We start from the raw sequence: 144179 nt of genomic DNA on the forward strand, positions 1-144179 counted from the left end.
GGGGAGACCGCTGCAACAGAACCCGGCACTTTGCACTTTTACCAACGCCCCTGCCCACTAATCTAGGAACTAAGCACTTTTGAACGGTCCCTGGAGGGACGATAAAGCCACGGAGGCGGTCCCGTATCTGCGGGAGACCGCTGCAACAGAACCCGGCACTTTGCACTTTTACCAACGCCCCTGCCCACTAATCCAGGCACTAAGCACTTTTGGACGGTCGCTGGAGGGACGATAAAGCCACGGAGGCGGTCCCGCATCGCGGGCGTGCCCGGGCCAAGACGGGCCCGTCTTAGCCCGTCATAGACTGAAGTAGACTGGACTGGGCCACGGCTCTTGGCAAGGTACTGTGTAAGCGTGGTCTTTATTTGTTATAGCTGTGTGAGTCCGCTCTTGGTCAACATACGCTTTTGATCGTGACTGGTTCCCTATTTGCACTTACCAACTACGGAGGGTGGCTTCCGTGCATCGTTTGAGGCTACAGCGTCCTAGATATGGGAAAGCGAAAGGCACAAACTACTCCCCAGAATGTTAACAGACAGTCTAATACACAGACGCGCTCACGTCAGACACTACTTACCTACTTAACAGGGGCAGAGGGAGTAATTGAGCAGCAGATCCTAACTGTTGAGGAGTCGTTGAGCACGGCTAACTTGGAACCTGCTACAAACCCTATAGTGGATAATATTACACAGGGGTGTCCTGATATTCTAACTCTAACTGCACCAACCAACAGCAACGGGTGCAGTGTGGACATACCAGACCACATTACAGATAGTGATCATGAGCAGGACGGACAACCACCCCTGAAGCGAGCCAGAAATCCTCCCCTTATCCCTAAACTTACGGGGAACCTAGGTGTATCGCCGGCGATACCCCAATTGAAAATACGAAAAAAGACTTATAAAAAAGGCTTATCATTAGTTGCGCAAAAACAAGGGGATAGGAGTAAACAACTAGGCACCCCGAATGTCCATATTGAAAACCAGGTAACCAAGACGAATGATAAATTGGACTCCCTGGATACCTTTATCAGAGCAACACTAGATAATTTAACTAGTAGAATTGGGAAGTTAGAAGACCTAGTACATATTAGCCTTAGCAAAACACAGCAACTCTCTGAGGTTTTATCAGACATGCAAAAGTGTAAGAAAGCTTCAAGTGATAATAGAGAACTGTCAACCTGCTGGTATATCTGCCAGTAACATTGAGCAGATTAGAGGTTTACCATGTAGATCAGGGAACAACTTCATCTCTAATCAAGAGGCCTACCTAAATACTCAACCTTTAGCTATGCCCATATCTACAAAGCTTTCTGACCCTCCTAATACTGGGTTGGGTCATGCAGGTGACCAACGCAATAACAATCCGGACTTACCACCTGCAACCACCCCCTATGTAGTTGTGCTAACAAACGTACCGACTCTACCAAATGGGGTCATTGAATCATGGGAGAGCTTAAGAAACAAATCATTACACTGGTTAGGCTCTAGGACTGGTCTCACAGAAAGGCTGTATGATGACTTTAAGCTGGCCAGAAGGGCACCGTGGATAGGTAAAGGCCAGAAGCTTATGAGCGGGGATTGTGTGATCCTATCATTTAAATCACCAAATTTGGTCCGTGAAATATTGTACAGAGTTGGGCCTTGCACCACCATTACCCAGGGTATTAATTTGGTACCATTAGGCTTCTTTTACCATCCAGCTAGCCTTAACAATTCTGACCACTCTAGGGAAATTCCTATTCCGGGTCCTATAAATCAGTTCAATGTCCCTGTCCATAACCGATTCAAAACACTTTCAAATCTCAACTTAGTTGATTGACAACAATTGGGGGAATCTCCTGGTATAGTTACACCTAACAGCATGGACCGGGTGCATAGTATGAGTCAACCTGACTCGCTACCCGATAACATATCAGACGAGCCACTCGCACACAATGGTCAAACAAGCACTGGCCCAGAGCAAGATATGGCGGGTACCAGCATACGGGAGGGAATTTCTAGCCTAATACAAAACACCTGTTACCCTCAGCCCCAGATTGAAAAATCAGGAACAAAAGACACTGGTAGAGGTCAAGATGCCCGGAGCCAAATACTATTCTGGAATATCGCAGGGCTAAAATCAAAGGAAGATAACACCCTGTGTATTGAGTTCATTCATAATTTCAATATAATCAATGTACAAGAAACATGGGCGAAAGATCCCCTACATATTAGTGGCTACAAAACTTTCCACACGCCAGCTACTGCCACGTCATCTGGCAGAGCCAAGGGGGGGCTGTGTACATATGTTTCTAATTACCTCACTGTTGGGAAAATTGAATTCATATCCACTGACCCCCATTACCATATAGTGATTTTCCACTTGGATAGAACTCTCTGCCTGGTAATTGTAAATTTTTACAATAATATGTTATCTGCACTGGTTATAGATACCCTGAGATCACCGAATTGTTCTATACATACACTAATTACTCGACTAAAGAAGGAGGTGTTTGTGATTTGGGGGAGGGGATTTTAATTCCTCTATTTGTAAATATACTGCTGAAGATGTATGTGGGCTAACTTATGGAAATGGGGAGAGTTTCGATCATTTCCCACACACATCATATGGGGATGCTCTAAATGATATAATGTTTACTCTTGATTTAGGGTTTGTTAATAGATTATGTTCCCCTATGATTCCTTTTACACCTACTTTTCATGCGCAAAGTCTAACTTCTACAATAGATTTTATTCTGTCCTCATGCAGATACTCTTCCTGCATCAATAATTTTATGACGCACGAGATAGTCCTAAGTGACCACTTCCCCCTCAGTGTTGATGTTACTATACTCAAGCAGAGCACTAACGCTAGATTAATAGCCGCTGACAATGTTGAACACATTGCTGGCATCAGGCAAAATGGCTTTGCATTGAAATGGGCCAACGTAAATACTAACAAACTTATTTTACAAATTGCTCACAACTGTAAAAGCATGCTCTTGACATGTTTAGATGAAACTACACCCAGCAACGTGATTAGGGCAAACTTCCTGGATATTTGGAAATATATTAAAGAGGCACTTTTTGTTAAAAATACCAGGATCTCGACAAGAAAACAAGGCTGGTTTAATGCTGAATGCTCAAAAGCATACACTAATCTTAAAAACTGTATTCATGCACCAGTCAAAAACATTGAACATATAAGGGATGCAAGACACAACTATAAAACTGTCCTCAAAGATACCAAGTCTACCCTAAAACAAAATACTTGGCGGGCGTTACGGAATGCTGCAGATAGTTGTGATTTCTCTGTTTTCTGGAAAGTGGTGAATTCACCATTTCTGGCAAACAAGGATTTGGCAGTAATGGAGATTGCTATCTCGGAACCCGAATGGGTAAAACACTATTCTAACTTGTACAAAAACCCAAACTTAGAGGAACAAGACAACATTCCCAATACCCTGGATACAGCACATGATTTTAAAATGAATTTTACCTTAAATGAGATCATTGCAGCAATTAATTGTAGTCCTGCAGGTAAAGCCCCAGGTCCAGATGGTATTCCCGTGGATCTTTTTAAATCAAATATAGCACTATGGGGCCCACTTTTAACTCAGGTCTCTAATGCATGCAACAATAGTGGCTTTTTACCAACTTGGTACGAATCTGTGATTGTACCAATTTTCAAAAAGGGAGACAGATCGAATCCAGCTTGCTATCGCCCGATATCGCTGCTGGATTCTACTGCTAAGATCATCGGCCGGGTTCTATTGAATAGACTACAGACCTGGGCTGATGAACAAGATATCATTAGCGACCTTCAATATGGGTTCCGTGAGGGTCTGGGTACAGTCGAACAGGGATTAAATGTGCACATCTTAATGGATAAGTATACTAAGGCAAAAAAGGGCAGACTTTATATGACATTTGTTGATTTGACGGCAGCATTTGACTGTGTTATACATGATAAGCTGTGGGTGATTTTAGAAGGGCTTGGTGTAGACTTATTAATTATTGCTTTTTTAAGGGAACTCTACTCTGGAGCTAGGGCTAAGGTGAGATATGGAAGGGATGGAGAATGCACGAGTCACTTTGGAATTGGGAAAGGGGTGCGGCAGGGCTGTGTCCTTGCCCCATTTCTTTTCACCTTGTATATAAATGGTTTGGAATTAATTTTAATTAAGGAATGTAGGGACCTACCCAAGGTGGCCAAGCGATCCATTCCAGCACTCCTGTATGCAGATGATGCTGTTTTAATGGCACGCACCCCAATTGCATTGCAAAGGGTAGTTAACTCATTTACCAGTTTTATGTCTAACCTGGGACTGTCTATAAACTGTTCTAAAACGTACACTATGAATTGTGGGGTAGGAGCAAATAAGAGGGTTAAGATCGTATTTATCAACGCCAGCCCAATAGAGCACACAAAAACATTTTCTTACTTAGGGATCTTATTTGATAGGACAGGAAGCTGGAGTGAGGCGATTAAGAGCAGACGTCTGTTGTTTGCTAGGGCATTAGCGGCCCTGTCAAACTTCAGTCGTAAACTAGGTAGGCGCCCACCGGCTGAACTCCTATACATCTGTAAGGCCAAATGTGTGTCCATTGCCACATATGGAGCGGGTGTATGGGGTTACGTAGATACTAAGACCTTGCAGGTCGCGGAAAACATGTTTTTGAAGTTCCTTCTAGGTGTACCCCAAAGCATCTCAACGCATATAGTACACATGGGAATCCCATATTTGGAAGATACCATTAAGATCCAACCTGTTTTTTTGTGGCACAGAATCTGGCTGTCAGATGAAACTGGCTTTAACCGCTACCTACTGACTGACGCATTGAAGTCTGATGGTGCAAAATCTATTAGGTGGCTGGAATACGTGAAAAGATTCATGTCAGATATAGGTCATCCTGAATACTACACATATCCTAGTACTATGCGTACTATTTCTAGAAAAGATCTTAAGGCCTGTTGCATGGATTACCTGGCTGAAAATAGAACAGCTATTGAGATGAGAAAATCCACCGTCCAAGCTCATTACTTAACTTTGTTGTCACCCACTATCCAGCTATATATATCCTTAACCGACTATGACTTTGATCGTTTCTTGTTCACCCGTTTTAGACTTAATATCTTATTCAGACTCCTAAGTTTCCCAGTGATGAATGATTGGTCCAAAGATTTGTCTAAATGTCCTTGCGACGATACCTCTATGCAATCCACCATCCACATTATGTTATTTTGTAAATTTTATGATATACAAAGAAAGAGATGGATTGCCCCAGTCCTAAAGAGTTTTGGTTTGAGACGTTGTCGCCCGGCTTTTTTAGCACTGCAATTTTTAGAGAACGAATTCGTCATTGCATCTGTTACTGTATTTCGTAAAAATGTTTTTAGATGCCGGAAATCAATGATTATGTGATTTGTACAACATTTATGTCCTAACTAGGATTTTATTGTTTTAAAAAAAATTCCTTTTAACACTGTACTTTGATGGTTATCGTATTTTATAACCAAATAAAGTTATGATGAACTGAACTGAGTGCATGTGACTAGCTGGCGACATGTCCTTGTACTGTTACTTGCCTTTGCACTTGTTTTTTTTGTATATATATATATATATAGCACGAACTCGATCCAAAGTTTATTGGAGCGCTTTACACGAGCACCGTATTTACATTACACATTCAGGCACGGGGAGATTAAGTGATTTGCCCAGAATCACAGGATGTTGATGCGACCTCGGGGCTCAAACTCTGGTTTCCAGCACCAAAGTCGGTAGTTTAGCCGACGGACCACATCCTCGCCCTTGCCCTGCTGATTTTCAGGGACGGCTGCTCTGTCTTCACAAGGGTCGGGCGAACTATGACTCCGCTGCCTGACCTGGAACAGATCTGTTAGGTGTTTGTATTTATTTGTTTTTTTTATTTAGCGCACACTCAATCCGTAGGTATTGGAGCACTTTACATGTATACCACTTCCATTATAGAAGGACACATTCATGTTTGGTAGGTACGTGGATGTTAAGTTATTCATAACCAGCGGAGCCAAAGCTGGTCTCTCTACCTCTGTGACTCCGGTTGCTGCTCGCGCCTTGTGTATAGCTGGTTTTCCTAGTTATCTGGCGAATACAAAAGCGGGCTTTGCTGTGTTTCGGTTTAAAGGCTACACATAAGGGGCTCAACTGATCGAATTGTAACCAGCTGTCCAACACAATACCGGCAGAAGGGCTCAGTGAGACGTACACTTGTAAGGGGCAGAGGTTACACTCCCGGCAAGTCTGCCTCAGCCTTCATTCTTCCGAGGTGGATCACTTGAATACCATTGATTGGGTAGTAGTTATATCTGTTAACCGAGCGTAGAAATGGAGCAAATTTAATACGGAGGGCTATTTGAAATGTATAATTTTTTTCCAATGTGCCAGATGAATTTGTCTTTATGTTCTTGGGACTTATAAGAATCTTGTAGTGTGTACATCAGGCGGGTCATGTGTCTTTGGAAAACGAGCACCTTTTTGTGATATTGTAGTTGCATGATAGTTTCACATTATAATAGTGGGGGGCTCGGATGTCAAACCTCCTTTCCGGGTGTTGGTCCTTGCCAGCAGTCATCACCTACTGCCAAAGACCTGCTTTTTAAAATGTATATCACCTGTCCCCCTCCTTCCCCTTCCGGTACCCCCCTCACTAGTGCCCTCTCTCCCTTTCGTTTTCACCCTTCCAGCCTCTCTTCCCCCGTTCTCTCTCGGTCCGCCATTGCTCTCCATGCCCCCATTTCTCTCTCCCTGTGCCCCCTTTCTCTCTCTCCCTGTACCCCCTTTACTCTCCATCCCATTTTCCAGTGACCCATAGCTTTGGCTGCAGGTGAGTTGGCACAACTCCTGTGAGAGAAGTGTCTCTAGATCAGGTGGCACGTGCCCCTGCTGGGACCATGGTCAGGCGTTTGTCTGTTACACAGAAAACCATGTCTCCGTTAAACTGCAGTTTGAGAGTATTTTTGGTTATTGTGTTTATTTACTGTACCAAATGAATCCTGGTGGAACCGGGAATCTTATGCCAGAGCATCCCAGGAATCCAAAAAGTAAAAAACTGAAAAAACACATTTTGGAGAAAAATCATGTGATGTTGCAGAAATCGCTTCATCTCTTAGGGGTGTTTAATGTAGGTTCATTTACAAACTCCAGCCATCATATAAGGTCTCTGGAATGCCTTAGACCTGGCAGAGTCTCTTGATGCCCATGAGCAACAGTAAAGAGCATGTTCACCGCTGAAGAGAGTGACCACTTCACCATTCATCCCTTTGTGCCTGCAAACAGAGCTGACCACTTCACCAGCTGAACATCATTTGCACAAGCGTCACCGACAACCCGTACTACCGATTTTTTTATTGCATATGATGCCCCAATTACTTCAAGTACATTTGTTGTGATCGGTAGTCCCTGTCCCCTGCTATACATTCCATCGTAAATTTTTAGATCCTGTTTTTTGTATTTTTATTCATCCATTCACACTCCTTTACGTTAAAATAGCCATAGCTTTACTGTACAGTTGCTAGAATAGCTTATAATATGGTATAGTGTGTAATTTTTAAATAATCACTCCACTGCAAACAAAAACATTGATAAAAAACACTGCCATTTACAATGCCAGTAGCTCCAACTGCAACAAATGTGAGACCTATTGCATTGCAAATGCTTGTTCTTTGTCTACTGTTTGGGGTATGGTAGGGTGCATGTGCTGATAAACCAGGAGTACCGGTGGAGTGTAATAGAGTGTGTGATTGGTGCTATGAAGTAATAAGGTCACCTTTGGAGGATGTAGGGGAGCATTGTTTCATAAGGGTAACGGTTGAAGGTCAGTGAAAGATTCTTTCATGGACCTTACAGTGGCATCTCCCAGGAGACAAAAAGCGGGTAGTGATAGAAGTGGAAAACGTGAATTGCACATTGAAGGTTAGTTGAATTGGGGGTTGGTAAAGCAGGGTTTAAGTGTTTTGTAAAGGACAGGGGAAACTGCAACAGAGGCTCCATAGGTGGGTGCAATCAATGGATGATCTGCATACAGCGATTACTCTGCTACCGGGAAAGTGTGGTTGTGATGCCGGTCACTCAGCAGCCTTGCACTTTGTCAACCATGAAGTATTAACACGAACTCTGATCACCCGTTTAGGGGTGGCGACTACTCTCCCCCTCTTTTCAACATTTACTTGGCACTGCTGAAAGATCTGATGGGATTATAAGTTTCTCTTCTCACCAGTATGTTTACATCTCCCTACTCTACCAGAGTATAATTCACGGGTAAGTCCACCATAACTCTATGCGATTCAGAATTTGAAGTTCCCACTTTGTGAAAGTCAGTCCTACGAAGAAGGATTTTTTTCCTGAACCCATTACTCTATTTTCTATGACAAACATGCTCCATTGTGGTATCTTCTATTATATTGTTAATTTCTAGTTGAATTTTGAACCTCACATTTCATCTTTATCTCTATAGTGTTTCTTTCAAAATAGAAATAGTCTTGCTTTGACTTATTGACTCCCACAGTAATTCTTTTGCAGACTACAGAGGAAAGCCATACTAGCTAACTTGATTGTTTCTTTACTGCTGCTTTCAAATGGTGGTTATTAAATAGCAAGGAAGAACTTTAATTATTGACTAGTAATTGCATATCTGAAATCCCAGATACCAACATAGAATCACAGACTCCGTTACATAGTAACCGTAACCAAAATACCTTTTATTGAGTAAATACTTTTTTTCCTTGAAAATGTGTTAAAAAAAACCAAAGTCTAGAATTTCCTGGAAATGAAGTAAAGCTATTTTTGCCTTAAAAATCCATACCTACATAAAAGATAATTTTTAGCAATAACTTAAATCCATTTTTTAAAGTTTACATACATTCATGCATTAACTTGCCAACATGGACCCAAGGTTCAAACTTGTTCATATCCCAAGAGGATCGTATTGACAGCTAGTCAATACAAGTTGCTTTTTTCAGAAAAAAGAAAATGGGAACATACTTTTTTTTTTTCTTCATGTTTTAAGCCAGAGCTTAGGTGAGCAGTTCCTAATGCCAGTGACTAGTTCACAATGTGGACTGACAGATCAGTAAATCCTTGGAAGAGACATTTACATTTCTTGCATTTCTACAAACATCCGGTATAAGTAAAAACTATCCTTGTTTTGTCCAGCTGGTGAGAGACAAGCATTCCTGACAGGTACAATACATGCATGCATGAAGCCTCCCTGGAAATTTAAGATGGTCTACTATTCTGAGTCCGGGATCCACCGGAGGTAAATTATATATGGTCTGTTGCAGTAGGATGGCAAAAGCATATCTCAGGCAGTTCTTGTATAGATACAGTTTGATGTCTTATAAAAAGTCCTTTTATGTTATAAATACATTACTAAACTATTCACATACTACATTTTTTTCTTAAAAGAAAGACTAGAAAAATATGGAACGTCACAGCTCTTTTTTGTGGCCTGAAATATTAAATGCTTTTGTTTAGCTAAAACAGAAGCCACTTGCCACTGTAAAAACAAACTTTCTGTATTATAAAATATATTTACACCATATTTATAAATTATTGTTCAAGCGATTTTACAATGCTTTTGGAATATAACACAAACAACAACAAACGAAAAGTATTTCTATTTCTCGCTATGAAATATCTGAAGACAGATTAGATAGGACAAACTGACATCTAAAAGACAGTACTGGTGTAAGAAAATACATGGAACATGTGGCCAACGGGCATTGTGGATATTTAACCTTAATGGCACAGTAGATGATGTAGAATGGAAGAAAGAGGTTGTAAAGCACAGCACGGTGGGATTGAAGAGGTTTCCATATCCTGCTGCCAGTGGAGTTTTTTGTGGAGGTCTAAAGCAATCTTTGCAAAAACCAGGAGAAAGAGAGACAGTTTAATTTGTCTCCACAATGTTAAAAAGTATAAATGGAAGTGTTTTTGTTTATATAAGCCACCACTCTAGCAACTAACTTTGTTCCCTCGGCATTCTGATACAGTTTTGTTATCTATAGGACAGCTTCTGTTTACAACAGTCTGGAAACTATAAGTTTCTAGAATTAATAGGCTATCTACATATACACATTTAAAGAATGGGCGTACGCTTTTTTTTGTTGAGCGGGGCAATTAGATCAGGATGCACATCTTATAACGTAGATTTTGATTTGTCATGAGATTGACAGTGGCATTTTTTGAAAATATTTTCCAGCTTAAAGAGGAAGTATATTTTTTTCCTTAGTAATGCATTACCACCAGTGTGATCCACCTCTTTACATGATAGAATGCATACCCTAAGTGAGGGAAGAGGCAGGGTAACGCAATTCCATGGAGGATTAAAGCCATTGATTTCAAATAGCAAAACTGCAACAGAATGATAGAATCCAAAGACACGCAACACATTCCATCACAATTCATGGCAAAACCTAGGATCTATGCATATTCTGATTAATATGTATATAATATGGAAAATGGGCTAGATAGCCCTTTTTACATTATCAATTAACATCTCATCAACAAGGTCATATTTTTCTGTTTAACCAGGACTGACACAATTCACTTTCTGTGGCGTAAGTGCAGCAGGGTGCTCATTCAAGTCACCTTAAAGCCAGATGATTTTGGACTTCAGAAAGAGCTTTGGTGTTCAAGTAATACAATTTTTGTGCCTTAATCTCAGAGCACCAAATCGCCCCACTATCACTGTGGGGCAACCCCCACCAAAAAACACGAAGGAATCCGCTCCTTTTCCTTTAATCTACAATTTCTCGAAGGGGAATAAATGTGTGGCTTCTGCCTTCTTCGCACGCGTTGTTTTTTGCTTCTGCTTCCCTTTGCTCTGCTTCTCCGCTTGTCGGTTTTGAGGCCAAGAAACTGTTGCATCCTCAGCAGGTGTTTCAGAAGTGGGTTTCTGGGAGCTAGGCTTCTCCTCTTCATCTGAGGAAAATCCAGCTCCTCCATGGACGTTGGAACCTGCTTCCTCTTCCTATGAAAGAAATCACAGCACACTGATCAAGTCCGTACCAAATTATATAGAATAGACAGAACCAGCCGCGCCCATGCAAGTAAGAGCGGTGGGTCAGTAGGGTCGGTGGGGATGGGTGATTTCGCCGGACAATGACGAGGGAAAATTAAATAAATAATTTCCCATCGTCGTCTGTCAAAATCCCTCCACCCGGCCCCACCGCCCTTACCTGCAGTGGCCGTGGCTGGACAGAATGCTGGTGCATTTCAATACACCTGGACACTGAAATCTTTTCAGAACTTGTGCATTTGTAGCTCTGTTTGGCCAGTCTTTCATTTCCTTCCTGATCTCAATCGCACAAATTCAGAATTTTGAAAATCTAAATGATTACATTATTTCAACATTTTCACACCTCTAACAAGAGTAGACTGTGGCATGAGGGCACCAACAAAACCTTCACTATGCTGCAGCTATTCCTTTCCATCAGTCGCCAATGAGGAATAATATGATGGCATGGGCACCACTTAAAGAAAATTCAAGCAATCGCTTCCAGTGCTGGAATTCTAATCCCTAGGCTAATACCCTAAATATGGTTTTCCAAAGTCGTGGAGACGAGAAACTGCCATATAAAACCTCTGGACAAGTGCCTGTGCACCGCCATGCTGTAAGAAGAGGATTCCTGTACCATGCAGCAGATGCACAAATTCATAACTTCAGTTTGCTCTCTCATAACATGTAATGGGAAAGGTCGGTAATGCGAGTAGTTCCTCAATTGAACATCCTGGGGCCCTGGAATCAAAATGCTTTTTTTTACCATGTAGGGAGGATAGGGAATACATGGAGAGTAGTGAAGAGCAAGGACAGTGCATTGCAATATTAGTGACAGTGGCGTTTTCCTTTGCTTCACTGCCGTGTTCAGAAGCTGGTCCATCACAGCGTCTGTGAATCTCATTTGGCAGTAACTTCAGAGACTCCTTTAGAGATTCCAGCACTTTAAATTAAGACCAGCTCAAGAACTTGTTTGTGCAACCACTTACTGCCTTATTTTGTAGGTGAACCTAGTTCCAAGATGGTAGGATCCTTCCTTCAGATGCAAAGGAGGGACAAGCATGCAGTTCGTCCATAAATGGCATGAAAGGCGCCATTTCAAATTTTATGGGCAAATGACATGCCGAATGCAGTCCTTAGATAAACAAAATTACAATGAAAATATTAAGGCCTCAATAATGCCAAAGTTGTTGAAACAAGGATATTTGGAAGATGCAAGCCCCGACACTCCAACTTCTCTTTGCTGAAGAGGTGGTGGCTAATCACATCTGATCAAATGGATGCCCTTTTTCAACATCCTTTAGGAGAAGCATGTTTAAATAAGGATTAACCAAATCGACTTTGAATTGTCATTTTAATAGAGGGAGAGAAAGGGAAAAGGAAAAGGAAAATGCAAGGCCTCGCATCAATATTTCAGGAGTGGTGCAGTCTTAAATGAAGGCAGATGAGTGGCTCCTACAGAGACTTAATCAGTTAATCTGAATGTCTCTCACACATCAGCTAATGGGCAGTAATGGTGCACCACTCCAGTATAAAACTGCATGTACAGCTTCATTAATCGGTGTACATTTCTCCCATTACCTACCCATTGCTACCCTTCAACTGCTTCTCCTGAAGAGTTGGGTTAAGCTAAGACAACGAGCGCAACTGATAGTATGGAATGTAAAATGAAAACATCTTTGCAAAGTTCTGTGTATTGGAGTGTTTTTAAAAACAGACTAAAAACAAAGACCATGTGCTAATGTTCATTAACAATATGCATCAATGCAAGTTTTAATTTAAAAAGATGTAGAACAAAAATGGAAGTTTGTCATCTATAGTACATTACAGGAACCTTTAAAATAAAATGTTTTGGCATGGCTGCACAAATGAGGATCCCACCAGTATTGGGTACTGCGCCTAGTGTTCAAAATATCAGAGTGCACTCTCTCTATGCACAGATTACACAAAAAATTGTTGATATGAAAGGCCTACTAAAACTCCTAGTTCTACACTAAGGGGCTCGTTTACGGAGTAGTCACAAAGTGCAGTGCAGCAAGCCACCTTGCTTCACTGCACTGCATGACAGGGAAAGGGCATGAATGCGCTGTATTTAAGGCAATATGGTGCATTCCTGTCCTCTCCCTTGCACAGGCACCCTTTTAGCAGCCTAGCGCCAATCCAGGCACCATTGCACCTTGGTGGAAGGGAGCCTGCAGGATTATTTTTGTGCAGGAAGGGACACCTTCCTGCACAAAAACAATCCTGGGAGGCATATTCCTCTTTCTATGTCAGCACACATAGAAAGAGGAAGAAACACGGAGAAAGAGAGATATTTTCCTTGTTACGCCTCCCTCAGGTTTAAATCTGGGGATGCGTCAAAATCCATAGGAGTTGCGTGGGAACAAACACCCAATGCCCATGCAACGCCTTCCCAGGACAGAGTAACGCAACGCAGTGATTTGTTCTGCATTGCGTTGCTGCAGATTTTTTAAACCACTCAGAGCCACGCAAAGTTGCTTGGCTTTAAAAATGTGACCTGGAGGTTTGCATATACCACGCTACGCGGAGCAAACGTGACACAACCCTTGCATAAATAAGCCTTTAAGTTCTTTTAGACCTGAAGTGGGGTTTTCACTGTGGCAAAAGCATCGACATCACAAACTGATTTTTAAAAGCACCTTTTTTTAAGTTGAATTTGCTCACTTAAAAAGCGGTCTCACCAGCCAAATTCGGAACAAACGGACTAGGCCATTTTGTACAACTTGCATCCAGTTTGCTGAAGTATTTTCTTAAACAATGCAGAAAAGTTATTATACAAATGCACTGAACTCATTACACATATTGCTTCCTGGTCTCTCCGGACAATCACAGGAGCATACCAAACCCACCGCTTCTTAAGGCTTCAAAAGTGGTTATTAAATTACCTTTGCTCCGTATCGTCGCTTCAACCTCTCTCGGATCAGAAGTCCTTTTATTAGTAGTTTCCAGTTTCCATAAACCCTTTTCTCACGTTTCTATATCAAAAGATTTAAAACTCATTAAAAAATAAATATAGAAAAAGCATGTACTGGCTTAGACAACAAAACTGTCTTCTTTCTCATGGTTATAGTATGAATCATGCTCCATACAGAGGCACATTTTTTATATATTTTAGGTGCATGCAGTAAAGGGTTAACTAGCTTTTGGAAAAATTAATTACTAAGGGTTCAATTAATGAATGTTTCCTTTCACATTTAGGTCAGGAAATGTGGAGTTTTTTTTCATTAAAAAAAATAAAAAAATAATAAGGTATTTCCCCCACAGATGTTTTTCATATTATCTGGGTTACCATAAATGAGGTGAGTAGATTCTGGCAATTAGAAGAAAATTCAAGTTGAGGCATCTTTTGCCTTATATCAAGCACATACTAAATGATCAGAGTAAAGTTCCTATGCTAAGAGAATAAAACCACAGCAGACGGGCCCTAAACACAATAATGTGCATTTGAACAGTCACCTTTAAACAAAAAAAAACACAATTGTTTCTTTTGGGAGCAAAATAAAAAAAATATCAAATTATCACTGCCACCCATGATTCTCAAACAGTCAATAGGTGAGGCTTCTGATCGTCTTGTGGTCTAATTTGCATAGTCTTTTTGTCTACCAAGTAAGAATGTGCTGCTGGTATTGTGACTGTGAACACTTTATTTTGAGCGTATCTCAGGTAGACCTCTACTGACTCCCTGGCCCCCGCGAATGCCACGACGACCGTCTCCGCAACGACTCCAGCTCCCTCCACGCACTCAACGTTGGACGATCACGCACCTGCTGCCTGGCCGCCCGAAGCGCACCCAAGGACCCTTCTCCTGCCGGAACTGCAGCTTCACCAGCATCCGGCCCACCAACCCACCCACCAAAGAACCCAACTACCTCAGATGCATCCTTCTCAACACCCGCTCCGCCTGCCAACACGCCGTTGAACTCTGGGACCTACTCGACTCCAACACCCCAGACGTCGCCTTCCTGACAGAGACCTGGCTGAACCCCTCCTCGGCACCCGACATCGCCATAGCCATCCCGGAAGGCTACAAGATCACCCGCAGGGACTGCACCAACGGAGTAGGAGGAGGAATCGCCATTGTCTACAGGAACGCTCTCAAAGTCTCAACAAACACCGACGACACCCTCGGCACTGCCGAACACCTGCACTTCTAGATACACACCGACCTCAACACCACCCTCCGAGGAACCCTCGTCTACAGACCCCCCTGACCCCGACCACAGTTCAGCGACTCCATCGCCGACTTCGTCAGCACACACGCCCTCGCCTCCACGGACTACATCCTCCTAGGGGACCTGAACTTCAACTTCGAGAACAACAACAACTCCAACTCTTCCACCCTGATCGCCAACCTCGGACTCAGACAACTCGTCACAACTCCCACCCACTCTGCCGGCCACACGCTTGACCCCATCTTTACCGCAAGCTCCCACGTCTCCTTCAACCACACCACCGAACTCCACTGGACCGACCACCGTTGCATCCACTTCACCTTCCGGAAACCCACCACGCACCACCCCACCCAACAGATGCCTCACCGCTGCTGGAGCAAAGTCACCGAAGACCAGCTAACCACCGCCCTCGTCCGGAGCCCACCCGCAGACCCGACCGACCCCGCCACCCGCAACGTCAGACAGTGGATTGACGACTGCACCAACACCCTCACCCCACTCAAGAAACCCTCCAACAGCCACACCAGAAAGAAAGCCAGCTGGTTCACTGAAGACCTCCAGGCCTCCAAGAAGCAAACCTGCCGAAAGCTAGAGAAGAACTGGATCCGTGAACGAACACCGGAAAGCTCCGTAGCCCACAAGAACGCCACCCGCAGACCACAACCTCATCAGATTCGCCAAAAGGGCCTCCTTCAAAGACCGCCTAGACAACAACGCACACAACAGCAAAGAGCTCTTCAACATCGTCAAGGAACTCTCCAACCCCAGCTCCAACACCAACGACATCCCACCTTCGCAAGACCTGTGCGACTCGCTGGCCACCTTCTTCCACCGTAAGATTGCAGAAATCCACGACAGCTTCAACGCCGCGACCGCCCTGGCAACCACGAGACCTCCGCCCCCACGACCACCGCCCACACCAACTGCCTGCTCTCCTGGACCAACATCAACGACGACGACACCATCAAGATCATTAACACCGTCCACTCCAGATCTCTGTCAGACCCATGCCCACACCACATCTTCAACAAAGCCAGCACCACCATCGCCCCCATCTCCGGAAAGCCATCAACATCTCCTTCGAGACAGCAACCTTCCTGGAGAGCTGGAAGCACGCCGAGATCAACGCCTTACCAAAGAAACCCAAGGCGGACCCCAAGGACCTCAAGAACTTCCGACCCATCTCCCTGCTCCCGGTGAAGGTCATAGAGAAGGCCGTCAACAAACAACTGACCAGCTTCCTCGAGGAGAACAGCATCCTGGACTTGTCCCAGTCCGGGTTCCGCAGCAACCACAGCATCGAAACGGCCCTCATCGCCGCCACAATGACATCAGGACCCTGCTAGACAACGGAGAAACCGCGGCCCTAATCCTCCTGGACCTGTCAGCCGCCTTCGACACGGTCTGCCACCGCACACTACGAACACGCCTCCTCGACGCTGGGATCCAAGAGAAGGCCCTGGACTGGACCACCTCCTTCCTCTCCGGCAGAACACAGAGCGTCCACCCCCTCCCTTCTGCTCCGAAGCCACCGAGATCATCTGCGGCGTACCCCAGGGCTCATCCCTCAGCCCAACGCTGTTCAACATCTACATGGCACCGCTCGCCGACGTCGCCCGACTGCATGACCTCAACATCATCTCTTACGCTGATGACACCCAGCTGATCCTCTCCCTCACCAAGGACCCCCACACCGCCAAAACCAACCTCCACGAAGCAGGTAAACACCGTTTCCTCCTCCTGCTTCAACACCCTCTGCATGCTCCGCAGGATCTACAAGTGGATCCCCACCGAAACGAGAAGGACGGTCACCCAGGCCCTCGTCAGCAGCAGACTGGACTACGGAGACGCCCTCTACGCAGGAGCCTCGGCCAAACTCCTGAAACGGCTCCAACGCATCCAGAATGCCTCCGCACGCCTTATCCTCGACATCCCTCGCCGCAGCCACATCACACCCCACCCCACTTGAGACCTGCACTGGCTCCCCGTCAACAAGAGGATAACTTTCAAGCTCCTCACCCACGCACACAAAGCACTCCACAACACCGGACCAGCGTACCTTAACAGCCGACTCCGCTTCTACACCCCACCCGCCAGCTCCGCTGACCACGCCCTCGCCACTGTCCCCCGCATCCGAAGAGCGACCTCTGGCGGCAGATCCTTCTCCCACCTTGCTGCCAAGAGCTGGAACACCCTCCCCATCCACCTACGGCAGACCCAAGACCAGTTGACCTTCAGAAGACTCCTCAAGACCTGGCTCTTCGAGCAGTAGCGGCACTCCCTCCAACCCCCTGCTACCCCCCCAGCGCCTTGAGACCCTCACGGGTATGTAGTGGATGGACCTGGATGTTCAACCAACAGGAAGTGGCAGTGTGATCCCACAGCAGGACCCTTACAGCACCTCGAGAGCCTCATGGGTGAAGCTGCCGCGCTATATTAATCCTGATTGATTGACCGTTAATATGGGGCACGAATTAAACTGACAAGCATGACACTACTAAACTAGAGGCTTTATCAAACTCAAAATAACATCTACATAGATCATGAATGAAATAAACATGCAGTCAGCTTGCTGGGGGAGGGAGAAGGGGGATTTTAGGGTTAATGTACAGTTAATCGATTTAGAAAAAAAACTGAAGTGCCATTCAGTTACAGGACGTGGGAAGGGGGATTAAGGGAAAAATTATCTTTGCAAATTTTGCAGATAGTAGAACAGAAAAAAATATTTTTTCACGAAATAAATATGTTTGGATCTTTTAAAGCAGCTTGCTTGTAAAGACAATGTAAAAATAAAAAAAGGCTATGAACTAGTTTCTACCGAATGGTAAAGGACCTTCATGTCGTTGACTTAATACAGACACTAACCCCTTCGGTGCTCATGACGGAACGGTTCCGTCATGAGCCACGGTTGAGCTGTGCTCATGACGGAACCGTTCCGTCATGACCACGCCCGCGCAAGATTCCGTCAGCACAGCGGCGGAATCTGCGCAGCATGGAAGGGGTTAAGGAACAAAATTATTTTATCCCAAATTTTGGGGACACTGTGCTGCCAGATCTCTAGTATGCGTATGACACTGCTCCTACCAAACTGGATGGTGGGTGGGCTTCAAAGATCAATTTCCGCTTTAAACAAATATTGTTTGATAAATCAACTGCAAATTAATTGTGAAAAAAAAGTTAAGGGTACTAATCTGTGGTTGCAGAGCGATAAAACAGAGTGATGTTTGGAAAGAGTTTCTTCTTATAGATACCTGGACTGATTAAAGAGGAAGCCATAGTAATCATTCAGCATACCTTGGGTTAAAGGCTGCATTTTGAAATACAGCTTTCTTTTTGCTTACCTAGAAACTTATCAGGGCCTACATTGCTTCTGATTTAGTAGGTTATTTCAGCCAAGTCTGAGCCCACTGACTTTTAGCTTACAAACGTTTGTAGCGATATTGTGTTTCTTCTGGGCCTGGTTGAAAGTTAATGTATTCAAAGGTATTGATCTTTGCTTCTTGGCACGGTCCTTCCAAGGATACAGTCAATCAGCCAGGAATTACCACCATGAGCACTGGATGCCAAAAATATAACAAAATTACCACCAAACTGCCAGGGTGAAAATTATGAAATGATTTGACATGGTGGATCCAAGGATGCATACAAAATACCGAGAATTAGCACCATGCCTCCAGGTCCACTATTATGCTGAGAATTGGCACAATGTCCCAAGAATAACCACCTTTCAATCAGAGCGAGCAGGATGCTAGAGACGGGCACTATCATTACACGGGCTGCCCACATTATGCCAGGAACTGGAATCATTATGAATGACTGGAATTTATAAAGCGCTCAGCTACTGCAAAAGGAGTGTCCTGGCGCTACCGAATCACACAATACTGTCATAGAGATGGTTTGGCTCCCAAAAAGCCAAGTTTTCAACCGTTTTTTAAAATTCGTCAGGTCCATAGAGAGTCTAAGGGGCAGTGGGAGTTTGTTCCAAGCCTGTGCCCCCAGGAGGCTGAAGGATTTACCGGCCCTACGTGCCAGGCGCACCTTAGGGACACATGCATACGCCGCAGAGGTTGATCTAAGAGTAAACAACGTTTAGTTCGCATGCTAAACAACGCATGCCATAACAACACGGTCGTTACAATGACCGCATTGTTATTTCGCATACCGTTTCAACGCAAGTCTGAACAACGACTTGCATTAGGGGGCAGAAGGTGTTGGATTTAAAATCCAACACCTTCCCTGGTGTCCGCAAAGACTGGAGTTGGAATAGTAAATTATACTATTCCAACATCCAGCCCCCCCTAAAAGCAAGTTGTTGTTCCGACTTGCGTTGTAATGGTATGCAAAATAACAACGCGGTTGTTGTAAGGACCGCGTTGTTATGGCATGCGTTGTAAACGCATGCGAAAAAACATCCTATATTATGATACAAGTGCTCTTGTTGGAGTGCACCAACAGACCCGTCTTCTGAGGTAACTGGCCCCCTTGCCATGGAGAGCCTCAAAGAAAGTTACTATGGTCTTAAACTTCATCTGCTCCCTTACCGGGAGCCAATGAAGGGCTTTGACATGAGGACCTAGGTTTTGAACGGAAAATAGCCCTGGCTGCAGAGTTTTGCACCACCTGGAGGCGTTACAGGAGAAAGTCCGGTAAGCCCAGGTAGAGGATGCTCTCATAGTCTAGTCTGGATGTGATCAGTGCCTGGATCACAATCCTCCTAGAATCTAACGGGAGAAGCAGAAGAAACTTTCTCACCATCCGAAGTAGTCCAAAACAGGTCCCCACCAGGGCATGAACTTGAACGCATAAAGATAGCATTATCAATATAAATTCCCAGATTCCGAACTGTGGAACAGGGGGGGGGGGAGAGGATGACTGGGGAGGAAAATTCTTCTGGCCACCATTGATTCCAGATTGCACTGCGGGCAAGCCAAAGAAAACAATCTGATTTGTTGCACTGCTGGAGCAGAGTTTTCTGTTTGAAAATTCATTGGTTTTTGAAGCTCTGGTATGTCTATTTGTCGTATTAATTTACTAATTATTAATAATTAATTATTTGTCTTGTGTAAGTGTGTTTATATTAATCAATCCGTTTGTCTTAATAAGAGAGAGTTACACGTGGGTACGCCTAAATGTGCCGTTTAATAAATAACGTGCGTGTTTTCATGTTTAAACGTTGCTATGTGCTGTTTATTTTTCAAGCACAAAACGCTTTTCGAATTAATGCTTTTCTATGTTGCAAGTGCTAGATAGATGCATACACATAAGGGTATTAGTGGGATTAACACTGTTTAATCACTATGCTGTGGTAACGTTGTTTTTGTTTCTTTTAATTAAGATGGTCTATTGTGGCCTATGGTGGCCTAGTCAAAGATGGCCGATTTTGTAAGCCTGGCCTCGATTTGAAAGTAGAAAACCGTGATGGGAGACAGCCCTGCTGAATATGGTCCTGAAGTCAGCTGACCACAGTCCTTGCTTGTTTTGTAAAATTTCCATGAGGACAACAGCAGCCTGGGTAATCTTCGAGTGAAATGGAACGTCCTTGGCAGCCTTGGGAAAACAAAGGAGCCTTAGAGAAAGACTCTGAACATTGGTCTCATTGCCGAGGAAAAGTAGAACTAATAAGATACATTTGTGCTTCTTGGTTCCTGTTCCGTAGTTTTATTTTGTGATTTTTCCTGAGCGGAGATTTTCAAATGTAGCGATGTTACATCCTTTCCTTCTCGCTCTGCTCAGTGGTCCAGCGGACATTACAACTTTTCTATGTATCATTCTTTTGTTCGATTTGGTATAAAAATTGTTAGCCTAGAGAGGGTTCCCCCCACTCCACTTGCCATTTGCCTTTGCCGCGTACCGAATCTGCATTGCTGAGGATTGATGCTGAAGGGACTTCGTCTTGAGAGACTTTTACCGAGAGACTGGTCCTGACCCGTTCTGACATTTAGCTAGAATAGGTAACTATGAGAAAGATGATTTATTCTGATTGATTTCCTTTTACTAATTTAGATAAAGCAATATAACTTGAACATGGTGTTGGATATTATTTCTTGTCAATTATTGAGTATCCTATTTTGATTATTATTGTATAGATTGTTTAGATTATGTTTAAGGGCAGTCTCAATAACCAGATCTTATCGACCTGATATAGATGCAGGGTGACTAGGAGTTTTCTTTCCACAGGTTTATTGCTGGTAGAGTATCTGAGCGTATGTTAGTGAAATGGGCCCTAGCGTATGATGAATGTATGTGCGTGTAACTGTGAGATTACTCTATCCGTGGTAGTGGGAATATTATACACACCCCGATCTCTATCAGCACTTAAGCTGGTTCTCCTCCAGCCACCCTAAGACCTCTGTGAGGCAAGATCTAATCATACCCCCATCAAGCTCATTGCCTCTGTTGCAAGAGAAAATCAGCTGACTATCGTCAGCATATGAAATTATCTATGCACCATAGGTCTCCACCAGTGTTGCCAGGGGGAGGCATATACAGGTTAAACAGTGTTGGGCTGTAAGCTGGGCATGGGAGAGGAAAAAGGGGCATGGGAGAGGAAAAAGGGGGAGTCCACATAACCTGTTCTCTTTCCTCCAGGTAGGATGCTAGCCAGGCTAGAGCCCTACCTCCAATACCCATCTTTTCCAGTCTATCGAGGAGCCTCCTATGTGGCACGGTGTCAAACGCTGCTGACAGGTCCAACAATATGAGGATCGCTCTGCCCCCCGGATCCAGCTTCGCCTTTAGATGTTCGGTCACCTCCAACAGAGCAGTTTCAGTGCTATAATTAGCCCTGAAGCTGGACTGAGTAGGGTGCAAAAGATTATGATTTTCAGCAAACTCCATGATTTTTTTTTTTACGTGCTTCTCCAGCACTTTGGAGAAAGCCGGAAGGAGGGCGAGAGGCCTGCAATCTGTGGGTATGTGAGGGTCAGCATTCGGATTCTTTAGGAGGGGCAGGACTTTTGCCTGTTTCCAGGGAGGTGGCACAATACCAGCTGCAAAATAAGAGTTCAAAACCTTATTGGTTTGTTGATTTATGGTGAGAGCAAGGGCTTGTAAAAGCTTCGCAGGGCACGCATTTATTGGTGAACCAGATTTCAGGCTCATCAGATAGGAGAGTGAATCCCCAATTTCAATGGCCGGGAAGTGTAATAACGGAGGGCCTTGTGGGAGCTCCAAGGATGGAGGGGGCCTAATTGTCTCCCCTTCCGTACACAGCAAGGACATATCTTTGGATGACACCGAGAAGGACTGCTGGATTGTCCCTATTTTAGCATTAAAGGCCTGGGCCACCAGGTGAGTCCAGTCCGCTGACAATAGGGCTGCTTTACTGATTGACTTTGGAGCCGTAAAAAACTTCACGATCCCAAAGATCTCCTTGCTCTTATTTTTTGTAGCCGCGATTTTGCTCTGCCAGTAGTTGATCTTGGCCTCTCTCACCATTTTGTAATGCACTTTTAAGACTACCCTATAAAGTATTCCTAACTTCCAAGAGATAAAGGTTACGCCACTTCCTTTCAAGCCTTTAATTTCCTTTTACTGACACTTAGTGATTCATTGAACCAGGGGGCTGAGTGACATGTTCCTCTAGAGGTACGCACGGTGGAAGGCGCGACCACGTCGATGTTCGTCCTTAACCAGGAGTCTATGGCACAGGCATCCTTTGCTGGATTGTCTGACAGTGAGGGGACAGATGAGGCAAGTGCCCTCTGTAGAGATGGTAGCGATATCTTATTAAGAGCTTTTAAATGATATTCAGAGGCTTCAGTCTCTGAAAGCTCACTCTTCCCTATTGTTGATATCCGAAACGGGACTAAAAAATGATCAGACCAAATAATAGGGAAATCGGAGTCCAACTTCGTGCTGCAAAAGACTTGGCCTAATACATGACCCATCTTATGTGTGGGCTCCTTAATGAGGGGCATTAGCCTGCAAGCAGACAGTGTTTCCAGCAAAGCAACCACCTGAGGATCAGAAGGCTTGTCCATATGCAAGTTCAGGTCCCCCAGTATCAAAAGATGTTTGTATTTAAAAGCTTGCGATGTAATGCATTCATGGAGGGCCCTTATGAAATGACAGGATGTGCCAGGTGGTCTATAGATCAGCATCCCAGTGATACAGTGCCGAGATGACAGAATGCAGCGAAAACCCAAACATTCTGCACCTGCCACTACATCTCGTGATATGGAGGCACACTCGATCTCCTCTTTGAAAATGACAGCGACACCACCACCTTTCCCCTCCTCACGATCATTCCTAATAATCCTATAATTTGCCGGAATGGCAGATGCTATAGTGGGATTAGAGGCATCCAACAGCCATGTTTCAGTAAGAAACAGGAAGTCCGGATTCTCATCTACTAGTAGGTCATGTATTTGCGCCTCATGTTTTTGCAGGGAGGGGGTATTGAGCAGTATTGCTTTAAACTTCTTTCCCTGACCTCCTGCCTCGACTTTTCCTGCTGAATGTTAGCCCCATATGTACATCTTCCTCCGTTAGCACCGGAGACCAGTTGCAGTGAGAGCAATGTGAGAAGATTCCACCGGCATTGAGAGCCGAAGTGCCGCTACACGTGGCAGCGGAGCGTAACTGAAGCAGTGTCTACCGCCTATACTGTACAATACGCGTTGTGTCAGTGGCTCTACAGGCCGCATAACCGGCGCTGGCCGGCTCCGGGGTGCTGACAGGCTTGTCTTTGGTGCCCCTGTGGCGCGCCAGCAGCGCGCCCACTGCGCGGCCACGCAGCATCTCAGTTTCTATACATGAAAGGACTAGAGCGCCCACTTCCCAAAATGGTGGCACTCTATGTCCACAACGTGAGTCAAAACTCCTAAGAGCCTGCACCCACTTCCTGGTTTAGCCGTGTTCACAATAACTGATGTGGAGAGTTCCTAAAAAGCTCAGAGTGCATGTGCGCATGACATACAAATTCAATTAGACACAGAAACAAATAACAGGCTATAAAGTCTAGCCAGAACTCTTAAAAATAGTTAAAAACTCCTCCTGAAGCAGCCTGACTCGCAGAGATGCCAACAGTATTTATCAAGAGATGAAAGGCTCCAAACGAAAGGTGATCCCCATGACCAGGATGTCCAGAAGATGCTGGCAATTACCATATTATGTAAAGGCTACCATTTTCCAGTGACTGAGCAATAGACATCATCCGATGGAAACTATAAATAGCCAAGAATGACAACCATTATGCAAGGGTCACTATGGTGGGGCAATGGGCATCATCCAAAGGATGCTCACAAGTTGCCAAAAATATTCATCATTTTACCAAGGACGCCAATAGTCACTAGTCGGACACCTTCTCATGCATGCACTCCACACCTAGCTACCTCTCCTCACTCGACCATCTCTAAGACACTGGACCCTCATCCAGCGCTCCAAGGAGAAGTGAGGTCTGGATCAGGCCATGTCCGGCAGTAAGGGGAGGTGGCAGGAAAGGGGGCAAGCACAGTCTGATGGTGGGAAGGCAGAAAGGAATGGCTTATACAGATGGAGGGAGGGGACGTGCTTGGCACATATGCGGGGACATGGTAGTTCAGCACTGTCAGGGTTATTTACCCTTCGCCATGTGTCATTTGCACAGTCAGCAGAGGCTATAGGGGCATTGCCTGCACAAAGGACTCCTTCAATGTTGGTATTTTACCCATACCTAGTTATGGGGTGTATGGTGTTCCGTCGCAATGTGTCACCTAGCTCCCCAATATCATCCACATAAAGCTTTGCCTCAATTTCCCGCTACACTGCATCTCGGAGACGAAAAGAGCGCTGGAAATTACCAGGACATAAAGGACTTTTGCATTTGTTATGTTAATGGAAGTCATAAAGTGCAGGGCACCAGTTGGTTTTATGGTGCTGAGGAGGGAAACAAAAGGGGATACAGGTGGATAGAAAATAAGATGTAGGATAGTCAGAGAAGTAAAAAACAGGTGAGTTATGAATTAGTTGTAGGCTTGTCTGAATAGCCAAGGTTTTAATGCTTTCGTTGAATTTTAAATAACAGAGTGCTGATCTTATTCCAGTGGGGAAAGAATTCTATAGATTGGAGGCACAGACCGAAAATCTAGCGCCGCACAACCTCTTCCTCTTAAGCTTGGTAATTGACATATAGATCAGGTGGGCAGAACATAACAAGCGCTAGGAGGTGTACTTGTGGAGTCAGGAAGTGATAAAAGAGGGGCTTTTATTATGGAGTAATTTGAAAATGATGCATCCGGCTTTAAAGGTCGCTCTTTGTTCTATAGGCAGCCAGTGGAGGTTTTTCACGAAAGAGGTGATGAGGCCTTGCTTTGGTGGTTTATTGATTAGACGGGCTGCCAGGTTGTGAATGATTTGGAGCCTTCTAGTAAGGCACTTAGGAAGGCCAACATATAGAGAGCAGGCATAGTCGATCCTTGAAATGACGAGGGCAATGACCACTTGGCTAAAGGCAGTGGAGGTGGTACCCATGACTGGGGTTGTGGGGGAGAACAGTGGGAGTGCGTGCAATATGTTATACATATTAAAAAAAAACGTATCTAATGCGACGTCCTTGCTCTGAACCTCTTCTTTGCAAAAGCAGAAGCTGGAACTTTATTGCCCAAACCTGGCACTGCTCAGATGCCCTGATTGGAGTGTGCGGCCTCACTCGGTGCTCCACAGCGCTCTAGAGGCCTGCACTTACTCTCAACCCAGCTGTCCTAAAACAGCTGAGTTGAGAGGTTCAAAGTGTGCATGTGTGGCTGGCCATCGCAAAGCAGCTGGCCAAGAAGATATGCGCACTTTAAACAGTGATTTAGAAAGCTCCTTCCTGATGCCCCCATCCTAACGCTTGGCCTCTAGAACCTTTGCTAGGCAGGAGGGATATTGGGCAGTAGTTTTTCAAGGAGAGAGTGTCTTCTTCTTTTTCTGGAGGGGGGACTAATATTGCTCTATCGCTTCCTTAAATGTGCTAGGTACTATTTACTGCGAGGCATATATAATCAAAAGTGATTTAGAATAAAAGGACTACTTAACATTTGCTTGCAGAACAGCTAATGTGAGCAGTCAAGTACCTCATTCTCCTTCTTTTCTAGTTCAGTTTGCTCAATGTTCCAGGCATCAAGGAGCACCTCCTGGAATTCTTCACAGACGATATACCCTTCCGTGCTGGAAAAAAAGCGATATAGAAGTAGATGCATTAACACAAAACTGATGCGAGACCAAATCATGGGCAATAAATGGAACAAATGTATAGATTATGTTTAAATCTCCCAGAACGAGGCAAATGCTGGCACTGATGAAAGTTACCTACAGCAGTAAACATTTCCCCACACTACCCACAAATGTCCATCAATCGTATTCAGTGTTTGACTAATAGTTGTATGTCCTTTCCACTTTCCCATGGTAAGATGGACAAAAGCAAGGGTTCATAGTAGCTGCGATGGTAGAGTACGATTTAAGTGCATAATCATCTGTTAAAGAATACCAACTCATACTACTATGGGAATCACATAAGTTATTTGCCAAAGTGTGATCTTCACTCTGAGATGAGAGTCATTCCTACCATAAACTAGCACACATTTTAAACTGTAACTCTGAGGTAAAAGACTGTGCAACATTTGGATAAACCAGTCAATCAATGGGAGTCACTAAATTGGTGTGAGGTATGAGCCAGGAACATGCACCTCCATAGCCAATGTCAAAATCTAGGTTTGTGCACCAATTAAAACTAGAAAAGACAACTTCCCATAATCCTACCCCCCTCGGCCACACTGTGGAGAATGATTAACCAGGCTTGCTTCAGCGGTGGTTGTAATTACGGTCTATGTAGATTTCAACACTGCTGTGGGCTAAGCTGCAGAAAATATATACTGTATGTAGTGCCGAACGTGGCTAATCAATGTCCTTGTAGATTTGAAAAACCCTGGTGTTGGTAACAGTCTTTCACACTGCGAAAGACTATTACCAATATTTTACAGTGCCATATGCAATCAATCTTCTCATAAGTACTACAACACTGGTTTGAAACAAGAGAAACTGTAAATTGAATCCCAATTCTAAAGTCCCTATGCTGGTCAGATGGATAAATGTCCAAAGCCTTATGTCATCAAGTATACCCAATGCGCAGAGAAGGTGAATGAATAGAGCCCAAGTACTGTTCAAGTACTTTAAGCTGCCCTGTGTGTGAACAAAATATTGCAGGTGGTGAACTGGCCTACGGTGCATGGCAATGTTCATGGCGGTGCGTCATCCGACCTTAAACACAATCGCAATCCTGCCCATCAAAATATTAAGGCTCCCATCCAGCTTATAGCGGGTGAGTACTAGCGTTTGAACAAGAGGATGGGTAGCAACACAGAGTGAGGGGGATTCACAGTGGAGATTGTGTTTTAGAGGCTGAACCTTGACTGACCATGGGCACTAAGCTGAAGATTGGTCCAACGCTTATGCTATAGGTTTCCTACCCTATTCTGAATAGGGAAAGACTGGGATTAAAAGAGAGCTATCCATTTAGTTTAGAACTGGAGATGGAGGGAGAAAGGTGAATCCCTACAACTTGCATTTTTTTCCAGTTACGTAGGCTTGATTCTTGTAAAGGAATGAAACAGGATGTGCTAACGTGCAGTGCACTTGGTTAGCAGGTAAGGGCAAGCAGCTTTTCCACAGGGAGAATTATTATGAGTTTTGGGGTTTAGCCAATTTAAAGTTAGATGTGATGAAGAGAATACAAATACATTTATTAAAAAGCCACAAAGCCCCTGTTTTTACCCTGAATGTCCAGTACCCCTAAAGGCTCTCTTGGCGGGATCACAAACTCAAAAGAATTTAAGGTAACAGCATTAGCTCGAGAGCGGCTCCAAGCAAGCGCACTAGCAAGTCAGACTAAACAGAGTTGCAAACACAGGGCCTTTTTAGGGGCCGACAAAAGTGTGAAATGCAGCAATGCTCATGTGGCGCTGCTATTAAAGATATCCTTGCCCATCACTGTACTTCAGAGACTGCTGCTTCTTCTGCCATTGACCCTCAACCCAGTTTAATTTGAGGTCTGGGCGAGGTCTTGACATTCCTCTGGAAAACATTTTTAGCTCTCAATTGCTGATGTTAGGTTCGGACGTTAGCCGTTCAACGGAGCCATTGCCCTCACAGCTGCGGAGGCAGTGCTTACATCAAGTGGAAAGCAAGTTTTAGAAAAAACACTGAAATCATGGCAACGTACACTGGGTGTGAAAAGCCGCAATGAAAGTCAAATCCTGTGACAGCGGGCACGCAGTCGATGTTCAGCTTTCGTGCCACTCGATGCAAATTTGGAACATGGAGGTGGGAACAGCCTATCGGTAACATACTGGGCTTAAATAGGTAGACATTTCCATATTCGTTGCGAGGAACCTGAAATTGAAGAGACAATAAAATTACTGAGCATGGAGTGTATATTCTTAACAGTCGCTCTTTGTCAATTATAACGCTCTGACACACACGCATTTTAAAAACTAGCCTGTTTTTTTAACTTTGTAGAATGGGAAACTGTATAAAAAGCCCCTGTAAATGTATGTAGGTACTGATAAATAATGTTATGCCCTATCTGATCATGGGCCTTCGGAGGTATGACAAAGTCACACCTACCCTCCGAGAAATCTCTCATCTCAGTCTGTAAGCCCCACCACACTCAAGACCTACTAAGCCATGTGTACAAAACAGTCACCTCAGCCCCCCTGGCAACAATGATTAAGGTCTCACACCACCTGCGTGAGGTGCATCGCCATGGTTGAGACTAGAAAGATTAGGAGAGGACAGGCCTTTTTGCTACGGTGTATTGATTTGTGTCCATATTCAGCAGTGTGTTGTATGTTTCGGCAAGAGCTCAAGACCAATCTCTTGAAAAACACCTTGCTGCATCGTTATTGTCCATTTGATGGACTCCCTCTGACAGAAGCACCCCCGCCCACCCTTATCTCATCGATTCTATTGCCTTTTTGGTCCCCTCTTCCCTGTGTTCTCCAATTCTTTACTATGAACTTCAATTATCTTCCTCAGCAATGTAACCCCCCCACCCCCCACACCTGCTAATCTTGGGAAATACACCCGTTTTGTACAAATTCTTTATAGCAAACCCTCGCCTCTTGTACATTCTTGTTGTGTAGCTAGGTGCACGCAACATAAATGACATTTATTCAATATTGAAAAATGGGGAATTACTAATGGGGAAAGAACAGACAAGACACCACGCTATAGTATCTACACAGTCATGTGTAGAGACTGTGGCCATTTAAATGAACTAGAATCCCAAACCTTGCCACCAATAGCCACAGGAGGCTGGTACTCCTCAGTCTGCCAGAGACCATATATTGGCAGGTCATCACGATCTTGATTTTCAGGGTCAGCCAACCTCGCCTTCCTTGCCCGGTTGGACTGTCCTTTCACCATCTGTTCAAACAGAGATAATGCCACTTAGTAATCAACTACATTGCATATTCAGTCGAGGCATAAAAGTGGGGCTGGAGGGTGTTGCCACACAACCGTGCATGAGATTGATGATGTTAACGGACATATACATCTCCTACAACAGCAAAGGTGAGAGACTACATTTTTACAGGAACAATTTGGTGTTAATGTGAAAGACTAGACAAAACATCTGCAACTAAAGGATGGGAGACTTCCCTGGGAAAAGAAAGAAAATGGAGAAAACTTGATCATCAATTGTGCAGTTTCACAGCACAAATTTATATTATGTGAAACTGCAGATTATACTCCATCTTTTTTTTCGGTGATCACCTTGAGCGAGATGTATGTGAGGGGCACATAGTAAATCTCTGCTGATGGAGGCTGAAAATTAGGATGGACAGTCTGGACCAAATAACCAGCCACCTTCCAGGGTAAAGCAAAGACTAAGCACCTGCTCTTGAGCTTAATAGAAAAAAAAGAGGCATACGCGAAACCTGTGCTGGCTGAGAACATGAATGTCTAACTAGAGGTTACAGACCATGCTGGCGAGATGGTTGCAGCATCCCAATGCGCCCAGACTGAAAGAACAATAATCATGGATACTGCTCTTGATAAACACAAGGCTTTCCTTAAACTAGAGACTAGAATCCAGACTCATTGGAGATATCCGACTAGTCAACCAGATTAGGAACTATGTATTGAAGAGCAACATAGGAAATGTTGACAATCAAATGAGATTACCTCATGTGAGAGTGGTAGCCAAAACCTTTGGTCATAAGCAGCTATCAGGAGCCTAATAACTCTAAAGTGTGGTTTAATGCAACACAATATAAATAGGGGAGGAGGCATTACCTAGGCATTGGGAATGGAGTCACCAACTCCGATGGTGAAATCAGAGGAGAGAAGGTGGCGAGCTTTCAAGAGTTAACAATACTTTTACAGAGACTCCCCATCCTTTCATTTCCAAAGGTTAAGCAGCACAGAAGTAAGAAAGTTAAGTCAGAGAAGAAAATAATTTCAGTGTAATCCAGAAGGCCTGGCTCTTTTACACAATAAAACGAAGTGTGCCCTAAGGCAGCTCAGGTATGCTTATAGTTGTCCATCAAGGGGCTCCCAACAATACTGAGGCACATAACACAAAATATGCAATACAATGCAGTAGATAGAAGGAGTTGCATGCATCCAGCGTTGCTAAGAGATGCCAGGAACACCGACTATCCCCAACCACCAGGCAAACAGCTCATTAACAATGTGAAAGTTGTGCCTCTGGCCTCATTTAAATTTCTCTTACGTCCATTCATACTTCTATGAGCCAATGATTTCAGATTGCCTCCATATTGTCCATCAGGACAGTAGACACCCCCTGGATACCCTACTGTTCAACCTCACACCACGGCATGGATGACAACATCCAAAACTTGTTATAAGAACTCTCAGGCGGTGGTCTGCGTTTAAAGCACTACTCTTTACTGGATGGCACAGCAGAGAACTAACACTATGAGGCAGGCAGCATACAAATGGCAATGACATCGATTCACCCAGCAGTTTTCTTACTTCGGGCAGAGAGAACAAAATTAAAGATAATCAAAAGGCCTTAGAGAGGTTGAATTTGTGCAGAGAAATGAAATTAAAAAAAAAAAAATCTTGAACCGGACGCTCATAATTTAAGGGACTCTGTAAACAGCTCCGACTTCTCGCAACAGGTTTTCAGAGAGATATAGTTGAACTGTGGCAATTCTTGATGTTGTAGTTACTACTCTGTGGGTTTCCCAGTCTCTGCTGCCGAGGCACAGCCGAGGACCTGGGGCAGCCTGAATGCAACAAACCTGGAAAGCTTAGACCATAAAGACTCACAACCATCTGAGGGGCCTCAAAGTATGGTCTGTGGTGAGCCTGAGGGCCACAATGATGCTGACATGATGGTAGTGGGGCTGTGTGGGTGGTTAAATGTTGCAAGATACCTTATTAGATTATTTTCCTTTACTTCAGTTAGCTTGTAAATAAAAGCTTCTCCATTTAACATCTATCTGAATGTTAGTGCTCTCTGAAGTAAACAGCAGCGCAGTGCTGCTGTTGACCCGGGTGCCGCATGTGACGGTCAGGAGGGCTACAGACGGCCCCCGGGCCGCACTTTAAGTATCACTGGCTTAGACTAAGTGACAATACATTTTATAACTTATCACACCACTTTGCACTTTCTGACTGCCAAGGGTAGCTACATGCAAATACATAGTTTCACTTACACTATATGTACTGCATCCTGGCGCATCAATTGTGTTCACTTGATACTGAACATACTTTTAAACAAAAACAAAAGTTGCACTGTGTATACATATCCCAATATGAACATAGGAAAAAAACCAATTAGGTAAACCCGTCACGAAACAGATAACAAGCATGCTACAGAATACGGAGACATGAAAAGCCGTAGAAGCTTCCTCAATCCAGGGCTGAGATGAGGAGCCAATCTATTCCACAAGTGGTCCTGTGACAACCAAATGCTAAGCACTGTCGACATTATTTTACAAAGGTATTTTATTCTACTTTGTGAAATCATTATAGGACCATTTCACCTTTGAATTGTTGTTTAATGCAACCCTTGTTTTAAGGGGCTAAACTATATTGTTTTGTTATTCTTTGGATAAACCAGTCAACAAACTAATGCAATTTGAAAAATAAGAAAAGCATTAACATTTAGATTTCAGGGAAACACTTTTCTGTTATGTAGACATTCGTAAGGACATCAAAACAAACAGTTTTAAGTTTGAGAACAAATTCGTAGCATGCTGCAAACCTTTTGCTTAACACAGCACACAATTCTTTTATTAGGAAACAAAATAAAATTAGCTAAAACCAACACACAAAAAAACACATAACATTTATCGCCTTCAACGGTGGGCAATACGTGTAACTGCAGTGTGGACAGCCTGTCCCTTTTCAGACCAATGCTTCATCGCAGTAGAGACACAATAGAGAGCACATGTCGGATGTAGACCTCTTTCATGGAAGGAACACAAAGGGGGCTGCAGGGCCGGCTTCCCAGGATCTGAATGGGTCTTCTACAGCCCAACAAGTCTCCAGGTGATCCACCACTTCCCTTGAAACATCTAATTACACAAGCAAAAGGCTCGTCTTTATCCTGCACGTTTGTTAACCCGAGTCCATTGGTTCAAATAATTATGATATTGAATTCAGTGCCAACGGCAAGGAAGGAAATCAAACCACAGCTGCATGGGCATAGCATGCACGCTGACTCACAAGCTAGTTAGGCTATGGAGTGGTGACTGTGCCCTCTGAAGATGGCCACTGCAACTTTGGGTCTTCTGGGGCCTCACATCTATGCCACCCCAGTCTTGAGTGGCAGATGTCAAATTAATATTTAAAGAATTATGTTTAACAATAATGCATATTCATGCTTAATGAGCATTTCAAATACTTTAGCATGGAAACTTTCATCAGTGTGTCCTCTTTAGCTGACACCTTACAAGCCTGGTATGGTTGGCAATATAGAATTAATGCGCTTTCATTTTCTATTCCACTTTGATATTTGTAGTATGCTTCTGAAACATTTTACAGCAGAGGCAATTCTGGAAAGCCCATGGTGGGGAGGGAATGTATCACATCCAAGCTGAAGCTGTGGTCTTACCAGTCCAATCAATGCAATGCACGTGCTTTTACTTACTCTACAAAGGAGCCAAAGTACAAAAACGCAGTGTTGACCCTGTTAAGGCATTGTGCTTCTCAAAGTAGTCACTTACAGTTTTTGTAGTCTTTGTGTAAGAGGAAAAGGTAACCCAAAAGGGAACAATTTCTAAAGCATCAGGTTTAGATAATAATCGTGTCCTTACCTTATAGGGCACTTCCCCAAGCGCCACGACTCGGGCTTCCTTCAACCAAGTGTCTTTCGAGTGCAGCGTGTGAACACACTCTCTGTACATACCGGGAGAAAGACATATATATTCAACCCAAGAGCCACTGCAATCGCCTTTTACAAACCACACAGAAAGGCCAAAAACAGGATTTAAATTTTCATACGTTAACGAGTTTATGACTTTTGTTACAATCAGTTTTTTTGTATGTTCTGCCTTTAACTCTTAAACCCATACCTTCTTCCTGTCCACACATGTGGGGCAAGACTAGCCAGATTAAGACTATGACAGGACATGAGTATACTCTCAAAGGGTCTGTAATTGGATGCGGTGCACCAGCACGTCTCATTCCTTCATTTTTAATTTCAAATTTGGAGTGGCTTTATTGTTTCTGCAATGTGTTACCTAAGAGCTACGTACAGCTACACCACTAGGTATGAAAAAACATCTTCCCCCATCTGTTGTGTAACTGATATACTAAATCATGGACGTTTTTTTCCTTTTTTTCCATCTTCAGCATCTCTACAATTGCTGCCAACAGGGATTCAAATTGTGCCCACAGTCGTTAGTGAAGTGAGCACCAGCCCACCCAGAAGTACCCCAATGCCAGCAACAACATTTATACACGGTGCAGAATTGTAAACCGTATTCGCTTCTGGGTGTCAGCCACTGATTGTTCTTAATCCCTAGCTATATCAAAACGCAGTACAGTCCTGCAAAAATGTCTTCCCATTTTCAAATTAATCTGGAACCAACAGTTTAACACACCTTCTCTGGTTCAGAAAATCCACTGTGGTTCAGATTTCAATTTACGGATGTACTGGATACCCTGTAAGGGAATTAAGGGACTTCAGGTAGCTGTCTCCTCTATTGGGGGGGGGGGTAACAAATTTAACCACTTGGGAAGAAACAACACTAGCAAATATTTAAGATTATAAGGCTAATTCACAATGTTGCATTCGATTGGCTGCTGGCTCCTCAATGCAGTATGGCTGTGTGCCCTTCTGTGAAATACACTGCATAAGCAAGCACTAGCTTCTACGTGCGTAGATGTCAAAGCGCTAGAACATTGGGGACTAGTTGGGTCCATGGTCAGCGTAGCTGCTTCAGGATTGAGCCTCAGTCAATGACTACCTAAGCGTGCTCTCTCCTACTGGGGTCATTGTTTGCGAATGTGATGCATCAATTAAAACAGGAAATGTATAACCCAAACTTGCAGCCTTTGAGAATGAAAAGTGCAGCACAATGCAGTTCTCTACTTTCTCACCTGGAGTACACAGCCTCTCCTTTGCAGTAGCCTAAAATAGTGGCGCTTTCTGGGTAAATGGCCTCATACTTCAACAGATGCCTCTTTAAGACATAAAGAGGGTGACTCTTGAACTGTGAGATGGACGTCGGCAATGGCTTCTCTAGAAGCGTCGCTTGAAGCTGCAAGTGAAACCGTAAATTAGATGCTATGCACATTAGAAATAGACCAAACACAAAAGACCCTCTCTCCTCAACTACCTTACTTTGGCCAGAGGTGACAGCTAAGAAGGATTTTTAAAAAATGCATCCTCAGGATTTCTGAAAGCATAGACCACATATCGTGACAACGTCAGAAATGCCGCCGATAAAAAATAATAATAAAGAATTAAAAAAAAAAAAAAAAAAAACACAGGAAGCAAACCCACAACCCTTTCCTCAGAGGCATTAGCGTTAGCTTGAGGGCCTGCACAGATTTTATGTACCGGGCATCAGTCGCCCCAGTGGCAACTTCAGCTGCAGCCCTTTCTACAAGACTCCTTGTCTGCTCACGATCAGAAAGGTCCACTAGTTCAACTGAAGCAATTTTGCTAACCAAAGCTTAAATTAGCAATACGAAATTTGGAGTGGACCTTTAAGGGCAAGTCTGTGGCAATGCATTAAAAATACTTGGTTTTTTTTTGTTTGTTTTTTAATAGGGAGATATGCGGTCTTCCACTTCACAAACAATTACTGTAGTCCCCTGTGGTTCAAGTGTGGCTCAATGATTAGAGCGGCAGACCCTGATGCAGAGGTCTAGCCCGGGACCAGGGTTCAATTCCCCGCCTCGGCGGGTCTTGGGCTAATAAATAAATAAATTCCACGGACCTGATAATTCTTGCCTCGGTGCCATTCCAATCATGGAGTCCCACTCTGCAACTCTGGGCAATAGCTTGCTTAATCTCCACAACAGCCCCCACAACGCTAAGGATGCCTGGCCTCCACCTTGGGGGTGCCCAGGAGTGGACGCCTCACAGGGAAAGCCAGGATGGGTTCCACAGCGGTATTCGTACAAGCGCCTTGAGACCCTTGCGGGTGAGTAGTGCGCTATACAAGTATCAATTTACATAAATTAGAACTAGGGAACCCCACGTTTACAGTGTGTTATATAGGTGTTCTAATAATATATGAAGAATACACGGTGCACAGCATCTGAGCTAGGTTGTGGACTCGACACCCTCCCCAAAACCTGCTGTGCAGCTTTCTACAGCAAGTTGTAGGATATGGGTATAGGGTATGACCTTCAGTCACGCCCTTCGCCCGACCTTGTGCCTGCGGTCACAAGCTCTGGTGTCCCCAAAGCCCTTGCAGACCACTTAATCTCCCCCTCCTAAGTGCCCTTCTGCGCACTGAATGCAATGACAAAGCAGTAGCTCGGTTGCTATTAATTTAAACACTTGTGGGTACACATGGATAGTTCATGTATTTTGTCCGTACGTTTTCAGTGAAAATCATTCAATTATCATAGTCATTCAAAATTTTCAGAAATGAGTATTAAATAATTGTGTTATATTGATTATCACATAGATCATTGCATTTTATGTTCATCAAATGACTTTGTGCATTACATAAACATTTGTTCTCAACATATCATCAATTTATCAAATACATGACAATGCCACAATATTATCAATTTATCCAGTAAATTTAGTGATCTTCAGAAACACGATCTTCACATCAAAGTGTACAGAAATGTTTGTACAAACAAATTAGAGGAAATGACTACCACCTTTGAGGAGGTGTGCGCAGTGACTCAACACAAAAAGAATTGTAATATGGAAGAATTAGAAAAGGTAATAACCAATTCTTTGTAGCGGTCAAATTGACCTGCTAAACACTAGGACACGGTGTGTCGGTTTTCTTTCTTCGTGAGTCATGGGTAAAGGAGGGGTAGCAAAGAAGACTATCTTCTTCTATGTTGCTGAAAAGATTTAGGTTTTTGCTGTGGTCTCACTTCCTCTGTTGAGCATTCCGAGTCCTAATCCTCGGGGCAGAGTCTCGTCTGAAAAGCATATTCTAAGCGAAGTTTCATCTTGACACCAAGTCATGTGTAATTCTGTTTTTGCTGCTGCGAAGACCAGAAATTAATTCCTACGGGGCTTAAAACTGGAAATTACGTGATCAACACAAACCTACATAACTCTCCCCTCTTCTTAATCATCATCACCAGAGGAGATATTAGGCAACCATATGTTCAATTATGTGCAGATTGAACAAACCGCACCAAAGTTATTATCATTAAGAACAAGGAAATTTTCTATGCCGGTCTTAACTCAACATTAACGGCACAGTTGATTGCAGTTAAAGGAAAGTAAAAGTGTCTTTAGCAGCAACAGCACAAAACCTCAAAAGACAAGAAATTCACAAGTTAGGGTACCTGAGGAGCATACATTCTGAACCGCGGAAGCTGGGAAGTAGCTTGATCTGCTACGGTGTGGAATGAAAGGTGTGCAAGGTCTAATCCAAGACCTAGCTCCTTTTTCACAGATTCTTCTTGTGCTTTTCACCTCATGGTTTCCGATACCATGACCGCTGTCTACCAATGAACCATCCATGTGGCGAGGATAAGTAGTTTCACTGGTGTGAAAATCAATAGGCCCCACTGGAGTGCACTTTCGCAGGGGTGCCAGACACATTGTCAGAACCTTCTGTGAATACTCTTATCCGACAGACCTTGGCTGGGGCACAGGGTATGCAGATTTCAAGTTGAAGATCATGAGATGGGAACAATGAAGTGGCATGGAGGAGATGGGCTGTGGTCGAGTTCCACCTCTGGGAAGGAGAGTGGCAATCCTAGCTCCATAAGATGAGTTGTTGGAGAAGTAACTAGACTGCTAGTTCACTCACCAGACATGCTCCCTTGTTCAGGAATCACTGGGATCATGGTGGGCGAGGGCTCTTGTACCACTGGGTGGTGTGCCTAGCTACCACCCAGTGTAGATTCACCCCACATCCCTAAAAAAAAAAAATTATATCTATATCTAACAGGAGACAAGGTAAATAAATATACTCTATGACATATGCTATTACTATGTCATAAACGTGATGTAATGTTTGTTCTGGTAGTTGTGTTGGACGCATATTTTGAATGCATACGTTTCTTGCAGCCTACATTCACTTTTGCCTGTCAAAACTTACATGGCTTGTGCTTTGTATTTCGATGACGTACAACACGTGTAGATGGAATGGTCCCCAATCACTACAAAACGCTGCAGCACGCACAGTGTGGGGTTAAAAAGTTCACCCACCACTGCACACCTTCAAAAAATTATATCTATATCTAACAGGAGACAAGGTAAATAAATATACTCTATGACATATGCTATTACTCACTATGTCATAAACGTGATGTAATGTTTGTTCTGGTAGTTGTGTTTGACGCATATTTTGAATGCATACGTTTCTTGCAGCCTACATTCACTTTTGCCTGTCAAAACTTACATGGCTTGTGCTTTGTATTTCGATGACGTACAACACGTGTAGATGGAATGGTCCCCAATCACTACAAAACGCTGCAGCACGCACAGTGTGGGGTTAAAAAGTTCACCCACCACTGCACACCTTCATCAACTTTACTGGCTGCCTATTGCTCACAGAAGTCTTTTTAAAGCACTGTGCCTTTGCCATAAACTCATTCAGAACAGTGGACAAGATGCTTATATGTCCTCAATGTTTTCCTGCTACTCCCCCCTTATACTTTGTGTTCGAGCTCACAATGTCTCACAGCAGTCCCTAAAAACAGGACTGTAAGCTGCTCTGTCAGCTCTGACGTCTAATGCATGGAATGCTAAGTCACTGCTTCTACAAGCTCAATCTACATAAAACAACAGAAGTCCTAGTAGCTAAATGGCGCAGAGGTGTGGACTGGTGTGCCGCCCAGGAGAAACCCTTGTCTGAGGCCAGGGGATGCCCAACCAAACACAAAAGGATCTGGGGCAAATGGATAAATCAACTGAGAGGATTGGGTTTTACGTCTGTCTATGCACTTTGAATGCACCGTTTGAGCATCGTAGATCTGGATCGATATGCATGTATGCGCACAACCACTGCTGGCACACTCTGAAATGCCAATGGCTAATGAGCAAATGTGCTGTACTGTTGTTTCGGTTTCTCCAAAAATCAATAAAGTTGATCAAAAAAAAAAAAAAACAGAAGTCCTACCTGTTTAACATTACATTCTACTCAGTCTCTAGTTCCGGCTATCCAATCAATTTGCCCATCAGCGTCAGGATACTTCTTTTGGAGGCTTCAGTGCGCTTAATAAATATATTTTCATTCATTCAATCCCCAAGTCTGTCTGCCAGTAATGCATTCTATACCTTATAACTGGCCTCCTGGAGCTGGGGGATGCAATCTCTCTGAGCTGGTGAGGACTCAGGATGAGAGGAGTTGCTTTACTCAGGATGTTTAAGATACTAGCAGGAATTGTGCATTATGATCCATCGCAGCCTTCCAAATGCGGAAAAGCTTCGCTGGTTCAGGAGACTCTGCAATCTGCTTGCACTTGGAGTCCTGAATTTCTGCTTAGACTTCTTCAGTCTGTCGCTCAACACCCTCTTCCCTACAGAATCATCTGGTAATGGAGTAGGTCACACATTATAGAATGCACTCCATTTTAATCTAGAGATTTAATGCAAATAAGTATGTATCCCATTACTGCTCTCATGTATAGTAAATCCAAACTAACCGGCCCAAATATTAAGAAAATGAAACATTAAATATCTTTATGGACAAGTCTGTGCATATGTAAACCTCTCCAATATTCATAGGGTATAGTTTGTGCTCTATGAAACTCCACAAAGAATTTACTTCCTCCAACCGCCTCCAGTGTAACTCAAATTATCTGCATGAATGTCGGGTGCACACCTTTGCATCATTTTGCTGAAGTCGCAATGCATGCCACCAAAAAAGACATAGCAGTGCAAACATCTCTACTTCACCACTTACTCTTCTGTTATGTTCCTACATAATTATGCATCTGTAAATAGACAGTACACATTTCTAGATTAGGGGTCTCCAACCTTTTCTGCAGTGAGAGCTATTTCTGGTCATTGAAAAACATCCTGAGCTACCGCCTAATATACGAGTGTGTGATAAGAGTACATTAAGTCCAAATAATATAAACACTGTGCTTGGAGTATCCCATGGCAGCAGCGGTGAAAATATAGCATAACTGCACCACTGGCTCATAAAGGATGAAAAGAGGGAGAGAGATATTAATAAAATGAAGCAGAACAAAAGAAACAAATGAGACGATGGAAAACGGGGACAATAGAAACAAACAAAAACAGCAGTAGTGGCTCGTCCCCTGGCAAAGAGGTGAGCTGAGCCAGGCCAGAGGAAGGAGGTGGGAAGGGAGGGAAAGAGGGTTCATGGACAAAACTTTAAAAAAAAAAAAACTTATCTTAACGCCACCACCATCTCCCGAATCCTAACAATGCATGAAAGAAGCGTCGGAATTGGCCTGAGCGCCGGCAACTTGCGCTCCCAGGCAGACTGTGAGCCTGTGTCTGCTCTCTGCAACCCCTGCAATGCAGCTGGGGATGGCGAGAGCTTGGCAGGCCAAACCCTCATGCACAGTGAAGGGAGTGTTCACCACACCCCCACCAGCAGTGTCATCCCCTGGACCCGCCCCAAGACTCGTCAGAGTCCTGGGGGCTGGTCCAGGGGATTAAAATAAAAAGATAATAAAACAGGGTTAAGACCGGTTTTATTTGCTGGTGGCGGCGGCATAGAGCTCCTCCGCGACTGAAAAACAGGAGAGAATAAGATGAAAGAGATATGAGAGAAGGCAGAATACCAAGGAGAAAGAATAACAATAAAAAAGATAAAGAAGGAAAAAGAAACAGAGGCTAAACACATGAGATAGAATAAAGGAGCAAAAGAAAAAACAGAAGAAGTGAATTTAGAGTAAGAAAGAAAGAGGTAGAAAAAATTTTCGGAACGAGAGAAGAGCAGGTCAAATAAAAATGATAGAAGGAAAGAAAAGGAGAGCAAGTACAGTACAAGTTTAAGGAAAGAAGAAGAAAATAGAAAGTCAAATATTGGAGAGGAATAAAGAAAGAAGAAAAAATAAAGAGAAAAACACAAAAGGAGAGAAATGATTGGGGAATGAAGGAGGGGAAGAAAAAGAAAGTGGAAGAAAGGAGAAAAGCAAACGAATGGAAGGCAGGAAAACATCGAAAGAAAAATAAGAATAAAAAAAAGAAACAAAGAAGAGAAGTTGAGAATGAAAGAAAAAAGATGGACAAAGGAGAGAAGGTGGGAGAAAAGAGCAAAAGGAAAAAGAAAAATCTAACAGGCCGAGAAAGAAGAAGAATAAGAAGAAGAAAAGAAGAAAAAGAAATAGTGAAATAAAGAAACAAGCAGCAAAAGAAAGAAGTAAATGATAAGAAAGGAAATATATGAGGAATGTTTCAGAAGAGAGTGGGCTACTTTTTGTGCATTTTATGATTCCTAGGCCCCACAGGAAGCATTACAATGAGTTTTAAAGGGCAGCCATAGCATTGTCCCTCATATTGTCATAGCAGCTGACAGTTAATTATCATGAGCTTTTCTACTTGCATGGCAATGTGGGAATATTTTGCTGAATTGTATCAAATTGATGTGAATGTTGCACTACTTAAGAAACCGATTTTTTTTTAATCAAGATTACTAAGAGTACAATTTGTAAAAATATACTGCACCTCCTGGTTTTCCTTCTTTTCCCTTTCGGTGAGTGGACTTCTATAGGCTGCTAAGGTTTCCTCCCACCATTCTGCATCAACACGCCGCTTCCTTGTTGAAGTCATCCAAATTGCATCATATCTCTGCGTAACATCCTTCACACATCCATCGTTGTCGATGCCAACAACATACGTCATTGGCTTGGTGGCTGCCTTGTAGCAGAGCTGTGGCTTGTTGATGGTGTTGTGTATACAGTCTACACAAATCCACCTGTTTTCCCGCTCTAAGAACACCTCCACCCACTGATCCATGCCTCTGGAGTCTACGGTGACTTCCATTTCTCCCTCATCACTGGAAATTATTTTGCTCCTCTTCTTGGAATCCTTGGAAGTGTCCTCTGGTGGCACTTTGACCTCAGAAGGTTTGGGTTTGTCTAAACTCTTGGTAACTGAATTCCTCTCAGTGCTGCCCTCATCACTTCGCCTTGCTATAGGCACCTTAAGACTTTGTGACCCAGAGGATCTCCTTTTCTTCTGAAAAGAGCTTCCATAGTCAGTCTCAGAAGAAGTGCTGTCCTCACTGTCCGAGAGAAGGAAGTCTGAATCACTGGACTCCTCACTCATACTTCCTTCTTTGTAAGAGACCTTGGAGGCCACTGTCCGCCGACGCTGATTTTTGGGCATCGGCATTCCCACTTTAACACCCACCTTGCTCTCTCCATCCGAAAGACCCTTCAGCCTTTTCACACCTTTGCTCAGGTTAGTTTCGTCTGCAGTTCTTTTGGATCCAGGTGAGCTCAGCTTTTCAGATTTAACATCACCTTCTTCCTCTCCACTGTCTTCTTCTGAAAGAGTCTTCGCCTTCTTTCCCCCCTGCCGACCTGCACTTCTTTTTGATGCAGCTTTATTCGCTTTGGCAGCACTTCCTTTTCCTCCTGAAGAATGCCGTGATGATTTACAACTGGAAGCTTTTTTTTCCTACAAAAGTACAAAAATATATATTTATAGATGGATATAATTCCAAAAATATTCAAGAAAGGAAAACAAACTTCAGTATACGCGGATCTCAAAAAGGAAGGTGCTCAACACCAAAGAGGAATCTGGTTCATTACCAACAGGCCTCCTAATTCACACAGTAAACAAGTCTTTCACAAACGGGTCCTGCATTGCGCAAAGAGGGAGTCACAACTAAAAAAGGAATCCAGCAACAAACAAAGGGGAGGGGTCCCACAGCACACAAAGGGGGTGCAGCAATTCAAAGGGGAGGAACCACACTAAATCATTGTAACTATGGGATGCAGCTAAGGAGAATGTGGTACTTGATGACAGGATCTAACCAATCATGGTGTATCCGAATGCAATGAAAGTCACACAGCATGCCACAACACATAAGAGGAGCTAGATACTTCTTGCTGAGGTCTTTGATTTCCTTCAAGGATCTAGTATATCTTGGCAGAATCCAGTTGTAGATGTCGTATCATGGCAAGGTCAAACTGAAGGCAGACAACTCTGTAGACAAGGATTCCCTCGTGCATCCAGATTAGACACAAGGTGCAAAGGACACATTTTGTCCTAACACACCTGATTCACCTTTCACCCCTCTTTTTGAAAGTGTCCTGCAGATGCCTCAACTTTGGGAGATCAAAGCAGACAAAAGCCCCTCAATGTTAACTAGTCTCCAAAGGATTCTTGCATTTTCCAGTTGTTGTACCGCATACCTTCGCTGATGGTTGCTTCAATGGAATGGGCTGCAGAGACAACACCAACCGGCAAAGTAGCTGTAATGATCTTAAAATAACTAAAAATACCTGTGAGAAAAACAAAAAACACAACTATCAATAACAAAATTGAAATCAGTCTTGGGTGTGTATTTAATGGAAGGTCAGATTTTACAGTTGGGTAAGGAGCAATGCTACCTTTCCTCTTCAGCAAGGACAAGAAATAATAACAGACATATATGACAACACTCAATGCCGTCATCAGGAACAGAATCATCACACTGACTAGGAAACAGCCTCACAACAAGGAACTCGCCATGCACTCCAGAGGAAATATTCATATTTGAAGTTAGAGACTTGAAACCCTTCGTAATGAGTCTCTGCTCATGTTACAATGGCCCTAGCCAAGATGCACTGCCAGGTTACTTGTGCTGAAAGGAGTCCCCTTCAAATGGTCCACCAGGCCCCCACTTTTTCTTGGCCTGCATTATCAGAATCCCACCTAATGTCCCAGCCCTTTGCAGAATATGTTCACTTTTACTATTACCAGAGCCAACAATGACAAATTCGTGGGTAAGGCTTTTAGAGGGCTAGCTTCCAGGCTTTGTCTCAATAGCCAAGTTAAAATCAGAACCCGCTGACCTTTAGGGATCTACTAAAAGTACATGTTTAGTTTAAAACCAGTGATCAAACTTCTTGAATTTTAACTAGGCAATTTCAAGATTATATGTGCTTTCCACCAAACGGAGGCTTTCAAAAATGTACACCAAATCGTAAGGGCACATCTGTTCCTGAATTTAAGTTAATGCAATTTTCACAAACGACAGATGAAGTTGTACCATGTTAGGCGAAGTAGTGCAGTTTTGGGCACACTACTATCTAGAGCGAAGAGGTTTGGAAAGGGCAAGATTATAGTTAGATAGATATTACTGACTGGAACACAGTGGAAGGTTTACATGATAAGGAGCAGAAGGATCTTACTGAATGTATATAGGAAAACTAGTAAGGGTGTTTTTACCTACTTTAGATTTGAGCTCCTGAAGGTTCATATTAGCATAGACAATAAACCCTACACTTTGAACACTCACAACAACAAAGGAATGAAGCTTAGATTGTTAGGCTTGGAACCAGCATGCAAGAAAAAACACCCACAACCAAAACTCTAGTTTTGTCCAAATTAAGTTTCAATGCATTCGCAGCCATCCAGTCACTAATAATGCACGCAGTTTTGCAACAGAGCGATTACGGATGCTAGAATTGAGACCAATGACTGCGAGTGGGGAAACACAGGTGTAGAAAAATGCTGAACTAATTGAAAAAATGTATTCCAGCCCACCGGATAAGGCTTTGACGGACGAATTAAAAGGACAGAAAGCAACTATCTGGGTAGACACAATTCTATAAAGGGCTTTGTACTGACTGTGGAGTCTAGGAAGTAAAAGTGAACAGTCAAAGGTAGTGAAAGGTGCCGATAGGTCAAGAATTTTAAGAGAAGCAATACCGTCTAGATTCAAGGATTCACACATACATCATCCAATCCAACTCCTACAAAAGACCACTGGTTCCTACTTCTATGAAGTCATCTGCAGATAACTGTTAAAGCGCCAGTGAACCTAAAATAATGGTGCCACGACTCAGATACTTAAATATATCACTCAAAGCTCGGCCATTCGGATCATCAACAATAAAATCTCCGCCAGCCCTTGATGTAATGTACCTTCCTGAACTGCAATACACAAGTCTTTCCTTCATCTGACCCATTGTCAATAAGTACAGGAGAATAATCTGAAATGTGATGGGATAGCCTGCAATGTATGCTGTCAATTAATATTTGCATTACTTATGATGATGTATGGCTCATTTATGTTTGTTTTTTGTAAATGGAAATAAAGAAAAATAATTTACAAAAAAAAAAGTACAGGAGAAATAGTTCCACCATGGATATACATACATGAACCATTTCTTCCTCATTTCTGGCACAGAAGATCCCCAACCTACTCTCCAATGTTGACTGCAACGGCTCTCCATCATCAGCGGACAGCTCAGGAGTGAATGTGAATGCCGCGATGAACCTGCAAGAATAAGACTTTCATTCATAATGTGCTCTGGTTCAGCAGGACAAGCGTTTAGTAGGAGGAAGAGTCTTTAAATCTTTTACCAAGCCTCAGAGATGCACATAGACTTACTGTAGACTTTGAGCAAAGCTTTCATGGCAGAAACAGTATTTTACAATCTCTGCTTATTGGAATGAAACCAAAGATACTGGAATGGGCACTCTCCCTTGAGCTAAGAGACAAATAACCAAGGTTCTGAAATCCTTAAACATTACAGTAAAAATAACAACTATATAATTCGGAGCTGGTTATCTGGGATGGTGGTGGGCAAGGACACTGCAGGCAGGCAGTCACCTATTGTGCCAGCAGCATGGGTGATGACAGGAGACATAAGGGAGTTTAGGAGAGCAACAAACTGTTAACAGGCGCCACTAAATACAGCAGCATTTAGGCAGCTCCACGGGCTGTAAACGATATCGCTAGGTTTGATTACTATCCTTGCAACAATCAAGCCATCCAATAAACACTAAAGGTGTACAATACACAATAAACAAACATTTAATTTAGTCCATATGACTCTAAACTGGCTACGTGTGCAGTTTCTAGCATCGTATATACAGCCGTAGCTACATCCCTACTGGGGCGCACATCGCTCAACTGCCGATCCCATCTACGCGGGCTCATGCACAGCAGATATCCAAGCCCAATCTCGATCTTACCACTTCACCAGATTGGACAGAAAGAAGAGATCCACGCGGGGTTGTTTTGTATATTGGGCAGGGATGATCGACAGGGCCACAGCTTGAAGATCTGGTAGATTGCACACCCGATTGCGGAAGATACCATTTGCCAGCAAGCACAGCAAGTGCACCTGTAAGTGGAAGGGAGAAAAGCAGTCAGTCTGTGAAATAGAGGTATTTATTATTCTTTGGCCCTACCTATGCCTGTTTACTGGGCCAAACCTATATAGTGTAACTTTGGAGAATAGGAGGCCTATAGACATACTTGCTAAGAAAATCTCCCTAAATCATTGGGGATTGTACACTGAGAGGATCTAGAGGGCCCCAGGCAAAGGTTTATATTCCCTAATTTTGGAGATAAATAATTTCTGAGACAGAAAAGAAACTTAATTCTTGGTGAGAATATTTTGTAAAAAAATGGCACAAAAATAGAAAATGTTCAATTGTAACCACATGTATATGTTTGCTATAATCCATGCGTTTGTTATGGTTAGAAGTTCACAATAAATAATCTGTATTTATTAACTCTTCAAATCAGGCAGCAACAATTGTAGAGCACCATCCTACTATGAGCACAACTTATAAAACACATCACCAAGACGCCGCGGGTTTGCGTACGGACATACTCTGTATCGGTTACTCCCTGGTTTTGTCCAATGGGATTGCTTGTCCAAACACAGAGTAAAACAAGCAAGCGGTCACATATCCAGTGTCCCACAACACACATATCATGCCTTAAAACGTCTTCTTTTACAATGAAGTTATTACATTTTAACTCTCGTGGCACCCTCTCTCCTACAGCTTGGGAAAGGTGTATAAACGTCCCTTTCCAATAAATAATAAATGTAGAAATGGGATAGATCGGACAGTTTCTTAGGACTTTGCCTCTGTTTGGGACATTGCCACGGACGTTAGCATAAGTTATAATAGTTCTCTGTGGCTTCCCATATAGGGTCTCTCTCGTTTAGCGTTTTTACTGGACTATACGATTTGGTTTTATTTTGTATTTGCAAGTTCATATGAAGCTCCAATGTTGATTTGATGCCTCCAAGGGTTATTAAAAAAGTATTTCCAATGGAAACTCTGACCTAACCAGAACGACAGAGTCGCTATCAACTGCATTTTAAAAAAAAGTAGATGTATTATAGATATGAAAATCTGCTATTTGGTAAAATATGTGAATGATACGGTCAGCGAAGCTTACAAAGGATAGAGAAGTGAATGACCAACTAAAAAAGATCTAGACCAGAACAGGAACCTATGTTCTTGCAAGTGGTTTGTCCATTCTTGGTTAAATTAATTTATTTTCTCTGCATTTTCTTGCCACATCATGTATGCACCTCTTCTTGTTTTTCCAAATAATCAAAAGTGCTGGTCTAAACATGCTTGAATTCAGGGAAGAGTTTTGACCCCCAGCTTCTAGAGAAATTGTTTTCTAGATTTACCAGAATATACAGTGGGATACTTTCAAAAATGCACCCTCTCCACCATGTGCGTGTCTGCATTTTTTTTAATTCAACATTTGTTATTTTAGAAGGCGGGATTATAGGCAAATTATTTACATGTTTGGTTCGGTTGTCAGAAAAATATGATTTTTTGCCGAAATAACAGTAGACACATACAGGTCTTTCATACCTCTGGTAGGACCCCTTTAATAATCGCTATAACAACAACCAACTACTTCATTCTTCCTACTTATTGCCCACATTCTCGCCTACTTCCAGTCTTTTCCCTTCAGACTGTGGCCTTGTCTGGAGATATCCTTTCCATTAAGAAATATTTGCTCATTTTACAGTCTGTACAACCCGAAGTATATCATTTATGTATTTTATGTCTTTTATTACAAAAGAAAAACACATTGCCATCAAACCGGTGCTTTATAACTAACTGAGTTCTAAGATAGCGCTATAAAATTGCAGTAAAATAACAAATGGCCCTAAAAGTATTTGTATGGCGAGTAAAAAAAAAAAAAAAAAAAAAAAAGTTGGAATAGAATCTGCATCTCCACAGCTGCTGGGGAGTGGAACTGTTTGAGGATAGAGGGTAGGATACTAGTGATTGCTTGTGTGTGTGTCAGACTGTGAAACAGGCAAGTATGCCCCGTACCTGGCAAGTTGGGAGCACCCTTCAAACATCCTTCATTCCTTTTACAACAACTGCAATCAGTACCCAAACATTGCTCTTCTGCTATTTCTGCAGGTCTCTACTTGAGCCCCTTTGCCTTGCCTAGGCTGCGATTCCTACCTTATGTGTGTCCTCGCGCACGTCTTTGTTGAAGCGATTCATCATTCTTCTCAGATAGGCTTCAAACTCTGCTTTCTTTTTTTCTCTGGAAGTTACATAAAATATACAGAGGTAGTTCAAAGAATATTCGTTGCTCGGATCACAGTTCCTGGAATTAATTTTCTTATACATTTGCATGTTTCGGAATAGAACACAGACAGTTTACTAGCACCACCTGGACAGTGGGCTTCTTCAGTGGACAATACTGTGGGTTCACTAGTGTGTAGTGACGCAGAACCATTGAACTTCAGCGATTTATCCAAGATTACAGCAGGATCGCCAACTCTACCCTTCTGTTCAAATTAACTACACATAAAGGACAGCTATGATTCTCTTGATGCATCTCGTGTCTGACACAGAAAATTAACTGAGTTCTTCTGCTCAGATCTGAAGTGTATTGAAGGCGAGGGCCACTCACCCTGCCTGCATATTGCCTACATTAAAAATGGAGATTCCTAACTACGGTCTGCATCTATTTAGGTTAAGTGGAACCAACATTAATTCAAGTATGGAATTTATTCAGGAGCACAAAACTCCAAAATGTTAGCAGTGCACAGACATGAAACCCTCCTCTCCAAGCTCTACTTCCCTCTTCCACCACCCTAAACAAAAAAAAAACCAAAATAACCCACACAACATTATGGTCCTATCCTTGGACAGGATGCTAAATGTTACCATTTCTAATTTAAACAAATGAACTTGCAGGAAAGAGAGCTGCCCAATTCATGACATCAATATACTGGAGGCCTTTTGCATGATCCTCCAGGTGCCTCTCTCACTGATCGCCTTTTCTCCCCCTACCATCATAGGGTAAATGTCCCTTCCTCTTAGGAGACATTTGTATAATGTGTAATGCAGTGAGTATTCTTCACGTGGATCTCAACTCCAACACAGTTGTTCTGAATTGTTAATTTTAACCACAGTGAATCGTTAAGCTGCACGCAGTTGCATTTTGGGGAGTCTTCTGAAGATGCCAAATCAATACAGCAACACAACTGGCCAGCAGGACCACAAAAAGAGCCGAGCAGTGACCTTACCTCCTCTCGCGCTTCTTCATCAGCTCTGGGGTTTCGATCTCAATCTCTACTGGTTTTGAGGGAAGGGGCAGTTCTGGAAGAGTCGGCACACCACAGGCATCCAGCGCAGGCTCATTGATTTCTGTCAACACAAACATATCCAAAGCAGGATTTACCATTATATGATCCACATGCAGTGCTCATGGGTCAGTCCATTACTGGATGTAGGGATAGGCAAATGACAACAAACCAACCGAGATCAAGAAGGATGGGCTGGAGGTAGACCACAGAAAGATGGAGACTAGAATCACTCAGCACAGCAGGATATCAAACTAGGGATTTCACACTCTCCATATTAAAGCCGATGCTGACACTCAGACGGACTGGCCGAACTGGAAGTTCAGATGTTATTAGATCAACTGGAGCATCTAGCCCGAAAGCATAACCTTTCCGCTCCAGTGATAAAGCCAAAAAAAAACCCTAAGGGGACATGCCATATACTGTACAGACATACATGCCCAGGTTGGTGTGAAGCGAACATCCACATGCGGAAGGGGAGGGGGGGGCGGGGGGGGGTGCTTGTACAGATTGTCACAATTACCCAGGCAAGTGAAGGCGGTTTCCCGCAGAGGGATTATGAATGATGAGGAATGATTAGCAAGCAATGCTGCCACCCAAACCTTTCCCCAAATAACAGTTTCTTGCACTTTGTGAATGTCCTTTGGTAATTAAGTGTAATTTATGTGAGTAAAATTGTGTGCACACATTCTTTTGTCAATAAAGCTTACCATTTAATTATTTTTAAATAATAAAAACACTCATTACCAGCTACTTCTTCCCAATCCTCATCGCTGCTTTTGCTATCACTCTCTTCTTTGACAGAAACATCCTTCTCTTGAGGAGCATCATTTGTGAGCATTTTTCGTTGCTTACTTTGGAAACAACCAAAAAAATGAATTATTGATTTAATTTTGCAACTTTTGATCTTTATAGTTGGGTACACAAGACAAACAATGCTATGACAACATTAGCATTTTTAACGCACATGCTCTAAAATTAATTCTTAATGGAGGTGTCTTCTGTGGACTTAGCGCCAGATGTAATAAACATTTGTATGGTTGCACACTGTCCAATTCGCAACTGCAAATTTTTTTTTTTTTTTTTTTTTTTTTTATGTACTTAACCCATCTTGCAGTCTGCAAGCTATTACAGACTCCTCAATTGGGTTGGCGAATGAATACTGATTCGCAGCTTGGAAGGGGAGAGTTGTAAGCGGCCATTCCAAACTGCAAGTTAGAATGTAACATTTCAATGTTTTGTGACCGAAATCTTGTTGCAAAACATGGCAAAAATAACTATCACCTGAGTTAGGGCTGGTAAGCCATCTTCAAAAGAAAAGTTGTTCCTTTGTAACCCTTCTCCTCTGTAAATGTGTAAGGGAAAAAACACAAAAGACAAACCCTAAAACAAGTTTGCTGGGGAGTAGAGAGTGGTCCTGAGACTGAGACACAGACACACACACACATACCCCCCACACCCCCTTCAAACGGTTTTCCTCCACAGACCACTCACGCAGCAGCACAACGAACAGGCGCCATCCAAGTTTCTTTTTCAAAATTTTTTTCCCCCCATTTTCTTTGGGGAACGCCACATATTCGTATGGCACAAATAGAAATAAGCAACAAGAAGGGGAGGGGGGGGCCAAAGGGGCTTTTGGTGAGGTCCAGCTAAGTGTGCCCAACGTATGTAAACAACAAGTGACAAAGCTGTTCCTAAAGGGGTTGGGGGAGGAGGTACCATGTATGAAGATATCTGTTATGGATATTGGAGCCCTCACACAGCCATCGGGATATTGTGAATCACATACCCCTCAGGATGTAATGTAACATCATCGGGCTGCTCCTACGTCGGGTCGGCTGGTGCAATACCCGACGGGCTCTTGTTTAGAGAGCACTCTTATGGAGATCTTCTATATCCACGATAGCCGGTTGTTCAACTGTAACGAGTGTGGGGCTTGGTGATAGTGTAGATGAATGTTAAAAAAGGGGAGGGAGTACTATCTGAACAATTTTATTACGATGTCTCCTCGCCTGATTAAAAAATATGAGGTAAAGTAATAGTAGCTCAGATCTATGTTCTGGGTTAACTATACTGCCTCGTCTTGGTCAACATGTTTCTCACTATTACTGAGCTGTACTCAAGTGAGTCGTCAGGACCATGAAATTCTATCTACAAGTCTATCCAGGAGGATCAAGTGATAGACAACTGGCGTTAATATATAAAACTGGTATTATTACCTGCTCCTCGGTCTACCCTATCTACTCCATAGGATAAACCACAGCAGTTCCTGGTAGGCTTGCGCAAGGAGTTCCTTGCGTTTGACACGCCGAGTCCGTGTCGCTCGTAGACCTACCCCGCACTACCAGGACTGGGGGGTCTCCAGCCGACCCGACGTAGGAGCAGCCCGATGATGTTACATTACATCCTGAGGGGTATGTGATTCACAATATCCCGATGGCTGTGTGAGGGCTCCAATATCCATAACAGATATCTTCATACATGGTACCTCCTCCCCCAACCCCTTTAGGAACAGCTTTGTCACTTGTTGTTTACAAATAGAAATAAAACAACGACCAACGCGTTTCGGCTGATTCCTTCAACTAAAACGGGCTATTAAAAAAAAATTGTTTTACTTATTTAAAGGTGATCTGCTGAACAACCCTGTGGTGCCCACCAATCGTAATGAGTTGCAATTTGTAACCAACCTTATTAATATTCATTAAGTAGGTCAGGTTGTGCCCAACTTCAAATCAGAATTTAGTGAACTAACCGTTTGGGACACAGGCTGGGTCATACAATTCTTTACTGTTGGCAAAAACACGGTTCACAAACAGCAGCCACTTTTTTGCGACCAGTAATTAGTAAATCTGGCCTATTGTTTGTGAACTTTTTTATGTTTAGTTTCTTTTTGGAGGTCCTATGCACTGAGTCCAAAGATTCAGGGAAAAGGCAGTAGTGCATTATGAGAAAGGAACAGGAAGAAAAAACGAAAAATAAAATAAAACATGAAGAGAAGTAAAGCCATCCTGACGCAAGAAAACCAGAGTGCCTAGATAAAAGATATTTAAGAAGAAAAAAACCCAGAAAAAGCTCCTTATCATCAGTAAAAGTATTTTTGAAGGACATATAATTTTCCAGCAGTATCCTCATCTTAAAAATATCCTTCCAGTTATCAAACTGGTCCCGAAATTGTTTCTCCAACAATAGCTCTTCCAATACCGCCAGGCGGAAGCATGCAGCTTCCGTCAGAAGTGCGACGGCCAAAAACAACGATAGAGTCTATTCGGTACCAACCGGTGTGGTAGTGTCCGTTTCTGAAACTTTTCCCACCCAATAAGGCATGCAGAGATAACCCAAGACTGCAACTATTACAGCATATAACATAACTGCATAACTTAGGATCTTATTAACCATGGCTCATACCCTCCAGGGGTCTTCAAACTGTGGGGCGCGACCCCCAGGGGGGCCGTGGAGTGATGCAAAGGGGGTCGCGCCTTCCCAGTCACACTTCTGCCCAGGCCCAAGGACTTCAGCCCCCCCCCCCCCGTCCTGTGTCTCAGCCCGGGCTGCTGCAGTGAAACTTGAGCTACTGGGGGCTCAGCTGGGCAATGTCTGGAGTCTTATCTCCGGCACCTCCGTGTTTTTCACAGGTCTGTAAAGACCATTTGCATTTTTACATGCCTTTACAAACTGGTTACACAGGCTTAGGTTTTTTTCTGGTTCTCACACACCTTCTAATCAATTAAAGAAGCTGTAGCAGCATAAATGATAAAGCTAAAGTCCGTGCATGATTTATAGCATATTATTATAAGTGTTGGCACTTAGTAGGACCTGTTGCTCACGTGTGCTTTGCTGCCTCTTATCCAGGCGCGCTGCATAGCGTAGTGCCCGACAGAAGAACTGTTTGGTGTAAACAGCATGCACATGATTTGTGGCACACTGCATGCAGGGGCAAAGCTTTCAGTTAATTATGATGTAACAGAGCCGTAGACAATACAGAAATCACAAATACAAACTACTGAGCGGGGGATGCAACCTTGGCACAGATAAAACGTGTAAATTACTCAGCATAACAACAAGGGGCTTTTTCCTTTTTTTTTATCCAGTATAATTATGCAGAGAGGAAAAATAAGAGTGGAAAGCTGATATTCTTTACAAATATGACTTCAAAGTAAAAAAGGCCATTATTTTCCCCTTTTGGTGTTCTTTTCGTAGGAGCAATGCCAGCCTGTTGGAAAACTCAGTGCATTAGGTTACTGCTGCAGGGTGGTTTGTCCAGCATCACTTTATTAGTTTCTATCCCCTCTGTGCGGGTCCCTCCCTTTTCTGTGCTGCAGTGGTGCTTGCTTATGTTCCTTGTGAGCTCTCCCTACCTCTGCAATTGCTAATTGGGGTGCCTAAAACGTACCCCAGGGGTTACCCCGTGGAAAGATCGTCGGTCCCCCTGCAGGGGAAGAGGTATGTAGTAGACAGTTACCAGAATCCCTTGCATTACACTGCAGGCGAGTAAATTTCACAGTTCCGTGATTCAGCAGAAAACACCACATAGAAGTCACTTCTGAGACTGCTCTAAGAAGAGACATGCGTGATGCATGCACACCTTATAGACAACTTTAGTTACTCACTAAATTGTCACATCTGCTCCCTGTGGCGGTATAGATATTCACATATGTTCATGCCATTATAAAGAACAAGGGGTCTACCTTTTGTATAGATACATTACATAAATAAGTGTCCAGCACCGACAACTACCGTCCCTTGTATCTGGAGACTTAAAATGCATACAGATTATTTGTACTTCAACTCAATACCACAAGCACTGGAAACATAACAATAACACTATCAATACAAATTCATTCTTTTAATAGAAGGGAATTAGTGTAGCGACAGTAAGATAAATTATTGTCGACAGACAGCCCGAGCAGATTTATATCAAGACCTCTGGAACTTCGTCACAGCACAAATCTGAACACAGCTGCCTCAGGACTGTGGCGATTGGCCTTCATGCCCACTAATGTCAGTGGGAGGCACTGTGTTGTGTATACACGATGAGTGCATCAACCAACTGTTTCAAGATTTAGTAATCTAAACAATAATATTTATTTTAGTTGACCAGCTTTATCCCATTGCTTTAGCGCCCGGTGCTATTGAAGGCATCTGTGATTTCAAACATTGCTTGAGCTACATCTCAAAATGACAGCAAATGAATTTATTCCACTTTTCAGGTTAGGAATTCTTAGCTTAAGGTTTAAATTAAAAAGAAATCACCTGAGCAGCCATTACAACAAGCGCAAAGAGAAAGTGAAAGGAAAGAGAGCAAAAGATAAGAGATGAGAGAGAGGAACAGGCAGAAGAAAGAGACAGATGCGCGCGAGAGGAGTGAAAATGAAGCTGACGAGGAGGGAGTGGGAGAAGGGAGGGCATAGGGGAGGGGAGGGGATTCACGCTGCTGTAAGGCTTAATAAGGTATTAAAAAAAGGCCGGTGGAGCGTGGCGCGCGCGCTTGGCGGGGGAGCGCATTCCAGGCGGGGGAGCGGACCCTTTGAAGTGCGATGCCAAAGCGGATTGCATGGCGGCACGATGCGCGCGTGCTAGCCATGCAATCCGCTTTTGGGAGCACTTTGAAAAGCCCCCTTACAATAGTTTCGCTTTGCAATCGCTTACGCGATAGCAAGGCGAGACCTAAAAATGCCTGCTGTGTTTTGTTTAAAGAGCCTGCAAAGATCTCCTCTTGGTACTAAATAGACTTAGAAATAAAAAAGTATGTATGCATTCCTTATGTGACTTTTCTGTCTTCGTTCTCTTTAATTATCAGTCATGGATCATTGAGGCAGCCCTAGAACACAATTAAAAGTTCTTTCTATTTATATTTGCTGTTCGAAGTATGCACAGATAAGTGCTGAAAATACCGCTTTAGGTGACCGCTTTTTTTTGTACTGTCTGGGCCATCAAAATAATCTGCTTGCAACCCTAACCATAGGGCTGGAAGTTTGTTGCAGGATCAGCACATTATTTCCTTCACCCTCGATCCCCGATTAATGCCGTAATAGTTTAACTTAGATCTTAAACTCTACGCCGCCGTCAATAACATGCTGAGTTACTTCATGGGTCTGGGAATGCACCCTGCATTCAGACAACTCATTCCTCATTCTCGCCCTTCACTTTCATGCTCACTCCGCACTCACAGCGATCACAATGCACTCACACTCATCACCATGCACTCACACCGTTCAGCCTGCACTCACAGCGATCACAATGCACTCATACTGATCACCATGCACTCACACCGATCACCCTCTCACCCTGCACTCACAGCGATTACAATGCGCTCACACTGATCACCATGCACTCGCACCATTCACCCGCTTACCTTGCACTCACAGTGATCACTCTGCACTCACAATGCACTTGTGCTGCTCACCCTATACCTCAACCTGCAGTCACACGAGTACACTACTCATTCTGCACTCATGTGACACTTCACTCACCTGTCCCCCTCACTACTCAATATGCAACTCACTCAAACAAGCCCGTCAGTAATCATACATTCATTCATCCCATTCTGAACTTGCATCCGCACCCAAATTCATACGCCACCTCACTCACCCTGCAATCACTCCTCTTGTCCTACTCTCACTGTTGCATCGCTCACCGTGCACTCACATGGGCACTCGTCACCCACACAGGGCAGAGGGTTAATGTGCCCGCTACAAAGAATATGTACCATGCAGATCCCAGAAAGGAGTGTGAGTAAACTATGAGTAGTGTTATAAAAAATGAAATGTTTGTCAGAAAGGTGCTATAGAGAGATGCGGTACATTGTTGGTGAGTGGCAGTTAAGGAATTCATGGAGAAGGAGGAAACGGGGGTGGGGCATCAAAAAAGACTGATGCACCAGGTGCGACCAGCGTTAGGACCAGCCCTGACTGGGAGTGTTAGCCCGCCCCTCTGAAGTTCTGGTCTAGTGGCTCCCCTGCTTCTGCGTATTATTTACATTTGTAGTGCACTACTGTTACCAAAAGATGTCCTGGGGCTAATAACCATCTACTGCCTGAAGGCAAATGAGAAACACACAGAAGGAGAAGGAAAAACAGCCAAATGTGGTAACCTACAGAGCATAGAGAAAGTTGTTTTTTTTATATCTTCCTAAAGGATAATAGATTCTTGGTGGGGCGAAGCAAAGGAGGGTGCACGTTCCATAACTGCGCGGCCTGCACCAAAACAGCGAGACAGACAATTATGATTAATTATGAGGTGATTAAAGATGAAGTGAGAGGTTGAATGGGGAGAATTCAGAAGTTGTAAAAAGGGGTGAAAGAAAATGGCCTGCAAAGTGAGAGAGGGATCTGGGGTTAGGAGAGGAGAGAGGGATGGAAGGGAGGGGGTGAGAGAAAAGCTGCATGGGTAAACTGCTTAACTCTGCACAAAACCGCCAGGATTTTAAGGGACCCCTGCTTCTCCCGGTCAGGGCCAGGTGAGCTTCTAATGTGGCAGCACGTATTGCTGCAGAGTGGAAGGCCCTTCATAAAGGTTGACTTGAAATCTTTCTGATGAGAATTGCTGTATTTTGGTTATAAATGGGTACTGATTAGGTGAAATCTTTCCTCAGTGTTACTGTGTGTAACAATTGTCAAAATAATGAAGCAATGCAATCCCAAAATACGCGGCATAACATAACCTCATTTACATTTTCATCCCACGCAATTTAGTCAACAGGTTTAGACATTTTTGTCAGGAGGGGGTCCTTACGCCTCAAAATGTTGACAGGGGGGTCTCAGCATCCAAAAGTTTGAAGACCTCTGCCCTAGAGAGAGGACAGAGGGTGTTAAGAAATTTGCATGAAGATTATATATCCACCACAAATGGTTACTTAAGATAAGCAACGGTCTCCTAATGGATACATTGTAAGCTACTCTCCAGGATATTGCAGCTCAGTATGTGAAATTTTGTGACACAACATTGAACTTCTAGTGGCATTTTTACACCACTTTATTTAATTACTGTTCATTAGTTTTGCATAGTTTTTGGGGAAATTATGTTTCAATTCGGAGTCACCTTAGAAGAAGATTGTAAGTGCTCTCCATTCTATCTTCATGTCTGTGGAAATGCGGCATATTATATTATATATATATACACACACACACACACGTAAATCTATCCCTACTGCAGCCTTTGCAATAAAGCACAGTGGGTGCCCTCACTAGCCAACTGTCTTTTTTATGTATTACCACACATCTTAAAGGTCAAACACAATACAAGCACTTTGCAATAGGTGGTCCTACACAATGAAAGCAGTTTGTATTCTGTCTGGAGGTGTGCACTGTTCTTTCTTGCACAAGCCCTGATGGTTCAAACGTAACAGACGGCAGGTGTGGAGCACACATATATGTGGGCTGCAGAAACGTTACAGCATCACCTTACGATTGAAAGATATATTTGTATCAACACAGAGAGACGGCCTACTTGAGTAACAAAAAGTGATCAAAACCGTAGGATGTAATCTTGTTCTAGAAATCCTGCGGACAACCATGATGAGGCTTTAAAAGGGCGATTAGACTTCAAGAGAGCACACATTTCCATACACCCCCAAGGAACCAGACTTATGATAACCTTCTTGCCTTCGAGATCGACTACTACTACTTGTTTCTTTACACATTAGGCCTGATCCTCCAGGATCTGATCTCCCTTTTCACTTTTTATATTCCTCAAGTAGGCCTTCTCTCTGTTGATACTGGATAGATAGATAGATAGATAGATAGATAGATAGATAGATAGATAGATAGATAGATAGATAGATAGATAGATAGATAGATAGATAGATAGATAGATAGATAGATAGATAGATAGATAGAAAATTAATAAAGAGAGACGAGCAGGGGGTCAGGCATATATATATATATATATATATATATATATATATTCACTGAAAAAACCATAGCTTTCACACATGTTATAGTTAGCTGTACATTTCACTCGTAAAAAACCAATGAAATTGCCCCGTTATAGTTAGTGCAGGCAACTATAACTCACGCGACCGCAATCCTCTGCTGATGCTAATACTGTATTTAGACACTTATTTGCCCATGTCTTCTTCCATTAAATTTTAGCTATACATATATTACAAATATTTTTTTTTCATAAAGACACATATGTCATCAGCAGAAGATTGCGGTCGCGTGAGTTATAGTTGCCTGCACTAACTATAACGGGGCAATTTCATTGGTTTTTTACGAGTGAAATGTACAGCTAACTATAACATGTGTGAAACCTATGGTTTTTTCAGTGAATTTGCAAGGTTTTTTAAATGCTAATTCCTAACTATAACGTGTGTGAAACCTATGGTTTTTTCAGTGAATTTGTACGTTTTTTTAAATGCTAAGTTACTTTACGCCATTCGTGGCGTTGCGCGCCCAGTTAACGCAGTTCGTTCCGTGCGCACACGGTGCGCTTCGCACACCGCGTGCCCACTTTACGCAGTTAGTGCCGTGCACGCACGGTGGTCACGGGGTGCGCTGCGCGCACCGCGTGCCCACATTATGCGGGATGGGCCATGTACGCACGATGCGCTTCGCGCACCGTGCGCACATGGGGGACATATTATGCGCATCTTTTTGAAATGTATTCTTTGTTAATTTGATAGATGAAATAGGCCATGCTCAAATGGAGAACTTCGGGCAACATTAGCACACGGGGTGGGGAAAATGTGGATTATTATTATTTTTTTTTAATTTTTACCGTACGGTAAGCGTAATCGGCGAATTTAACGAAAAAAAAAATACTTTTTTTTTTTGGGCTTGTGGGTTGTTTGGGGACCCCTATATCAATGCTGGGTGGTTAGGATGTGACGAAACTGCCTCTTTAGCCATTTTTTGGCTTTGTTTTTGCTGCCCAACTCAGAGAGCGAGAGAGAAAATGGCGGCCGCCGCTTCCTGGTTTCGACCGATTCGAATGTTTACTAAGATCTAACAGCCAATCAGAATCGCGCTCGCGCACGCCACCGTACGCGTACGGTAAGCGCACCGTAAGCGCACCGTACGCTGGCTCAGATATATATATTGATTTAAAGGCTATTTTCTCAGAATCTACTGAACAGATTTACACCAAACCCACAAAAGGCACTTCCTTGACCTGAGGACTACCTCTCTGCCAAATTTCAAGTAATTCTGTTCAGCCGTTCGGGCTGTAGCTGTGTCTAAAGGTCCTATGGAAAAATGCGTTTTGGGACCCCCCTTTTATCTCAGCCCCCGCTTGACGAATCCCCCAGAGACTTTCAGGGTAGGAGCGGAGCGTAGCGCCCCACCTATTCTGAAAAAGTCGCGAGGATTCGTCGACCGGCGCCAAAGTTATTCCAAATAGAATGTTGCGGATTTCCTATGGAAACGTGGTCCTAACTATAACTACCTACTGGCGACCGCCAGTAGGTAATATATATATATATATATGAAAGAAAGGGTTGCCCTGCTTGAGACCGCACTGTGCCATGGACATTTTTCACATGTACATAATGCAGTAAACATGTAAAAATAGGATAAAGATTGTGATCGATGTAATAGGAAACAGCACTTCTGGGAGGATCCACCATAGGTAGCCACTCCTCTTTGATGGGAAAAGATGGTAGAAGAATAAAAGGTAAATGGACTGGTTCATTTGAAACAGACTCTACCTTCGGTAGAAAAACTTGCAGGAACTAAGGACTAACCTAGTTGGTGGAAAACTGTGAAAGGTGTGCAAGATGAAGTGTTTTTATCATATGGACTGAAGTTGTTGCCAACAATAATACTATCTTTTATGATGATACATCAAACAGGACAGCTATACATTGGTTCAAATGTAGAAAAAAAGTCAACATAAAATTCAGATCCTGTTGAGAAGCAATAAAAGAAGTGGGGTGAAGCAAGCAAACTAAAGTCTTAGGAAAATGTGCCATCTCAGGCATTCTAAACAGGGATGGCTGATCAGGAAAACACAAGGGCGGGACTAAAGCAGCCATATAGACATTGACTGTAGCCCCAAGCAGGTCCTGCTGTACAAGAGGCAATATAAATTGGTCTCTTGTACAGCAGAAAATGAACGATACGGTGTTCTTTGAAATGAGCTTAGACGTCCACCATTGAACTTTGTTGCTTCAGCAGCTCGTGGGTTTCTGACCGCCAAGTGGACGTCTGCATCCTGACAAAAGAACAGTAGCTAGCAATTCTCAATTTTCAGATGGGTGTAGTACTGCTTTTTTGAAGATGATGAACCTCCACGCTGAAGTGTGGCGATACGTTTGAGCATCGATAGTAAACCCCCAAATTGTCGAGGAGAGTCATCAGGAGCTCAATGTGTTCCCAGACTAGCACTGGGAACTCCACTTTCAGTAACCAGTTTTCCACACATGGAAATTTAAAGACTCTTGGTCATCATGGTGAAGGCACCACAACTGCCAGCACTTGTTAACGCATGTAGTACAATCATCAGCCTGTATGGAAAGACCACAAACTCATACTGCTGGAATATCTGTGTGTGGGGAGCACTAGAAGATGAAACTAGGAGTCTTGATGATCCATGTTCAGACGATGGAGTTCATGGACAGGTCTCAGACCTCCATCCTTTTTGGGGGACCAAGAAGTAAAGGAAGTAGAACCTGGTACCCCTTTCTTCCAGATGCATCATTTTATATCCCTTAATTCAAGAGGGCAAGGTATTGTAAGTCCACAAATTGTGATGTGTGTCAGAGAGCACGACAGGGTAGAAGTAGGGTAGTCTGGAGGAAGGCAACAGCAAAACATAGCCCTTGTGGATTAGCTGGATAACCCAGAGATTCGTCATGATAGTCTTCCAATCGGTGAAAAAGTGGGAGACCCCCACTCCCTTGGGAAGTTGGTGGTGGTGAAGATTGTTTCTGCCTGGGCTACATGACCCTGAAATACACAACGTTTTTTTTATACTGTTGATGAAACTATCTTGATGGTGAAGCTGGCCGCGTGAGCATGCCCTAGCTTCCCTTTTTCAGAAGCATTCCAGGGAGGAGTTGGCCTTCACTCTGAACAGCAGTTTGCCATCCAAGAGTAGGTCCAAGAGTATTCCCTGAAAATCTCCAAAGAAGCCAGTGATATGCTTTCAAATGTGGCGGCGCACGGTGGCAGCTGGGCCCACAGACTGATCCATGGTGTTCACAGAATCTGGAACACACAAAAGGATCTGTTTAGAGGTGTCCAAACAGTTGTTTACCAAATCGGAGATCCTGTAGGCTAATTGCAGTGAGTTTTGGCAGTTCCCACGGGTTAAGGGCATATCAGTCAAAGAACCGGATGGCATTGGCTGAGTGGGGCGAAAACTACCAGAAGCAAAGACTTCATGCACCCAGAGTCAACATTTTACAACTCTTTTAGGAGGTGCCGAGGTAGATGCATTATGGATTCGTTTTGAGGAAGAAGCCTGGACTACAAGGCTTTCCAGTGAATGGAAAGAGGACAAAAAGGAAGGGTCATATGTCGCAGGCCTATGGAATCTATTAATCTAAAGACTGCTGGGCATGAAAAGAGACTCATTAAATGGGAGCAAGGACTACACCACAGAGGAGAAGGGTTGCTAGATTTAAGTCAACATCTTGGACTTCGCCTTTGCAGATGGCAAGATAATTCCAAGGCGTAAGCAGCATTTCATACTACAAAGGTAAATTTAAAGGCTTCATCTGAAGCTCGGCCTGAGGGGAAATGGATGGCACTTTTTATTGATGTTTCCAGAACTGGCATTTTATAACTCCAACTAGAAGCCAGCATCAAAGGTAGAATGTTGAATGAAGTTATCAGCCGCAAAAACATCATATTTTGTGTGGCCATTATGCTTTACCAGGCATACCAAAGGTAACAGAGTTAGAACCAAACAAATCTTCCATCTGGTTGCATCTATGAGCCCAGGGAAGGAATTGCACCAAAAGCATGTCTTTACTTTCAATTTCTCCACATGGATAATCTTGGATGAATTTTAAACCTTCGACAGAGGTATTGGTAGTTGGCACCAAAGAAGGCTCTCACTAAACAGGGGACAGCTCTTTAGCAGGTTTTGACTTCTTAGGCACTGGGACCAGAGGCCGCTGGGTCTGGGACGCCAAGCACGCAGGATCATGGTCACTCTTGAGGCGGAAACCTAGAGGGTACAATACCCATCCGTAACAAGTGCAGCACTAACAGCTGGAAGACCGCAACCTAAGCAGAGCAAGCTGATGGAGTTGAAAACTCCTAGGGAGCAGGAACGTTTCCTTAAAGAAAACAATCATTGAAAATGCAATAGGTCTCGCCTTTGATCAAGTTAAAGCCGTTTGCTTTGCTAATGGTATTATATAGCAAAGCAAATGGCTGTAACTTAATAAAAGGCTAGATCTATTGCATTTTTAACGCTTGTTGTTACCCTTGTTAACACCATATGGGCTGGTTTCACTTATTAATATCAGTTTAACCCCTAAATGCAGGAATCCGTACCCTGTGAGGTAGCGCTTTATTAACTTTGATACGTCTTAACTAGAAATAAGTCTGCAACTTAGTGGAAAATGCGGCAAATCCTCAATTATGTGAGAAACTCCACGGCAGCAGAATCGCACAATTCCAGCAGCCCTGCTTTTATTCGCAGGATATAATGAGCATGTGCAGCGCCCTCTTGAATTCTGTAGTCTACTCAGCAGAGAGCCCATATTATAACAAGCCCCCACTGCCTTGTGTGTATCACACAGTGGTGCATAGTGTGGCATAAGAGGACAGAAAACAGTGACTTGGCGGGATTATACTGTTCAGTCTGACCCAAGATAGAAGACCGTAACACACAGCTTAAGATAAGAAAAGATATAACACAGCATAAAACATAGCAAAGCATATAAGATAGCACAGCACACAACAGCACCTGAGATATAGAAAATAATCACATATAAAATAGCACAGCATAGAACATAACAGAGCACAAAAGCACATTAGAAATAGCTAAAACATACGCAGCATAGCACAGCATAATTTAGGACACAGAGCAGCATATCAACACATCGCACTATAACACAAGACATAGCAAATCATGGCATAGACTATACTAGAGGACAGCCAGCAGGATATATAGCATAACACAGAACAACACAGGGCACAATATATTGTATAACATAACATTCAAGAACATACAGTATAACATTGCAAATCATGGCATAGACTATACCAGAGGACAGCCAGCAGGATATACACCATAGCATATAGCATAGCACAGAACAACACAGGGCACAGTTTACTATATAACAAAACATTTCATAACAGAGTATAACATAGCAAATCATGGCATAGACTATACCGGAGGCAGTATGATATACACCATAACATACAGCGTAGCGCAGGACAACACATAACACAGGGCAGCGGAGCACAGCACACAATAATATAGAACGAACATATGATCACATATTGCATACATTAGCAAAGCAAAAAATATACCAGAGCACAGCATGATATACACCATGACGTACAGCATAGCGCGCGACAACACATAACATGCACATGGCAGAATATAATAAATAAAGTATATCATCACATAGCAAAGTATTACTCAACACCCACTTAACTTGGGTGTAGCACTTTATGAAGAGAAGCGCTAGTGGTTAAACTGGCGACTGCCGGACCATAAGTACTAGATGCAAAACACAGACCCCCAACTTAACTGAACTATGAAATGTAAGGCAAACCATCCCATGTGCATGTCACCTCACGGGCGTGTCACTCCTGGGCATCGGACTGCATGTGCCTCGACTCTCCCATCTGCCAAGCGCTATACATGCCTGAAGCCGTTATAGCTCAAAGTGTGTACACAAGAAGACACATTCATCCATTGACTGTAACTTAGCAGAGCGCAACAAACCGTCATGGCCTGGGCAAGCAGCAGGGCGGAGCACAACGCTTTCTTGGGGTCTCTATGCGACATGCCTATGCATAAACGAGCGTACTCCCACACTGTGTCCACTGCACCACTCACTTGAGCTCCATTAACATCGATTGTTGACTGCGCTTAGAGGCGGCGACAGCGCTATGTCAAGCACGTATTATCACAATTATTAACATTCATTATCATCATCCTCGTGCAGAAGATGTATGTGGGAGCCCCCGTCCGGCCCACGTGTCCAGCCCCCGTGTTCTGCACTCACCTCCTCAGGCAGAGCAGCAGACCACAGACCATCAGCAGACCCCTCGATGGCAGGCACGCCCCCATCCTCATTCCGGCCACAAGTCCAACAGCTGGCCCAGCTTCAGCCCACACACTTCCAAGCTCCTCCACGGGGCCTGTGCACGGGGGTCCCTCCTTCTCCAACGATGACAGCCTCAAAGCCACCAAGTAACAAGACGTGATGAAGGGTGTTATTTCCCAAACCCCTCTTTCCCAGAAACGACCTCAGCAAAAAAAAAAAGTACACGTCCAGCTTTTGGGTTTCCAAGAAATCTCTACTGTGTCATCGTGAGATTCATGTCATCCGGATGGGGGTGGCCTCGGAAACGCCCAGATTGCAGAAGCGACCCCACTTTTCTCAGAGGAAAAAAGCCCTCTGGCCCAGGAAAATATACAATTTTTCACGTGACCTCAATAGAAGCCTTCCAATTTGGATTGATATCGGTGCCATAGAGCTTGGAGAAGAAGGGATTTGTCGAGGATCACACTATGTCGGTGAAGTGAGATAGCCGGGATTAAGCGTGGGTAATTGACCGTTCGAGCGACAGATGATATGTCCTCCACGTTTTTGCCCAGATAGCACTTAGAGGTAGCCTCAGAATGCGCTCCAAACAGAAGTTTATAAGGTACATCCGGGCTGTGGATGACAGTTCTGGTGAGACCCACTCCCACCCTCCGCTCCTAGAAGGAGCCGAGCCTGCACTGCTCTCCGCCACTCCGCCGCTCCCTCTCTCCTGGGGGTCATGACTCCCAAGCCCACCTCCCCTGCTGGCGCGCCGCAGCCTCTGATCTGTGCCTGCTCCCACCTTCTGCTTTAAAGGCGCTGCACTGCTACGGGACTGATGGACTTATGCTAAGGTCGCTCACTTCTTCAGCTTCTGATATCCCTGGCCCTGTGGGCCACAGCCTTCGGTTACTTCTGTTGCTGCTTTCTGTTACTCCGCACAGCTTAACTAAGTACAGAGACTGGAAAAAATACCAGTGTGTCCCACGGTAGCGGGAAACGACCTCCAGTTCTGTTTTCTTTGAATCCTGGGACTTCGAGTTTTTCATTTGGAGGGAGGGAAAGCGAAAGCATGCCGCAAAGCGCGCACGTGCGCATCTGTTGTCTATACTTGTGCACATTTAGTTTGGAACAAGCAAAACAAGATGGCGTCGGACTGTCCACTGTCCGTACGTACTCGTGCATGTTTAGCTTTGTTCTGAATGGCGAGAGCAGCCATGTTTGTCCATCCGTACGCGTGCATGTTCGGCTTTGGCTGAATCGATCACAAAAGGCCCTTGCATGGCGAGAGCAACGCATGCGCGCTGCTAACGCCAGGCGAGACCTAAAAACGAAAAGTACAGCTGAATAAGGACAGGTGCTACCGTGGGGGACAGATCTAGAACTGATGTCAACCATAAAGAGACATTCCTTGCGAATAGAAGAAGGCTAATCTCCAGATCTATTCATTTTTGTGGTACTCATGTTCAGACAGGGGAGGATTTGGCTAGGGTAGCGTGGAGTCCCAGAGTTAGCTACATTTTAGAAATCTGCGACTTATAAAAGAGCAAGCTATAAACATGATGAACGTTTGTACAGAAACCAAGAAATATCTGCCAAGATGTTTATGATGTGCTCGTATTTTACCTTTTCACAGACGAGCTTCTGATTAGAACACTGTTGAATGTGATGAAATTGAGAGGGCTGAGGCAGGTCTATCAGTGGACACTTACCCTCGTCTAGGTGGGATAGTACAGAGGTCTGGACTGAGGCTCAGACAGTTTTGAATAGGTGTTTTTTTATTGGGAGTGGGGGGGGGGGGGTGAAACCAGACTGTCTTTTAGGCACAGTAAACTTTAAAGTGGGGTATGCGTTGCTTTGGCTAGTAATTTCCAACTTGACTTTGGTTAGGCACCCCCCAGTCAATTGAGACGGTTTGTCCACTCTGTACCAGTCGCTCAATTATAGAGGCGTAGACAATTCTGTCTTAAAAGCTCGATGCTGTAATGGAAGATTGTGCAGAAGTACCGAATCTTCACATTTTTACCATCACAGAGGCACCCTTGTCACGATGATTCATCATAGGCTGTGCCTTGTCCTTACAACCTGATCAGAATAAGGCCCCCACTAACACCAAATACCCTAGAACTCGCCATCACATGATCAGAGGGGGCACCCCAAGTAGGATTGTCACCTGGAAGGTTTTCTACCGTCACCACCGGTATTTTTGTCCCGGCGGAATTAAAAAATTAAGCAAATTCGCCTAAAGTCGGTTTTCTAGCTCTTATTTGCACATGGTTAAAACAGTAACTATAAATAGAAACCACTTTGAAATGTGTTCTAGATCCGCGTCATAGATCCCTGGTTAATAATTTAAATAAACAACGGCAGAAATTTCATATTAGAAATGAATACATACGACTTTGTTTAAAGTCCTATTTAGTATGAAGTCCGGGCCTTTACAGACTCTAAAAACAACAGCAAATGCCCGGTATTTTACTCTTGAAAGGTGGCAACCCAAGACATCATGGACACTGTTTGCAGCGCAGAAATGTCATTTTATAAATCACCGATTACACGTGTTTTAGTCGAATGAAACTAAACTAAGAGAACAACACCTAGAATGCAAGAGGTTGCCACCAGCAAGCCCAAAACTCATAACAGTGAACTTGATAACGAAGTGATTCATTTTATTTTATTTAATGCATTTTTTATAGCGCGGCCCTTACCGAAAGGTGTCAGAGCGCTTCAAGTACCTTACGTGAGGAGAATTTTACATATTTACACGTTACAGATAAAAACGAGAAAGAAGAAAAAGTAAAATAAAACAACAGATGGCAGTCACACAAAAAACACATTAGGATGAGGATCGTACATGCATTGATTACACATCTACAATATTGTAAGAACTTCCTTGAGGGACGTGAAAAGGAATGCATTAGTGATGAGACCACCCTGGTCTTGATGGCCCATTCCAAGTTAGATGACCCTTTCCTATAGCATGAAAACACAATGTTCTTACATGAGGACTTTTCACCCACTCCCGTGACTTGAAACGTCCCACCACAATGTGAGTACCACTCATAATCATATCCTGGCTGATCTCGCCCTCCCTATGAAGGGTGCTGCTTTTCTGACTAATCCCATACACAAATAGAAAACGATGACTTTCCCCTGACCTCGGATGGGCTGATCCTCTTTTTCCTCCTCCTTGGTCTTGCGCTGGTCCTCTCCTAGGTAGTCGGGCATGGTAAAGCTCTGGAGAGCTCGTTCGTGACACAACACTGGTTGGATTCAGGAGTCTGACTCTGAACTCGGGCACCATAGGATTACACAGCAGCTTCCCACTTCCGGTACAAGCTACCATCCCAGGGCACCCTGCGCGCGCACTCGCCGGAAGCGTGCACCAGAGAAATCGTCCGACTAGCAACTAAATAGTTTTTCAGCGTGGCCGTTGACAGCCTGCATGACAGAGCGCTTTATTCCACGCAGTGGTGGCCATTACAGAGTTGTATAACGCCACCGCCTCTGAAGTGGCTCCGTTCGACAGCCATCGCCTTCCTGAAGCCCACGAGTAAAAGGGCATACGTGTACAACGTCATAAGGTGAGAGCTCCTTACAAGGGATCGGATTCGGAAACTTAAAGAGGACCCGTCAGTTGCCTGATTAAAGAGGAACATGCTGTCAGCAGTGACATCTTTCGCGCTAATTCGCTGCGAAAGTCTTAAAATACCAGCGAATGAAACCCAGTTATTAAATACGGCATCCTTATAGTCCAATGGTCTAAGTGCAAAAAGTATTGGAACTGTGATGAAGGAAACAAAGTTGTGGGGTTACGCGCAGTAGCAGCTGCATAATGCATTCGAATACTACTTGGCCAAACACGTAGACTCACCTAGAACACAAGACAAGCCCGGCGGAGCATGGCGCGCGCGCGCTTGGGGGCGTGTGCATCTGCGCGAGCACGTCTCAGAAGCGTGTCCACAGACCCCGATCGCTACGCGTGCCCCGGTCTGTCTCCCTTGAGAGGCATCACGGCAACAATAGTTCTCGTTGGCGGCAGCGCTTCTCGCTTCAACGCCAGCGAGACCTAAAGGAGACTTCTCCTTTCCCTGGTGCATTGTGTGTTTTTTGTGGGCAGATCTGTTGCAAGATCATTCCTAGCCTGGGACTTAAATGAAGGTGACAGAGGTCAATTGGGCTTTTGCCCGTGTGCCTTGGCCAAAAATAGTTTGACCTACTCCCTGATGACATTCTTGTGCACTGAAGCACAGGAGTCGTAGACTACTGCGTTGTGTTCCGGGCCTTAACACCACATGCAGAGGTCATGTTGGTCCTATGAGGACATCTTCTTTTGATGTTTGACACAGGGTTTAAACCCAAAGTTCTGGAAGACACTTCTGAACTAGTTGTGTCTGTAACTGCAGGTTGCCACCGGAGAGCCTTTGCTGGGGGAAAAGTTATTCAGATTAGTCTGGAAGGATATATTTAAAGTGAAGAATGAATATATCTTGTTCCCCCGCCGTGCACCGCTTTCTGACCTCACATTTTACATCACTCATGACATCTCAAATGAAATCATAGATTACATCATCCAAGCTTCCTTTTAGCACATATTGCTCTATAAATTAGTATGGCATTAGAAGCCTGAAAGTGTACAAAGTATCTCAGAAGAGTAGGAGGCATTATTAATTTCATCACATATACAACTCCCTTAGCAGAAGGAAGCACAGGTTATGTGTAGCATTGACCTTATACCATGCACTTCACGGGTAGCATAGTTCACATTAACAATCAACCACAGCTATATGGGAAATCCTCAATGAATTCAGTGGTCACTCTATATACAACTGTTCACAGACAGCCAAGTTCCTAAAAATACTGAATGTTTGTTCCAAAACGAATGCCCTGATACGGACAGCTTTTACATGCATTGAACCCTTGACAGTCACCAAACCTACATTGAGAAATGAAGTTGATACGAGTAGAAAAGTGGGTACCGTAAACAGTATTCCCTCTATGGAGAGAGGTTGCTCTTTACCTCACAGTTTTCAGACAGTGAAACTCTCATAAGAAATACACTACAGAGTATTAAAAAGTATCTACTTATTTTTATTTTAATACATAAAGTAATATTTTATTACAAAACATAAAGCCAACCCACTGCTGCGCACAGCCTGAGGCTTTTATTTATTTATTTATTTATTTATTATTATTTTTTTGCAGGCCTCCTTCCCCAAGCCTTCCTAGGTCCGGATGATCCCAGGGCCATTTTTGTTTAAATGAAATAGGAGCGGGCCACTTGGTCCTCCTCTCCTAGCCTTGTAAGGGCCTGGAGTTCCCATTCCCCTGCAACCACTCCATACTTTTGTTGGGGAGCCCGGAAATACCAGGGCACCCTCGGCCAGTGAGTAAGGTGTTTTGTTAAGCTGAAACCCATTGGGTATCTTACTCCATGGTTCACGCTGTTTGTAGACTATACATGAAATTTCATTAAATCTACATTTATCTGCAACTCATTGTGAGTGCAAGTCATCTTTTTTTTTTTTTTAATCAGCTGAGCCAAAAGTTGTGGTTTCGATGTGGTCCAGGGAAGCCTCCCATGGACCTTCACCTATGCTGTAGGACTCAATGTATATCGAGGCCCCAGGACACACACACTAAATATATATATATATATATATATTATATATATATATATATACAAAAAAGAAGCAGAGAACTCTGGGTAGTTCTCAAGTTTAAGCACTCTCAACACCAGCGACACTCTAGATCTGCTCACCTCAAATGTCTGACATTTGAGGTGAGCAGATCTAGAGTGTAGCTGGTGTTGAGAGTGCTCCATACAGGAGCTGCTTTCCACCTAAACTTGAGAACTACCCAGAGTTCTCTGCTTCTTTTTTGCATAATTTATTCGTCACTCTATGCCTGAAAGGGTATTTCTTTGACTTATACTGGGTGCTCCCTTGTGTCTGGACAAATCTATACCTCTCTGAAGAGCTCTAATTAGAGCGAAACACTGTGTCAGGGGTTGCTTTTACTCATTTCAGGTTGGCTTGATTGGTATTTTACCAACTCAAAGCTGTAATACTGTGCCTGGAGTGGTAATTGGCTTTTGTCATTTTACAGCTCGGCAAGGACAGCAATGTGCTAATCTTATGCTTAAAGATTTTGATAGAAAAACTGACATTTGAGGTGAGCAGATCTAGAGTGTAGCTGGTGTTGAGAGTGCTCCATACAGGAGCTGCTTTCCACCTAAACTTGAGAACTACCCAGAGTTCTCGGCTTCTTTTTTGCATAATTTATTCGTCACTCTATGCCTGAAAGGGTATTTCTTTGATATATATATATATATATATATATATATACACACACACTTAAAACAAGCATTGGCATAGCCAATAGGTCTCGCCTTTGGGACATTATAAGTATTTAATTATGCAGCACAATATCCTTGGTGCAACATGAACTGTTGCATGGCTAAACACTTCTAATGTCCCAAAGGTGAGACCTATTGGCTATGCCAATGCTTGTTTTATTTTGAAGCCCATTTATCATATGTTTAACATGACATTTTTGCTCGATGTATCTGCCTCATATGCGGAGGGCTCGGCTCATGGTTGGTGGAGGCAAGCTAGATCCATGCCTCGGCTCTGCCTGTTAATTCACTGTCTCGTCCAACTATAACGTGCACAATTATGCAAATGGTGGCATCTGTATACGAATGAAGAGAGGTTTCTATAGCGGTTTTATATAGCGCAAACTCGACTAGAAGGTATCGAAGCGTTTTACATGAGAATCAGTTACGTTACACAAGGACACATTCATTTTTTGGTAGGCACGGGAAGATTAAGTGATTTGCCCCGAATCGCAGGATGTTCAGCCGACATCCCAAGTTCCAAGGTTGGCAGCTCTGGCCGTTAGGCCACATCCTCTGTCAGACTGAGGGGTTCACTAGACTTCACTTCAATGCCTTCCAGGGGGTGGGGGTGTTTTCTATAGCAGGGCCCTACAGTCAAAGCAGTGATTTACACAGAACCAATTCCCAGAAGCCAACACTGAATGCGAAATGCGCAGCTTCTTTATTGCCCATCTTTTGATAAATGGTGGATTTATTTAAACCTCGGATTACTTATTGAAGAGGAGTTCAGGAGAGAAGGGCAGGGGAGGTCTTTTAAATGTTCACTCTGGAAGCAATAAACGTAAACATCGAGTTGAAACACTATCCTGAGAAATGGCATGTGCCCTTTTTATTCATTTTAAATGAGAGAGGGAGAGGTTTTTTTAATGTATAGTTTCATTGCAGCGGCGTCTTAAAGATAAGGGCGTGCAGTATGTAGAAGAGAAATGATATGCAGGACTAGGTTAAACCGGATTACTAAAACTATGATGTGTTGGGAGGGGGAGAGGGGGGCGTTACCTGGGCTCTTTGCAATACACCAAATTGCACAGCTGGTTCACACAATTTTTACTGTTTCAAGCACATCGAGATGAAGTGATCTGTCCAGAATCACATGATGTACCACGCGAAGCGGCAAAGCCACGACTGAACTGCAGATATCCAGGTTGCAAACTCTGGCTCAAGATACTAGTCCGCATCTCCCATTTAAAGCAACTCATACATTTAACAAACCTCGGGCGATCCGGTGACTGCGTAGAATTAACAAGTTATCTTCCAATACGAGACACCTCTGATGGCCAGGAATGTTTATGTTCTGTGAAAGTAAAGTCCTATCGCAAAAACAATCCTGTACTACTGTTTGATTCAATTTCTATTGTGGCGCTCTAGCGCACATGTGCACTTTTTGTTCTATATTTAAAGCGCTTTCCCATTTTCGCATACCTTCTGAAACAAACAGAACACACACGTAGACTTGTCTCAATACATACACGTTTTCTTTGCGTTTCTGGGCACGAATTGCATGCGCTGCCTGGGTGGTATTTTTTTAATGAGGCGCTATTTTACATAGGCGCCATATTACACAGGTGTGCTATATAAAAAGAACGCACGAGGTAACATTAGTAAAGGCTGGATAACAATGCATAACGTCGCCCGAACATTCTTGGATTGCTTAATTTGTACACGTGCAGGTGCTGCAATATTTAGGTATATGCAAATGTTCATTGTAACTTGACAACCGGTGCATATTTCGGTGCAAATGGCAAAGACGTTTTGCTCCACTTTCTTTCTCCGTCGGTACTTTTTTGCGCAGTAGGGCATACTATGTGTATTACGCCCATGTTGGCACACATGCACATGCGCCCGTGAAAGGAGTACAGTAGGAAATCCTCTGAATGTGTGTCAGGCCTTGAATAATGCCCCCCTGCCGAGGGTGACGGCAACGGCAGGCCTCGCGCAGAGATGCCATTTCTAAAGGAGTTTAGCACGTGCACGCTGGGATGACATCCGAGAGCCGCGAGCCCAGACTCTGCCCTGGGATTAAGCAATTACTGGGCATTAATGGCACTGGAAGCTGGGTCATCAAAGTACCAAAGGATGGAGAGCGCCTAGGGGGAGGCGGAAAGAGCGAGGAAGGGAGAGTGAGAAAGAAAAACAGGGATGAAGGACGAGTAGAAGAGGAGAAGGGAGTGTGAAAGTGCTAAAGACTATTGGAGAGGGATTGAAGGAAGAAAGGAAAGTGCACAGAGACGAAAGAATTGAGATGAAGAAAGGCGGGCTTTTGGAAAATTACTGGTAAATACAGAGAAGGGGTGCTTGGCGAAACAGGACATTATTCATTATAGCCTGTAATGAACGAATGCACACTGTTTTGTTTTAAAATCCAATAAACGAATTAACAAATATATAATGGGGAGGAAGACATGTAGCAAGTACATTGTAGAACAAGCAAATCGCTGGGCAGAAAGGTAGGAAAAGCAGGAGCTTCTGAAGGAAATAGAGATACAGGGACTAATGAGGGTAAAGAGAATGTCTCCGTGAGCCTTGTGCTCGGCTGGCGCCTCGGGCTTGTTTACTACGGGAACACATGGGAATGCAAAGCCATTAATCAAGCAGGATGGCTCTGTCTCCCTTCACGCCCAGGGAGGAGGGAGATGCAAGCAAAGCATCAAAGGGCTGGGTGAGAAGGGAGGGGGGAATGCAAGGGTCCAAGCTGCTAAAGTGAAAGTAATCGAGCAGAGCATCAAAGGGCTGGGTGAGAAGGGAGGGGGGAATGGAATGAGCAGAGGAGCAGCTGTGCACGTGCATGTGATCTCGTGCACTCAAGGTTTAGGCCAGCCAAAAGACTGGGTAGCACTTTGAAAAACCCACATATAAAATGTCTCTTCGAGCCTTTGGCTCACGAGACCTAAAAACCATAGGTTTCACACGTTATAGTTAGGTGGACATTTCACTCGTAAAAAACCAATGAAATTCCCCCGTTATAGTTAGGTCAGATAACTATAACTCACGCGCCCGCAATCCAGTGCTCATGACGTCACATATTTCATCACTCATGACATGGTCAGTGGCATCACTCATGACATCACTGATGACATCATCCTTGTGATAGAGTGGCGGTCGCGCGAGTTATAGTTATCTGACCTAACTAGAACGGGGGAATTTCATTGGTTTTTTACGAGTGAAAGGTCCGCCTAACTATAACATGTGTGAAATCTATGGTTTTTAAAGTGAATTTTCAAGGTTTTTTAAATGCTCATTCCTAACTATAACATGCGTGAAACCTATGGTTTTTTAAGTGAATTTGTTCGGTTTTTTAAATGCTATTTTTTTGTATGTTTTTTTTTTTAATGGTTTTTCACCGGGCGCGCACGGTGCGCGCCCCCCGCGATTTAAAAAAATAAATAACGTTTTTCACCCTTCGGGGTCCTTTAGGGACCCCCTGACAAAGGCTAGGGGGTCAGGAACTCTCTACCCCGCCCCCTTTTCACGTTCGCCACCTCTCTTTTTCCCTCTCGCACCCACAACAAACAAAATGGCGGCTGACACTTCCTGATTTCGACCGATTCGAATGTTGACTGACATGTAACCACCAATCAGAATTAGGCTCGCGCACGTTAGGGTGTGCGGCTATAGATATGTATGTGCTCTTAAATGCAATTTTCTCAGGAACTACTGAACAGATTGACTCCATATATGCAAAAGGCACTTCCCTGACCTGAGGACTACCTCTCTGCCAAATTTCAAGTAATTCTGTTCAGCCGTTCGGGCTGTACCTTCGACTAAAGGTCCTATGGGAAAATGCATGGGGAAAACGCGTTTTGGGACCCCCCCCTTTTTTCTCGGCCCCCGCTTGACGAATCACCCCGAGACTTTCAGGGTAGGAGCTGAGCGGAGCGCCCCATTAGTGTTGAAAATTTCGCAAAGATTCGTCAACCGGCGCCAAAGTTATTCAAAATAGAATTTTAAGATTTCCTATGGAAACACGGTCCTAACTATAACTATCTCCTGGCAACCGCCAGTAGATATATATATATATATATATATATACACACACACACACACAAACACACATATATATTCACATACATACATATACACACACACACACACACACATTTTATTATTGTTATTCTACATACAAAAAAAGTTTCCTTCTCAACCTTACCAGGGTATGTCATTATCTTCATCTTCCATCTTTTGCTTTCCTTTAGGCTTGGCCTTTCTCTTGCCGGTCTCTCTCAGTACTGGTGCTGCGTTTCCAGGCTCGCTTTCTACTTTAACGTTTTTTCTGCAGGGAGCTTTTCTGTTGCTTTTCTTCAGTGGTGGCTTTTTATCTTCGAAGACATCTGGAATGCCATTTGATATAGCATGAATAAAAATGAAAAAATATTAAATAAAAAAAATTGTTTTTTATTTAACTTAACTGGCCTTTTTCATTAGGTGCTCAGTAAACTGTTCAATTAACAAAGCAAACTTAGTTACACATATTTAAAAAAGCAACCTAATGTTCAATTCAAAGACACTGGACTGGATAAACTCCTTCCTGACCGGCTGAACACAGCGAGTCAGACTACTCCTGTTACTCTCAGAACCTACAGAGATCAGCTGCAGAGTGCCCTAGGGCTCCTCCCGCAGCCCCACCCTCTTCAAACTCTACATGGCTACCCTCACAGCCATCGTCAGAAGCCACGGACTCAACATGGTATCCTGTGCTGATGACACCCAGCTGATCATCTCCCTCACCAACGAACCCACAGCCGCCAGAATCAACTTTCACAACAGAATTAATGCAGTTGCTGCCTGGATACAAGACAGCTGCCTCAAGAGCAACTCAGACAAAACAGAAGTACTCCTCTTGGTACACACCCCCTTAACCTGAGAAGACTCTTAGTGGCCCACCACACTAGGAACCCCTCCCGCCCCTACGGACCATGCACGCAACCTCTGCATCATACTAGACTACTCACTCTAAATGAATCGCCAAATCAACGCAGTACCTCATCATGTTTCCACATGCTCTACCTGCTCCGGAAGACATTCACATGGCTCCCCACAGAATCTAGAAAGACAATCACGCATGCACTCATCACCAGTAGACTTGACTACAGCAATGCACTCTACTCCGGTTTTGCCTAGAAACAGCTCAGGAAACAACAGGACGTTCAGAAGACCGCAGCCAAACTGGTCCTCGACATATCCTGCCGCAGCCACATGACACAACACCTCTGACAACTCCACTGGCTCCCTATAAACAAGAGAATCACCTTCAAGCTCTCACACATGCCTACAAGGCCCTCCATGATGCAGGCCCAGAATATCTGAACCATTGCCTCGTTTTCCACACACCCACCAGACAACTCCGCTCCGCCCAACTTGCCCTGGCCCCCGAAACCACAAGACCAGACACGGAGGAAGATCCTTTGCCTACCTTGCCGCCAAGACCTGGAACACCCTACCCCTCCACCTCAGGCATTCCGCATCATTGACCCAGTTCAGGAAGGACCTCAAGACCTGGCTCTTTGACTGAACCTCCACACCCAGACAGACTAGCAACGCCCCCCCCCCCCCACCACCCCCCAGTGCCTTGAGACCCTCATGCCTTACAAACCCCCGATTGATTGATAGATTCTTCTTTAAAGTCTCTATCACAAACTTTTCATTCGCTTCTGCAGCTCCTGTAAGCCATATCAAGCTAATAAAAATAGAAGAAAGACCAACTGTCTTACTGAAGCCTTTAACTGACAGTTGACTTATACACTCTTTTCTAGCATCAACTACATTTCCAAGAGTAAATGTGCACGACCCAATTTATCGCCAGTGCCTATAAAAACTACTGGGTAACTGCCACTTGTGGAAACTGCTCTCTTTCCAAGGTGCTACAAGGCATGAATGAACACACATTTGAAAAAAAACATATTACAGAAAGACGTGTTCTACATACAAATAATTTTGAATGCAAAAAATTGAGGACATCTTAATTCCATCACAGTATATGCTTGGAACACAAAAGGAGGCATGGCACAACGTATATAGAATAAACCACATCCACATAGATTTACAGAACAATGCAGAATTAGTGGAAAGGACATGCCAACATCAACCACACTGCCGAGACCACCCTTTTGTGTTGTAAAAGGTAGTAGGTGAGGAGTATGTGGATTTTTAGTAAAAATTTAAAAAATTGCTAGCACTTGCCAAAAGCAAAATGTCACACTACACTTGTTTTCTTTTACAGAACAACCTCTCTCTCTCGCTCATTCCAATTCACAGCTTGTGCCACCTTTAATTGCACTTTCCTCATTGACAGTGTTGTTGTAAACTAGATCAAGTAAAACATTAACAAGTTGGCGTACCTTTATTTGAAATGTGTGGCCTGAAACGGAGCCAGTGAATTAGACACAATGGCGAAGGTCACTGTACAAAACAGAGACCAGTTGTGTCCAATAACAAAGGTAAAGAAAAAGGCAAATATTGTTATTGAACAGCAGTGCCAGCTGTTTTGCATAAACCAGAAAAGTGCGATGAACTGCACCAGCTCAGAGACAGGGCTGGCAGGTGCGGGCTGACAGTTAACCCCTCAGAAGCCTTATCTCGCTTGCAGCAGGTGGCACAAAAGACTTCCTGAAGTTCTTGAACAGAGATTTCTGCATTCTTCGTCTGCATCTGCAGGGACCAATTCACCCATCACTATCCACGGCATGGACTGGATTTAGAAGAGGCCAATCCCTACTGGACAATTAGTACTGCGATTGGGAACCATTTGCAAGGGTAGAAGCTGCTCATGTGTATCAATATCCCACACTGTGGAGACACTACAATAGATGCACCACACAAAACACACATGGGCATTGTGAATGGGAGCAGACCGATGGAAAATGGGCCTGGAAGGGGACCACAGGAGTGTGTCACTGGGTTAGGGCATTGATGCCTAGGACAGCAGAGGCACAAGACAGCAGCAGAAAGCTGTAGGGTGATAGCCTGAATTCCTGAAAGAAGGCAGGGAGTGCCATGGGCTTTGTCACCGTCTAGAAGGTGCAGCTTGCATGCACTGGAGCCCGAATATTTGAAAATATTGAATCACCTTTAAAAGTGCGACAGTAGCGTCTGGGACAAGAGCAGGTATGAGCTGGGACAGAAGAAGGGTCCTTTTCAATTATTTTATTTTTATTTCAGCTAGCTTTAGTTTCCGTTGAATTATGTCATTCAAAATAAATCTTGAGCACGTGACGGGAATTCAAAACAAAGCATAAAGTGAAGTAAACATAAGTGTACACATGACAAATTATGCCAGGCCCCCGCATACGTTTTTATTGGGCATGAACGGAAAGAGAGCTGTATTGCAAAGGTGTTACTGTTTAGACAATGAGCCATTCATAGCCTGTAGATGGCTCCTGCGTTGTAAATTAAAGCTCGAGGCAGTCTTGGCTTTTTAGCCAGACCTAGTTCAATTCGGAGGCATGTACTTTTACCATTGTAAATCGGAAAACAAGAGTTCTAGCACTCGCATTGCTATTGGCTAAAAAGCCAATGCTGCCAAAATGCTTCTCATAAACCTTCGTTAGCTGGGGCTACTGGGAGTCTAAGCTCTTAGTCCCAACTGCGACTAGCTTCACACATCCAGAAGGTGCAGATCAACTATATTGTTAAAATGCTGCGAGTGGAGCAGCGGCATGTGTGCATGACAGACAATATTTGTACGAAGGAAAGAAAGAAAGTGAACAGCCTGCGACACACGGCTTTGTCGTCTGCAAAAGCGGTCTCTAGGAAAGCTTGAATTGGAGATGATCCCAGTAGTCCTGCATAGAAGAATAACAACATTACTGTTTCATGTGGTACCTCGTCCGTTATCCCCAGAAAAGCTTGCACAGTTGATACCCCTGTGGTAAGTGTGTGCGCGCAAGAAACGCATTGTGTCGATGTGTGCAAAGAAAGCTTGCACCATGTGCTCCTGGTTTCATCTTATGTTCTCCTACACCTTAAAAATTGTGCACCCCACTTTGCATGCTGCACTCCCGGTGCTCCCTGCCTTGGACCTACAATTGCACCTGTTCTGTGTGTGCATCTTAGTTCCACCTCTTGCCGCCTGACGGTGTGAAATATTAGGACTTCTCCCCCCTGAAAAGATGCTCACCAACCTTCTCTGATATATACCACAGAATAAAAACATGGTAATGGCAGTGCAAGCTTCCATAATAAATAAGTGCTGATGGACAGGTGGTAGCGAGCATGATTCGTCTATCAATCACACACACAGAAGGTGTAATCAAGTTGTGCAGCAGCAATGCACTATTCTGTATGTGGGGGAAATGAACAGTATTGCTTCTAATGAGCTACCTCTTTAGTATGTCATTCAAGCCTGCAATTTTTGTTCTTAACTCAATACCCTCAACGTTGCCAATGCTGGTTTTAAATTGTCAGTCACAATTGCATTGAATATCACCACCACCATACAATGGAATAAAACAACATTCTAACCCCACAGTAGCATAAACCATTGCTGTGCGGAAGATATGTTTGCCTATTCCATCTTGGGTCAGTGGATATATTCTTTGCTGCCCGAAGAACAAAGCGTTCATTAAAGTGCAATCGGTTGGGGTCCTTTTCATCCAGGTAGGGTATCGAATGGTACACAACAGAAAGGCCGATTTACAACTTTCTAGCATCAGCAGGTAAAGCTAGTTCTTCCAACGTTCTTGCCTTATATGGTGTATTTATGTACTAGTATCAGGAATGGACTGGTTTTATAAAATAGTCTTAGCTCCATTTCTTATATTCTGGACTGTATGAATCTGGCATTACATTTCGTCGCTGCAGTCGACTTGCCTTTGAACATCCTCGTGCGGGTTACAGACCTTTGTGATAACTGCCCAGTGATCGTGTGCACCCGGAGTACAAGTGAGTCTCAGCGACGCTGTGTGCGTGTACTTCGTGCAGCCTGAGACCTTCGAGAGGATTGCCCTGTGATCGTTTGCACCCGGAGTCCAAGTGAGTCTCAGCGACGCTGTGTGCATGTGCTTCGTGCAGCCAGAGACCTTCATGAGGATTGTCCTGTGATCGTGTACACCCGGAGCTCAAGTGAGTCTCAGTGACACTGTGCTAGTGTGCCCTGTTGCAGCCCGAGACCTTCGTGAGAATTGCCCTGTGACGGTGTGTCCCGGAGCAGTCTTGTTTTCTGTTTTGATCGACAGCGTGCCCAGAAGTGCTGCGATCGTCATTGCCATGGGCCCAGACCAGCATCCCAGGAGGAGCAGTGAGAAGTCACCGCCGACAGCCCGAGCCTACCTTTGCCAAGGAGAGACCTCGAACCATCACCATTGGGGGTTCGAGTCCAAATGCCCAAGATCAACGAAGTCGCACCGGAGGTCCAAGCCGCAAGGAGAGGAGAGTGAGATCGCACCCCCCAGGTAACGCTCAGGAAGGATGCGAGTGTCGCCGCCTGGGGCGGGGAGCGGGCTACGAGAGAAACACTCTCGGCCTTTCCCATCTTTGCAGCGCGAGCCTCTGCTCAAGTCGGTATCGCGGCCCGTACTTGCCGAGGAGTGGCAGTACCGGGGCCGGAGTGTGGAGCCGCACTTTGTTTTTCATCATAACAGTGTTGGGGGCATATTTTGGCAGTAGCTGACCGCAAGTCAGTAAGAGTGGCACAGAGACCGTCCAGAGCACCGTGATCGGTGCCGAAGTGCCTTATTTTTGCATTACGAAGTGCCCGATTCTTGCATTACAAATTGCATTATTTTTGCATTACGTGCTGCCCGATTGTTGCATTACGAATTGCATTATTTTTGCATTACGAACTGCCTGACTGATGCATTACGAATTGCCTGATTCTTGCATTACGAACTGCATAGCATAGCATTAGGACTGCAGTAGATCATCGAGAATTGCTCATTAATATTGCAAGAACCTATCACTGCTTTCTGGCCTAATAACCAGCAAGGTGAAATATTACAAATACACATATGTTGGATTTTTATCGTTTGGTCTCATGGTATCTTTTTTTTATAAACATATAATTGTTTTTATGAGGCTCGTGTGGTGTCCATTTGTGGAGCTATCACTGTGTTACTGAGAGCATGGTTGCAAATACTTTACACATTTGCCTTGGAGATAAGCCTGGCTGCTCGTGCCAAGCTACCGAGGGGGTGAGCAGGGGATATCTGAAAATGTGTCCTTCCTGTCCCTGACTTAGAAGAAAGGGTTCCTCTTTGGACTAAGGTACCTACCCCAGTTCTAACATTGGTGGTCAGCGGTTGGGGATTTGAAGGTCTAATTGCAAATTCACTCACAGTGATTGGTGTACATCACTAGTTTAGCGCAACCACATATTGTGTTTTGATTTTTGGTTCTATTTTTGAGTGACCTTTAAGCCACACATCATGTCTCAAAGGAGTCAAGAAGCCAGTGAGGCTGCAGAATTGGAATTCAACATTGGAGGCATTGCTTACCTATAAAGTTGGTCAATTGAGGTAATTCTGCAGAGCTTTGGGATGTCCCATGAAAAGTAGCCCCAAGAAGGAGGAGCTGCAAACGGCCTAGAGTGCCTGGTGGAAATCCAAAGAGGCTCAGGAGACAGGTGATGCTGAGGTGGATGAGGATGACCCAGGGAATGGATTTGGTCCACAGGATATGCCGGTGGAAGGACCTGCCTCAGGGGATGGTAGTACCCATTCAGGGAGGAGTTTTTCCCCAGAGGAGCTGGAGGAAAACCAAAGGGTCAGAAAGCATGAGTTGGGAGGTTTTAAAACTTAAGTCTCAAGCAAAGGAGAAGAAACTGCTTATTGACAGTGAAAAGCGAGCAGAGGAGAGAAAGAACGCTCTCGCTTTGGAGGAAAATAAATTGCTTTTGGCCCATAAGTTAAGAATGAGGGAGCTTGATTTGGAGCTCGAAAGGCTTGAGGCCATGAGTGTCTCAGCCAAGCCAAAAGAGATGTGTGTAGCTCAGGAAGTGAGCTCTGCTGGGTTGGAGGTAGAGTCCAGCTCAGATGGTGGCAGCAAAAATGTAGTGTCTAGTGCGGAGAGAAAAGTACATACACCTAGAGATGTGGCACCTGACTCGAGGGAGTGGGGTTAACATACACCAGGGGGGATCAGTTTTATGAGGTGGATCCAGTGGTGTGCAGTGTCCCTGAAGTAGATTGTGGAACTGACACAGGGGATCATATTCCTAGAGGTGGGACACTCTACTGACCCTAGATTAGAGGTGCAGGGAGAGTGGTTCCCCCATGGTAGAAACCCTGGTGTGCGAGTGTGGAGACCGCCCAGAAGAGTGTAGGTTGAGTGACGGAGACAGTCAGACCCTGTCTTGCCAATCTCAGGAGAGTGGTGTGGGGTACTTGTGTGAGGCACAGGAGGGTGAGGCAAAGGATAGCTTGGTTAACAACTGTGGGGGGCTGTGTGATTCATTTGTTGGAGAGCATATTTTAAGTCCCTGTTTTCCAGAGCTATGCCAACACCCGGTGGGGTGAGAGTTCTCGGATTCCAGGGAGCTTGCGCAGGAGGCAGACCTTTGGGTGGATTACGAAGGGTCTGAGGAAGCTTTTGGGAGTGTCCTAGAAGGGGGTGGTTCAGGTTTTCCCCAACCCAGTGAGGTAAGGGAGGTTTGTCGTAGCCCAGATATGTCCCAATGCTGTGGGAGGGGTTTAGGGTCCCACCTCCTGTCTCAGAGGAGAAGGAGTGGGAGGGGGCTGTGGCCCAAGGTGCCCGAAACCCAGTCCCAGGACCTGGTTGGTTCCTTAAGGGAACACCAGGAGTGGAGCCTAGTCTGTACCGGGAGGCCACTTCCTGAGGGGGATCCCAAAGTGTCAGGTGAACTGAGGCGGGACTGCAGTAACCAGCATCCTACCAGTTCTGGTGTCGGGTAGCACCGCTCCAGGGGGAAGGATGCATGGGTCCAGAGAGGAAGGCAGGGCGTGGGAGAGCCCACCCCAGTCTCTTGTCCAGTCTAAGTGTATAGACCCTGGGCTGGTGGACCGGTGTCAGGATGCCATACCTGACTTGGCAGAAGGGAGAGTGGAGAAAAGGTAGCAGGCACCTGGGGCTACTGTCCCCCACTTTCTGGCGCCACAGAGGTTAGAGAGGCCTGAAAAGGCATGAGGCCTGGCTCTCATCACTGACAGCTGTCCGTGGCCACTGTGGCTGGTTGTCCTGGTGGACAAAGTTGCCCCTGGGAGGGGGGCTGGAGTCAAACCTCGAGGGTGAACTGGGCCACACCACTGTGTTGGCCATGTGGGTACGGTCTACCAGTGTGGACACATCTGTGAGCAAAGTAAGTTTAGGTGCTGCACAGATGGGGTCCCCAGGTGAGGAGATGGGTCCCCCCTGGGTTAGCTTAGGAGGCCCTGAGAGTAAGGACAGAGGGATCCAACTGGGTTCAGATTGGCGTAGACCTGGAATATGCCCCTGCAGTTGCGGGCCAGGTTCCGTGTTCGATCGCCCATCAAGGTAGTGATTGGTCTACCCTGTGTTTTGGCTGGAAGGGGGTTGTGGTGGACTTGGCCCTTTTTGCAGGGTCATCCCTGAACTTTTTGCCTTCCTCCTGTATTGTTTCTGACCTGTTTATGTTGGTTTTAGGACTCTAGGCACTTTACTACTGCTGATCAGTGCTAAAGTGCATATGCTCTCGGTGTAAAGTGTTATGGTAATTGGTTGTCCATGATTGGTATATGTGTTTTACTAGTAAAGTCCCTAGTCAAGTGCACTTTGTGTGCCAGGGCTAGTAATCCAAATGCTACTCGTGGGCCTGCAGCACTAATTGTGCCACCCACATAAGTAGCCCTGAAAAGAGATCTCAGGCCTGCCACTGCAGTGCCTGCGCACAGTTTGTTAAACTGCCTTGTTGTCCTGACAAGTGCACATTTGCCAGGCCTTACCCTTCCCTTTTTATGCACATCAGACACCCCTATGGCAGGCCCAAGGTGCCCCCTGGGCAGGGTGCAGTGTATGTGAAACGTTGGAGATGTACTAAGGTGTGGACCATGTTCTGACCGTGAAATACTCTCCATTTCATTTTTCACTGTTGCAAGGCCACTTGCCCATAGGCCACTTGCCCATAGGACAGAATGGGGGAGGCTGTGTAATATGTTTCCAGCCTATCTTCCAATAGGTTTAAGATGAGGTTTAGTGTGCCTGAACTCACAATTTAATAACATTGTTTTGTGAAGGTGGTTTGTGAATTGGGTGTTTAGAAACCACGCTTTTAGAAGTGGCTGTTTTTTTGTTCTAACAATTCTGTGTGTCTCTGCCTGGTTGTGGATGGACTGTCTAGAATGGAATGCGATAGGATCTGGAAAAAACCTTGACCCAGGGGAGGAGTAGGTGAGACAGCCACGGCTGACCTGCATCTGGAGTGTAGGGGGGGGAGGAGTAGCCGCCCCTGGAGGTGAAGAGGCCAGGGCTGCTGCCATAAAACAATGGCTTCATCTCCTGCTGAGTTATTGAGGACCCAGACCCCCACTATCAAAGGAAGAAGGTGTCACTGGCAGGGAGACACCCAGAACTGCTTTGGACAGGGGTCTGTGCCCCCTGAACACAAAGACTTCAAAGACATTTAGGGGTATAACTATGAGAGCTGAAACTCCTGGACTGTAGACTGATCAAGACTGAAAAGGATTGAAACTACTTTGTGGTCAAGAGGAACCTCTGCCAAGGAAGAACAGTTGAAGAGAAGGACTGACCCTTGCTGTGTGTTTTGGGGATGGCCTGCAGTTTTCTGATTTAACTAAGGAGAGGCTTAGGGACTTTGCTGTGTGCTGTGTCCCAAAGTAACGTGTCTCCAAGGGCCTGAGGAGAGCTGGCTCCCTGTTGTGGAAACTCAGGAACATAAAAGTTTCCAAGTGTGTCTCAGCGACGCTGTGTGCGTGTGCTTTGTGCAGCCAGAGACATTCGTGAGGATTACCCAGTGATCGTGTGCACCCGGAGAGAGTGTGAGAGTGAGTGAGTGTGAGTGTGTGTTTCGTGCAGCCTGAGACCTTCGTGAGAGCTGCTCCATGATCGTGCAAACCCGGAGTCCAAGTGAGTCTCAGCGACGCTATATGCGTGTGCCGTGTTGCAGCCAGAGACCTTCGTGAGAACTACCCCGTGACTATGTGTCCCGGAGCAGTCTTATTCTCTGTTTTGATCGACAGCGTGCCCAGAAGTGCTGCGATCGTCATTGCCATCGGCCCAGACCGGCATCCTCAGAGGAGCAGTGAGAAGTCACCGCCGCCAGCACGAGCCTACCTTTGCCAAGGAGAGACCTCGAACCATCACCATCAGGGGGTCCGAGTCTAAATGCCCAAGATCAACGAAGTCGCACCGGAGGTCCAAGCCGTGAGGAGAGGAGAGTGAGATCGCACCCCCCAGGTAACGCTCAGCGAGCGTGCGTGCGTGTGTCGCCGCCTGGGCTGGGTGTGGGCTACGAGCGAAACGCTCTCGTCCTTTCCCATCTTTGCAGTGCGAGCCTCCCCTCAAGTCCGTATCGCGGCCCGTACTTACAGAGGATTGGCAGTACCGGGGCCGGAGTGTGGAGCCGCACTTTGTTTTCCACCATAACAGTGTTGGGAGCATATTTTGGCAGTAGCTGACCGTGAGTCAGTAAGCGTGGTATAGAGACCGTCCAGAGCACCGCATTTGGTGCCGAAGTATATTATTTTTGCATTACGAACTTCCTGATTGTTGCATTACAAAGTGCATTATTTTTGCATTACGAACTGCCTGATTGTTGCATCACGAATTGCATTATTTTTGCATTACAGACTGCCTGATTGTTGCATTACGAATTGCCCGATTCTTGCATTACGAACTGCATAGCATTGCATTAGGACTGCATTAGATCATCGAGAATTGCTCATTAATACTGCAAGAACCTACCAGTGCTTTCTGGCCTAATAACCAGCAAGGTGAAATTTTACAAATACGCATATGTTGGATTTTTATCACTTGGTCTCATTGTATCTTTTCTTTATAAGCATAAAATTGTTTTTATGAGACTTGTGTGGTGCCCATTTATGGTGCTATCACTGTGTTACTGAGAGCGTGGTTGCAAACACTTTACAAATTTTCCTTGTAGATAAGCCTGGCTGCTCGTGCCAAGCTACCGAGGCGGTGAGCAGGGGCTATCTGACAATGTGTCCTTCCTTTCCGTCTTAGAAGCAAGGTTCCCTATTTGGACTAAGGCACCTGCCTCAGCCAACTAGAGACCCCAGATCTAACAGAGTACAAATGTGAGGCCGTGTCTTTAGAGGGAGCTTGGTGTTTAATTTTCTTTCTCGGACAACAAATCAATACACTAGGTGATAACATTTCCACACAATATTGTTTGTGTGCTGTATACTTTAATCAGTAAAACTGTATGTCTGTGCAAATGTTGGGGTTATTTCATTTGCAAATGGCAGTACACTACCACACCATGCATACTCTACACCATGGGTACTCACAAACTTTCTCTCGGGGGCCAAATTTACAGTGTGGTTTGTGGCTGAGGGCCGCACCGGTGGGGGCGGAGGCAGTGGGGGAGGGGGCGGAGCTAGAGCAAACAAAAAAACCTATGACCATGAGGTTGAACACAGGCCCCTGCAGCGGACGCCTTCGTCCACTGAGCCACCAGACCCGGCATTCACACATCTGTCTGTCTCCCTCTCCCTCTCTCTGTCTCCCTCTCTCCCTCCCCCTCTCCCTCCCTCCCTCTCTGTCTGCCTCTCTCTCTCTCTGTCTCTCTCTCTCTCTCTCTCTCTCTCTCTCTGTGTCTGTCTCTCTCTCTCTCTCTCTCTGTGTCTGTCTCTCTCTCTCTCTGTGTCTCTCTCTCTCTCTGTCTCTCTGTCTCTCTCTCTCTCTCTCTGTGTGTCTCTCTCTCTCCCCCCCCTCTCCCTCTCTCTCTCTCCCCCCCCCCTCTCCCCTGCTCCCTCTCTCTCGGTCTCCCTCCCTCTCTCGGTCTCCTTCTCTCACTCCCTCTCTCACTCCAATTCCCTCCCTCCCTCTCTCTCTATGTGTCTCTCTCTCTCTCTCTCTCTCTCTCTCCTCCCCTCTCCCTCTCTCTCCCCCCTCTCCCGCCTCTCCCTCCTCTCCCTCCTCTCCCTCCCTCTCCCTCCCCCCTCTCCCTCTCCCTCACCCTCTCTCCCCCTCCGTCTCCCTGCCTCTCTCGGTCTCCCTCTCTCCCTCCCTCTCCCTCTCCCTCCCTCTCTCTCTCTCTCTGTCTCCCTCTCCCTCCCTCTCTCTCTCTCTCTCTCTCTGTGTCTCTCTCCCTCCCTCCCTCTCTCTCCCTCCCTCTCTCTCCCTCTCTCCGTCTCCCTCCCTCCCTCTCTCCGTCTCCCTCCCTCTCTCCCCGTCTCCCTCCCTCCCTCTCTCTCTCTCTCTCTCCCCGTCTCCCTCCCTCCGTCTCCCTCCCTCCCTCCGTCCGTCCGTCTCCCGCCGTCTCCCCCCTCCCTCCCTCTGTGTCTCCTTCTCTCCCTCCTTCTGTGTCTCCCTCCGTGTCTCCCTCCCTCTGTGTCTCCCTCCCACCGTCTCCCTCCATCCCTCCCTCCGTCCATCTCCCTTCGTCTCCCTTCCTCCCTCTCTCCCTCCCTCTCTCTCCCCTCTCTCTCCCTGTCTCCCTGTCTCTCCCTGTCTCCCTCTCTCCCTGTCTCAATCACCGTTTGTCTCCCTCTCTCTCGGTGTCCCTCCCTCTCTCTCGGTGTCCCTCCCTCCCTCCGTGTCTCCCTCTCTCTCGGTGTCCCTCCCTCCCTCCGTGTCTCCCTCTCTCTCGGTGTCCCTCCCTCCCTCCGTGTCTCCCTCTCTCTCGGTGTCCCTCCCTCCCTCCGTGTCTCCCTCCCTCCCTCCGTGTCTCCCTCCCTCCGTGTCTCCCTCCCTCCGTGTCTCCCTCCCTCCGTGTCTCCCTCCCTCCGTGTCTCCCTCCGTGTCTCCCTCCGTGTCTCCCTCCGTGTCTCCCTCCGTGTCTCCCTCCGTGTCTCCCTCTGTGTCTCCCTCCCTGTGTCTCCCTCCCTGTGTCTCCCTCCCTGTGTCTCCCTCCCTGTGTCTCCCTCCCTGTGTCTCCCTCCCTGTGTCTCCCTCCCTGTGTCTCCCTCCCTGTGTCTCCCTCCCTGTGTCTCCCTCCCTCCCTCTGTCTCCCTCCCTCTGTCTCCCTCCCTCTGTCTCTCTGTCTTAATCACTGTTTGTCTCCCTCTCTCTCGGTCTCCCTCCCGCCCTCTCTCTCTGTCTTCCTCCCTCTCTGTCTTCCTCCCTCTCCAGCACCCTGTCTTCCTCCAGCAGTCACCTCACCCGCTGCTCTCACTCCCTGCTGCCCTCCGTCACCTCACCCTACTGTCCTCGTCACCCTATGTCACCTCACCCCGCGCTGAGACAGCTTCCCGGGAACACACACAGCCGCCGCACCCAAGTACTTCACAGGTCTTTTAAAGACCATTCACTTGTTAATGAGGCTTTGTTGTATTTCACCTCTTCTTAGCGCCCCTGCATCTCAACTCAGTCAGAGGGGAGATGCAGGGGCGCTAAGAAGAGGTGAACTACAACAAAGCCTCATTAACAAGTGAATGGTCTTTAAAAGAATCGCCCGGCCCCCATAGCTCCGCGCTGCTGCAACCGGCAATGTAAAAAAATACACAGGTATGATGTCTGCAAGGTCCGCGGGCTGCCAAGGAAGGCTTGCCGAGCCGCTGGCGGCCTGCGGGCCATACTATGAGTACCCGTGCTCTACACTATGCCACTCCACGAACCTACACTCCATTCTACACCACTCCACTCTACAATAAGCCCGTTCATTTTACAACACACCCCTCTACTCTACGAGACCCACTCTCCTCTACGCCACTAATATTACCAATGCTGAATAGAAACCACGCTGGTGTACATCATGGCTAAAACACATTGGCAAAGCCAATAGCTCTAGCATAGGCAAGACCTATTGGCTTTGCCAATGTTGCTTCCTGGACAGTCTCATCCCATGTAGGCGACGTTTCTCTCACAATAACTTACTGCCTTTGTTTATTTTAGTGTTATCTGCTTTTCTTAAAGGTGCTCTGCTGCCAATGTGGCCAGTTCTGTGCTACATAAATACTATAAATCAGTGCTCCCAAACCTTTTTGAACCACGACCCAATTTTTGAATGACAAACTTTCACAACCCATTTGGCTTTGGGGGGGATTGAGGGCCATTCTGTGTAATTTGATGTGTGCATGTGTACACTAACCTCTTTACTCCCACCCGCCATGGTTCCTTGCCGCCTCCCTCAAGGGTGTGGGTAATTTCATTTCCTGCTTCCTCAGAAGAGCAGTAAACACTGCAGGTTTATGGGCCGCATTGTCTCAAGATACAAGTAGGCATATTTGTGATGCATGCTATTATTTTTACTGCATGTGTAATAATTACAAATATGCTTAAATACAGACAATCAGACCTCCGTCATTAGGAGGCACAGACAAGGTTGTCCTTTAATGATGTACTTTTCCTATTTCACAAACTTTTGACAGTCAACCACAACCCACAAGCGGATCATGACCCACAGTTTGGGAAACACTGCAATAAATAAACAGAAAATATCCCACAGACATGCCATGTAGCAGGGATTCACCATGCTCACAACAGCACTGATTAAAACAACACATGCAACAAAATGTACTGCAAGGCAGTGTACACATCAAACACAGCACAGACCTGCCTTATAGTTCGATACCACTGTGCTCAAGGCGACGCTCAGCTTCTCCACAAAGAAATCTGCATCACATTAGCTAGAACCCATCATCCACAATTCAAAAAATAGGTCTGTAGCTGACCATTACAATTTCAGCAGAACAAGCTACAACCATTAATTCTAAATTTTTTTTGCATTTATATAGCGCTTACTACCCCTGACGAGTAGTTGAAGCCCTTTATGCTGGGCAGCAGCAAGCCACTCTGGAAACCCAAAGTTAGTCCTGCATGTGTTGTTATTGTTTGCTATTGGGATCAGTCTTGTGTGCCCAAACAAACCATTCTATGCATTCACTCAAGTTTCATTGTGGTGGATTCAATTGCAGTTATTTGCGATCATTATTAAGGGGTGTGCAACATGCTCATGTTTGGCAGGATTAATAGAGGAGCTAGACGTGGTTAGGTACCATTGGATTGCAGGGGTATAACTTTCAGAGGCAATAGGTTTGTTCTAGTAAATGAGTTGTGACAGTTTGCAGAAATAGAATAAAGGAGCTTAGGGCAAACATGCAGTTGAGAAAACAGAGGCATGCAGAGGAGGGGAGGGCGATTTAAAAGAAAAGTACGTTTTGAATAAAGATCAGATTTTCATGCCAGATTTTAGGGTTATAACGGATCACCAAAACTCACTGACATACTGATGATTAAGCTGCAGTTGTTGTTTTTTCAGAAACATGTACAGAAAACAAGGCTGTCTCTTTCAATCCCAACGTCTCTCTCTTGTGCGTTCTACATTACTAACTTGTATAGTAACTGCTGAAACCTAACAGAGAAATGCTAAATGGAATTACTGTTCTCATCTTTTGACAGCACTGTTCAGTTTCCCCAAACACTGTTTTATCACCATCATCGCTGTATTACTGAGAAGATTTAGTTAATCGACACAGCATTTCTGATATAGATGTAGCTAAAATAAATATTTAAAAAATGGACAACCATAGAGGCGACATCAAATGACCCTTTCACAACGGTTCTTCCGCTTCTGCAGAGGATTACCTCCAGGTGCAGAGGTTTTCAAGATCGCAATGTCCAGGAGTAATTATTTAATCCAGTCCGGTTTTTTCTCCTGTGGATCTTTGTTTTGTGGGGCTATAAATCATGATTTCAGAAGGCTGAGCATGGACTTGGGGTCCTTGAAAGCTTTGCAAGAGTGTCCCTGAGTTCAGCGCCTGTGAGTGTAACAACCCCCTGAAGGCCTGACTGAAAGCAAGAACCCAAACTACTGCGAGAAGATCATGCTGTGTAAATATGTATTTTATATTTGTCCAACCGTAACTGCTTCAACTTTCATTAAAATTTAATCTTGAGTGAATTTGCAACTTGTATATATGCAACTAACCACTAGTATCTGTACTAGACTTATGTACTTACTACCATTCTTATGTGAATTTAGAGTTTCTCTCTTTGTAACTTTGCCTTGACTTAATTTGCAACTTTTATATATAACTCTAACCACTAGTACCTGTAGTAGACTCTTGTACTTACTACCATTCTTATGTGAATTTAGAGTTTTTCTGTTTGTATCTTTTATATAACTCATGCACTTTGAAGTCCTTATGTAATGTAACTGGTCCTTTTGTAAAGTGCTCTGACACCTTCGGGTAAAGTTCGCGCTATCTAAAACCGCATTAAATAAATAAATAAAAGGCCGTTCCTCATTATTTTACAGATCACCCTTGTCCCCCACCCATGAAATAACAACCCCCGAGCCCTCGATAGTCCTTCATTGCTTCTTTTTAAGATAACTGCCCCTATGAGTTAATTAAATTGACATTAATGGTACCCAGGGCACAGGCATCGAGGCTTTGTAATTATAAAACTATGCAAAGTGAAGATATAAAAACAATATCACACTCACCTTTCACTTCCATTAGTTCATTTTCTACCTTCCACAGACCATCCGCAGGATCATCAGATGCCTTTACATTCTCAATACAACTGCTAGAACCCTTTAGTGCCTCTCGTGCAGGGCCCTTGGTTGCCTGCCCTTTGACCACAGCCTTCCGTGGTGCCTTGGGTGTCGCTTCTTTCATATTTGTGGGACCATTGGATGCTGCTCCTTTGCCTATAGAACATCTCGGAGCCTTAGGCGTAGCACCTTTGGAAACCCTGGATCTTTTGGTTGTCCCTCCAGGAGAAGGCACGGGTCCTTTGGGCACATCACCCTTGCACATGGCCCCCTTGGGTGGCTCCCCTTTTCCAGCTCCTCTGGGACCCCTGGCAGTCTCCCCCTTGGGCCGCTTATGCTCTATTTTGGCAACAGTCTCCACAGAACCCCTGCGCTTCACCATCCTGCTCCCGGGGTGTAGTCAATACTCTCCAGTGGGTTTACACAACAAAAGGAAGCATGGACAGAGGAACACACCCAGGCACCCGTGCATCAGGCAGGTTGTATAACTCTCACACATGCAGCTCATTAACAATGCACCGCAGAGCGCAGCCATTGGAGCAGCAGCAGGGCAGGGGAGCCCGCAGCCCTTCTATTGGAGGACAGCGCAGATGTCACAACGGAGGCCTGCTATTGGAGGGAAGAGCGGCTGCGACCACAGTGGCCTAACTCTGAACTCCAGGGGTAAGAGAAGAACAGGGTGCTATCAAACCTTGAAGCGGGAGAGGGTGTGGGCGCACGATATCGTGTTGAAACTAGACAATGCATAAAACACCGGTTAGCCGCACCTCATCATGATTTGGATAAACTCTCTGCTTTTCTAGTGAACCACGAATGGTACAGTCCACCCTGAATTCAAGCATACAGTGGCGGCCATCTTGGAAATATGTCTCCCAGCTTTGAATCCATAATGAAAATCATAGTAACACCGAAATAGGGAAAAATTAGTAAAGCACGTACATTTTTTTATCAAAATATCACACAATTTACGTTATAAGCATTGTGATTATTTTTCTTTTCAAATAAGTCCTTTTTCCTATTTAAATACTTGTTAATTTTACTTCTATGCTTTTAGGCTCATACTCTCTTTGAAATAAAAAAGCTTAGTCCGGATATGGCAGCTAATTTGTATGAGACTGGTAGACGATTAGGGTTTTTTTTTTTATTAATTTGTAGGGGTGGCTAGAGGACAGAAGGCAGACCTAGCCCGCGAAGAGAGTATTGTGGCCGATTACTTGTCCGTGGTGTGTCCACACACGTTATCATTTGCTCACTTTTCTAGACGACATATTTCATGCAAGAGAGGAAGAGAAATTGCCAGCCTAACAATAAGTGAACTTTCTGTATTAAAATTGCACATTAACCTGAAGTTATATATTTTTCTTTTAAAACTGCGTCTTGCAAATTAAAAAATATGTTCAGGTTGAAATTGTTTCATAAAATGAGAAACATACAAATAATAGGAAGCCATGTCGATTAGCTTTCGTTATTTAAAGTATTTTTATGGAAATTGCAGTCTTTGTATTCTTTTACACTTAATTTCTAAGAGACCTACGAAAACGCCTCTTTTACAAAATGGCCGTTTCCTTTTACTATCAAGTATGCGGGATCCCGCTTCACCCTTGTCCTTCATTTGTCTCTGCCATTCGGCACAGGACACTTGCATTTCTCCGCTAGCAGAGCGTTGCCGGTTCGAATCCTTCTTTGGTGAAAGCGCTGCTTTTGAAAGATGGCTGACGATATAGACCAGGTGAGGGGTGCCGCGGCGGGATGTGGGGGAAACTAACGTGGGAGGCCATTCCATAGTATACAATTAGAGTAACGTCTTTTGGTGCTTTATTTGGTAGCGGAGTAGAGCATGGTGGGCCTTTTTATCCACCTTACTGTGCTTCTTGTTGGTGGCTGGACACAGAGAGTAGAATGTGAGTTGTGTGTTTATGCAGAGTAACTCTCACTGCGACCACCCTGTTGCCCATACATTGCATGAGCATAACTTGCAGTCTCTATATTCAAATAAATATTGGGTGATACTGGGGCACAAGTTCTAAAACAAGCATTTGCAATGGAATTGGTCTCGCATTTGTCAAAGTTGGAGCTAATGGTGTTGTAAATGACAATGTTTTTTTACTTATGTTTATGGAGTGGATGTGGTGTGGAGTTATATTATGTGGATTTGATTGAAATTGTTAGATGTGGAATAATGTGGTGTGGAGCGGATTTGTGTAGTGGAATTATGTGGCATGTGTGCAGTTGAATTAGGTGGATAGTAATGTGGTATTGAGTGTACTGGAATTATGTAGAGTGGGATTTAGTGTAATGGAGTGTAAATATGTGTATTTGGTGGTGTGGTATGTAATGGAGTTTAATTATGTGGTGTGATGTTGAATTGCGGCATGATGTGGAATTTTGTCATGTGGGTCGGATGCATGTGTTATGTAATTGTTTTGAATTATGTGGTTTGTTGTCAAATTATGCGGTGTGGAATGGACATTTTTGGAGTTGAATTTTGTGGTGTGGAACAGTGGCGTTGTGAGTGAAATGATGCTGTTGGGAATTATGTGGCATGGTGTGGAGTGTATTTATATGGTTTGTTGCTGTGTGGCATAGTGCATTTATGAGGGGTGTATTTATGTGGTACTGAGTAGAGGGTAATTAGGCACTATTGATAATTGTGAGTGTGTTTAGAGGCTATCTTGAATGTATTTTATTATCCTTTAAAAATAGAAGTTAGAAACAGCTGCAAGGGGCTCTGTCAAAAGACTTTGATCTGTAGCGAATCCTCAAAACCAGGTTTGTAAAGAAGCAGACTCTGTTAGTGTTACGAGGCCATACCAATGGCAACACACACTCTATAAGAGTACAAGCAACATAACTGTTATTACACAGGTAGTAGACAGTGTCCACACACACATCGCACCCAAAGAGGGTGTGTATTCTTACTCACACACAGTTCAGACCGTGAAACTGAGAGCACACTGACTATTAAAAATGGAGAAAGCAGTAGCACTACGAAATTATTAAATGAAATGAGTACAGAGTACTTTTAAACACACTATACTTTCAATGTACCATCACATTCACAGCCAGTCACTTTCACTGCCTATCTACCAATCATTTCTGGTGACAGAGATATAATGTTCCATCATGATAGAGCGCACAATGTTTCCAGTAGAGATTCTTCACTAATAAATACATTAAAACATATAATACAAATACACAAAAAAGTCAGTGTGCACAACAGACACACAGAGCACAAACAAATTGACACATAGCCTGTATAAAGTGATAGGAACCCACAGAGTACAGCAGACACATAGAAAGTACAATATACTAACATAACGCAGACAGTGACACAAAACTGACACACAAGAAGAAAATACAAAAAAAAAGCACTCATTAAGAAGATAATGAAACAGAAAGCGGACAGTGACAACACTCAGGTTGCATGCAATGACACGCAAAGGATGCAAAGATTGTCTTACACCAAGAACGCAAAAGATGCATGCGCTTAGTTGAGACTGGAAAAAGAGAAACTCAAAAGGAACACTGACACACTGAGTAGGGATTGTGACACACACACATGGTAAACATAGTAACACACGAGGATAAAGACAATGACACACAAATGGGAGCATACATTACAACTACATTTATAACCAGTAACACACAGGGTGTATATAATGACATACAAAACATCTCACAGATTGAAGAATAGCAAATCCGTAGACTGCACAGCAATTACACATATACGGCTAAACAATATGTGCAGACAGCATCAGTATGCATGCACATACTGCCAAAGGCATGGTATTAGTACCACCTTGACAACAGGTTTTCAGTTCAGTGATTTAATTAAACAGGTTGGTGCATTGCGGCTAGGAGGTTATTGTTTTGACTCCAATAAACCAACTAAGGTAACATACCTGAAAGAAATTGCTGGTTAAAGGAAAATCTGTGACTGAAGAACTGGTGGCACACATAGCCATTATAATGACACAAAAAATGCACTGACAGTGCCACACACAAGGTGGTGATAGTGACACACACACGTGGCACATACACTGAGTGCACAGTGTTCACATCATATAAACGTAGGATGAACACTAACACATTCAATGTAAGACGGTAGCACCCAGGGTACATACATATAGGAGTCCAATACAAAGACACGCTGGTTGCACGCACAGGATGGAGACGGGAACACACAGAATGCACATGCTATTACAAACACATCGGATGCACACACTGAAACATCTAAATTTTACACCATCCATGCACTTTGTCAATATCAAAATGACTGCAGCTGACATTAGATAGGAGGACAACTGTTTGATTCCGGTCCAGGGAAGACATGGCTTGGCAGTTTGGGCTGGACTGTTCCCATGAAGCACAGGGTCAAGACTGATTTGCATATGGCCATGTCTGAACTGGGGTGGCGTGGTGAGAAAAATAACGATGGATTAAACCCAAATCTGTGACTGGGGGTGAATGTTTTGCCAATGTGCAGCATTCCGCCCATCATCTTGTGTGTTTTGCTTTTCAAGGTAAAAATAAAGTCAGCGCGGAAAAACTCTATCTCTGAGAGCTTGCGCAATGTCCTGAAATAAGGCAAAAGTAGGCGCTGTGGGTAAAACAAAGTCAGCGCAGAAAAACTCTCTCCCTGAAAGCTTGCGCAATGTCCTGAAATAAGGCATAAGTAGGTGCTGTGGGTGTGATACCCCTCACACTTGCAGGCACAACAAAGAAGGAGCACAGCAGCGCCGGTTTCCAGGGCAGAGCTGAGAACGCTCACTGCGGGGTTGGGGCGCTGTTCCTCTTCCAGAAGTAGCAACGGGGTCCAAGGATAGCAGCTGGCGAGAGTGTAAAACGAGGAAGCAGTCCTCGTGACCTCATGCCAGTAAGCAAAGTCACAATAGCAGGCACAGGTTCTCTAGGCGCAGTAGCGGGCCTACGGGTGACTCGAAGAGAGCAGGAGCACTCGGTTCCAACCGCACACGCGAGGAACCCCAGGTGGTTCCGGGAAGGTCTTACCGCATGGGTGCGCGGGCAGACAAACAAAGGCTGCTTGCAGCTTCCCAGTACCAGCGGGCGAAAATGCGGTCAGTCACGAGCCTGATCGGGCTTCTGCAGCGTATCGAGCGCAGTCTCAAAGAACTGCTTCACCAAAGATCCCAACAGATACTGACTCGTTTCAGGTGACAAGCACCGGATCCCCCTGGAGGAAGGCTATATATAGCAGCCCTGCCTCCAGGGAAGAACCGGTTGCCTGCCCAGATGCATTCTGGTAGGTGTAGTTCCCCCTACCGACCCACATGCATACAACGCCTGGGTGGGATCCTGACCGGAACATCTCCCTGTGATCACACAGTCATCAAGGAAAGGTTTCACATTTGCCCGTTGCAACCTCATTTCCTTCCATTGTTGTGTATATGTTTCTATGTCCATCCAAGTATTTGACTGACTTAAAGTAGGGACAGGACCTCATTCAGGGATGTCAAAGTCCTGACGAAGGTCACTGACTGAGGTTGAGCATCCACAATCGTCCGAAACATATTGACAGTCTAATGTTGATGGATTGAGAGTCGATGTAACCCCAGTACCATCCTACTACATAATCTTTTCCTGGTATCCGACAATAAACTCATTTATTTGGCTAATGCCCTAGGCAGTTTTCATCTCATTATGTGTGCCGTCAAAGAAATCTGATCACTAATTATAATATCCTGAGCTCCCCCTTTGTGGTTGTGTCCACTTTAAAGTTAAAGTATTGGCACATTGAGGATAAAGGAAAGGCCTGATAATGAAGCAAGCTGCAAAATGTGGGTGAGGGCTTCTTTTTCCAAAAATGAAGGATCTTCTTTACAAAGATGAAGCAGCTGGAAATTATTAGCTACTATTATTTCACTACTCCTTTTTAGGTCTCGGCTAGCGAAGGCCGCGCTTGCGCAGTCTCGCTTGCGAGATTTAATGTTTTTCAGTAGTGGGGCTTGAACCCGCCCCTCTTCTCCATTGGCTGGCCTCTTAAATGCTGGTCAGCCATTGGAGAAGAGCTTTGTCTGTCGAAACAAGGCCCGTCTCTTTCGGATTTAGGGGTGTGTTTTTCCGCTTCTTTGTCTTTTTTAAGCCCCGTCCCTTTTACACTAGGCGTGGTGTTTTTTTGTTTTTTTTTTTTTCAGGGACGTTCTCGTGTTTATTAGGTCTCGGCTACCGAAGGCTGCACTTGTTTTTTTGTTACTTTCAGCGCAAGGCGTTCAGTGTTTCCACACATGGGCAACTCTTACTCAGCAAAATACACATTCTGCTCAAAGCACCTGAAACGATCATGCAGCTGGGTGGACAGACTTACATGTGGAGTTTGCTAGTCACCGTGTTTCTGGGGGCGATGACGGAGCTGCTCTTCAGCCTGGCAGCCTCGGAGGCGACAACAGCGAGCCTCTCAGTGGATTTCTCGAGTTCCCGCTTACTGGCCGCCCTCACCTCGCTGTGTAGGTCAGCACTCTTCGCAGCTCCGTGCTGTTTTCCTGCTATAATTTGCGCGGCTCCACGGGACTGATGCCGCTGCCCCGCTCTGTGAGGTCCGCTGGGTGAGTCACTGCCAGATGCGGGCCCCTGGGGTGTGGCGGCGGCAGCACCTTTTGTTGTGGAGACGGGCCCCGGAGGCAGACAGCCCTCTACCGGTGGGGTGTGGGGGATCCCGGGGTTCACGACCCAGCCGGCCGAACGCTTCGGGCCGGTGTTTATAGGTTCTCAGACTCCATTTTAAGAAGCAGGTCTCCGCTTCACAGATCTCTGCAGCATTTGCATAAACCTCTAAGCCATTTCCTGCACTGCAAGAGGTATCACTTTGCTCCCTGTCCTCATTCTTAGAAAATATGCTGAACTGATTAAGCGATCCAACATTTGCACAGAAGTACTAACAAGGCACAGAATGTGCTGACATTTTGAATTGACAGCGTATTTGTAGAAGCTAATTCGGCAAGGTTCCGGCTGAGCAGGGCACGCGCTGGGAGCGTTAACTCTAACCGTTTATAAACTCGTTTGGCAAACGTAATTGCGTCACGTGAGCGATTTTAGTACTCCATGGCAACATCTACTCCGCAAGGGAATGCACGGAGATAACTCGCAGCGCTCTAGCGTCTGAAACTCTAAAGAAGGCCCTCAGAAAAGCACACCTGGGCGTAGATTTGCTGAGTCGAGGAACAGTTATGCTCTCTCCTCTCTCTTACAGGCAGGCCTGCTTCCTGCTACAACCAAGCAGCGTTCTCTCAACCTTTCACGCTTTGAAATGCTCCTGGTTGCCTGCCCCTCTCCACCGCCTCAAATAAAGTACTTCTCTTCCCTGTCTGTCCAGCAGTCGAACATTGCACGGGTTGTTGCTTCAAAAGTGAAGTGTTCTCTGCTTGAATGTAATATCTGAATTAGGGACTGTCGGTTGCTTCTCTGAGTAACATTTCTTTATAATTGGCGATTACAATGCCAATAGAGATTAACCCCTTCAGCGCTGCGCGGATTCCCGCGCAGTGCTGAAGGATCTGAGCGCGGGCGGGGCCATGACGGAACGGTTCCGTCATAAGCACAGCCCAACCGACGTGCATGACGGAACCGTTCCGTCTCAAGCGTCGAAGGGGTTAAGCTATTGACATTGTAAATAACAATGCCGTTTCTTTCAATGTTTTTTAAAAACAAAAACAATGTCATGAGCAATACCAATAGCTCTAACTTTAACAAGGCCGAGACCATTGCATTGTAAATGCTTGTTGTCATTTGTATGTTATCTTTTAGGAGGAAGGAATAGTTAGTCTAGCATCTCACTCCTTGTTGTGAATACGATAATGAAAATGAGAATGCTGTCATAACTAGTTTAATCACAGTATGACACCAAAATGTAGAAGAGTTTCTTTTATTTTACAGGACAAATAGATTCCTAAAATTTATGAAATTCAACACCCCTGCTCTTCTTTCTTCCTTCTTGGTTAATATCCTTCTGTATCCTCCCCCCTGTTTGTTGTTACTGTGTTCTCTCTTCTGTCCAGCTTTACCTTTTTTTTTTTTCCCCATTGTTGGCTGTGAACACAGAAAGTTGCCTCTGTATTATACTGAATGAGTGAAGTAAGTGAGCCTGACTTTCAGGAATTGTTGATGTGGAGGTTCACCCCCATAAAACTCAAAAGCAAGTACTGTCAAAGTCAATAGGTCTGGCTCTGATGTACTGCTGTATGCACACAATGGCACGCACAAAATATGATTGTGCCATATATATATCCTGCCTCTTTCTGTGCCTCCCTTTTGCTTTGCCCTAATTTTATTCCTGTGCCTCTGCTTACATGCATTAGAACTTTAAAGCTAGGCCAGTTTCTTTGTCAATGCTTGTTATAATTTGTCAATCTATAATGGCAATCGGTCGTATTTGAACGCTATATTAAAAATACCAAAATGGCTTTATGTGCATTATGACATATGCACATGCATCAGCACCATTTTCATTTGCTTTTCTTTATTCCAAAACCCATTTCAGAATGGTTGCCCATGTACCTGCGTACATCATCACACACTAATGGCCATTTTGGAATTTGTTCAGGCCTATGCAAACAAGCATTGGCAAACACAGTAGCCTGCCCTTTTAATGGCAAGACCTGTTGTCTTCGCCATTGCTTGTTAATTAAATCAGCTTACTTGGAGCTTGAGCAGGTGTTTTCCTTTCTTCATAAATTCCTGATTCCAGCCCTGCTACTGATGTCAGAACACGTATCGAGTGTAAATTATACCTAAACTGTTACAAATGATATCCATACATCACAAAGTCTTGGTTTCCATTCATGTCAAGATTGTCTATAGAACATGGATCTCTTTGGAATATGGGATCACCCTGGCTGTATAGATTTCTTTATTTTCTACCAAAGCAGTTTAGCTGATATTAATCTTCTTTTGTATTCTTTACCCTTACGAAGACTACTTGAAAAAGTGTATCTTGTGCCTGCTCCACCAATCTATAAATATGTGGAGCGTATCTGTGTGACTATTATAAACCTATGAAGAGTTGAATAGTGCTGCCATGTTTTTCTCTTTCTGAAATGCAAAGTGGTTGTTCATTCCCCGCAAATTGATTGCCGTGGGGCTAGTTCTCTACCAGTTGGAATAAACATTAGTCCTACTGGTAGGTAACTATTCCCATTGGCTGGTATCAAACTTTGCGAACCAGAATGACCAGATCAAAAAACGAAGAAAATAAAGCTCGAGCTGGTAAATTATTTGAATTCGTCCGAGCTGTATATAATCTTTTCATTTTTTGTATTTGAAATTACAGAGTGCTGTTTCTTTTATAATTAAATCACTTTTTATTTTTTTCTAGCAACAAGCAACAAATACCGTAGAAGAGCCTCTTGATCTTATCAGGCTCAGTTTGGATGAGCGAATCTATGTGAAAATGAGAAATGACAGAGAACTTCGGGGCAGATTAAATGTAAGTAATACCATAACTCTACAACCATCCATCTGCCTTATCTGTAGAACTGGGCGTTTGCTATTGTGGCACGTCCATAGTGGGCTTGTCTTTGCTCACTCCTCTGTGTTACCTGAACCCTAGCATGGACTACTGTTTTGTGTCATATCATGTGTGATAGTTATAGGAAGCCATAGCAAGATGGTTGGTGTTTTGCTTTGATCCTGCACGTGAATAGGAATACACTCTTTGTATATCTGCATGTATTAGTGTTCGAAGATTTTTCCTGTGTTTGTCGGGCCATGTGTGTCTGTTGGTAAAAGTGTTTTCGCTTGCATTATGTTAATCTGTGTATGTTTATGGACCCCTACTTTTGACAATTACGCTTGATAATGCCAACCTTGCCTTCCCCATTCCCTGACACTGATTAGCTCACAGACTCCATGAACATGCATGCAGTGTAAATACCCCTCTTGCATCTTGTTGTGTAGGTTAGCTTACTCCTAACAATTATTTTTTATTAACCCATGTTGAGTACAGGTTTGAGGATGCAGTGGTATATAAATCACAGTACTTTGTGCATAAAGTCTTAAGCTGCTGTAGGTCTTGAATGTTTGTTTTTTCTTTCAGCTGAATTAAGAGCTTAAGGCTTTGCCAATGTTTTTAGCCATGTTGTACACAAGTGTGTCTGCTGTTCAGCATGTCTAAAAGTTAGCGGAGTGTCATGTTGTGTCATGGAGTGGCATAGAGTATTGTAGATTTGGGTGGCATTAAGTATAATGAGTTGGGTGGTATAAAGTATAATAGAGCATCATAGAGATGGGTGGCATAGAGTATTGTGGAGAAGAGTATTGTGTCGTTGAGGAGAGTGCCGTGGAGTAGCCTAGAATGGAGTGGAGTGGCCTTGAGTAGACCGGCGCAGATTGGCATAGACTGGAGGATGCGTGGTGTGGTAGTGCACTGCCATTGCAGATAACACATTTTCAATTGAAATGGCCATTACATTTGCACAGACACTTTTACTGATAACTATATAGAGCACATACGATAATGTGTGGATATGGCGTCAATTATCATATTGATTTTGTTTTGGTCGTAACAAAATATGTTTCCACCACACTTCTGAATTACAAAAAAATTGCTTCACTTGTGCTTTTCTATTTCTGATATATATTCTGAAATACTTGCACAGTTAATTCACAGACGTTTAACCCCTTCTGTGCCCATGACGAGCTGGACTCGTCATGGAGCACAGTCGCGCTGTGCCCATGACGAGTCCAGCTCGTCATGGTGCATTCCCTGGGGAATCCCTCTGGTGCGGGCACCAGAGGGATTCCCTTTAAACCTAAATAGCCTCGGGAGCTGGGGAAGAGCTTCCAGAGGAACCCCCCCTCCCTTTCACTGTAATGACGATCGGCGCGCATGTCGCGCCGATGTCATACAGTGGAAGTGAAACAAATTAGCCAAGAGGCTCATTTCAGTTTCACTTTCTACGTGCTCAGGGGGCTATCTCAGCTCCCTGAGCACGTAGAAAGACGGGAGAGGTATCGTTGGAAAGGGGAGAATCTCCCCTTTCCAATGGTACACCTCCCCAGTGGATCCCTGCTTGGGGATCGCCACAGGAGGGCGATCCCCAAGCAGGGAATCACCCACTAGACACCAGGGAGGGGGGAGCGGTCCCTTGGGCAAGGGCCTTTGCTCCCTCCAGTAACTTTGGCGCAATTTAGTCTTTTTGCCCCCCCTGGGGGGCAGATGGGGGCATCGGCCCCCAATCTGCCCCCCGGGGGGGCAAAAAGCCCACTAGACACCAGGGAATAAAAAAATAGAGGTGGGGGCTGCCCAAAACGGGCAGGCCCATGCCCCCACCCGCCATCATTACAGCCTTTCTACCCCCCCCTGGGGGGCAGATGGGGCATTGGCCCCTAATCTGCCCCTTCGGGGGGGGCGGAAAGCCCACTTGACGCCAGGGATTCTTTTCGCACAATTTTCTTTAGGGTGATGGATTTTATTTAGGGTGGAGGCTGCCCGAAACGGGCACGCCAATGCCCCCACCCCCCGCCACCATTACAGCCTTTCTGCCCCCCCCCCCTGGGGGGCAGATGGGGCAGTAGCCCCCAATCTGCCCCCCCCAGAGGGGCAGAAAGCCCACTATCCACCAGGGATTTTTTTGCGCAATTGTTTTTAGGGTGTGGGCTGCCCGAAACGGGCACGCCAATGCCCCCCCCTCACCCCCCCCACAAAAATGAGTCTTTCTGCCCCCCAGGAGGCAGATGGGAGCTGTAGCCCCCAATCTGGCCCCCCTGGGGGGCGCAGAAAGCCCACTAGAAACCATGGATTTTTTTGTTTTATTAGTGTAGGGGTAGGGGCTTCCCAAAATGGGCATGACAATACCCCCACCCCACCCCCAGAGAAACTCCAGTCTCTCCGCCCCCCTGGGAGGGTAGTTGGCGGCAGCGGCCCCTGATCTGCCCCCTGGGGGGGGGGGGCAGAAAGCCCACTAGGCGCCAGCGAGTATGCAGGCTTTTATTTTTATGCGTGGGGGTGGGGGCTGTCCAAAATGGTCATACCAATGCCCCCACCCCCACAAAAAATAGCCACAGTCTTTCTGCCCCTTTAGGGGCATATCGGGATGAAACCCCCTTCCCCGACTTCCCCCCCCCCCTCCTCCAGGGCGGCAGAAAGCCCACTGGGTTCCGGCTTTTTTTATAGCAATGTACATACCTGTGGATTTTGGGCCCTAGCGCAGTTGGCACGTAGGCAAACCTGTAAAAATTTTTAAAACTAGACACCGAGGGGAATCCAGGATGGGGTGACTTGACTGTCTCTCACCAGGTTCTGTTACCCAGAATCCATTGCAAACCTAAAAATGTGTCAAAAATAACACATTTTCCTCACATTTCTGTGGTGGAAAGTTCTGGAATCTGCGTGGGTCCACAAAATTCCACCCACCCCGCGTTCCCCAAAGTCTTCCGAGAAAAATGGTACCTCACTTGCGTGGGTAGGCCTAGTGCCCGCGTCAGGCAAGGGCCCAAAACCAATTGAGGAGACATCAAAATTACCTATCACAAAACAACCTGGTTTTGCAAAGGGGGTCCCATGAGTTTTTGGCCCCGGGCTTGGCGGCTATCTAGGGAATCCTACCAAACCCACACATTTCTGAAAACTAGACACCCGGGGGATTCCAGGGAGGTATGGCTTGTGTGGATCCCCCAACGTTTCCTTAACCAGAATGCCCTGCAAACCTCAAATTTAGCTGAAAACATCACCTTTTTCACACATTTTTGTGTGGGAAAGTTGTGGCATCACCGGGCTGACACAAATTTCCTACCACCCAGCGTTCCCCCGGGTCTCCCGATAAAAATGGTGCCTCACTCGTGTGGGAGGCCTAAGGACCCGCCACGGGCAAGGGTCCAAAACGTAGTGAGGCGCACTACGTTTAGGACCCTTGCCTGTCGCGGGTACTTGGGCCTCCCACACGAGTGAGGCACCGTTTTTATCGGGAGACCCGGGTGAACACTGGGTGGTAGGAAATTTGTGTCAGCCCGGTGATGCCACAACTTTCCCACACAAAAATGTGTGAAAAAGGTGATTTTTTTCAGCTAAATTTGAGGTTTGCAGGGCATTCTGGGTAAGGAAACGTTGGGGGATCCATGCAAGCCATACCTCCCTGGAATCCCCCGGGTGTCTAGTTTTCAAAAATGTGTGGGTTTGGTAGGTTTGCCTAGGTGGCCGCCGAGCACCGGGCCAAAAACCCAAGTGACCCCCCTTGCAAAACCAGGTCGTTTTGAGATAGGCAATTTTGATGTCGCCTCACTACGTTTTGGGCCCTTGCCTGTCGCGGGTACTTGGGCCTCCCACACAAGTGAGGCACCATTTTTACCAGGGAAACGCTGGGTGGTGGGAATTTTGAGTGAGCCCGGTGATGCCACAACTTTCCCACACAAAAATGAGTGAAAAATGTGATTTTATTTTTTCCAGCTAAAATTGAGGTTTGCAGGGGATTCTGGGTAAGGAAACGTTGGGGGATCCACGCAAGCCATACCTTCCTGGAAGCCCCCGTGTGTCTAGTTTTCAGAACTGTATGGGTTTGGTAGGTTTCCCTAGATGGCCGCCGAGCACCGGGCCAAAAACCCAATTGACCCCCCCCCCTTGCAAAACCAGGTGGTTTTGAGATAGGCAATTTTGATGTTACCTAACTACGTTTAGCGCCGTTTCCTGTCGCGGGCACTAGGCCAACCCACACAAGTGAGGTACCGTTTTTGTCGTAAGACTTTGGGGAACGTGGGGTGGGTGGAAATTTGTGGATCCACGCAGATTCCGGAACTTTCCACGACAGAAATGTGGGGAAAATGTGCTTTTTTTGACAATTGTTTAGGTTTGCAAGGGATTCTGGGTAACAGACCCTGGTGGGAGGCAGTCAAGTCACCCCATCCTCGATTCCCCTGGGTGTCTAGTTTTCAAAAATGTATAGGTTTGCTAGGGTTCCCAAGGTGCCCACAGGGCTAGGGTTCAAAAACTACAGCTAGTCATTTTGCCAAAAAAGGGTCATTTTTCACTGCGAAATTGAGGTGTGACCACGTTGCGTTTTGCGCCGTTTCCTGTCGCGGGCACTATGCCTACCCACACAAGTGAGGTACCATTTTTATCGGGAGACTTAGGGTAATTCAGTTTTGTAAAGGAACTGTTATTATCTATTGACTTTCGATGCATTTCTGCCTTCCAAATGAAAGATATTGTGTAAAAAAGAAGTCATTTAAAAAATGACTGATAATTCTCATGCTAGTATGAGTATTCCCAATTTCAGAAATGTGCAAATATCTACTGTTTCTAAACTCTATATTTTGTTCCCATTTCAGAAATTCATAGGTGTCTTTCATACCGATTTTTCCATGTACACATTTTTACAGAATAATTACTATATACCCGGTACATAATAAAAAACCATTGCAAGTTGCTGCTCAGTTGTTGGCTCTGGGTTCGTCGGGTTCTTGGTGAACCTACAAGTCCTATATATCCCCACAACCAGTAATGTCCAGCGGATGCAACGGTATATTGCTTTCAAAGAGCTCTCATAATTAGAAGAAGTTACAGGTGAAAACGTTGACACAAAAGGCTGTTTTTTTCCCCAACTAATTTTCAATTTATCCTAAATTTAACTGTTTGTTTCTATAAAAAAAACCTTGATGGATCTACACAAATGACCCCTTGCTGAATTCAGAATTTTGTCGTCTTCTCGAAAATGTATAGCTTTCCAGGATCCATTATTGCTTTTGTACCCATTTCTGCCATTAACTGGAAGGAGGTCAAAAGCACAAAAAATAGCAAAAATAGGCTATGTCCCAGAAAAATGCCAAAACTGTGTAAAAAATGTTGGGTTTCTGACAAGTCTGGTATCCCCGAAAAGCTGGGAAAATGGGGATTTCAACCCCACAAACCCTTTTTTGATAACATTTGCAGGGAAAAACCCAGATGCTTTCATTTGCAGCCCGTTTTTCCCATTTTTCCGAAAAAAACAAAATTTTGCTGTATTTTGTCTCATTTCTGTGACCCCTCTAGGAGAATCCACAAACCCTGAGTACCTTTAGAATCCTCATGATGTTGGAAGAAAAGGACGCAAATTTGGCGTGGATACCTTATGTGGTCAAAAAGTTACAGGGGCCTCAGCGCACACTACCCCAAATAGCCAAAAAAGGGCGTGGCACAGGAGGGGAAAAGGCCTGGCAGCGAAGGGGTTAAATTGTGTTGTGTGCTACAAAAAAGCCATAGCTTTCACACACCCAGATTATCAGATTAACCCTCTCAGTTTGAAGTTGGAGAAAGAAAAGTAAACACCAAGCTGCCCGGAAAGACAGAACCTGACATTTGACCGCTGTCTTTGAAGGCACAGCAAATGTGGTACAATAAAAACAAAATTGAAAGGCCTTTTTACAGAAAGCGAGCACTTGTGGAAGAATACAGTAAACGGGCTTTGCTCAACTGTAGGGACATGCTGGCAGCTTAAATCAAATACAGCCAGTAAATGAAAACCAAGCACATGTGAGTTACAAACCACAAAGACCATGGTAAGCAATGGGCGGAATGCATTCTTTGTTCAGATTTTAGAATGTCCCCAAGAAGTCTTTAACAACCAGACATCTGTGTCCTGCAGGGTAGGCTTTGACCTAAAACCTCCAGTATGCAAAGTGCTACAGGCTCAAACACCACGGCTAGCTAAAATTGTCACTCAGGACATTGATCCATTGGACTAGTATGCGTGTTCCACCTCCTACGCAACCACAATATGCTGTTCTCAGTTAAACATTTTGATATGCCTCTCCATCTCTTACAATGTAATTTTCATCCAAATAAACCTCAATGAAATATTGTATATGCCTTGTGTTGCCCATGGTAGGCAAGAATATTTCTTCCAGTCCGTGTGTTCCCTGTCCATTCTGTCATTTGTAGTCTTGCATTTATAATGTGAAAAGCAATACCTGAATATAAATAAAAAAACTCGAATTAAATGAGCTACTCCTATTTGACAAGTGGGAAGTTGAGAGCACTAAGCTAGTGAACACTTCCTAAATTGAACTCCAGTCCATAACTACTGAAATACCTTCCCTTATTAAAGTTATTAGAAGACGTGGGGGGTGGGGGAGATAGAGCAGAGCCCCACTCAGTGTACTATCTACAATGAATATAATTAAAATGAGCAAACTAAGTTTAGGTTAAGAGTTGAGATGAGGTTAAAGAGCCCTTAATTAAACATAATTGAATGTTTTAAAAAAACACCAACTTGATAAATGTTGGCAAAAGAGATGGTCTTTATGGACCATAAATTGCAGCACGTATTGATGAATCTGGTGCATCCACAAAATATACAATCTGTTCCCCCGAGAGTGAATATAAAGACCAGTATTGACAAGGCCAGTAGGTCGCACCTATGCAAGAACTTGTGGCTTTGCCAATATGTTTTAGCTATGTTGTACACCAGTGTGGCTGCTGTTCAGCATGGCTAAAAGTTAGTGGGGTAAAGGAGAGTACCGTGGAGTGAAGTGTTGTGGAGTAGCAGGGAGTGGTGTTGCATGGAGTGGCGTAGAGCGAGTGGTGTAGTGTTGTGGAGGGAGTGAAATGTCCTAGAGTGGAAGGGCATGGAGTCGAGCAGCAGAGTTGAGTAGAGTGTCATAGAGTGTAGTAGCATGCAGTTTTATTGAGTGATGTCCAACGGAAAAGAGAAGAGAAGCATAGAGGCTGATGCGTAGAGTTGAGTAGATTGCCGTAGAGTGGAGTAGTGTAGGAGAGTGGGATGGCATAGAGTGATTTAGAGTATAGAGTGCAGTGCCACAGAGTGCAATGGTGCACAGTAGATCAGTGTGATGTAGAGTGTAGTGACAGAGTGGCATACAGTAGAGTTGTGCAGTGGCGTAGAATAGAGGGATTGAGTGGCGCAGGATAGAGTGGGGTGGCGCAGAGTGGAATTGTGTGTCAGAGTGCAGTGATTGACGTAGAGTTCAGTGACGCAGAGTGGAGCTATATAGAGTGGGGTGGAATGTAGTGGCGTACAGCACATTGGCGTAGAAAGGCACAGAGTAAAGTGGCATGGCGCAGAGTGGAGTGCAGTAGCAGAGTAGACTGTTGTGCGGTTGTGTAGAGTGGCGTACGGTGCAGTGGTGTAGAGTAGATTGTTTTGTAGTTGAGCGGAGTGGTGCACGGTAGAGTCCCATTCAGTTTTGCAGAGAAGACTAGTATGGCGTAGAGTGGAGTAGCATACAGTGCACTGGTGTAGAGTGGAGTAGTACAGAGTAGAGTGCAGTGGCATAGAGTGGAGTAGAACAGAATTGAGTGGCGAAGAGTGCAGTGGTGCACAGTAGAGTAGTGTGGGGTATAGTGCATTTGCATGTAGTCGATTACTGAAGAGTAGGGAGGCATGGAATGGTGCAGAGTAGAGTGCTGTGTGGAGTGGTGCAGAGGAGAGTGCAGAGTAGTGTGGAGTAGGGTAAAGTGGAGTATGCATGGTGTGGTTGCATATTGCCATTACCCACGACACGTCTTTAATTGAAATGACTATTAAATTTGGTCAGACACACAGTTTTACTGATAAAAGTATACAGCGCACAAACTATAATGTGTAGAAATCTCATCACTTAGTCTATTGATTTGTTTTGATTGTATTAAAATATTTGTTTCCACCACACTTCAGAATTACCAAAAATGTGCTGCATTTGTGCCGTCCTAATTCTGATAATTTCTGACGTATCTGCATAGTTCATTTACAGACATTTAAATTTTGTTGTGCACTAGAAAAAAAATAACATTGTACAGCCTTCCTCAAGCGTTACACTCCCCATTAGCCAGCATGATTGTCACACAAATCCCCTCACTTTGAAGTCCGAGGAAGAAAAGTAAATACCAAGCTCCCTGGAAGACAGATCCTGACGTTTGATCTCTGCTTTTGAATGCATAGTAAATTTGACCAGATAAGAAAAAGATTTAAAGGCCTGTTTACAGAAATCCAGTACTGGGGAAAGAATAGCGAAAATAGGGTTTGGGTAACGAAAGGGACGAGCTCCAGCTGGACAGCCTTAAACAAACGAAGCCAGCAAATAGAAAGATGGAAAATGTGATTTACAAAACACAAAGCCGATGGTAGGCAATGCATTCCCAGGGAACCTTTTTTGAATGTCCCCAAGATGTCTTTAGGAAGCCAGACAGCTGCGCCGTCTGGTAGGCTTAGACCTAAAATCACCAGTTTGGAGGCACCGTTCACATATGAAAAACAGGTATTGCCTTTATTTATTTTCTCCAATAACAAGAATATACTTTGCAATCCAGTCTGCATGTGTTTTATGACTTATTTGGTTGTTTAAAATATTATTCAATTTTAGAAACATACCCAAAGGCACTATTTGTTTTGTTTACCGTAAGCTTTTCATATTTAAATATTTACAAAACAATAAGTTGTACTTTTAAAATATATTTCCCAAGTTAAGAAAGTTGAAATGAGTAACAGTTTTCAAGGAAATTTGTAAGACACAATAGAGTATAGCAATTGAGATTGTTCATCGTAGTTTCCTTCTATCGATAAATTTGCTTATAAGTTAACTTTCACATGGCGGGGCTTTAATAAATGGGAGATTTCTTCACACTTAATACGGCTTACTTTAATATTGATTGTAGTAATTTAAACAACATTCTTTATCTTTTTCTTTCTTATATTTTTATATCCCCAAAATTGGTTAATAAAACGCTCAAACTAGTACTTATCACTAAATTACTGGTTACCTAATAATGCTTCTTTTAAGGATATGTTTCTAATCGGATCACTTAAAATACAAAGCATTGTTTAGTTGCTGCTTTATTATTCACATCTGGAAAAATAGAAGTCCGTTTTTCCTGCACACTTGCAATCCCCTTGGACAGCAAGTTGTTTTTCTCACTTTAGGGAACTGGGTTTTTGTTGCAGTTAACCCCCCCCCCTCCATTTTTTCCCCTTCTTTTTAGCGACTAGATGCTGATTTTTGACTGACAGTGCACGGACGCCTGCTAACCAGACCTCAGTGCTCATTCCCTAAAACAAGGTGAAGTCTATTTGTACTACAATTGGCTAAGGACATTAGCATTCCTGTAAGCCCCTAGTAAATTGTTCTCCAGGTACCTAGAGCCGGGGTGCTAAAGAGGGTCCCTAAGGGCTGCAGCATATCTTATGCCACCCTAAGGGACCCACATACAAATTCCACACAGGCTGCTTGACGTGCAAACCATGAGTGAAAACACGAGTCATGCCAAAATCACTGCATCTAATATATGTAAGTCACCCCTACAGAATGCCTTGAGCCCAAAGGTAGGGTGCATTATATTTTATGTCTGTACATAAGCTGCATGAGCAGATATGTCCCTGTCATGTCTAGTTCTATTGGTAGATATTGCAAGTGAGCAGGGAAGCCATGTGTACTGTGCACTGGTCAAAACGATTGCCCCAGCTGCATAATGGCTTTACTGAAACATATGGTGTTTGTAATCAGAATCCTTGTATTAATAAACCCACACTAATTCCAGTGATGGATTTATTAAAAGGGTACCCCCTCTGCTGGTAAAGTAGCATTCCAAGGGAGGGGTCTTCAAAGAGCCCACCGCCTTTGAAATGCAAATATGGCTTCTCTCACAGGACAGGAAGCTGACCCCCTTTGTTCAGAGCCCTTTGGCACCTGGACAGGCAGGAAACTTAGCTATGCAGGAAGCGTGTTGCACTGCCAGGCGGGGCACACCTCTATGGTGACTGTCTGACATGAACACAACTTTAGAACTCCCACCATATTGGCTGTGGTGGAATTAGGAATTATGGCATGGGGTGATGCCCACCCTCCACAGGCAGTGGTCATCTAGGGGGTGTAGTGACCCTAGGGTAAGTAGCCCATAGGCTATTACTCCTCACTCCCTTAAATTGAGTTTTTAGGGGGCACCCTGTTAACAAGACTTCAGATTTCGATGAGAGAAGGAGTGGACAAAAGAAGGGTCCTGTCACGAGAACCGAGGAGCAGCGACTGACTCTGCGCCAGCCTGACTGCTGCCCCCAACAGTTGTGAAAGAAGTAGACTTATCCTGCCGCTGTGCAATCTCCAAGAAACCCAAAGTGCTGCCAGTGCTTCACCAATTGCCTGAAGAAACTCCCTTGGAGTAGAGGAGCTACTCTGCTGCAGGCACCAAAGACACAAGGTGCTGTCCCCCGAGTTGTCGCTCCCAGGCCAGCCTGTGGCAGCAGCTCCCCAGGAAAAGGACCCTGTACACTGAGTGGGAGGACACCGGAACCAACCTCAGCCGCTCGGCACCAATACCTGATGACCAGACTCTTGCAGCAGCCAAGGCTTGTTGTGTCCAGTCTGAACACCAACGCTGAGGAAGACCGACCTGCACGTCAAAGGACTGACTGTGAGACCCACATCGTGAGTGTGTGGAGCAGATTAATTAATAATCTACTGGTGCAGGGTCACCACTTCGCCACGGGTTCTTAACAAGTAAGGAGGAATCAACACTGGAGCGAAGTCAAACCATAGGTCCTTTATGTAAGCATTCTTGAATGGGTCTCCATCCGACAAGTACCATCAAGATACCCAAGGAGAGAGCACACCTGAATGATGGTTACATGGGTTTATATAGCAAAAGTAATAGACAAGGAACGCCCAGAGGTAAATAGAGCTTTGGGAAGAACACACAATGGAGACAATCTGTAAGAATCCACAACCTTGGTGCCTTGTGTAACTGTCGCGTCCTGAAGCTGCACAACAAGATAGGCTATCTGAGCAAACTTTAAGGCTTTACCATTGTTAAACACACGAAACCCAGTGCAGACATCAGCTGTTTGTTTGTGCTGACTTTGCATGTTTACGCAGCCTACAATGTCTCAATTTAGATTAGTTTACCTATTGTTTATGCAGGTGTGGTGTCCAGGATAGAGTCAGGCTGAAAACAGAACAAAGGTGAACATGGACGAGGCACAACTGAATTAGAAAACAAGAGATTCGGATTTTAAGGTTTCACAAGTGGCCCAGCTGTCCTGTTTCCCCTCCTGCAGAAAACAAAGAAGTGAGTCTGACTGCCACCACTGTGATACCCACATTGTGAGTGGCCCAGCCGTTCTGTTTGCCCTCCTGCAGAAGAGAAAGAAGTGAGTCTGTGACCGCGGACGCCTCAAAGCACCTATGTACACGTCCGTCCGAGTCTAAGGGAGGTGACGGTGCCAACGTGGGTCCCCAGACTGACAAGAGCTAAGCCCAGGCTTGGGTTCGCCCAGACTGCACGTCCATGCTGCCTGCAGCCTCGTTTTGAAGGCCCCCTCCAAGCCTAAGAGACTCCTACACTGGAATCCGACCCCAAAAGACCCCACTGCACCCGATCCCTACAGCCCAAGGAGAAGTGGACCAAGGGTGTCCCTGTGTGCCCAAAGATCTCAAGGGTCGATCACCCCTGTGGGTTCCTCCGCTGTGGTGCCCCATTCCCAGCTTGCAGCTTCTTTGTAACCGGGTCGTTCTTCAATTGAAGTGAATGGTCCACCTGATGCCATGACACACCTCTGCACCTGGATGCACCAGAGCCTCCTGAGGTGACCTGTTGCTGTGGCCTTGGACCTTACCCCATACTCACCTTAAGTCCAGAAGAACAGTCCCGTAAGTCGCTGACCAGTACCCGAATGTAATACTTGTTTTTCCACCTTAGAATAACACCGATCAGAAAGTGCACTGTATCCACCTTTGAAAACTGTAAAAATTCATCACTCGAAAAGTACTTGCCCGATTCTGATGATCTTGGTGTTTAAATTAAAGTACTTGTTATCTTTGTGTGTGTGTGTGTGTAATAAATGCTTAGCACTACCCTCCGATATGTTTAACTGCTCACCCACACTACCACAGAAGAGAGCATTTGGAGTGTCATTTGTGCCTCCGTAATTCCTCTGGGGTTGGCTTGAACTCTTTACACAGTGTACCTATTTTTGGTCCAATATATGAAGAGCCAGCTTCCTATACACTTGCCACATTAAAATTTTTTGAACAACCAACATCTTAAACTTCATTGTGTGTTAGCACTCTGGTGTACTTAATACTTCTCCCCTAAAATTTAGCACTAGGCTCCATGTTGGATTTCTACAGTCCAAATTTGTGATGAGAGCAAGCTTGTAGCCCACATTATTTTATGTGATGCAATATAAACATGTACTTTATATGTTAATTTAAAACTTTCTATCTTGCAAGTATCCAAAATATGTGAATTTCCTTAATCTATGCAGTTAACAGCGACAATTATTTTCTCTAGTATATTGAGTGGATATTGAACCCCCCCAGAGCACAAGAATAATTTAAATGTTTGAGAGTGTCATCACACTAACCCGTACACTATTTGATTGCCATATTAAAGCAACTTGATTGTGTTCTATGTAGATTTGATTATATAATTTAACAAAAATGTGTGTTCTGTTCGACGTATAGAAATACTGACAACAAATGTATAATAGTATATGTTTCAAATATTGATGCATAGGTCCTGTACTTTATAAGAAATTAGGATATTCATTAACAACATTGAAACCATGAGTAATACTTTGGAGTCTGCCTAGCCCAACCTTTGTTTTAACATCACAGTCTCTCTTTCATCTTCTTTGAAGTGGTATATAATAAATGCCTACAAATCTTAGGTACTATTCTTCCCTAATAGGCGAGTCTCATTAAATTAAACTACTAAGGGGTATCTATTGTCCTTCATTTTTATCGCTCTAATGTGTTTCCACAATGAGTATTTTTAACAATGTAATGGAAGAACCACCATATATTTGATCACATACACATCCCATAGTATATACACAATACATGATTTTACAAATAAGCAGTGAAATTTAGTATTCTTAAAGATAAGATTTCTGAAGCTGGTAGTTTTGTTATAAAATCTAAGCACAATTACCACATTTATAGAAAACATTTGGTTTACTAGGTATTAACCTCTTCAGTGCCTATGACGAGATAGTCTCGTCATGGAGCACGGTTGCGCTGTGCCCATGACGAGACTATCTCGTCATGAACCCCACCCACTAGTGCAACGCCCGGCACAGGAGGGGGAAAGGGCATGGCACTGAAGGGGTTAATAATGATTGTTCTTTGGCATTTTAGTAACCCACAGCATCACTCATACCCAAGATATTCTTAAGAGTCTTGAATTTTCTGAGGTTATAGTAGATTCATCTGAGATTGGGGCAGAAATATCTGGATCTAGTTTAGAGAGATGCCAATGTCTGTTTAAGATTTAAAAGGTGACATTACTTTCAGGATTGCAATTGGTTATTAATCATAATGTTTCATCTTATTTTTTCAGACTTCTAGTGATTTTGTTTTATATACAATTTTCCTTGTAAGACCTCACAATAGAAATCGTTTTGTCTAATGGTCTAAAATTATATCCAGTTTCTTCTTATTTGTTTTTAATATTTTATAATTCCTGTTCAAAGTCATATTCCCTACAACATAGTTTCCTAGCTCTCCGGATTTCCCCAAAAGGTTTCTTTGATTTTTGTTTGTAAGGATGATTAGACGTAACATGAAAGGTGCAGTCAGAAGAGGGCAGTTTTCTGCATTGCCTGCTGTTCTGTTTCCCTCCATGTGTAAAGATTTCTACATCCAGAAATATGATCTTATTACTTTATTCTGTAGTAAGAGGAATTAGTCATTTTGATTCAAAAGAATATGGAATTCTATCAAGCTTTCATAAGTGCCCTTCCCGATTCCCATTAGATCATCTATGAAGCATCAAGACATAGGTTTATTTTCCTAAGAATATCCTGTTCAAAGGCACCAATGAAAAGATTTGCATATGAAGGTATGCTATTTTAAACCCTTTGCATTGCTTGTATAACTGATCCTGAAATAAAAAAAATATTTTACATGTTAAAGTCGATCATTCCCAGAATTATATTAGTGTGATTCAAATAGGTAGCAGGTATTGTCTCTAGATATTTTCTCACCATCTGCAAACCTTGCTCCTGATCTATTATAGTATATAAATTACGAACATCCAAGGTAACTAAAATATAACACCTACATTACAAAATTTAGTAGACCCCACACAATCAGATGCGTTTTCAGTTTGTGAATGAATCCCTGATATAATATAGCACCGGCAAGTAAGTGGTCTATTTTCATGAATTTGTAATGATCAGACTGTATTGAAGATTCTAGCCACTTTTTGCACCAGCTCTCTTCAATCTACAGAATGCAGGTGCTCCTTTCACGTAGTTGGCTCGTTCTCATAATCCTTAATTACTGTCCTGCTACCACCTTTTATAGAGTTACAAATCTAGATATATCCACTTCTAAAGCCTCCAATGCTAACCTTTCTATCATTTATTTTCAAATCATCTAAATAAAGTTATGCATCCACAGAATTTCAAAAACTCAATTAGATACATATTATAATCAAGTACCAACTTGAAGAGAGAAGAAGTCACTTTATTCAGGTCATCCGCTCTCACTCTACACAAGGTAGAAACCCAACATTCTAAAGTGAGCTCCCGGACTACGGTTGCCCAGTGAATGATGGCAGTACTATTAGGATTATTGTTATGGACAAAATTAAATACACTTATTTAATTAGTTTAAAATACAAAAACACACACCAATATTCAACAAACTAAAGAGTTTAGTAGTAAGAGGTTAGTAAAGAGTTACGTAACCTTACTTTAAAATTAATTTCTAAAAAATGTAAGGCATTAAGCGGTGTACAAGAGGAAATGTCAAAAATAAACAAATGCTTCCTTGATGAAGTAGCAGACAAGAATAAACCTAGAAAGACTTTGCAGTCAAGAAAATGGGAGACAAATTATATATATATATATATCCCGTAAAAGCACATCGGTTGAACCAAAACAAAAACTTATATCCACATTAATGTTTTTTCGGCAAGTTTGTCTTCCTAGTAGCATACATTCTGAATAGATGAACTGAAGGGACAGTCAACTGAAGGTTTTTGTTGATCTCCTTTCATTGACAAATATGCATATACTTGAATATTGTTGATTGTTTTTTTGATTTTTTTTGTGTTTATTTCATGTACCGACCTCCTCGACATTTGAGGTTGGCATGTATTTTCTTGTTTTTAAAAACTCGTGTTTTTATGGATATCCTCAGTAAATTTAGAAACAGTGATTTTAAACAGGCAGGTCTGTGTAGACTGGCATTGTGGTACATGAGTTCTGCTGTGTTCTTTAGACATGCTCTTTTTTCTTCTATAGATTTATATTTTTAGGATTTAATAGAGTAAATCGTACTCCGATGAGTGCACTTCTTGTGTCATTTGAGAAATTATTGTATTTGTTTGCTTTAACCTTTTTGTCATTAAGGACTGAACCTTTGACTTAACTTTATTCAGCAGCATTGGTAATGGGCTAGGTCAAGCATTGTCATCGAAAGACTGACCAGATTCAATTTAATCTCTAACAATGGATCAGAGCCTATACTTTTGAATCAAGTTTTTCTTTCCTTTTTCCTCCTGTAATACAATGACCACATATTCCTGCAGCATTATGTGTTTTTTAAGGTGTATAGGAGTATGATAATGTCAGTCACACTACAGATTCATTTTCGTTGTTCAATAAACTTGTTTAACCTGCCCTATTTGACTTTGTTTTTGCGTTTTTAATAAGTGGTCCCCAAATTATAGCAGGGTGGTCACTTTTGCAACTTGGGACAATTTTTGCATTACATTTTTGCATACCAAATAGTCCAGATTCCGATGAGGTGTACAAATGACTGTCCCAGAAACTAGACATTCAAAGTTTGTTTCTCGTTCTGACTAAATTCATATAACCAAACATATTCATAAAACTGCATGAAGCCTAAAGCCATAATCTTTTGGGGAGGTGACTTACTCTACCTTTTCTGGAATGTTGCCTACTCACTTTATCACACTCCTGCAGTCTCTTTTCTGTGCCATGTTTGTAACTCAGTTAAATTTAAAGTTGACACACTTTGCCTTGCAATGCTAGAGATTTCTACCATGGTTTAATTAGTCCTTGAAAGAAGCTCCGCATTTCTTGACTTTAGTTACATGGCAGATATAGTTGGGCTTAGCACATCATTTAAACAAACGTGGGGTTGCTCAATAAAAGAACAGTTGATATAGACAACTTCAGCTAGTTAGTAAGACACATTCTTTATGGTTCTTGCATATTGCACGTTGTTGAACATAAACTGTTTTTTGCTCTTTCGCAGGCCTATGATCAGCATTTGAACATGATTTTGGGAGATGTTGAGGAGACCGTAACCACAATAGAGATCGATGAAGAAACCTATGAAGAGATATACAAGGTAAGATCTTTATTATGTGATGTTTGTATTTGTCAAAGGAAAGTCTTGTAAAAACTCTTCTTACATCTTTTTTCATAAACACATTGAATACTTGTTAAAACCAGATTATCAGTATTTAAGTGGTTCACCTTCTTAAGGAATACTTATGAAAGTCGTCCAGCATTTTACATTAGAACTACAAACTGGAGACACGTTGAAATTCAGTTACTTCTAAGGTTTACATGTTCAGTTGTTTTTATCACAAACATTCAGTAAACCTGTTCATGTGAGAGACGCGATAAACTTTATAGTGTGCCAGTGGACGTCCACCTTTGACAGATGTGGGGAGAGAGAGATCAACATATAGATATGTCTTTAGTCATTGAATTTTTTTTTTTTAAACTTGCCACAAGCTTAAGCTATGCATATGATAATTAAATGTGATTTGGGTTATTGGATGTTACCCTCATTGTGTATTAGAGGGAATGCCTGTTCATGATTTATAGGATTTAAAAAAAATGGATGTAAGGATTAAATTGTAGTATTTAAAACTGGAAAATAAGCTACATTTGTTGATACTTAAAGAAAAGATGCTTAATGTGACTTTATTCCCTTTACCCTGTGAGCTTTTTCACCCCTTTCTCCATCCCAGCCACATCTTACAAATGCCCCAACCATAGCTATAACAAATCTTTTAATTAGCAGTACGCCTCCATTTGAAACAATTCCTCGTAATTTATCATTTAGTATACAAGAGCATATTGCACATGACTCATTGCAGAGTGCACATTTTAGACACCCCTAAAGAATGCTGTGATTTGTAAAACATTTGTTTCCCTGGAATTTTTCTGAGTATTCCTTTTGTTTTCTTTCAGTCTACAAAACGCAACATACCCATGTTATTTGTACGAGGTGATGGTGTTGTACTCGTTGCTCCACCTCTGAGGGTCGGCTGATGCTATAATTTACTGTCTTCTCTGAATGTTCCAGTTTACACTTATGTTCAAGTATTCTGTTTTTATTTTTATAGTTACTCATTACTCCAAAGGGGTTGGTTGTTTTTGTTTTGGGTTTTCTTGTTTTTTAAATTTGGGATTTGTTTAAATGTGCTTGCATGGTAGTATGGAGAATACAGAAACCAAATAGGAGAGCATTTATTTTATTCCCATGGATAATTCTGAAAGACCTGTCCTGTTTTTATTTAAATAATTCAGCCCTTGCAAAATGTAAATAAAACTATTGGCTTTCACTTCTTTTCCTGTCTCTTTATTTGTTCCTCTTTGTCTATATTAAATCACAAGTATGTTCAAATTTAAAATTCTGAAGCTTCCTGACTCCTAAGAAATGTTTTTCTGCAATAGTTTGTAAAATCACGTCTATTCATCTAATGGATTTCTGTGGTGTATTTTAGTACTGCAAGTCTTAACCTGGGGTCCGTGAACCACTAAGTTTCAGCAACACCTTCTCAGGGTGTTCGAACTGTTTAACATTGAAAATTATAAGATGCTCTGTAACTGAAAGAATTTAAAATTGGAGGGCAAAAAGTAAGGTGGTATCCTTACCTTGATTTTAGGGAGCAGCACAAGTGCTGCAAGCAAAAATAGTCGATTGGTGACCTCAATGGAAGCACAAGAATGTGCTGATTTTAAATTGAATAAAATGCACACAAAAAATGTGTACTAGGAGAAACAAAATGCAATGATAAACTAGAGTCCTAAGAAATGTTTTTATGCAATAGTTTGTAAAACCACGTCTATTCATCTAATGGATTTATGTGGTGTATTTTAGTACAGCGAGTCTTAGCCTGGGGTCCGTGAACCACTAAGTTTCCGCAACACCTGCTCAGGGGGTCTACAACTGTTTAACATCGAAAATTAGAAGATGCTCTGTAACTGAAAGAATTTAAAATTTTAGGGCGAAAAGTAAGTGCGGCAAGCAAAAATAGTTGATTGGTGACCTCAATGGAAGCACAGGTGTTGTGCGGATTTAAATTAAATAAAATGCATCACAAAAATATTGTGTACTAGGAGAAACAAAATGCAGTGATATACTAGAGTCTAACAAATCACTTGGGGGAAGATGTATCATCATTGTATTTTGCGAATCCATAATAGCGAATTTTAGCGATTCACTATTAAGGACTCGCAAAATGCAATTATGTAGGTTTCGCAATAATTGCGTTTCCTACATATTCCTTAATTGCGAAACGCAAATCGCGATTCGCAATTAAGGAATACCTTCCCATTTGACATTCCTCCCCACTCCTCAACTATGTTCTCTTAATTGCATTACCCTCTTGCAGGTTCCACTGTTCCTCTTTCTGTCTTATGTTTATTAAATTAATATTACATGACCTGAAGAGGCAGTGTCTTGTTAATTTTGTACCAGTCGACCTTGAGACTCTGCTCAGACCATCCACGTGTTGAGTTCTTCCAGTCCTTTCTGAATGACCAAAGTCACCAATGTTCTTACCTCCTTTCTTGTGTTTCTTATCCATCGATATGGATACTTTTGACCCCTAGTCTTTTCACGGTTTTGATGCCCTTCATCAGGATTGTTTATTCTTCCTGTGTCCAGAACATTCCTGACAGGTCGGTTGGGGCACAGTGGTTTTAAGAGGGGTGCATTTCACAGAAATAAATTTAGATGGAGAACTCCTAGAAAACTATGATTTGTGAGCATGCCGTTGGATTTTTGTGAATTTTTCTTAAAAGAAAAAAAGATAAGTTGTTGGCATGATCCACTTTGTCATACAGGTGTCCCAAGTACAAAGAAGTGAGCCACCCTCAGGTCATGTAAATGTCCTAATTTTTCAGCTTTTGCGTGTTCATTTGAGTTTCATTTGCCGGAAACGTTGTTTTGATTGTTCTGTCAGCTGGATTGCGGGACTTTAGCTTTCCGGCACCCACAAAAATGTGCTTTCTAGTATTCATGTGTGATCCTCAGTCTAGAAAGGGAGACATCCTAGCGCACACGTCTGGATAAAATGTTGCACTCTGTCTCAGTTTAGATGAAATTTTGTGAGAATTCATAAATTCTCTCCTTTATTTTTTCTCAGTTGTATCTATTCACGATCCCCTCTAGTTTCTACATGCACCATTGATGCTAGTTCCTTGCTGTATTCCAGTTCATTCATCCAGTTGCATTTTGAAATTTTTGCAGTCGTAATCGGTGCTGGCCTAGAAGGAGGGCTCCCCATTTTTTGACATTTGTCTAGATTTGTTTTCTTGCTCATTTTATCTGTATTTATCTACATTTAGTTTGTGCTTAGTGTTTAAAAAAAAATGCAATGGGTATATTTAACCGAGAAAGGTTTACGCATGTTTGACCGCCCAGTGTGGTTTAGCCAATTGCAGTACAATAGTCATCTGCAATCAGTTGTATTGTAGAGCACCTTAAACAGGGTATTGTTGCAGTTATTTAATCTTTATTATGAAATCTTTTTCCTGTTTAGCGTCCCACCTGTCACTCTGCACAGCTATTGACCTATCAAGCATGATTGACAATGAGAATCGCCCAAAAGTCTCCTGACTCGACAAAAGTAGAGCGGCCTGCCTTTTAGGAATCTTTCGTTTTCTTTCCTGATACTTCTCTAACAAGGGATTTTCATTTAGACCCCTTTAAATATTGCCTTTTGCCATTTACTACTTATTTTGACATGGACATTATGTGGAATTGTTTGAACCTGAATGTTATCTTCTGTTTGGACACTAGATGGCAGTGCTGTATTCCTTTGTAACTCAATGGTAAATCTGCCGGTGCCTTGAATGACCGGAAAATACATTTATCCATATAGGAGTTTTAGAAGCATTTTACTATAAAATTACAGACTACATCAAGATATGGGTAAAATCATTTGTACATATTTTAATAAATCTGCCTACTCTGCAGCTGCATGTCTCGGATAACTAGCTGGCAAGTGGATCCAAGGCATATATGGCCACTTTATGCTAGACCACGTGGCTCCCTCTTCACTCCCCCTCCTTCAAATGCAGTACAAAGGGAAAATTGCAAGTGCTCCCTACGAATCCTAGCACTGAGAACTCGGTCTGCAACTGAAGGTTGGCCTGCCAAGCCTCCTTGACTCGCTGGGGTCGCCGCCCAACTCCAAGGAGGTGATGTGAAGACCGAGACTAGTTACAGGATAACAATTCTCACTTTTACAATAAAGATAGAATGGCCAGCCTATTTAGCCATTATAAGCCCGGAGCACTCCATTGTTTTCAATGGAGCTTCCAACATTCCAATGTTCTAATATACCCGACAGTCACCCGTTTGTCTCTAGGAACATTACAACTCGTAGTAATACATAATATGAAGAATGCAACCTGTGCAGAAACATTACCAGATTCTAGCTTCTAGTCTTGTGGAATGCAGTGTCTCCATGTTCGCAGTAAAAACTGACCTGCCTGGGATTGCAGCAGTCCCCCAGGTTTACTTTTAGGGGTCAACAGTGCCTTTAAAGTTTGGTACCTTACAATCCAGTGCTAGTGACACCACGTTACCAACTTTACAGGCATTGGGACAGGCCTGGTACTGAAAGCAGACTGGGGCCTAAACCTCTGTGGATATGTGAGGCCAGGGGGCTTTCACTAGGGCCATGGAGGACATTTTCAAGCTAAGGCTTGGTGCTACCAAGCAAATCCATCTTTGGTGCGTAGACCCGTCAAACTGGTGGCAAGCCTTCTCTCAATGCCTGACTGGAGAAGGGTAGCGGCTATTGAACAAATGCGAAAGCGAGAAGTCCATGAGTAACCAAAATTTTGGCAAGTGTAGAGAGTATTTGAGGGAGTCACCACTCATCTCACTTGTAGTTTGTTTTTGTTCTTGGGTAGCTCTCTTCTAGTCTCTGGTGAGGAGTCAAGAGGCCACTTGTTGCTCTGTGCCCTTGTCTTAGGGCTCCTTTGGCTTGCCTGCTTCCACAAAGGCACGGCCTGCAGCTTGGCAGGCCAGCAGAGGTTCTTTAAGGCATCGGGCCAAGCCCTGGTCATGAGGAAAGGGCAGCACCGCATTCAGCATCCAAGAAGCACCAGCCGGGAGTATGCAGGTCATTGCGGTTCTTCATGCCCGAAAGAGGCTTTTGCTTATATGCTCGGTCTTAAGCAGTTGGGCAGCACCTCACCCTCAATGCGTTTAAGTGCATTCCAAATGTAAACTTTTTGAAAAAATGAAATTTTCGTGTTTATAACAACATCTAGTAAAGCACCTTGAGCATCGAGAAATAATACTGTTCCAAGCATTACAAGCAATGTGAGATCATTACAATACATGGCACACTTTCACGTTCACACCATAACTAGAGGGCCTGTGTACAGTAGCCGGACTCATTTAATGAATCCAGGGCCAAAACCAATTCACCCACATGCATTGCCATCCGGCTGTATCAAAAGCACGCTCCAGATCCGGAGACGCCAGCGCCAAGTCTTCATCCAAAGTCGAGACTGCATAATTTGGGACAGCTGCCTAATATTATACATCGTACTTCTCCCAAGAATAAAACCCGTCTGATCTGGGTGAACAAGCATGTGCACAACCTGCAGCAATCTGTTGGCCAAAACCTTGCACAACAGTTTAATGTCAGTATTGATATTGCTCTATAAGAGGAGAGACCAGCCAGATCCCTTCCCTCCTTGGGTATCAATACCATCATAGCCTCTCTCGTTGTTTGGGGGAGGACAGCTTTTTACATAGCTTCCAACAAAACACCCAGCAATTTGTGGATGGTAGGGCCTGATACAGTTCAACTGGGAGACCATCTGCTGCCAGGGCGTCCTTCCGCCAGTCGCTCTTTAAGTTCCTCTAACTCCAGTGGGCTATCTAAGCTTTGTCACTCTTTGGCCGTCAGTCGCAGTAGATCTGTCTTCTGAAGGTACTTTTGCAGTGCAGTCTATGATACAACGTAGGGATAGGCAGTTACTAAGTACAAGATTAATTTATATGGTCCCTAGCTATGATGTCCACCGCCCCAAACCGAAGGACAGGATGTGCATGTGTTTTTTGTTCCTTTTGTGTAGCCATGCCAGCAGCAATCGCTCATATTTGTCATCCTTCCGAAACAGCCATGGCCTGTAGTGTGCGTGTGTATTTTTCCTTCTAGACCATGTGTCCTCTACTTGTCTTGTTACCTCAACGAATTATTGAGGTCAATTGGGTCTGGCATCCATGGGGTTCTCCAGCTGCGCCTGTTCCCATTCTAACTCAATTAGTTTATGCTCCAGTTGCCTTTTTGCTCCAAAACCTGGAGCATACACTCTCCTCTCAGGACTACTTTATATGCTTTCCACTCGATCGCCGTGCTATCTGTGGAATTGTAGCTCTCCGGAAACCAGCATTGTCAAAGCCAATAGGTTTCACCTATGTGAGAGCTATTGACTTTGCCAATGTCTAGCTGCAGGATCGAAAGCAATAGCCAAGTGAGCACAAGGAGTCAGTATGTGTTGGAAATATGCTAGAATTCTTAAGTCCATATGAAGGTTTGCCTCCGCAAACCTTGTGCAGCATTTGACTCCTACTGATGGCCCTCAGAGAAAAATGTTCTGTTTTGATAACGCAGAGCGTTGCAAAAATGATGTGTGGGCACCACTGATAGTGATGCAGCGCTGGGCTAACCCTCTTGGCACTTGTTATCCGATAGACCTTTTTCACCGACTGAGAGGTAAAGGGAGTTAGCATTTAATCAAACACACTCTTTGACAGTGCAGCCCATTTGGCTACACAATAAGGACCAGGAATCATGGACTATAGTTAAGAAGTTTATTACAAGTTAGCAGCCAAGTTAATGTAAATGAAACTCAATACCATTCTGTAAAGATACAGAATAAGAACTGGATTAGCCAACCTCCTAAAGATGTTCAAGCCACCCAGAATAAGTCCAACAAGAATTTCAGTAACAGTAGCACAGAAAATAAATTACAGGACCTGATGCTCCGAGAAGAATTTCTGATTCCCTCTTCTATGCAGGAGTATAGTCTAAAATCATCTATTTTAAAGTCCAAACTAAGAGGATGGTTTAACCTAGAACGATCTAAAAAAAAATCAGGAAAATACAAAAATGCCGAAGGTGCTTGTAAGTGTCCGCATTTCAGAAGCTCTGTCAAGAGCAGGGAACCGGCCTACCAGATGGTTAGGCTGGTAATGCATCCGGGGGGTAATCTTAGGGCTCAATAAGGTACCCCTCGACAGAGGTACCTTCAAGGCACAACTGCAATGGTGGTAAATATTTGGCATGCAGCCACATGAGCATTGGGCTGGAAAGAAAGGATCGCATAGGCTAGCCCTCTATGGGACACAGCAGTGCTGGGTACCCTGGGACGTTTGCCAGGCTTTGACAAATGGGGTCTGATGGGTCTCTCCTGAGTGGGCGACTTGTGGACCCAAGGATATGTTAACCCCCTTACAGATTTGCAGCATGACTATCAACTGGCATCCACTGAAACATACCGCTTCCTACAGGTCCGTCATGCCCTGAGGGTGGCGCTGCTAAGGGCTCCTGGAGTCTTCACCCCTAGAGGACAGGTATCTGAAAGAAACACGTTAGTTAGATTCCTCACCTTAGAATATCCCTAGGCGTCAGACTGGATCCGGAAGATTTTTCGTCAGCAATACCCCTTGCGCGTCGCTAGGCGTCGTCTGCGGCTCCGCGTCTGTCGTCGGCGTTGTGCGCCGGAATGACGTCGTCGGAGTACTTAGACGCCGCCCTCGCGCGCTGACGTCAGTTCTTCTTTTTTCCGCGCCAGTAAGCGCAGATCCGGGAGAGCTACCCCTTTTAGTCTTTTTTGACAAAGTTTTTTGATCCTTTTTGATCTTGTCTCGACTCCGGTGCCGGTAGGATGCCTGGTTTCAAAGCCTGTGCTGACTGCAACCGCTTGATGTCGGTTACGGATCATCACCGCCGGTGCCTTTACTGTTTGGGCCTCGACCACGACGCGGAGTCGTGCTCGGACTGCAAGGCCCTGACCTCGAAGGCTAGACGGGAGCGGTCCCGTAAGCTCCTCGAGCTTCGCCACTCGGCCGCAGCCGACGTCATCATCGCTCGTCTGGCTCCAAGTCTTCGGGTAAGTCGAAGCACTCCAAGAAGCGACACCGCTCTTCGGACTCCCCTAGCCGGTCGCGCGACTCGGCCGAGGGTCAGGGTGGTTCCACCCCCGCGGCTCCAGCAGAGCCGCAGGCGCCGCGCAAGTCCCCATACCCGCCGGTCCCTGGGACTGACGCGACGCCAGCGGAAGTCAGTGCCTTCCTCTCGGCCATGAGGAACCTGGCTTCGACGCCCGCTGGCGCGCTTTCGGGCCCCGCGGACCCGACTGGGCAACCTTGCGTGCCGGCGGCTCCGGCCCCGGCCCCGACGCCGCAGGTTCCCGAGGGACTCGTCCCTGCCGATGCCGGTCGACCTCGTCACACCTCCTCCGCCGGCGTCGACACCGGTACCACCTCCGACGCCGGCTCCGCTCGGCGTCGAGCCCCAGTTCAGCCCCGCTCCGGATCCGGCGCCGTTACGGCGTCGATGGACGCCGCGTACGGCGCCGTTAGAGACACATTATGTCTATCGTCCGGCTCCGATCCTTCCTCCTGTTTACCAGGAATCGGATGACGGGGACGTCTGGGAGGGGTCCAATAACCCTATGGCCGTTCAGGCTCAACTGTCTCAGGACTGGGCAGACGAACTGGGGGAGGCCAGTGGTCTGGATACCTCACCAGACACTGGATTCATCTCTCCTCCGACTGTGGCTTCGGAGGAGGGTGCTGCTTTCTCTGTGGTGCTGGGCAAGGCGGCCGCAGCCCTTGGGCTCGAGCTGCCTGCCGTGGCTGTGAGGACTAACGTCCTCACTGAGGTGCTTCAGTCTGCAGCAAGCTCCACTGAGCCTCTGCTGCAATTCAATGAGGCCCTCATTGACGTTCTGCAGGGCACCTGGTCCAAGCCCTCCACAGTCCCTCCTGTGGACAGGAACGTCGCCAGGCGCCACCGCCCTGCTCCGGGCGACCCCAGTTTTCTGTCCCAACACCCCACCCCCGAGAGCCTGGTTATCCAGGCTTCTACCTCCCAATCCTCCTTCCCGACCGCTCCGCCGGACCGGGATTCCAAGAGACTGGAACAGTTTGGCAAAAAGCTGTTCTCCTCCCTTAGTTTGGGTCTGCGGTCCTTGAACACCGCCTGTCTTTTGGATCGTTATTCCCACTCTCTGTGGGATACGGTGGAGGACGTGCTGCCCCTGTGCCCGGAGGAGGCCCAGACACGACTTACCCAGGCTCTGGCCGATGGGAGGGATGCAGCACGTCATGCAATCCGATGTGGGCTGGGTAGGGCGATTTCTACCACGGTGGCGCTTAGACGTCACGCCTGGCTGCGGTCCACGTCCTTTTCGGGGGATGGCCAGAGCACTCTCATGGACATGCCCTTTGATGGCACTCGCCTTTTTGGTGAGAAAGCGGACAGTGCGCTGAATCGCTTTAAGGACTCCCGAACTACGGCCAAGTCCTTGGGCCTCTCGGCCCCGCGGTCGCAAACTTCCGCCTTTCGCCCCTTTCGTGGCCAAGGAAGGGGTGCCTCCTCACGTACGCCTAGCCACCAGCCGCAGAACCAACCTGCGCGCGGTCGCGGAAGTGGTTTCCGCTGAGGCGGTTCTGGAGGACGACGCGGTCAGCCCACATCCACCCGGCAGCATCCGCCTCCAAGCCTTCCTAGTCCGAGCTTTCCGGCCCATTCCTCGCCAGTGGGCGGCAGAGTTCGCCATCACCTGCTCCACTGGCGTACCATCACTTCGGACAGGTGGGTGCTGCAAATCGTCCGAAGGGGCTACTCCCTCCCCTTCGAGACGACCCCTCCAGCCATGCCACCGCAGCACCACCGTATCTCGGAGGATCATTTGAATCTTCTGCGAGAGGAAGTTTCGGCCCTCTTGGCCAAAGAGGCCGTCGAGCGCGTTCCGAGCCCAGAAGTAGGTTGTGGTTGTTATTCCCACTACTTTCTGGTTCCCAAGAAGGGCAAAGGGGGCCTACGCCCTATCTTGGACCTCCGGAACGTCAATGCCTTCCTCCAGAAGGAACGGTTCAAAATGTTGACGTTGGCTCAGGTTCTGGCTGCCCTCGACCCTGGAGACTGGATGGTAGCGTTGGACTTGCAGGACGCATATTTCCACATCCCCGTCCTGCCGGCCCACCGGCGTTACCTGCGGTTCACGGTGGGCCAGGAGCATTTTCAGTTCACCGTGCTCCCCTTCGGCCTCACCAGTGCCCCTCGGGTGTTCACGAAAGTGATGGCGGTGGTCGCAGCTCATCTGCGCAGATCAGGGGTTCCAGTCTTCCCCTATCTCGACGACTGGTTGTTGAAGGCGGGCTCGCCCCAGGCAGTCGTCTCCCACCTCCAGACTACGGCGGATCTACTGCATTTGCTGGGGTTTTCCATCAACGTGCCGAAGTCACACCTGAGTCCCTCTCAGCAGCTCCTCTTCATCGGAGCGGTTCTCGATTCGGCGCAGTTCCGGGTCTATCCGCCGGAACAGCGGGTCTGGGATATTCAGGCCCTGATTGTCATCTTTCGGCCTCTATCCTGGGTTTCGGTCAGGCTAGTGTTGCGGCTTCTGGGGCTGATGGCCTCCTGCATCCTACTAGTGCATCACGCCAGGCGGCGCATGCGGGCTCTGCAGTGGGACCTGAAGTTTCAGTGGGCCCAGCATCACGGCAACCTGTCCGACCGTGTCTTGATCTCGGAGGGCACTGCACAGCAGTTGCAGTGGTGGCTCACGGACCGCGATTGGGTCACGGTCAAGAGCCTCTCCCTTCCCCAACCGGAGCATGTCGTAGTGACGGATGCGTCCCTCCTGGGATGGGGTGGCCATATGGGAGAGGCGGAGATCAGAGGCCTCTGGTCTCCGGCGGAGTCTCGCCTCCACATCAACATGTTGGAGTTAAGAGCGATCCGACTTGCACTGAAAGCCTTCCTTCCCTCTGTCAGGGGAAGTGTCGTGCAGGTGTTCACGGACAACACCACCGCCATGTGGTATTGCAACAAACAGGGCGGGGTGGGGTCGTGGACCCTTTGTCAGGAGGCTCTGCGCCTCTGGACGTGGCTGGAACACCAGGGCGTCACCCTAGTGGTTCAACATCTGGCGGGCTCTCTGAACGCCAGAGCAGACGAACTCAGCCGCCGGTGCATGATGGATCACGAATGGCGTCTGAACTCCGAAGTGGCGCAAGGTCTCTTTCAGCAGTGGGGAGAGCCTTGGTTGGATCTATTCGCCACCGAAGAGAACGCGCAATGTCAGCAGTTCTGCGCGTTGGAATTTCCAAGGCGGCACTCGCTCGGCGACGCTTTTCGTCACGAGTGGAGTTGCGGTCTGTTGTATGCCTTTCCGCCTATTCCACTTCTGCCCAGAGTGCTGAAGAAGATAAGGCACGACCGGGCCCAAGTCATCTTGGTGGCTCCAGATTGGGCACGAAGGTACTGGTATCCCGAGCTACTCAGTATGTTGACCGATCCTCCGATACGTCTGCCCCTTCGGGAGGATCTTCTGTCGCAGCAGCAGGGGACGGTCCTCCACCCGAACCTGTCCAGCCTCCACCTCCATGCGTGGAGATTGAGCGGCGGCAGTTGATGCCATTTGACTTGCCTCCTGAAGTCTGTGATATCATTCTGGCAGCCAGGCGTCCCTCCACAAAGACGGTATACGCCTGCCGGTGGAACAAATTTGTGGCATGGTGCACAGCAAAGGCTGTGGATCCCCTTTCCGCCCCTCTTTCTGAGGTTCTCCTCTTTCTTCTCTCTTTGGCCCGGCAGGGCTCTGCCCTGGGCACCTTGAAAGGTTATCTTGCTGCCCTCGCTGCCTTCTTACGGCTTCCTGATCAGCCTTCTCTTTTCAAGTCCCCTGTGGTTCAACGTTTTCTTAAAGGCATTACTCATACGTTCCCTCCTGTTCCTTTCGTAATGCCTCAGTGGGACTTGAATCTTGTTCTCACATTTCTGATGTGCGCTCCCTTTGAGCCTCTACATAATTGTCCTCTTCGTCTTCCTGGTAGCCATCACCTCGGCTAGACGGGTGAGTGAGCTCCAGGCTCTATCGTCCAAGCCTCCTTTTCTCTCTGTTCATCCGGACAAGGTTGTCCTTCGGCCTCGTCCTTCTTTTCTACCGAAAGTGGTGACTACCTTTCATCTTGGGCAGTCTGTCACCTTGCCCACCTTCTTTCCGCCTCCGCATCCTTCCAAAGAGGAAGAGAGGCTCCACCGTCTGGACCCAAAGCGTGCGCTCTCTTTTTATTTGGACCGCACAAAACAGTTCCGGGTGGACGACCAACTTTTCGTTGGATACGTGGGTGCTAAGAAGGGAAAAGCTGTGCACAAACGGACCATCTCCCGGTGGGTCGTTCTGTGCATCAAAATCTGTTACTCCTTGGCGAAAAAGGACCCTCCTGTTGGGCTGCGCGCCCATTCCACTCGGGTTACAGCGGCTACTACTGCTTTGGGACAGGGAGTCCCTTTGCAGGACATCTGTCAGGCGGCTACGTGGGCTTCGCTACACACGTTTGCCAGGCATTATTGCCTAGACAGCCAAGTCCGGAGGGATGGCTTCTTTGGCCGTTCTGTCCTCCAGGACTTTCTGGTGTGATCTTGGTTCGCAGACCCACCACCGGGGATGGTATTGCTTGGGTATCTATTCTAAAGGGAGGAATCTAACTAACGTGTTTCTTTCAGATGAACAAGTTGCTTACCTTCGGTAACGATGTATCTGTAAGAAACATTAGTTAGATTCCTCACCGACCCACCCATCCTCCCCGTTCTGCGAACTGACATCTAGGGTTAAGGATATCCCTTTCAGGGCCCTAGAATTTTTTGGCACCAGTGTCGGTATCTTGCATGGCTCTGCGTTCCTGGCGCGGAAGGCTATGTACAAGAACTGACGTCGGCGCGCGAGGGCGGCGTCTAAGTACTCCGACGTCATTCCGGCGCACGACGACGGACGCGGAGCCGCAGACGACGCCTAGCGACGCGCAAGGGGTATTGCTGACGAAAAATCTTCCGGCTCCAGTCTGACGCCTGGGGATATTCTAAGGTGAGGAATCTAACTAACTAATGTTTCTTAAAGATACATAGTTACCGAAGGTAAGTAACTTGTTCTACTAGACTAATACATGCCGTTCTAACCCACATCGCTGACGTACCAGAAGTGGCCTAATACGTACCAGAAGTGGCCTAATACGCACTCACACTACTGAAAGAGCGCTGGGATGAGGACTTGAGAGACCTATAACATGACTGGGCGGAGGCCCTGGCATCCACATGGTAAGTGGTCATATGGTCCGGTTTTTGCTTAGTCCAAATAAAGATTCTCCACCGCTCCTATTACGCACAGACCACACTGGTAAAAATTGCAGTGTGCGGACTGATGCTTTCGGAAAAGGCTGTGGCCGTCAAAAATGGACAAAAGTTTGGGGGCCCTGGAATGAATATAGAGGTAAAGTGGAAGCCCAGCACCTACCACCCGGAGAGATCAGTAGCCCAATGAAGACCTCTTCATTGGGCCAGGCCGCTGGTGGTGGTGTGGGATGATAAAGGAAAAGTGGTCAAAAACGACTGTGAACACTAATTATTACTGCATGAATCTTCTGGATAACGCCCAATATTCAGGCCACCAGGGACTCCATTGTCCTATCCATTTCCCACTTTGAGCTGAAACATTTACAAATGCTCTCAGGCCAGTCCTGAGAACGACATCGTCATTGGTCACCTGCAACTCTTTCCAACATTAGTGAATGGAATCTGTCAGTTAACGCTCTGGCTCTCCATGTTCCTTCCCAAGGTTTTCTTCTTAGGCTCTCTATTGTTAATGCAGTGTTACATTTCTTCTCAACCAACAAATCATGTGAATGCACCTGCAAGGAAAAGACATGCAAGCAGAAAATGGAAGACAGTATTTTATGCAGAAAGAAATACGGGCCTAGTCATGGCAATTTAATGTATTAACTCCATGGTGCACCTCTAATGTGTTGGCACCCAACCACAAATTAATGGGAAATGTCAGTACATTGGGTTCATGTTACACATTGCACACAGCTAAAATCTTGAGTACATGTGTATAAATGTGACTAAGAGCTATATTATAAATGCAAATCTGAAACATTAGAGCACAGATTGCATACGTTTTTCTCGCTTCTCAAGTAAATACATTTTAATAGTGGGAGGATGGTTTTCTTCAGATTTCTAAGAAGGCGCATAGTGTATATATGAGAGTCTGAACCTACAGTGAATGCACTTCAATAGTGATGTCAAGTGCAACACTTTACATTAATATACTTAGGACACATAAAGTACTAATGCATGTATATATTGCGTATTTATGACGTGTAAGGATGGAGCCAAAATCACGCTGCTCCAATAGCACCCTTCTCAAGGTTGCTAAGCAAACAGGAGGTTCCATCACCCCTGCATTCCTTGGCAACGGAAACCCCCCGGCATGTTGACAGTCATTGGTATGTATCGACCAATCACTTCCTGCTCAAAAATAAAAGGCTACAGAAAGCAAAGAAGGGTTTTCAACGTTCACAAGGAAAACCGAGATAGCACTCGCATTGCTGAAGGAAGGCATGCTTAAAGGTACATGAAACCTGAAAAGCCTGTGTTTATTAATAAATGGTCACTACATGTAACTGTCAAGAAAACAGGCAGGGCTTTTATGCTTGTCTTCTTGCAGCGGTGCGATTGACATCCTCTTGGAGAGGGAACCGACTGAAAGCAAACGAGGTGGAACACAATACATTTCTGATCTTGGTCACTGTAGTGAGAACTCTGCTCATCTTCGCAAACACTCTTGCGCTCAGTTCCAAGAACTTGCTAGCACTCGCGCTCCATAAGCTTAAACATAACAAGTGAGAGAAAAAAAATTCTGCAATATTGTAAAGGACAATATAAAGATTTCAATCTGTACAGTTTGTGCATTTTCTCAAAAAGCCAGATGTCTGCGTTGGATACCAATTTGGCACAAGAGAAATTGGGCAATCTGCGGTGGTACATCATTCCGGCAGGGCCAATAGCTCAACCGACCACAGAAAGCATGTAAAGAGGCACTCCTGTGTGAAGCACGACCAGGGCTTTAAGTGGAATGAAAAAACTAGGGGGGGGAGGGGTCTCTCAAAGGGGCGTGGCTTAACACCCAAGCTAAACATCTGTGCTTAGCATAGTGTGTGCCCAACTGGTATTTTGCTGCTTCTGTCATTGCAGGCAGATATATAAGACAACCAGTAACATTACACCCACAAGTCAGGGCTACTGGTTTTGCTAATGTTTGTTAGTTGTGTAAGCTAAATAAGCAACAACTATGGCTTCGTTGCATAGAGTATTGAAAATGCTTCCGTTCTCAAATGATGAGACTGTGAAAGAACTATAACAAGTCTCTTTGAAGTTACCTCAAAGGCAGTGATTGGTGGTACTACTGCAGAGTTAAAAGATTTTTATTTTCACCCTGAGGGCAAAAATGGAGAGCCCGATAGGGACCCGTCTCAGCACCTGCTTTTAAGAACTGCAGGTGCTGAGCACCAGCAGGACCCGGCCCACTTAAGCCCTAAGAATGACCATATAATTGTCAGCACACATGGGGCATTCTGCAGCCCAGAGACTGCCGGGCACTTCTTAGAGCAGAAACCAGAAGAGCAAGTGCTGATGATCAGGTCGAGCTGGCAAAGAATTGATTACCGATGGGAGAGTTCAACAAGGTTATATTTTTAGCTACAAATGCACAGTGGTGGATGGCTTAATTTGTAAGCTGTTTCATGGTAAACCCCCTTTATACTTGCACATTTTGCTCATGATCAGTCGAGGTAAAATTAGGGGTGGTGGTAGCCCCTAGAAAAGAGGAAGTGGAAGTAGTAGAAAGGAGCAGGATGAGAGGAGTTCCAGGCAGGACAACTGGTGCTATCAGCTGGGATTCGTCTGTCAAAGGGTTGGGCAAAAGGCAGCAGGAGTATTGGGGGTTTGTGAAACAGACAGCGAACAAAAGGGAAAAGGAGCAGTAACAGCGGGAGGAGGAAGGGGGTGAAGAAGAGGGATTACAGAGACCTGCACTCGTGCATGTCCCAAAGTAAAGTAAAACAAAAGTACCAGCAAGAGTCTGCAGCCAGTGGAAGGACACTGACCCCAGTCAGGAAACTGTACTTGGTCCATGTTTGTGGCAGGCGTGACGCTGAAGTCCTGGAAGGAAGCAGGAAGCTCTGACTTTTCAGTCTATTTTAAGATTTTTTTTTTTGTTTGCAAGTGATTTTGGAAGTGATGTGCAGACGAAATTAAAAAACAGTGTGGTGTATTCCCGAATGTGACCACCCGTCAACATGCCCGTTTGCAGTCTCCATAACGGAATTTGGGGTCTGGTCCTCCCTGCTAGTATAGTAAGTAGCAGTTGGCGAGTGGCCTTACAGGTATCGATTTAAGTATGATGAAGGGTTCATTATGTCAATGTCTTCTCTCCTACACAGTACGTAATCTAAACAGTTGTATACCCTGCGCTGGTGAATAGCAGGAGTAAGTTTTTTCTAGTGGGTGGTAGTGCCTCCAAATATCCAGTAACTGTAGGGCAGCCATCCCCCCTGCACCTCCCTCCATATCATCTTCGTGTTCGGTTTAAGGCCCTCTGTCTGGTCAAATCTGTCCATATGCCAATCTTGAAATACAATTTAAACCCCCCCCCCCCCGCCACAACCCATATAATCTCCATGCCCAACTATGGGGCAATGAGTCTCATTGCTTCCATGTTTGGTGTATAGGTATTAACCAGGCAGTTGGCGAATCCATCCAGTACTCCAACCACAAACAGGTATCTTCCTTTGTGGTCCGAATGTATAGTCATCTCAGCGAAGGCGACCACAGCCGCCACCCTATTGCGTAATTAGAGTATGTGGGTACGAACATGTTTAACCTCCATGACTTTACCTGTTTCCCGACTTCGACTTTTAGCTGATAGGTTTCATGCAGCATTGCAATATTTGTGTATCTCCGAAGATGGGAATAGACTGTTACGTTTTGAGCAGCTATTAAGGCCCGTGACGTTCCAGGTTATTAACATTCTAGCCAGGATTGCAATGCATGTTTAAGGAGAGTCCCTGTCGAGGTCAGGCTCAGCTGTCAAGTCTCAATATCTCCCCACAGACATAACAAGAAGTTGTAATGGAGGCCAAACAGTCCCATTAACTTCTCTCCAGTCATACTGTCAGATTTTACTGGGGAGGAGTGTCACCGCTCGGCACCAGGCGCCTCCCAGCATGTTCTCAAGTTATTAACATTAAGGTGCAGTCCCAGCCCACTCTTCAATCACAGACCCTTGTTTCTATACAAATAACACAAAACTGTTAACTTGAAAAATACACTTTGCAAGTTGGCTGCTTTGCTGTCATTTTTGCTATTCCTGAAATAGTTTCCCAATCTTCAGACTTCAGCTGTAGTTGGAAGTTAGGTAAGTAGTATATCTTTCACATGACTCAAAAAATCAGAAAATTTTTACCAGACCTGCAGGTCTAGTGACTTCAAAAATAATCTACTCGACCTAACTGTAATGCGCTTGACCCATAAACTTGTCTCAAATTGTGTGATTCTGGGCAAATATTTTATTTTACTGAGTCGCCTTTTTCTTCATTTTCACATATCGGGACACCTTTAAATATGCGAATTCAGCATGACGACTTTGCAAAAATACTGTTTTGTTTGGTAGACAATACTTTTGCTCCATGCATAATAAAAATCTAGCCCACATTTAGTGTACACATGATTAACAGCATTGTCGTCAGAGCAGGGGCATGATTGTTTCTCAAATCATATTTAAAAACTAATTTTTCATAAGTACATTACTAAAGCATGATGTGGTAGTGCACTGTCATTTACAGACAGATAATTTTAACTGAAATGGGTACAAACATTCCCACGGATATGCAGGTTTACTAATAAAACTATATAGCATACAAAAGAAATATGTGAAAATGGGCTTTCAGTAAATATGTATCATTTGCTTATCACCAAGTAAATAATTCTGCTTTGTTTTGCTTCTGTTACATTAAAATATTTGATTCCATCTCACTTCAAAATTTTAAAAAGTGCTTTCCTAACTCTTGAAATAAATTATAGAAATATTTGTACATTTCATTTACAAGCTATTTAAATGCTGTGAGCTCGTGGCTTCCCAAATTATGGAGACCCTGGAGGAATCCGGTCTTTGGATTTGAGTTATTTCTATCCACCGGCTCCCCCTGTCGCTGTTACTGGTCAGAGACTGACTACAACACGTTACGAAGGAAGGCCCCCCTATGTCAGAAATCATCGTAAGGATTACAGGGTGCCTATGACGCTTGGTGGTTTCAGACCGTATAACCCTGACCATTATCAACAAATAGGTAATTTATTTAATGTCCCAACGCACAACAGATTTGAGTCTCTATCAGGCTTGGGGGGGGTGGATTGACCAGCACGGGTACAGACCATTGACACCTGTGTGGAATATTCCACCCCTTTTCAAGTAGGGGACAGTCAGGAAATGGGGCTTCCCTATGACCAAGCAGCACAGGATTTGGCTAGTAACACACTAAAACTTAATGAAGGGGTGGACAGGACATTTTTGGGAATTCTAGAAGAGAGAAAGGGCATTACAGAAAAGATTACTATCAATCCAAGAAAAGATACATATGATAGGACTGAAAAAAATTGGTCTATTATCTATTGGAATATTGCCGGCCTCAGGACAAAATTGGATAATCCGTTATGGCATAAATTAATTGATGACCACGATGTTATATGCCTACAGGAATCGTGGACGAAAGACGTATATCATATGAATGGTTTTAGAACTATTTTTACTCCGGCAATTGGTTCAGTGCACGGCAGAGCTAAGGGTGGGCTCTGCACATATGTCTCTAACCGTTTTATTTGCCAAACTATCGAGGTCTTTCATAATACCACTTACTACCACATTGTTGGCCTACACATGAAGAAAAATTTCTGTATCCTGGTTATTAATTTTTACAATAATGTTCCTCCGGCAGACTCAGCTTTAATTTTTAAAAAACTTAGCTCGGAAATCAACTCCATACTTTGTAATAAAGGAAAGGAGTGTGTCGCCATATGGGGGGGGGATTTTAACTGCACTATTTGTAATAAAGCCAGGAACGGAATCTGTGGTCTTACTTTGGATAAAGAGTCCACACCAACACATTTTGATCATAATGGTAAGGGCGACGCCCTAAATGAGATTCTTTTTGTGAATGACTTAGGGTTCGCAAACACTTTATGTCAACCAGAAGTTTTGTTTACTCCCACCTTTTGCGGTAGGGGACTCTCCTCTGTAATTGATTTTGTTTTGATTTCTTCGTGCTATAGGAGTTGTGTTAGAAATTATGATGTTTTAGATCTATCCCTCAGTGATCATTTTCCCATTAAGGTGGAATTTAGTAACCCCCGCGTTATCCTTGATAGCATTCCCAGGCCACAATCTAAGGATATTGCTATCTCTAGACAAAATGGATACGCTTTAAAATGGTCAAAAATCGTACCTGCCGACTTTCTTTCTAACCTAATTAAGACATGTAACACATGTTTCAACACTTGTCTGGATATTGCCTCCAAAGATCAAGAAGTTGTAAATGATTTTAAATCTATTGTAACATGCATTAAGGAAAGCCTGTGGGTTAGTTCGAAAAAAGATAATAATAAAAACAGGAAAAAGGAGGGATGGTTTGATCATGAGTGTACGAAGGCACACTCTAAACTTAAATTGGCATTAAATGGACAAGTAAGGGATAAAATTCAGATCAGAGAACTCCGTAAGTCTTATAAACTGGCAATCAAGAATAGGAGGGCCAGTTTAAAGAAGGAAGCGTGGGAGTAACTACTAGGTGCCTCAGAACGGAGAGACATGACTGCCTTTTGGAGGGCAGTAAATGCACCATATTTTAAGGATGACACCAAGGCGAGGATTGAGATTGCCATTGGTGAGAATGAATGGGTGAGTTATTTTGAGTCCCTTTACAGCCCCGTTAACCCTTTGAGTGATTCGTTAAAGCAAGATTTACCTAACATATCCACAAAATTTAAGAGTTTGAATTTCACGTTTACACTGAGCGAGGTGTTGAAGGGTATTAGCTTGAGTCAGGGGGGCAAGGCACCAGGCCCTGATGGGGTACCTGTAGATGTCTTTAAAGATAATCTCACACTATGGGCTCCCCTACTAACCAGATTTTTGAACGCTGCTTGTAAGTTAGGTCTCCCTACTACCTGGTATGAATCAATTATAGTACCAATCTTTAAAAAGGGCGATAGGGAAAGTTGTAAATGCTATCGCCCTATATCCCTACTCGATTCCACCATCAAAATTGTGGGCAGGGTTATTCTTGAAAGGTTGCAGGTGTGGGCCGACGAGCACAAGATTATCAGCGACTTGCAATATGGGTTTAGGGAAGGGGTCGGGACTGTTGACCAAGGTCTTAACTTATTCATCCTTTTGGAAAAATATACTAAGGCTAAGGGCGGGAAAATGTTTTTAACTTTTGTAGATTTAACTTCCGCCTTCGACTGTGTTACACACAGCAAACTATGGTTAATTTTAACACGATTGGGAGTTGAGGATAATATTATTTGTTTTTTAAGAGAGTTGTACAATGGGGCCAGGGCTACAGTCAGATTTGGTTTAAAGGGAGAATGCACCAGAATGTTTAACATTGCGAGGGGAGTAAGACAAGGATGCGTCCTCGCTCCGTTCTTATTTACAATCTACATCAATGGGCTTGAGGATGTCTTGCTGAGAGACTGCACAGACATGCCATCGGCAATTAAACGCCATATCCCGGCCTTAATCTATGCTGATGATGCCGTTCTGATGGCAAGGACCCCTGTTGCAATGCAAACTATGATTACTTCCTTTTCCACTTTCATGACTAGTTTGGACCTAAGGGTGAACTGCACAAAAACTTATTCCATGAATTGTGGCACCAAAACTAAACAGAGGAAAAAAGTCATGTTCATAGAGTCTAAGCCTTTAGAACATATTTCTACTTTCCCCTATTTAGGAATCATGTTTGAATGCTCAGGGCAGTGGAATGCTGCAGTTAAGGGAAGAAACATGCAATTCAATAAGTCCATAATGGCCCTTAAACTTTTTAGTAAAAAGATGGGTAAGAAACCATTGAAAGAGTTATTGTGTATTTATAAATCCAGCTGTGTGGCCGTGGCAACTTATGGTGCAGGAATTTGGGGTTACTCAAATGTAGCTAGTATTCAGCTAACAGAGAATAGCTTTTTGAAATTTCTTTTAGCTACCCCAGACGGTACATCCACTTTTAACGTCCATGCTGAGCTTGGAATGTTATATATTGAGGACCTCATTAGAATTCAACCTGTCCTCCTGTGGTATAGGGTTTGGACCACAATTGAGTGTCACCTGAATCGCCTCATATTGAGGGACACCCTAAATCTGGAGAATGTGCACCGAATAAAATGGCTGAAGTATATTAAAAGCTTCTGCGGTCACATCAACCATCCGGAATTTTATGATGATCCTGAGTCTATGGCAACGATCTCTAGGAAGGAACTGAAAAGGTTATGTATTATGTACCTAGAGAAGTTAAGAGAACGAACGGAACTGACAAAGAAAACTGTGATGTCCCATCAATTGATTTTAATATCGCAGGATATCCAACCATACTTAACCCTGCGGTTGACGGAACATGAAAAGTTCCTGTTGATACGTTTTAGACTTGGGTTTCTTTTTAGGTCTGTGAGTTTTCCTGTAAAGAACGACTGGTCAGCTGGAATTATTAAATGCCCCTGTGATAACATTTCCTCCCAATCGGACATTCATATTTTATTCTTTTGTAAATATTATGATATACCTAGGGAAAGGTGGATTAAGCCAATCATAAAATGTATGAATTTGAGACAATGCCGACCTGCCTTTTTGATTATACGAAAACTTGAGGATATATTTACGGTCGCCTCGGTTTCTGTATTTCTAAGAAATGTTTTCCATTTAAGAAAATCAATACTGTTTTAAATGTATTTTAGAGCCCATGTGCCTTTTAACACTTTTTTTATCTTTATCATTATTGATTTGAAACTATCTGTAGTAAATGTGATATAATATGTCTTTTTTATGTACTTTTATGGTTATCATTGTTTTATAACCGAATAAAGTCTTATTGATTAAAAAAAAAAAAAAAAATGCTGTGAGCTCAGCACAAATGTCAGACAGTTCACTTTACAAAATCCTCTAACTTTGCAGTCAGAGAAAGAAAAGTAAAGACCAATCTCCAGGAAAAAGTAAGCAGTAATTTGTAAGAAGGCGTAAGTTGACATTTGATCTCTGTCTTTGAAGACACAGCAAATGTCACTAGATAAAAGCATGATTTTAAAGGAATCTTTATTGCGCATTCACTTTCTGAATTAATAGAATGCCTGTTCTTTGCCAGCTCTCTCCCCAGAGTGGGCCAGTAGGCCCTAAAAATAGCTTGCCCTGATAAAATCTGACTCGCCATAGCGAGTGGACAAGTAGATTTCTTGAAGTCTGCTTCATGTCTACTGTAGAATCACTGGGTAAAGTGTTCTCTATTATGTATTAAATGTGGTTACTATGTTGGAATCTGCAGGTGATATTGGAGACGTGGAGTTGAAATATAATAAAGTAATCAACAGCTTGGACAAACTTCAAATTTATACTAAATTAGACCATTGTGGCAGGTAAGAGATGACCTGTGTTTGGATGGACATTTTCTGTTGAGGGGGTATGAAGTTATTCCTTTTTGTTGTAAAGAATGAAAACTATCAGTTTATGCTGTGAAGGACACTTTATCATCGCTTGCACCAAGAGCTCTGTTAAAGATTAATATTGGTGGCCAAAAGTTAATTTAGAAACTGAAAGTTTTGTCAGGTCTTGTATTCAGTGTGTGAAAGCAGATAGATCACAAAAGCCTTTGAAACCTGCTTTGAGTTTTTTTTTAGAGTGTCCACATGTCCTTGGGATCATGTCGCATCGAACATTATGTGACGTGGCACGTGAGGAGAGGCATCTAGCAAATATATCATCATTTTGATTGATATGTTCTCAAAATGGATTGAATTCAAATTAGTAGACAAGATGTATACTAGTAAGGTGATTCAATTCCTGGATGAAGTAATTTTGAGAGGAGGTTTTCTGGCATAAATTATAACTGGCAATGGGCTCCAATTATAATCAGTTCAAATTATTATTTTAATTTTTCGAAATTGTGTATTAAGCATTATACCGTCCTGATGGGAATAATGTTGTGTAGAGAACCAAAAGTGTTATAAGGTATTTTGCAATTGGCAAATTATATTAACAAAATATGGTGAGTTGAACACCCCCCCCCCCCCCCCAACAAAAAGCTTTGGGCATACAGATAAGTCAACAGGAGAAAATGGATTTTCAATAATGAGGTTGTGTACCACCTTCAAGAATTAACCCTGGAAGGATGGGTATATGCATATTAGTCAAGTGGGATCCAGAAAAGGTTAAAGACCGCATTTTGTTATCCTAGTTTAATAATAACAAATTGTATCATGATGTAAAACATGGTGTGGAAGAGGTAAATGTCAAGGTTGGACAATAGGTGCATGTGAAAGGTGACAGGAAGGCTTCCGAAGAGAAAAGCAAGTTTAATGAACCAACAAATTATTAAAGTAATGATCAACATGGTTACTTTAGAGGTTAAATTAGTGGGTGGCAGTATATGGCGTATGAGTCACATTTCTGGCTGCAGAGACTTGTGGAATGTGGATGTAAGGAAACTGAGGGTTGTTGGATACAGAAACGTGGTGCAATATGGAGGTGAGAAGGCGATGATCAAGTCTGTCTTTCTTCTAATGATGAGGCTAATGTGAATGCTGATGCATCTAATAATCCTGCAGGTAGATCATTGGGTAAAGTAATGTCTTTGGCAGCATGCTGAATGAGGCACCATATAAAACATTGGAAGAGGGACAGAAATGAGTACTTTTGAAAGAAAGAGCGAAAAATCTTGAAATGATTGTCAGTTCCTTGCTCCAATAAAATACTAAAGGTCTGATATGCTGGGCTGAAGCTTGTGAGTACCAAAGGACGAGGGTCCAAAGCAAATAAAGAAACTCAGCAGAACAGCATGCAAAGCCAAAAGCTTGAAGGTTTCTTTTAAATTAAGAATCATTACAGAAGTCAAAAGGTACTTAGTATAAATATGTGATGTTTCAAAATAAGGTCGATCTTCCGTGATAAATCAATAGGTAGAATGCAAAAATATTCTATTTATAGAGTAACATACAAGTCTGACATAGAGACTGCTCGCTATGAAAGCAAGGAAGGGTCTGTAGGATATTGAAGTACATATTCACGAAGACGTTTGATATGAAGTCTGCCTCTGGGAAATAGACAAACGCTCTTGCCTCACACACATCCCAGAATAGGCACTTTTATATATTTAGAGGAGTGAAAAACAACACCCTAGACATAACGTGAGGTGGTATCATAGGGCTGAACTAATAGAGTCACACGACTTAAACCACTAAACATTTCAGAATTTGTGTGACATAAAACAGGCTACTCTAAAGACAACCTAAATTATTAAGATTCTAGTATGTAATTTAACCCATATACAAAGGGAATTAACTTTGCACTACTAAACAATAAAGCATTTAAATGAATGAACAAACAGTTGTGGATGAGAGCAGCAACAGCCTTGATTGTGTGCAGCATAACAAGAACATCCCTGGCATAACTTCCATGAAACCACAAGTCAGATATAGTCCAAGAAGCTGCAACACAAAACAGATCCTATTTCAACTATTCTTGTTAATGGAAAAGAGCTGCAGCAGGCCTGAAGAATAAAACAGCATTTCTTTTTACAGGCAGTCTGAGACCCAGTTGAATCATTTTGGGGTCTGGTTATGCTAACTTAAACGCACAAGAATGAACATTAAACTTTTAATTCATAAATCTGCTCTAACAAAATACATGATTATAATGGATCTCTTCTATGAAAGTGTGTATTGTTGTTATTATTATTTTTTAATCTACCATTGTTTTTTTTACATTGATATAATTGTATTTATTTTGATTTTATTCAGGAAAAGATGAGGTATGTGTAGTAATGATAGTAGTCCGATATCATCCATTGTAGATCCTTTCGGTAAAGGGCCCTGTATTTTAGACTACGTGTGGTTGTGATGTTGGAAAATGGGGGTAAAGAGGGGAGATTGGATGAAGAGTAAGAGGAAGAAGGAGTTCTGTTGCTCTCCTGCACAGAGGTTATTGGAAATAAAGATTATAATTGCTCAACATACAAGTGTGGCTGGTCACCACATTAGCCAATCGGAGCATTGGGAAATTCCATAATCAGTCAGTGCCTCTGAAAGTCAGTCAGATTTGAGCCTGCATAGTGACTGAACACCCCAGCCTTCAAGGCCTCTTAGATACACTGGTACATTAGGTTTTCTGAGGCTAACCTTGCAGGCCAATCCTCTCCTGCCAATCTTGAATTGAAAGTGAGGTACACGATGATATGGTATACCTCCACTCTCCACCAGACCTGCACGCAAACCAATACTGTAGTGTCCCATTATTGGCAGATTCAAGGCTTTCCACTTGATGACATTGTACAATACTCCGTGCCCTTTTCATGCAGGAACAAGCCCAGCAGCTTCCAGTGTATCAGAAAGTCCAAGAGCACATAACAAACAGAACAAACATGGCACCAGCCAGCAGGTGGCCTGCTGCTCTTTGCATCTTCAGTGCCATTTGTGGTGGCAGCCACTCATCTAAACTAAAACTTAAAGGAAGAAGCTGCTTTTACCATGATTTGAAAAGCACTTTGGACCCTCATTAGGAGTGGGAAAGTCCATTGAATTCTAAATCAGGCCCATAGTGTCATCAGCATAGTTAAACATAAAGGTAAAATCACTTCTATTAAGGGAATGATAAAAGTAAAAACACCTGAGTAGATAAGCTTGATTCAGGGAATGATAAAAGTAAAATCACTTGAGCAGATAAGCTTGATTAAGGGAACGATGAAAGTAAAAACACCTGAGCAGATAAGCTTGGTTAAGGGAACGATAAAAGTAAAATCACCTGAGCAGATAAGCTTGATTAAGGGAACGATAAAAGTAAAATCACCTGAGCAGATAAGCTTGATTAAGGGAATGATTAAAGTAAAATCACCTGAGCGGATAAGCTTGATTAAGGGACTGATAAAAGTAAAATCACCTGAGCAGATAAGCTTGATTAAGGGAACGATGAAAGTAAAAACACCTGAGCAGATAAGCTTGGTTAAGGGAACGATAAAAGTAAAATCACCTGAGCAGATAAGCTTGATTAAGGGAATGATAAAAGTAAAATCACCTGAGCAGATAAGCTTGATTAAGGGAATGATTAAAGTAAAATCACCTGAGCAGATAAGCTTGATTAAGGGAATGATAAAAGTAAAATCACCTGAGCAGATAAGCTTGATTAAGGGAATGATAAAAGTAAAATCACCTGAGCGGATCAGCTTGATTAAGGGAATGATAAAAGTAAAATCACCTGAGCAGATAAGCTTG

The 144179-nt window shown here is 44.2% G+C and overlaps 2 protein-coding genes across 2 annotated transcripts; one reads left to right on the forward strand and one right to left on the reverse strand.

Moving 5' to 3' along the window:
* Positions 1 to 8697: 8697 nt before the first annotated feature.
* On the reverse strand, positions 8698 to 91980 carry XPC (XPC complex subunit, DNA damage recognition and repair factor). The gene is made up of 16 exons (XM_085624441.1): positions 91379 to 91980; positions 75029 to 75209; positions 50072 to 50178; positions 49268 to 49388; positions 48192 to 48276; positions 45927 to 46078; positions 45105 to 45225; positions 43154 to 43243; positions 41457 to 42413; positions 34754 to 34914; positions 33466 to 33547; positions 29465 to 29599; positions 28395 to 28564; positions 26251 to 26344; positions 13928 to 14017; positions 8698 to 10994 (listed from the first exon to the last, which is right to left on the reverse strand). The coding sequence occupies exons 1-16, from the start codon at positions 91809 to 91811 to the stop codon at positions 10767 to 10769; spliced, it is 3207 nt and encodes a 1068-aa protein (XP_085480567.1). The 5' UTR covers positions 91812 to 91980; the 3' UTR covers positions 8698 to 10766.
* A 1021-nt stretch (positions 91981 to 93001) lies between these two features.
* Positions 93002 to 118895, forward strand: LSM3 (LSM3 homolog, U6 small nuclear RNA and mRNA degradation associated). Its single transcript, XM_085627553.1, has 4 exons — positions 93002 to 93158; positions 100758 to 100868; positions 117572 to 117667; positions 118522 to 118895. Exons 1-4 carry the CDS (start codon positions 93138 to 93140, stop codon positions 118600 to 118602), a joined length of 309 nt encoding a protein of 102 aa, XP_085483679.1. The 5' UTR covers positions 93002 to 93137; the 3' UTR covers positions 118603 to 118895.
* The last annotated feature ends 25284 nt before the right edge of the window (positions 118896 to 144179 follow it).

This window comes from Triturus cristatus, chromosome 9, assembly GCF_964204655.1.
Source record: "Triturus cristatus chromosome 9, aTriCri1.1, whole genome shotgun sequence".
NCBI classification, from domain to species: Eukaryota; Metazoa; Chordata; class Amphibia; order Caudata; family Salamandridae; genus Triturus; species Triturus cristatus.

Excerpts from the sequence above, each read along its gene's own strand:
- LSM3 (XM_085627553.1), top strand. The coding sequence starts at position 93,138 with ATGGCTGACGATATAGACCAG. Across the intron at positions 100,869-117,571 it reads AACTTCGGGGCAGATTAAAT|GCCTATGATCAGCATTTGAA; the intron begins GTAAGTAATACC and ends GCTCTTTCGCAG. Across the intron at positions 117,668-118,521 it reads CCTATGAAGAGATATACAAG|TCTACAAAACGCAACATACC; the intron begins GTAAGATCTTTA and ends GTTTTCTTTCAG.
- XPC (XM_085624441.1), bottom strand. The coding sequence starts at position 91,811 with ATGGTGAAGCGCAGGGGTTCTGTGGAGACTGTTGCCAAAATAGAGCAT. Across the intron at positions 46,079-48,191 it reads TGCGCGAGGACACACATAAG|GTGCACTTGCTGTGCTTGCT; the intron begins GTAGGAATCGCA and ends TTCCACTTACAG. Across the intron at positions 42,414-43,153 it reads TGAAGCAACCATCAGCGAAG|GAAAAAAAAGCTTCCAGTTG; the intron begins GTATGCGGTACA and ends GTACTTTTGTAG.